Source organism: Crocodylus siamensis, chromosome 2 (assembly GCF_052110815.1).
Source record: "Crocodylus siamensis isolate JL-2025a chromosome 2, ASM5211081v1, whole genome shotgun sequence".
Classification (NCBI taxonomy): domain Eukaryota; kingdom Metazoa; phylum Chordata; order Crocodylia; family Crocodylidae; genus Crocodylus; species Crocodylus siamensis.
The window spans coordinates 38,572,719-38,716,897 of record NC_143396.1 but is presented as its reverse complement, the minus strand read 5'-3'; the positions used below and the strand labels follow the sequence as shown (position 1 = coordinate 38,716,897).

The 144,179-nt window shown below is 42.4% G+C and overlaps 2 protein-coding genes across 4 annotated transcripts in view; one reads left to right on the top strand and one right to left on the bottom strand.

Moving 5' to 3' along the window:
- The window catches only part of CCKAR (cholecystokinin A receptor), a 9,205-nt gene extending 6,360 nt beyond the window's left edge, over positions 1–2,845 (top strand). The window contains exons 4-5 of the mRNA XM_090034694.1: positions 697–824; positions 2,319–2,845. Coding sequence (XP_089890820.1) covers positions 697–824; positions 2,319–2,845 — 655 coding nt within the window. The remainder of the gene's footprint in view (positions 1–696; positions 825–2,318) is intronic.
- A 27,996-nt stretch (positions 2,846–30,841) lies between these two features.
- Positions 30,842–138,847, bottom strand: RBPJ (recombination signal binding protein for immunoglobulin kappa J region). 3 transcript variants are annotated; one of them, XM_090035723.1, is made up of 12 exons: positions 108,856–108,914; positions 107,928–108,018; positions 79,787–79,825; positions 74,995–75,090; positions 59,119–59,284; positions 58,347–58,521; positions 56,611–56,748; positions 56,329–56,441; positions 44,885–45,025; positions 37,834–37,989; positions 35,833–35,936; positions 30,842–35,644 (listed from the first exon to the last, which is right to left on the bottom strand). In XM_090035723.1, exons 2-12 carry the CDS (start codon positions 107,978–107,980, stop codon positions 35,329–35,331), a joined length of 1,497 nt encoding a protein of 498 aa, XP_089891849.1. In that variant the 5' UTR covers positions 107,981–108,018; positions 108,856–108,914; the 3' UTR covers positions 30,842–35,328. The 3 variants fall into 3 exon arrangements, with proteins under 3 accessions (XP_089891849.1, XP_089891850.1, XP_089891851.1); XM_090035724.1 differs by lacking the exons at positions 107,928–108,018; positions 108,856–108,914 and adding an exon at positions 138,544–138,847; XM_090035725.1 differs by lacking the exon at positions 107,928–108,018.
- Positions 138,848–144,179: the final 5,332 nt, after the last annotated feature.

Sequence of the window (144,179 nt, the reverse complement as noted above, 5' to 3'; positions counted from 1 at the left end):
AGGACCCTATGCTAATATAATAGAATCAAAGAAAATTAATGTCATACAGAACAACATTTTAATAATACATTAATTGATTACAATGTGTAATAAATAATTGAGTTTCCTTCAAAGTGGATTTCCCACTATGTGAATAGTTCAGTACCAAAACAAAACAAAAATCCAGCCTCAGTATGTACCATTTTTCCTTTAGAATGGGCATGAAGCTGGAGGTGAAAAAAATACCCATCTCATTGCCTTGCTCTGGGTGGCATGTTGTTCTGAGGATGGGCACTGTCCTACTTCAGGAACATAGGAATCACCAGTATCAGCATCTCACTTACGTACTAGTAGGTGGTTTAAGTTTCCATTTTCATAAAAAAAATACACCACAAAGCCATTAAACTACTTCTAATAGTCAAATATTGAACAGGCACAGACTGAAGCATCTTCTAATCCCTTAATTGTTGCCTGTTCCATCAGGGTAGAGATGCTCCGAGTTGGCAAAGCAGAGAAACCAGAACTGCTTTTGTTCTCACACTATTTCTTCTGTGGGGAAAAATGGGATTTTCCAGCCTCTAGCACTGCCAAAGCAGCCTACCGTGCATTTAACTAATGAGACATCCAAGTCATTAAACAGAACACAAAACGTGTAGCTGCTTTTCTGTGTTTTTGCTGATCCTCACTCTCAGAAGGACTCTTCTGTGGCTTCCACAGGTACACATTTCTGCTACTCATACTCTTTCTTATACCTGGGATTGTAATGATGATTGCATATGGCTTAATTTCCTTGGAACTATACAGAGGAATTAAATTTGATGTCAGCCAGCGCAAGTCTTCACGAGGTAACAGCACAAATGAATTATTTGTTTGTTTGTTTGTTTGTTTATCTATTTATTTTTAAATAACAGATGTTAAGATGTGAACAGTAGAGCCAAGCACACAATTTATTCCATAAACAGTCATTTCTGCTGGCATAATGTCCATGAACCGATTACAAAATTCATATTGGATGCATTCATTTATTAAAATTATTAACATTATCTGCAAAGAATTCAGCTGGGATATTAGATTTGTAATTCCACTGGGCTAATTACATAATGGAGTAGATAATGTGCCTGCTTGCACATTCAGTGAGTTTTGCACTAAGGCTTTGGACATACATTTCTTTGTAGTGCTACAAAAGACCATAATGCTACAAACATTAAATGCTATGGAGGTATGCACGTGGACCCAGACAGCTCCCTGGCTTCAGAGGTATACTCTCCAGCTGGGGGACAACAGAGGGCTGCTCCTTTGCCCCCCTTGACCCAACCACCCCTCCCAATCCCCCAACACCTGTCAGTAAGCTAGATCAAACAGTTTGCCTTCACCCACTCCGGGAGCAGCAGCCACCAGGAGCAGCAGCTGTCACAGACTGCTGCTCCCCACCCCTGGCACCCTAGTTTTAGGGAGCAGCAACAACCTCACTGCCACTGTAAGACAAACACAAAGCCAATGCTTTTGTGGCAGCAGGATCCCAGCATGGCTGTGACAGCTCATCACCATAGTTGGGCAATCTGTCAGGGAGCCAGGCACTCTCCTTCCCCCTTGGATATGGTGAGGGAGAGCAGAGGACTGTGGGACATTAGAGAAAGCATTCCTATAGCCATAGATGACCCATAGGAGTTGACAGTGTTGGGGCAAAACTCCATGCTACCCCAGTTGCTGCTGGGTGCTGGCTCCTGCCTTGCTGCCAGCACAGAAATTGCACCACCCCACTGCTGCTGGGCCCTGGCTTCGGCCAGGCTGAAGCTGCAGCCCCAAGCCCAGCCACCAGCACGGAAATCTGGAGAGGTATGTGCCTCCTGTGCCCAACCCCCCCACATTGTCTGTGCCAGTAGCAGAAGTTCCTTTGTCAAAGAAGAACATTTTTGTGGTGGAACCACCATTTTTGTGGCACTATAGATGGCTTGCACGTGTCGTGCTTTAAAAAGTGAGTTACTTGGCCATCTTACACGTGGCCAAGTAACATGACAGGAATTGTAACATTAACATATACATGTAATTCAAAAGTTACTTCTGGCAAAAGTTAACCACTCTCTCTCAATATTCTGTTTTCAACAGTACGTAGAGTTAAGGCCTCTGAACGTTTCTGGAAAGGGTCCCCAAATGGCCGTATAGCTGAGTGAATTACAATTTAATTTAGAACTGGAAGGCCTTTTTTCTTTTGCTTTTTTTACCACTAGCTGCTCAGCATCAATGCATGTCATTGCTCACTTCAGAATTTAGGCTGCATTCTTGGATTTATACTTTGCTGCTGTTCAGAAATGTTGTGTGACCTATTCATGTACATGCAGAAAGAAAAGCCAGCACTGGCAGTAACAAGTATGAAGATGGAGATGGGTGCTACGTTCAGAAGATGAAAAAGAAGAAAAAGATGTCACTGCAACAGCTCTCCAGCACCAGCAGCACCAAAGTAGACAGGGCAAGAAGCAACACTTCAACAGCCAATCTGATGGCTAAGAAGCTTGTCATCCGCATGCTGATGGTGATAGTGATGTTGTTTTTCCTTTGCTGGACTCCCATCTTCAGTGTAAATGCATGGCGTGCATTTGACACTGCTTCGGCAGACCAGCTTCTGTCAGGAGCTCCTATCTCCTTTATTCATTTGCTGTCCTACACTTCTGCCTGTGTGAACCCCATCATCTACTGCTTCATGAACAAGCGCTTCCGCATGGGTTTTCTAGCCACTTTCACCTGCTGTACTAAGCAAAAGCCCCCTGCAATAAGAGGAGAGATGGTTGATGAAGAAGAGGGGAAGACGACAGGAGCGTCTCTCTCCAGGTGTTCTTACACACACATGAATGCCTCTGCTCCCCCATGAGCTGCCACAGAAGGAGCTACATTTGGCCAAATTCAGTTACTTCTCTTCTCCTCTGGTCTTGGAAAGGTGATTAGAGTTTGACTCATAATGTGACCTAGTTCTGAAGATATCAAAACACCTCAGTTAAGCAATCAAAACTGATAGGAAAGGCAGTGGGAATGTGAGAAATGGATGCTGCTGCTTGTCTGGGCTTTTTTAGCATGTCTTTTAAAAGCAGACTGGAAATACTGGGCTAATATTTGCTCTGAAGTTTCCTATACAAATATACTGTAACCAAGAGGGTATCTTTGCATCATCAGTTTAGCTCACTCATTTAAATGGAAAATTGAATGTTCCAGATACCATTCAGAGTATTTCTTGAAATTTCCAAGATGCTAAAATCCTCCTTATTAATTGCATTATAAATTGGTATTTTTACATGCTACCATTAGATATCCATGTCATGAAATCAAAATCTGTATGTTATTCTGATAGCAGTTTTTCCTGTTATTTTTGCTGAGGTACACCTGTTTTTAAATTAATTGAACACCAAGGCAAAGATGGAAGCAATGGGAAAGGCTATATATCCAAAGCACCGCTTAAAACAAACTTTAAGTAGATGAATTTTATTTTTTAAAATTAACAGCTATGAATGTAAATGGAATATACTCTTCCTTCAAATAGAAACCTATGACAAATTTTAAAGTACATGTAATAGAATAGTTTTGCGTAACTGTGATTTGAACAGGAAATAAAAGGACGAAGGGTTGACTTTCAAAGTTGGCCACAGACGGTGACAAACTTACCTCTCTCCCTCTGTGTATGCATGGGCAAAGCCCAAAACTAGACTGTTTTGAATATAAAAGCATTATTACTAGCATACACACGTTAGTGCACAGAGGTATTTGCATATAGAAGTCTGCACACAGGCACCAAAGACTGGGATGGAGTCTTCTCAAAAAATAAGGACTGCCATAGTAAATGTATCTTGATTAAATAACAAATATAGAAGTGTATCCAAAAATCAGTTATGCTGTGGCAAAGCTTAGGCGTGAAAATAGTAGTAGTTAAATGGAGAAAAGTAGAAAGCAGCACATAAGCAAAGACTGGGCACAATGTAAGAAGTGTCTATGGTTTACTTGTAACCTATGAAATGAGTCTCTCTCCAGATATACCTATTTGTGTATAAATTCGGTATAGAGTAGAAAGTTATGAACTGTGTATTTCATCTGTTTTGTTATGTAACAAATTCAATCTTTTCTTATTCAGCATATGGGTGAGTATCAATGTTCAGACAATGCGCACAGTTCTCCAGAACTCGACAGTAGCAATTACGTAATTTACACTGAATTTTATCTTGTTTTGTAGAAGCTTCCTATTAAAGTCTTCTGTCTTCTAGTCTAGTCAGTACAATTTTTAAGAATGGTATGAGGTAGATATTAGACTTTGGAATTGAATGGAATATAGATGTGGATATTAAAAGAAAACGCTGTCAAGGTTTTTAATCTTAAAATCTGACTCACTACATACAGACTGATTTTTAAATTGAAAATACATTTTGGATTCCAAGTACCCAACTCAGCCCTGAGTTATATGTACCCTCAGTACTCACTTATGACTTAAGGCTGTTTTGCCCAAATAACTGAGCTGCACTTTTTTTAAAATCTAACTTGTCCACTGCCAGGAAATTTAAAAAACAATTACAACTGCATATGTGGGATCTATAAAAACCATGTTCTGCCTGCCACAATAATGAACTAGCATTATTCCTGGAGTGCTCACATTGATCTGACCCTTTGTCTTTACTCAGTCATAACTCCCATTGAATTAAATCCTGTAAGTTTTCCTTAATCAAGGATGCAGAAAAAGAAACTGCACCTGGTCTAGCATGTAGGACATGGCATACTTTTCTTCTGTACAGCAACTTGAAATTATTAAACAAAACCAGCAATGTTAATTTAAGCTTTACCTAGGACACTGGGATAAGAATAAATCTTCTTGACATGGAAAGGCACAACCAGTAGGGAAAATTTTAATAATTTTCAAGTGGAACTATATTTCAGACCCTCAGAGAAAAAAATAATCAGTTTCCTGTTAAAAACTAAACTAACTAAAAAAGCTTGACAGTCTTTTTACTATAATATAAACAGGAGTCTGTACTCTTCAAAAGGTCAGGTCTGTTATACTGTGTAGTAGTAGTATATAAATCGTTAGGGGAAAAAAAACTTTTAATGTAATAGTTGTGAATATTACTGACTGCATTAGTTTAGAAATGTGATGTACTCTGGAATTCTATATCAAATGTAAGAAAATATTCCTATTAGGTGTAGGCTTTCTAATGCAATCAGTATGTACATATCTGCATGCACACCATTCAGCTTTATCAGATGATTCAGCACAATGCCTAATTCATTAGCCCCAGGGCCTACATAGCGCTACGTACAAGTTACTTAAAATGACATCTCATTTTGATCATCGGTCCCCTGTGGCCTGGAGCATTGGAAGACTGAACATAAAACAAAGGGACCCTTTATTTTTTGTGATGGACAGTCAGTTGAAGGACAGGGGGGTCAGCACTGAGTGATATGAGAAGTGGGCAGATGGGAATAAAAGAATCAAGTTGAGCAGTGGGAGTGACAGGTGGGTAGCAATAAGGAATAAGAAACTAATAGAGAATGGAAATGAAAAACACAGATTTCCATCTCAGATGCTAGTTATGTACACAAATTTTTTATTTTAAAGCAGAACTTACCTTTTATGAAATGACAGTGCCACACTAACGTTAATTAATGTGCCTAAATCTGAAAATGGAAAACCTTGAAATCATGTGCAATACTTGCCATTATGTTAACCTGTTTTTTAATTTCCTAGTGGAAAAATTCAGAAGGTTTTCCCCATTATGGACATTTTTGGTGCACTCTGCTGTGATCCTTTGCACTCCAAAGGTGAAACAGACATGGCATAAGGCTAAAAGTTATCCATGGCAATGGAATTCTTCCCAAAGCCTTGCAGTCAGATGCTGTTATTGAATTCTGGTAATGGAAATGTCATTTGTCATAGAGTAAATAAGAACTGAATAAAACAACAATACAAAGGAACAAATTAATTCTTATTATTCTGACATCTTTATTGGGGGAGGGGGGACACCCTGAAATTCCATTACTACAATTAGTAGCAAGCACCCGTAGAAAAAAGCCTGCTCCAAATCCAGCAGAAAAACACTGCAAAATAGTGACATGTAACAAATCCAAATGTCAAGTTTAAATTTTTTTATTCCCTCCCTTTCCCGCTCTCTTTCTTCTCTTCCCCCTCCCATATTTATTTTGTTTATTCCCTGAACATTATGCCTCCCTCCTCTGTTCTGTTCATCCCTTTCATCTTACCCTCACCTGCAGATCCTCATTTTTCCTCTGGAGTCTAATTTTGCAATCTTCTAAATTTTGAGGGCTCCTTTTCCTTTTCCCCACTGTATCTTCTACCTCCCTTCTACTCATCAGTGTTCCTTTCTCTCTTTCCCTTCAAGGTTTTTCTTTCCAAAAGCCCTTTTCACCTGTCTTGATCTCCCTTCTGCTCCAATACAGTCCTGAACCACATTATCCTGAACTCTGTTATCCTTTCATAATCCCATCCACATATGCAATCTTCTTATAATTACCCCTGCAACAATTACTTATCATAATCATGCACAGATTAATTGAAACCTCATTTCTTTTATATTCAAATCCTACTGAATACATTTGTGTGCGCACATGAACCTCTACCAAATCCTATCACATACAAATCCTGTACAAAAATACAAACCCACACAAAATCCTCTCTTAATCCTGAAAACACACTTCCTGCTGCATTTGTAATTTGCAACCTAGATGGTTGTGATAGGCTTTATTTAAATTTTTCTTCTACAACATTTGTTGGAGCTTCCTGAAACCAAGAGCCAGGTGAAGATGGCCTCTAACTTGTGTGGGACAGGGGACTTCACAGCTAGAGGAAAAGGGATGCTCCTTAGGATGCTCTCATCTGGGCCATTTAATTACACTCAGTGATTTCTGCATCAGGGCTAATGCACATCTTTGGAAAGCCAGGTTTAAAAAAAATTACTGCATTCATTTGCTCAATAAATTGTTTCAATACTTAATTATCCTCACTTAAGAATTTGTGCATTTTTAGTTTGAATGTTCCAGACTTCAGTTTCTATTTGTTGGATTTTGTTCTGCTTTTATCTAGGTGTTTGTTTGGAGTCTTCTACTATCAAATATTTTCTCCTTAGCGAGTCTTACTGGATCATGTTTGATAATCCAAAAAAAACTAACGTCTTTAGGTTTCTCTGTCAGGTTTTTTTTCTAGACAACTAAACAATGTTGTAGTTTTCAAAACCCTATTCAAGTTTTATGGTCATTGTAAACGTGTAAATGCCAGATGGATCACCACATGGTGCGGCTCGGTGGTCTCAATTCACCAGGGGCAGGTGCCCCATCTGCAGTTGGCCTTATACAGCTACATTTTCAAAAGTGCTGAGAGGGAGCAGATTCACTGACCATTATTTGATTAAATATCTTTTTCCTTTAAGTTTAATCTTCCCCACCCAAAAAAAAGATGTACCAGAGTGTGCCACCTGCCCCATATTTTAGGAACATTTCCTCACAAGCTCAAAAAATAGTCCTTTTGATTTAATGCAACCTAAACCAAATTAGGTTTTCATAGATTTCATAGACATTAGGGCTGGAAGGGACCTCAGAAGATCATTGAGTTCTGCCCCCAGCCCGAAGGGGTCAGCTGGGGTCATAGGATCCCAGCAAGATAAGCATCCAATTTGTTCCTGAAGGTGTTCAATGTAGGTGCTTGAACCACCTCCGCTGGCAGACTGTTCCAGGCCTTGGGGGCTTGGACAGTAAAGAAATTCTTCCTTATGTCCAGCCTGAAACAGTCTTGTAGTAGTTTTTGACCGTTTGACCTCGTCATCCCTTGGGGCGCTCTGGTGAACAAACATTCCCCCAGGTACTGGTGGTCATCCCTGATAAACTTATAGGTGGCCATCAGATCACCCCTGAGCCTACGCTTTTCCAGGCTAAAGAGACCCATGGCTCTCAGCCTGTCATCGTAAGATCTGTTTTCCTGACCTCTGATCATGCGCGTGGCTCTCCTCTGGACTCTCTCAAGCTTCTCCACATCCTTTTTGAATTGTGGAGCCCAAAACTGGACGCAGTACTCCAGCTGCGGCCTCACCAAGGCCGAGTACAAGGGGAGAAGGATGTCCCGGTGTCACGCTGCTGTCCGATCGCAGCACAAGGGACTGGAACGGCGGGGTTAGAATGGTTGATTAGCTCTCTATGGGATGGTTAACGTGAGTCCAGCTCATGTCGCCTGAAAAGACTGGAGGTGAAGTGATAGTCATGGAGACGGAGAGTAGTTGAAGGTAGAGGTTTATTTACTCACAGTGAGCGTTGAGGAGAGAAACGAGATGCAGCAAAGTAGACTGCTAATCATATTGGGCTGGCAATGAAGTGACATTTGGGGTTGCTAATCGCAAACGGGAGGCGATCAGGCTAGCATCCCTTGTGATAATCGAAGTGGGTGATGAACGACCTCGCTTGGGTTCGGCTGTGTGCTCCCTTATATCACTCAGGTGACATGCTCAATGGTGAGCTGGCTGTTTTCACCTATCATCTCTCAGGGTTCTGTGTCCCGGCCTTATTTGGCGTTACAGACTAGCTGACCTCACCTATGTTGGTGATGCTCTGATAACGAAAGCAGTGGTATGGCAGCATTTGTTTTACCCTTTTGTGATGGTTGCGGGGAAGAAGGGCAGGGCTCACCATCTTGGTGCCTCGCGCATCAATGCCACCATTATGGTGTGTGTGTGACACCCGGGATTTGCTTGAGAAGCGTCTATGGATGCAAGCCAGCGTTTTGGTCACTTTACTAGCTGCAGCATCGCATTGCAGGCTCATGTTCATCTTGTGGTCAATGATGACCCCCAAGTCTCTTTCTTCTGTAGTGCTAGCCAGCGTAGCACTGCTAAGCCTATAAGGATGCTGCAGGTTTTTCCTCCCAAGGTGGAGAACCTTGCATTTTTCAGTATTAAACACCATCAGGTTCTCGTCTGCCCAGTTGCTGAGCCTGTCCAGGTCACCCTGGATTGCCTGCCTGTCTTCAGGTGTGGATGCATTGCCCCAAAGTTTGGCATCATCAGCAAACTTGTCCAGACTGCTTCTGACTCCAGTGTCCACATCATTAGTGAAGATGTTGAACAGTATGGGTCCAAGGACAGAGCCTTGGGGGACCCCACTGGTCACAGACCACCATGATGAGCGACTTCCATCAATTACCACCCTCTGGGTCTGACTACACACCAATTTCCAAGCCGGCAGATCATGGTGGACCCAAGGCCACAATTAGCCAGTTTTGCCAAGAGGTGATCATGGGATACCAGATCAAAGGCTTTTTTGAAGTCAAGATATATGACATCAATCTCTTCTCCCTTGTCCAGGTGATAGGTCACCTGGTTATGAAAGGAAATGAGATTGGTCAAGCAAGACCTACCCACAACAAACCCATGCTGGCTATCCCTCAGGATGTTGGCATTGTCCAGTCCATTAAGGATGGCCTCTCTAATAAACTTTTCTAAGACCTTCCCCAGGACAGAGGTCAGGCTGATGGGCCTGTAGCTTGCCAGATCCACTTTCCTCCCTTTCTTGAAGATCGGCACCATATTGGCCTTCTTCCAGTCTTCAGGCACTACACCAGAGCACCAGGAGTTCTCAAAGATCCATGCCAGGGGCTGGGCTATGACGCTCGCCAGCCCCTTGAGTACCCTGGGGTGTAGATTGTCAGGGCTGGCTGACTTGAAAGTACTCAGCCTCAAGGTGTTCCTTCACAAGGTCAGCATTAATGGAAGGCAAGGGATCTCCCTCACTCAGACCTCCCTGTCCTGTAGTGGGCATGGGCATTCCATGGGACTGATGAAAGACCAACACAAAGTACCTATTTAATAGGTTGGCTTTTTCCTGGGCATCAGTTACCCCATCTGGTTTAGCAGGCGTCCAATGTTGCTCTTGCCTTTCCTCTGACTCCCCACATACCTGAAAGAGGACTTTTTGTTGTCCTTGATGCTCAAAGCTAGTTGGAGTTCAGTTGCAGCCTTGGCTTTCCTGGTTTGCTCCCTGCAGGACTGGACCAGTGCAGAATATTCCTCCTTGGAGGAGAATCCCATCCTCCATGCTTTGTAGGCCTTTCTATTTAGCATCAGTAGGTCTGCTAGATCCCTCAAGAGCCAGGGGGGATGCTGTGCCCTCTTGGTGCCTTTCTTTCAAGATGGAATAGAATTAGCTTGTATGTTGAGGATCGCTGCCTTAAGGAGCAACCACTCTTCCTGAACTCCCCTCCCTCTGGGGTCATGGTCCCTTAGGGGCCTCACTGACAAGCCTCCTGAGCTTGTCAAAGTTAGTTTTCCTGAAGTCAAAGACTTCCATATTGCTGACTGACTTGCCAGCTTTATGGCAGATGATGAAGATGCTCAGCTCATGGTCGCTGTCACCCAGCTTCCCATCGATCACTAGATCACTGATAAGGTCATCCCCAGTAGCCAGTACCAGGTCGAGCAGCGCTTTACCTCTTGTTGACCCGTAGACGTCTCGAGTCAGGTAGAGAACATCCACGCACGATAGGAAGCGTTGCGATCGCTTGGATTTTGACCTAGTTCTGCAGCTATATGTTTGTGTTGCTCTTGAAGGCAAGATGAAGGTGGAGAAAGCTGAAGGTAAAAGACTGGACATAGCATTACAGGAACAAAAGCTTTGCAGAAAGCGCCATGAGTTACACTGATCCCCTGGACACAACAGAAGTTCACTGTTGGGTCCTGGAGGTTGGGGAATCCAGCTGCTGTTTAGATCCGCTGCAAACCTGCAGCTGAGGTCCCCTAGGAATGCCCTTCCCCTTGTCAGCCCTGGCACTGTTTTCAGAATGGAGAAGGCAAGGGAGCTTGTTCTGGAAGTTCTCCAATCAGCTCTGGGTAGATTGGAGCTCTCCCACCTTGGTAGGGGGGAGGGGGCAAGCTTCAATCCACCCACCCCACCTTCCAGTGCTGGCTGAAAAAACACTCAGACCTAACTCCCTCCTCTCCCTTTCCCTGCTCCCATTTTGGAAACAATGCTGGGGCTGGGAATCAGCACAGATACAGGTTACTAAAACCAATTCATTTTGGAGCACCTTCATCTGAACCCTCATGCAGTGAGGGTTCAGATTTTCATGGGATTAGGCCCTTTTAAAGTGCTCTGTAGCTGTGCACTTCTGTTTGGTCATGGCTTTAGAGAGCTTTTAGGAGCCAGATCAGGCAAAAATTGTTACTTCTGTCAGTGCTTCTTCTGACCATAGGCCTCCTCTTCACTTTCTTAAATGCAACAGCAAATTTGCTGAACAGATTCTATGTTGTCTGCTCACTGTGCATGGATCTTTCTTCAGCTCCACTTAATTCTTCATGTCAATGCATTTTTAAGCATGTTAGAACATCTCTTTGTAAATGTACCATAAATAGGATCCATCTCCAAAACAAGTTTGTCCTCTTCCAGCAAACCAGGTAACAATTTCAGGAAAAGAGTTTAGGGGAAATTTTCTTAAATAGTAAAGATGTTCCCTTGCCCAGCTAATGGCAAAGTATCCCTGCTAGGAGGCATTTATTTTGGTCTCGAGAGATCAATTATGGCACAAACCATTTCCTTCCGTTTCAACTCCTACTAATTTTGATCTAGTGAGATGTCAGCTGTCCCTTCAGTACTGAGAAACAGCAGCATAACATACTCATTATAGCCAGCAGGTAGTGAACATCAAGTGGGAATCATCTCCCGCTGGGTAAATACTAACCATTTAATTGATTTCTTGCCCTTTAGCAGTTATTGGAAACAAAAACAAACCCCAGAACAGAATAAAGTATTATTAGAGAAATGATTTAAAGCTGTGCAAAAGTTCCAGTGTAGTTCCTGCAAACCTAGTGGCTGCACCGATACTAAAATACAAATTTGTAATGGGAGTGGAATTTAAAATCATAGGAGAATACAAGGATTGCTCCTGCAACATGATTATTTTGCTTTTTCTAATACAACTACTATTACTACTAATAATAAACACCGAGGGCCTTATTGTGAGACTGTTTAACAATCATCAAGAGACCTAGTTATTGACAGGAAGTGGAAAATGCTGTGTACAGTGGACACTATCTATATGGGTAACTGAGGTAAGCAGAAGGCAATACCTAAAGTGGAATTTGGTCAGTATATTGGGCTTATTACATTTACTCTTACAGAGCAGCTCTTCAGTGACTCAAGTCCTTAGATCCTCACATTGTAATCAAGACTGAACCTTTAGCTGAGGGTTCCAGTAGCATTACTGTCCAAGAAAATTAACAGGACATTTTCAGCCAGGGCCCCCACTTTTCAAAACTTACTCTCCCCCTGAGGAACTTACCAAAGAACTTGCAGAAAATTAGTAATTTCAACAGCTTCTAGCTAATATTATATTGGGTGATCAGATCAGATTTGCTAGCATTTGAACCAAATAAATAACCCAAACTGCTTATATCACTTCTAGTTTCTGAAAGTCTCCCACCTAAGTACTAACCTAGTCCTACCCTGCTTATTTGGTGCAACAGTCAGCAATCTACATCGTGTGGGCCAGATCTGACCCCTGGCTCCAGGCCTTTCGCAGTGAGGGTCACCTTCTGCAGGTACTCTCTCCATGCCACCATAGGGACAAACATTAGCTACAGTCGCTATTCCCATACTGCCAAAGAAAGAAGCGTCAGCTACAGACTCCTTACCAATGCAGATAGGGAGACAAGCAGCAGTGCCTCAGTGGTCCTAGTACCTGCCCCCAACCCAAGGAGGGCAACAGCCAGAAAAGGCTGCCTCTCCCTGATTCAGTTAGATCAGATAAGACCACAGTACAAAGTTCCTTCCTGAATCTGTGCTGCCTCGTGCAGAAGGAACACATTTTATGTACAGATCAAGATGCAAGAGCTAGTAAAATTCATTAGAGTAGTAGCTACAGAGAAGAGTTTCAATCATGAGAAAAGCTTCCACAGTGAGCTTTTTTTTTTTTTTTGCTCAGAGAAAGTTCTGCCAATTTTGAAGTCATCATTTTATTGAGATGACAGATCTGAGATACAGGTTCCAAGGAACATCTCTCAGTGCCCTATGTTTATTAAACAGAAAACTCTGTTTAAATAGTGTCAAGCAGCTGAGGCAAACCACCACAACCCAGGGGAGAAATGTCAAACTTAGCTATCAATTGCCTGGTATTATTCAAGCATTATCTTTTTGTATTTATTTCCTTACTTCCTTAGGAAAAAAAGTAAGAACTCAGATGATTCAGAGAGGTGGGTGAGATGTGAGCTTTTGTAAGGTGATGCCATGCGTTTTACTGGCATCCAAATGTGTTTTGATTCCACTAATATAGAACTGTTTAGTTAGCACTGGCAGAGCTCTCACTGCTGTACAAAGAACCAAGACAAGAGAGACCTGGATTACATAAAGTACACTGGAAATCACCAAGAAAATATCAACACTGATATTTTTTCCTCTTCCTGAAATGGGAACAGCCAGGGGCTTATTGTATGTGAGGCTGGTGAAGGAGGGAGGGATATGAATGTAGAAAGGATGCGAATGAACCATAGTAGCTGGAAGGCAGATACACAAAAAGCAAATGGGAATGCAGTTATGTAGCAAGGTGAAGTTGTCAAGAGCCTTGAGAACAAACATGAGCAGTTGAAGTCCAGTATGATTGGCCAGAAAGAGAAAAAGGACAACAGGGCCTGATCTACAGACAGAGAAGATCCGTTTATCTGCTGTGTTTTGGACAGTCTGAGCAGAGTCCATATTGGTATCAAAAAGGCCAGAGAGGAAGGAGGTGGTGACTAGGGGGCAGACAATTAGCTATTATTTTGGATTCATAGCTCGGTCTGTCTCACTGCTATCTACCAATGCATTACTCAGTGCCCAACTTCTTACTGCTATGGGCTCATTTTAACCAGATGTCACCTCCCTGTTCACATGCTAGTGCTCACTCAAGTTTACTCCTTAGTAATTCCAAGTCAGAGAGTCCATCTGCCCAGAGACAAATCCCCATTACAGTAGCCTAAGTCCATACTTCTTTAAGAGCCTGCAACATAGTGGTTCCCCAGCTTAAGTTGGTTGGTGCTGTGGGAATCAGGATTGCTTTCTAATTCTAGCTTTGGGAGTAGAAGAGACTCTAATGGGAAGAACAACAGTTGCTGGAACTCAGAACTTCTGGGTTTTGTTCCTAATTCAGGAGGTGAGAGATGAGTGGTACATAGTGACTGGAGAAACTCTGGACCCAAATCAGAAAGCCACAATGCCAAAACACAGAGATGTTTTCTGAAACCCAAGCAGAGAACTAGCTAGAAAGTGCTACTGAGAATAACATTGCCAGGAAGTATTAAGTGCTACATCAGAGCTTTTGAAGAAGGGTTTCAGCAGATTATTCCCAGGTGATGCTATTTTGGCCAGAGCCTCCAACTGCCTGACTAGCATCCCCACCTCTTGCAGGAGTTCAAAATGGCAGCCAGGCCAGACATTACAATTCTTTGAATTTCCACATTTAAATCAGACAACCATTTTACTCCACCTACCACAAGCCCTGCAATTCTCCTCTTCCTTTGGGTCCATCACTGCCCCATCCTGTCCCAACCCAAGACAGTAAAGGTGTTAAGTATCAAAGTACCTTGCATTTCCAGTATGTTTATTACAACAGCAAACACAGAAAGAGAAAAAGCAATGGAAAAGTACTATGCCTCAGTTTGATAAGTGACCTGAGCTTTGAGGCATCTACATTTTAAGAGATAAATTATACTAAAGAAACATTTTAAAAAGACATAGAGGTTTTATCTGGTATTTAGCTTGGGCCGTTTCTGGTTCTCTCCAAGACATGAGGAAGGGCACTTTGTCTGCAAGCTTGTCTAACATCTCTCTTAACTCTACAGCTGATCCATATTGGATATTTGCAAAAAAACCCACAGAAGTGATCAATGTCATTCTTCTTCATCTGAATAACCGTGGCAATTGTTACTGTAATGCAGCCTTCAAAACAGTGTTATTGCCAAAATGTTTATGAAAGTCCATATCATATTGTTCAGCAGCATTTTCTCTATGCTGCCTGATAGTGCCTTGAAAAGGATGCTGTGAAGCCACAGAGGCATTATGGGATAACAGGGAAGGAATGGTAAGAGTTGGTCAGTTTAACTCCAAATTCCCAAATTCCATTACATTCCCATAGGCATCCACGGTGTGTCATACTAAAACTACTATAGTGCCTGCCGCCTCACTGTGAAGAATTGCACTGTGGGATATCTGCCTAGGATGCTGCATGACCATTTTGAAGTCATGCAGAACAGACAAGGATTTACAAGAAAAGTAGCTTAAGCCAGAATAAACAAAGCTGATGGATACTTGTTTGGCTACAAAAAAAGTGATATCAAATTTTTCTCAAGTGATTTACCAGTATCAGTATCTTTAATGGACAGAAGGGCACAGAGAGATGAAGCATCCAAGGCTCCCTAGCAGGTCAGTGACAGAGCCACTGTGACTTAGCAGGGTCCAGTACAATGGTATACTGAGTAGACCATAGTGCCCCCACACTAGTCACAGGGGCAAAACAAAGTTGGAAAGATATTACTTTGCACAGACAAAATTAGAGCTGCCCAGCCTGGAGTAGAGATGTGGGCAGCACATGAACATCCATGGGCCAACATTATTTTAAACTCTGATATACCTCTAGGGATTTAATTCTATCCACAGGTCTTAGAAGAGCTTCAGGAAAAGGGGTAATGCTAGTTACAACAACAGGATACGCTCAGTCCATGCTAGGAGGGCTTGCTAATAGAGCTGTACAGAAAGTACAGTGCAGACCAAGTCTGAGCTCTGCACCAAGTCATAAAACTTCTCCTATCACAGCCATGTTGCTCAGCCATGTGTCTCTACAGCTTCTCTCTTCCTGCAGAAAGTTCCTCAGCCTGACAAAGGGTTTTTAAACCTGAAAGCTTGCTAAAAAATTTTTTCCCAACTATTTAAGTTGGTCTAATAAAAGATATCAGATTCACCTGTCTGAAACTGCTGTGAGGCTTTTCAGCCTCTACAATGTGGTCTCTGAGTTCTGGTTGGGGAATTTTAGATTACACTGTTGCAACTTGGGTGGGTTTAAATCAGCCTGATGGACATCCTCAAGGCAACAGCACTGAACAGCAAAGCAGCTTCATCTCCATGTCTTGCACGGCTTTCTGTGCATTGGAAGGATAGGCTGAATTCCAGCCAGGGCTGTTAAACAGACTCTGAGGGGCAGAGGGCACTTACTTCATTGTATCCACCTTGAGGTTGATAAGAGCTCAGCTGAAATCCACACTGAAACCAGGCCCTTTGGATACTAAGGGTTTTAGTAAAATTGTGGCTTCTCCATTTTACAATGCTGCTATAACATAGGTGTTGTTGTTTCTATGCTTGTATCAACAGATACATTTTCTTAAAACTCTGTTTCTACACAAGCCATAGTGTATCAAATTCAGTTCTTTTGCAAAACTAAATCAAGAGGACCATGGCTTTAATATTATTTGCTTAAATGCAATTTTACAACTGACTTATTAGTTTGCCTGCACTTATTCTGAATTTATTTTTAATAGTTTTGCTTAATCTCCTACCATAGAAAATTAACAGAAAATAAAAAATGCCACAATTTATTTCCATCCACCTATTGGATCAAAGTAGCCATCTGTTTAACTTCAGTCCTTACTTGAGCCAAGAACTGCTCCTATTTGCTTATTTTGTCCTTGTCCTCTGTGGAGGGGCATATTTGTGTACAAGCTTTTTCAACACCTTTCAATGCCTGTGAGACACTCTCCACCTGTGTGATCTGTTATCTTAGATAACAGTTCAGCGGGCTTTTGAAAAAGGGTCAAGCTTGGAAGTGATACATTTTTCACCTGCTTACCTGAACATACCTGCTTTCTAATAAATAGCAGGAAATATTTCATATTAACAAAATAAATTTGAGGGGACTGCTGTCCATTTTCAGCAAGTTTCGTTAACTAAGGCCATGTATAAGTATTCATTTCTAGCACTGGAAATTTCTGAGAACTTCTAAGAAATTTCCACTACTAGAAATTATTCTGAGGGGAGAGCAGTACAGTACTGGTGTCCAGCCTGCAACTCATCCCCTCTCCCTTTCTCTTTGCACCCATGTGAGACTCCTCGCCTCCCATTCCCACAGGGAATGTTGTGGGGGTTGGGGGGGAAGTGTTGGGAAAAGACCCTATGCAGGGGATGTTGGGGGGACCCCCAATCTGGGGAGCAGGCAGGGGACTTTGCCCCTCTGCTGCAATTCCTACCAGCATGGGACTGGAATAGTGGGTCAATGCCCCGCACCCCCCACATCCCCAGACTAGCAACTGCTCAGTCAGGGGCACGGGAATTGTTGAGAGCATGCCCAATGCATGCTCCCAATGCTGTACTCCCCTCCCAGATCAGACTGCAGGGGAGCAGTCTTCATTACCATACCAACCTTCATTCTTGCAAGAAAGTTTGTCTCACCGGGTCGACACCTGGAAGATTTTTCCCCCAGAGGGAACATGTTTGTCCCAGGAGAAGTTGAATGAATACCGGTTCACTTGCAGTTTCTACCAGGAGAGCAGTGATTCTCCCAATAGAAACACAACACCTGTATGGGCTTAGGACAATTACCATTTCTCCATTTTCCTCTGCTTTCTTTGTCAGGCTAATTGAAATGCAATCTCTTTCTCTCACTGCCATTTCTAGATTTCTATTCCAAAGCAGGCTTGGCCTGCGTCTCTGAACTTTATTAACGTGAAACATTTTTTTCTAAAACATTTTTTTTCCCCAAAACAAAAACTTCTGGAGATCAGGTGCTTGTAACATGAACCTTCACCTCTTCAACTTCCCAGTGAAAATGGTTAGCAAATCTGCATCCATCCCTGTGAAAAGGCTCGATACCGTGTCAGACATAGAAAGGAAGGAACTATTTATGTCTCTCCACATTCAGATGCCTTCCTCAAATTCATTTGTCTGCAAGAAAGGTTAATAATGACATTTAATCAAGTGAAAAGATAAAACCCATCTCTGGCTTCCCTCTATATCTCACTTACAGGACCCAATCACAAAAACTCTTATGCACATGCTTAGTTTTAATTACACAAGTAGCACCGCTGAAACCAGTTTCCAAGAGAGGGAAATTCCATGTTGTAAACTCTCACAGTTTTAAAAGTCCCAGCCCAGCTCCTATTACATAAAAAGATCAGTTTTTATTTTGAAAAGTTGCTGTCCCTCATCATTTTAGAGAGAAGATTGAAAGATATGGCTTAAATGGAGGTATTTTTAAAATCTCAGGATATATTAGGAGGCCTAACTCCTGATTTTTGAACATTTGAGTTTGGTAATGTTATCAAAATTAGGCAGTGATTGTATTTTGTATCTCATATGGAACACAATACATTCTTGGCATGTAAATATGAGGTAGAATAAAATACAACCATGTTAGCTGGCACTGGCGCTCAAAGAATAGGCTCCAAGTTTCACAATTTGGAAAAAAACTGGAGACAAATAATTACCTACAATTTACCTGTCCCTACACATCACATGATCTAAGAGAGTGTTTTGTCCCACTAACATAGGCAGTATTAGCATTGAATTTTTAAGATAATTGATTCAGTCATTTTAACAATAGTTTTTGCTTTGAGATTTAAAAAGAGGAATTCAGATGAGGATTTGTATGTGCAAACTGACTGCAAGCATTTCTTTTGACATACCACTAAAAATTTAGAATCTAAGGACACCTTTATTGACCCATTTCTGATAACTGAGTTGAAAAGCATCAAAAGCCTTTTTTACTACACAAGACCAGTTATTATCTGTTTCCATTTCACAAACTATCCTGGTAAGACATTAAAGATAAAGCGGTCACTCTTGGCTGAAACCACTCTATGAACGGGGGAACAGAAAAGCACGTTCATTATGAACTTCATTATTTATGCAAATCATACTGTATAAACAACATGGCACTAAACAGTCTCCATTACCAATTTTTCTACACAAAAAGTTTTTTATTGAAGTGTAATCTAATGAACAGAACAGGTTTTATTCCCAATGAACTGAGAAACTATTCAAGAGAGGTTATGTGCCTTATGCCAGGGGTGTTCAATTCAGCCAGCCTCACAAGCCAGATAAGGGCCTGCAGGCTGGAACTGGCCACATGGGGAAGGGCCAGTCCTGTGGGACACCATGTACAGCACATACTCCTTGTACAACCCTCTTGTGCTGCAGGCAATGAGAGGGCTGGTCCTGGAGTTGTGAGCACTACCTGTGGCCCAGGTGACCAGCACAGGGTACATACTGTATGTGGCAATCTGGCAGACAGCTTTGCATACTGGCTCCAGCATGCATAGACAGCCTGATCCCAGCTGGCCCTGGAGACAGTGCATAGGGTTACTCCAGTGCAGACACCACATGTAGCCCATGCCCTGGACAAACAGTGCCTGCGATGCCAGACAGGCTCCCCGGCTGTATCAGTCCAAGCTGGATCACACAGCTCCACAGCCCAGATCTGGGCCATGGGCTGTTTGTTTGACATAATTATGTGTAATCAGAGATCAAGGCACCTTTCTTTGTCAGTGCTAGCAGTCCTCAGCCTTTGCTGCCTCCTGGACAACAATACAGTGCAAATAATTCACTGAAGACATCTTCAGACTTTATCTTTGTCAGCTTTAAAATAAATGTTTTCAGAGACTTCAAGCAACAGCAGAGAGTCTTGCAAGTTGTGTTGCCTGCAAGCTGCGGGTTGGGAACAACTAGTCTACCCGCAGTCCTCGCACAGTCCCAAAACTATGATATCATTGGAATGACAGAGACTTGGTGGGATAGCCCTTATGAGTGGAGCACTGTCATGGATGGGTATAAGCTGGTCAGGAAGGACAGGCGGTGGAGGAGAGGAAGAAGAGTTGCACTTTATGTAAAAGAGCTACATGATTCCTCAGAGCTTCAGCATGAAACTGGAGATAGGCCTGTTGAAAGTCTCTGGGTTAGGGTCAGAGGGGAGAACAACAAGGGTGATGTCATGGTGGCAGTCTGCACCAGACCAGAAGGATGAGATGGATGAGGCGTCTTCAAACAGCTAGAAGTTTTCTGCTTGCAGACCCTGATTCTCATGAGGGACTTCTATCATCCTGACATCAGCTGGGAGGGCAATACAGCAGTGCACAGGCAATCTAGGACATTTTGGGAGCATGTTGGGGACAACTTCTTGGTGCAAGTGTTGGAGAGGCCAACTAGGGGCCATGCTCTTCTTGACCTGCTGCTCACAAACAGGAAAGGATTGGTGGGGAATGTAGTAGCAAGTGGTAACTTTGGCAGGTCTGACCATGAGATGATTGAGTTCAGGATCCTGAGGAAAAGAAGGATGAAGAGCAGCAGAGTAAGGACCCTGGACTTCAGAAAATCAGACTCTGACTCATGTAGGCTAAGTACAGACAGTCAAAAGCCTGAGGGTGAATTGATTCGGTCTAGGCAGCTTCCTTTAAGCTGGGTAGGTTGAACCACTAACCAACTCAACTGACATTCAGTTTTCAACTTGGAAAGGCATGGGGAGGCCTGCACTGACCCAAGCTAGTAGGTGGGAGGTGCTAGAGCACACCTCCCAGCCTCCTGGCCATTGCCAGGCCAGCCAAGTGTCCCCAAACCCCTACTGTCCCCTCACAGGCGGTTAAGAAGCCCCCTGTCCACGTACAGACCTACCCTGGGGGAGCCTCCCCCCACCCAGGCAGCCCTGGGGAGCTGAGGGGAATTACCAGGTTCAGGGGTGACATGTAAGGAGTGTACAGGGGTGCATGCGCACTCCCTGACTGGCCACACTCGCCACTTAGGCAATGGGCAGGGGGGGAAGGCAGGAGCACCAGTGCCCCCCCCCCGCAATCGCTGGTCAGGGAGTGGAGCAGTGATCAGCCGCAGAGGCCATCCCCCGGTCGGTGGGATCAGCCACAGGAGGATTCCCATCAGTGAGACTAGCGCAGGGTGACTGGCTAAAGGAACCGGGCTTATTTAGCCTAGAGAAAAGAAGACAGAGGGCATTAGACTGCAGCTTCAACTACCTGAAGGGTGGGTCAAGAGGATGGAGCTAGACTGTTTTCAGTGGTGACAGATGCCAGAACCAGAAGCAGTGGTCTAAAGTTGCAGCAAGGGAAGTTTAGGTTAGATATTAAGACAAGCTCTCCCACAAGGAGGATAGTAAAGCACAGAAACTGGTTATTCACAGGTGTTGTTGAATCTCCATCCTTGGAGGTTTTTAAGATCTGGATAGACAAAGCCTTGGCTGGGATGATAGTAGTTGGGGATGGTCCTGCTTGGAGGACTTCCCAGGTTCCCTTTCAACCTTATTTTTCTATGAATCTGTACCCAGGTTTCACTGAAGGAATGCATTTCTTGTTCACAAAGGCCAGAATTTGTTGGTCTGTGCTATGTATGTCCCTCACATGCCCTTACTGCCTATATAACAAGGGTATACAATGAGAATCATTCAACCAATTTATCCAGTGTGATTCCTTCAACAATATAGAAATCCAGGTAATCAAATTCCAAAATAGCTGTTCGACAGATTTCAAGGAGAGGGACACCACTTAAAGAAGCCACAGATGCTGACTGGCCCTGGTGGAATATGCTCAAACTCGAGATGAAACAGGCAATAGACTTCCTGCATGGTTTAACAACAGAGTTTAGGAGACCCTCCAAAGCCAAAAGGCATTGTTAAAAAAAAAAAATGAAGGCATATTCCACTTAGGAAGGTCAAAGGTAAAATAAGGTGGGCTAAAAATAAAGTAAAGTAAAGTAAAAGTAAAGTAAAGTAGCAACTTGCAAAGCATGCTTAATAATAAACACTTTAACACCACAAACATCAGAAGAAAGAAGCCAACTAGACAACTGGTGGCACATTAGATGAGCAAGCGCAAAATGTGCACTTAGGGATGATAGGACCATAGCAGAGGAGCTAAATGAATCCTCGTTGGTCTTCACCCAGAGGACACCGAGGAGATTCTGATACTAGATCAATTCTTCCTAGCAGCTAGGTCCAAAGAGTTGGATCACACTAAAGTGATGATAGAAGAGATTTAGAATAAATCAATAAAATAAGCACTGGGACCAGATGGTGTTCATCCAAAAGTTCTGGAGGAACTTAAATGTGAAAACTGTAGAATTGCACTAGGGACTGGCAAATTAACAACAGACCTCCCATCTTCCAAAAGGGCTACAGAGGTGATCCTGAGAACTACAGACCAGTAAGTTTTCACTTACGTCCCTGGCAAGTTGGTAGGAGTATTTATAAAGAAGAAATCAGTCACATGGATAGATATGATACACCAGAGAAAAGCAAGCATGATTTTGCGACAGTAAATCCTGTCACAATCTCTGCTGGAGTTCTTTGATCATTTTAACAATCACGAGGACAAGGGGGATCCAGCTGACATAATACATTTGGATTTTCAAAAAAGCTTTTGATAACATCTCTCACCAAAGATTCTTAAACAATGAGTTTCCATGGGATTGGTGGGAAGATTCTTTTTTCATAGATCAAAAACTGACAAAAAGAAAGGAAACAAAGAGTGAGCTTATAGGGTTACTTTTCAGGATGGAGGAAGGTATATTGGGAGATCCTGCAGGGATCTGTGCTTGGTCTGTTTCTATTCGACTTTTTCATAAGTGACCTGGAAAAGGAAGTGCACAATGAAATCCAAGTTTGCAGATGAAGTTAAACTATTCTGGGTACTCAAATCCCAAGCTGATGGTGAGGAGCTACAGAAAGACCTACTGAAGCTGAGTAAATGGGCAAAAAAGGGCAGATGAACTTCAGTGTTGACAAGTAATGCACATGAAGAAAAATTACCCCAGCTGGTCTCTGAATAATATCCGATTGAGATATTATTACTCAGAAGAGAGACCTTGATGTTACCGTAGATAGTTCTCTAAAAATACCTGCTCAGTACATGACAATGACAAAAAAATCCAATAAAATGTTGGGCATCATTAAGAAGGGAATTGAAAACAAAATGGAAAACATCATCAAGCCACTCTAGAAATCCATATTGTGCCCGCATCTTGAATGCCGTCTGCCCCAGTATGGCAATGCTTCTGCTTCTTATGTTTATCTTATGCAACAAATCGGAAAAGTGACACAGGCCATATTCCATTTAGAAAACCTTTGAGATTAAATGACTTACTTTTTAGAACCAATGCAATAAACCACAAACAAACAAGGTGGGAAGGTAAAAGGATATGGCTTAAATAATGCCTAGAGTGAAAGCAGGGCTTCCTTATCAAAAGGGAGCTCCACCAAATATACAAGTCCTGTGCTCAAGCCCACTGTACTGTATCGATCACCACTTGAGTCATTTGATTTTTTTGCCCCATTCTACAATCTTAAGATTTTTTTTTTAAGGGCCTTCACACATCACTAAGCCCATTAAGGATTGTTTTCATGTTAGGAACCTAAACAAACTTTATTCATAAAAAAATAATTAATCACAAATAGAAAGGCAAATAGTGGCACAAAAGAAAATTTCCAAATGACTGATGATTTTTGGAGGTTTTTTTGGTGAAAATATGCCTAAGGATGAAAAATAAAAAAATATTTGCTTAAGAAATGCAGTTCTCAGACTTGGAACCAGATCCTACTCCACCAATTAGGTGTTTAAGAGGACTTAAAATGCCTAAGTGTGATCCTGTTCCTCCTTGCTCACATCCCTAAAAATCCATGGATACATCTACTGTTGTAACATACCATCATTTGACGCTACAGACTGACCCCCCACAAAACAAAACAAAACACACACAAGGAGGAATATCCACCTATCTGACTCATAGCTTGTAAGCTCAAACATGACTCTGACCCATCACATTATTGTTACAAATATAAGGTATCTACGTCAGCATGATCTATTTACCCAGGTTTCACTGAAGGAATGCATTTCTTGTTCACAAAGGCCAGAATTTGTTGGTCTGTGCTATGTATGTCCCTCACATGCCCTTACTGCCTATATAACAAGGGTATACAATGAGAATCATTCAACCAATTTATCCAGTGTGATTCCTTCAACAATATAGAAATCCAGGTAATCAAATTCCAAAATAGCTGTTCGACAGATTTCAAGGAGAGGGACACCACTTAAAGAAGCCACAGATGCTGACTGGCCCTGGTGGAATATGCTCAAACTCGAGATGAAACAGGCAATAGACTTCCTGCATGGTTTAACAACAGAGTTTAGGAGACCCTCCAAAGCCAAAAGGCATTGTTAAAAAAAAAAAATGAAGGCATATTCCACTTAGGAAGGTCAAAGGTAAAATAAGGTGGGCTAAAAATAAAGTAAAGTAAAGTAAAAGTAAAGTAAAGTAGCAACTTGCAAAGCATGCTTAATAATAAACACTTTAACACCACAAACATCAGAAGAAAGAAGCCAACTAGACAACTGGTGGCACATTAGATGAGCAAGCGCAAAATGTGCACTTAGGGATGATAGGACCATAGCAGAGGAGCTAAATGAATCCTCGTTGGTCTTCACCCAGAGGACACCGAGGAGATTCTGATACTAGATCAATTCTTCCTAGCAGCTAGGTCCAAAGAGTTGGATCACACTAAAGTGATGATAGAAGAGATTTAGAATAAATCAATAAAATAAGCACTGGGACCAGATGGTGTTCATCCAAAAGTTCTGGAGGAACTTAAATGTGAAAACTGTAGAATTGCACTAGGGACTGGCAAATTAACAACAGACCTCCCATCTTCCAAAAGGGCTACAGAGGTGATCCTGAGAACTACAGACCAGTAAGTTTTCACTTACGTCCCTGGCAAGTTGGTAGGAGTATTTATAAAGAAGAAATCAGTCACATGGATAGATATGATACACCAGAGAAAAGCAAGCATGATTTTGCGACAGTAAATCCTGTCACAATCTCTGCTGGAGTTCTTTGATCATTTTAACAATCACGAGGACAAGGGGGATCCAGCTGACATAATACATTTGGATTTTCAAAAAAGCTTTTGATAACATCTCTCACCAAAGATTCTTAAACAATGAGTTTCCATGGGATTGGTGGGAAGATTCTTTTTTCATAGATCAAAAACTGACAAAAAGAAAGGAAACAAAGAGTGAGCTTATAGGGTTACTTTTCAGGATGGAGGAAGGTATATTGGGAGATCCTGCAGGGATCTGTGCTTGGTCTGTTTCTATTCGACTTTTTCATAAGTGACCTGGAAAAGGAAGTGCACAATGAAATCCAAGTTTGCAGATGAAGTTAAACTATTCTGGGTACTCAAATCCCAAGCTGATGGTGAGGAGCTACAGAAAGACCTACTGAAGCTGAGTAAATGGGCAAAAAAGGGCAGATGAACTTCAGTGTTGACAAGTAATGCACATGAAGAAAAATTACCCCAGCTGGTCTCTGAATAATATCCGATTGAGATATTATTACTCAGAAGAGAGACCTTGATGTTACCGTAGATAGTTCTCTAAAAATACCTGCTCAGTACATGACAATGACAAAAAAATCCAATAAAATGTTGGGCATCATTAAGAAGGGAATTGAAAACAAAATGGAAAACATCATCAAGCCACTCTAGAAATCCATATTGTGCCCGCATCTTGAATGCCGTCTGCCCCAGTATGGCAATGCTTCTGCTTCTTATGTTTATCTTATGCAACAAATCGGAAAAGTGACACAGGCCATATTCCATTTAGAAAACCTTTGAGATTAAATGACTTACTTTTTAGAACCAATGCAATAAACCACAAACAAACAAGGTGGGAAGGTAAAAGGATATGGCTTAAATAATGCCTAGAGTGAAAGCAGGGCTTCCTTATCAAAAGGGAGCTCCACCAAATATACAAGTCCTGTGCTCAAGCCCACTGTACTGTATCGATCACCACTTGAGTCATTTGATTTTTTTGCCCCATTCTACAATCTTAAGATTTTTTTTTTAAGGGCCTTCACACATCACTAAGCCCATTAAGGATTGTTTTCATGTTAGGAACCTAAACAAACTTTATTCATAAAAAAATAATTAATCACAAATAGAAAGGCAAATAGTGGCACAAAAGAAAATTTCCAAATGACTGATGATTTTTGGAGGTTTTTTTGGTGAAAATATGCCTAAGGATGAAAAATAAAAAAATATTTGCTTAAGAAATGCAGTTCTCAGACTTGGAACCAGATCCTACTCCACCAATTAGGTGTTTAAGAGGACTTAAAATGCCTAAGTGTGATCCTGTTCCTCCTTGCTCACATCCCTAAAAATCCATGGATACATCTACTGTTGTAACATACCATCATTTGACGCTACAGACTGACCCCCCACAAAACAAAACAAAACACACACAAGGAGGAATATCCACCTATCTGACTCATAGCTTGTAAGCTCAAACATGACTCTGACCCATCACATTATTGTTACAAATATAAGGTATCTACGTCAGCATGATCTATTTACCAAGCAATTCAATTTATCAAGTTATATACTTTATTTACCAAACACCAAGACAATTTCAAGTTTAAGATAACCGCCAAATAATTAGATTCTATGTGGAAAAATCTATAAATATGTAAATTTCCCATGTATAAAATGTAGTTATTAAGGATTGTCTTAAATTCTCCCCCTGCACTGCTGCAGCAGGGAAGAGTGGCCGGAGTGGCAAGCAGCAGCGGAGGGCCACGCAGGCAGCAGGAGTCAAGCAGCCTGACCCACATTCCTCGACTCTGCCACCACCATCTCCGCTCCCCCACCCCCTGCTGCCTGTGCCCCCCAGGAAGTGCCTACACCTCCAAGCATCTGTCCCCCCATGACGTGCTTCTTGCAGTACTGTGCACAAGGGTGCCTGCCCCCTTCCATTTGGCCCCTTGCCAACCTGGGCCCGCCATGCAACAGTGGTTGTTGTGGTAGCAGCTGTGGCCCTGGGTCTGAGTCAGAAGCTGCTGCCACCACTGCTGTGTGGTCAGGTGAGAGCTGGAGTCAGCCCATGCTCTATGTCCTGGGCCACAACTGAGAGCAAGCAGCAGGAGTAAGGGGAGGGCAGCGGCTGTGGCTCTGACTCCAATCCCAAGCCTGGAGTAGGGGCTGGAGCCAGAACGAGAGCAAACATACCCGCTATTCCACCCGAGTCCTAATCAGTGCTGAATGGTATTGTGACTTCCCATATACTATGCACAGTGCTTTTATTAGTGCAAGCCTCCCCCGCCCCCTTTTTTTTGCAAAAGCATTATATTGCTAGCTGATGCTGTGTGATCCCCCATAATCCCACATTCTGTTAAACAGTGGTACTGCCAAGCAGGTTAGCCACCATTTTACATTTGTGCATTTATTTTCTTATTCCTATATGAAACCTTTTACATCCGTGTTGAATTTCAAGTTTTCTGTAGTACAGATTTTTCATTTATTAGGATTCCTTTGAATTTTAATCTTAATTCCCAAAGTGTTTTCAGTATTTCCCAATTCTTCTGAAAAACTAATCAGCAAACTTTATCCCAACATCCAAGTCAGTAATTAAAATGCAGATACTTACTGCCTCCCTGGGATGACCAGGTCTGCTTTGGTTTCAGGAGTCTGTTTGCTCTTCATGATCCGACTCAGGTTCTAGTGTGGGGCACAATTTCTCCTTGTCAGTTCAGGTTGGTCTGAAGATCCAGGGCCTCCATGATTCTTTCAGCTTTGTTAAGCACAAAGCTGAGTTCAATCATGGCCTTCCAGGAATAAATCTTATCTAGTTCCTCAGTCAGGACTGGTGGGCAGAGCACTGTCAGAGATCCTGTTTCTAGGTATTATTCCATTATTACCTAATTTGCATTCATTGCCTTTGGTGCAGCATCCATCAGTCTCCCAGAAGCAATCCCTCCTACCATTTGTCCAATTATATGCTCATACCAAAAAGTGGTTGTAATGACAAAAGCTGCGTTGTTTCCTTTTTCCAGATGGTAAGGAAATCTGTGCAACTCCATTCAATGCCAAGGCTTGGCTGGTATAACAGTATAACTCCACAAGGACATCATCACAAATGGGGACAATTCTTGCCTATGAACAGGGAGATGACTGAGTCAACATGACTTAAAGTGGGAGAAGACACACATAGGCCCTAACATGGTACAAGGGAGAGTAAGGCAGCAGTTGGACATCTGCTAAACTAGTAAGAAATAGAGGCATTTCCATAAAAACTTATTCCTTATTTACATAACCAGAAATCATTTAATCCATTTTGAAAAGGCCCATTAATTTGGAGTAAGAATTGCACGGTGTGAATGAATGTTTGAAGCCATTAAAGAAAATTAAAAATCCCTAAAACTACAACTAGCAATCTGCAAGAAGGAAGTTGGGAGACTGTAGAATTTGATGAGTAAACACCTAGTGATATAAAAATAGGAAAAGTTTAACAGAAGCAGAAGCCTAGTTCTCTGCATGAAATAAGCAGTGGCCTCACTGCATATCAGCTATTCATAAAACCAAAACATGGCCTGAAGAGGACCGAGAGGCCTAGTCCACCTAGACCAGATAACTGGAGAGTAACATATATTATACCTAAAAGGGCATTAGGTGTGGCTCAAGTCCACTCATGTACAAGGAAAGCTAGCTGAAATAAGACTATCAATGCCAAGTACATTTCATTCTGATAAAATCTACAAGTACTTTTGTAACAGAAAATAGGGGGGTTTTTTTGCCAATGAATTACATTTCTTCGAAGGCATTATTAATTGAAGGAGTTAATTACCTGATGCATTTTGTTTAGGTCTTAAAAGTCCTCCAAAAGGAACCTCACAAGAAGCAAGGGAAACGGGTCCTTTCTATTGGTCAGAATATTTTAAAGACAAAAAGCAGAGTGATATTCAATTAGGTAAAAAAAAGGTAACAGTTGGGATGTCACAAAGTCCCACGTTACCTATATATTTTTGATGATTTGTTGAGGCAGGTGAATATTTAGGTGGCAAAAAATTTGCAAATGGCACTTTACTAGACTCAAATTCCCCATTTGGTATACCTTTAGGCACAAAGGTATTTAAATCTTTCTTCAGATGATGCTATTGATGTAGACAGATGTTGTTGCAGTAAGAAAAGGAAATGATAAATTAGAATGCATTAGGAATAGAATGTAAAGTGAAAGAAAAAAGAAAATATTTTCATCACATAAGATAAGCCAATGGCTCTTATTCATTATATTATGTTTAGTACTGGTCATCACAGGTCCACGTAGTTAAACTAGGAGAGGTTTTGTGCAAATGACAAAAAAGATTAGGGACATTAAAAAACTCACAAGAGAAAATTTGGGGGACTGTCTTAGAGAGCCATCAAATAAAAGGGAACACAGTAACAGTATTTCAAAATGATAGCACAGGGAGTGAACACCAGGAACCTTTAGTCATCCACTCGTATCACCTGAGCAAGGAGATAGGACATCTGAAATGTTCAAATTCAAAACTGTTTGATACTTTTTCAGACAGCACAGAATTAACCTGTGAATCTTTTTAGCACAAGATTCAACTAGGCAAAGGCCTAATTGATATTAGGAGGAAACATTCTGAAATGTCAGATTCTCTTACAACTGCCTCTTCCCGTTTCTTGTACCCTCCTTGAAAATGCCCGGTACCAGCCATGCCAACAACAGGCAACTGGACTAGAAAGACCATTGGTCTGATCAGGTATTGGTGATCCCTTTTTCCTTGCATGGCATTGGATAATGTACTAACATTCAAGTTTAGCAATCCAGCCATTCTGCATCTAAGATTTTCCCATTTCTGCTGTTCCAAAAGGGCCACATAAATCAATGGTAGTGCAGCTCTGGAAACATCAAAGAGCCTTTAATGTGAGTCTACATTCACTTTACAACCCATTTTCTCTTCTAAAACAATGTAAAGGGCCTTAAAGAGCAGCGATTCCATATGCTGAACAGCAACTCCAGTAAACATCCCTAAGATACGGTATGTAAAAGAAGCTACTTGTCTTGCCAAATCTTAAGGCCACCTTTTCTTCTCATTTCCCTTCACTCCTGTGCTGCTCTAAAAACGTGATGAATCATTCACGTATCACTGCAGACAACTGTAAGATCAGAGAAAAACAGGCCTGGAAGGGACCTCAGGGGTCATCTAATCCAACTCCCTAATCAAGGCAGCATCAACTTGGTGTAGTCCATCTAATTTTAAGGCTCGTCTAACCTGTTAAAAAAGTTCCCAAAAATAGAGACTCGAGTTACCTGCTCCACAGTTCAACTAACCTCATCACATGAAAGTAGTTCCTAATATCCAATTTAAATTCCCCTTGTTGCAATTTAATTTCATGTTGTTATGAATCTTTCAAAAGCTGTTTCTAGAGATGGACTCAAACTCTACAAAGACCAGCCAAGAATTCAGTTTTCCTTTTGTCTCGTCTTGATCATGATGCACACACCTTGAACTTGCACTTTTACATGGATAACATCTATGTGTATGTATCTTGCACAGGTTGATAACTGCTTCCTTATAGTTAAAGCTATCTATTAATCTACTCTGGTTCAGACTTTATAAATCACTCTGCTCATCTGTTACTAGATTTGTTCCTATCCCTCTCATGATCTCTCTGCTCTCAGAGCGTCTTTTCTTTGCTGCTCCTACCATTCTTAGTATCTTCTACCACATCTAACCCCTGCATTTTTTAATGTAACATTAAAAAGAGTTGTTTAGCTTTACATACATAATGTAATTGGCTATTTGTGTTTGCAATCCAAACAGATTATTTCACTCAGTTGTTTCTGCAGACTTACCAGCATTCTGTCCAACACAAAAACAAGCTTCTTGTGATAATTTCATGGGAGAAAATTGAACCCAATTATTAACCAACTTTTGAAGAAAAAACAAACACACACTCAGCCAGACAGCACATAGGTAGTGAAGATGACAAACAAACTAGGTTAGCTAGTTGTAGCAGTAACTGTTAAATTTAAACAATTAAACACAGTTCATTTTTCCTTATTTAATAAATAATATCAAAAAAAGTGAACCGGTTCATTTTTTACATTGGGGGAAAAAAGAACAGTCTCTTGTCTAACTTCAGCAATTATACAAGCCATAGAGAAACAGATTTAGATTTTGAAACCAGGTGTTTGTGTGGACATTCCATATCCAGTTTAAGTGGAGTCCAGTGTGCAGGCCCTCATAACTACCGATGATTTTTCCACTCCTGGGCTTGAGTCTTCAGTTGATCTGGTTCCAAGATGACCTCTCACTGTTCATCTGCTAAAAATCTGATTTCTTGTATAACATTAAAAGTCAGCAAAAATATGGCAAACCAACAACAATTGTGATTAAAATCATATTACTATCTAATAGTATCATCATCATCATCATCATCATACAGATGTAAAAGTTTGTCACATGAATAGTAACATGACATTTTATCTTGACCGCAGCCTTATGTAAGAAATAGAAATCAAATATTATATGCACATACACAGAGAGTACACTTGACAAAACACCTTTACGTGGTTTACATTTTCACTTTTATTTATTCCTCAAAACTGACCATGTCGCAGGTTTTTCTTGATGAAATATGGAACCAAGCAATTTATTCTTCTACAAAATTATTGTAAAAACTTGCTCAATTTTCTACCTTATTGCTAGGAAAATTTACAGGTGCACAGTTTGTAAATTGTAACCCTTTTCGGACTGAATAGATACACGTGCCGCAAAGCTAAAGAAAAATGCACTTGCATCTGGACCAATGCAGTATTGAAAATAGTTAAACATTTACAAAGTTGGATTTGTTTTTTTGCAATTTTATGAAGGGAGAAAATATTCAGTCCTAAAAGGGTTAACCCTAATATATTATTGTTTCTAACAAAGCTGCCACTCAATCCCACAGTACAGTGCTTGAAAACAAAGTCAAAAGTCTGGCACAGGAAAGTATACACATTTGTTCAGTACTCATAAACACAGCTGCTTTTGAAAGAAAAAGTAAATAATATGGTTAATAATTGAAGAGCATTTTGTTTCAAAATGGACACCTCTATGGAGTTATTTGGTCTAAAGTGGGTAGCTCATTTGTTTCACTCTTGTTGGGTTTGTATAAGAAATTTTTTATGCTTGGGGTATTCATGGTTTCATTTACTTAGGTTCATGCCTTTTCAGGTAATCATTATAATCTCTTATGAGTCTGTGCAATGAAAACAGAAGTGAAATAAAGCATATTGTTAACAGAAACAGACAGCTGTAGGGGAGCAGTTAGATGTAAATAATTAGGAAAATGTCAGCAGCAGGAAATTCAATATAACACTAGTGTTGAATTCTGAAATAGTTCCAAATAAAGAAAGCATTGCTACAGATGAGAATTTAATTTGCTTTTCATCATATTAGTTGGAATTATTAAAAAAAACATTCTGGAGACAGACTCAAATTCTATGTATATTTTTAGAAATAAGAGAAGACAAGACTTAACAGCTAGATTTGAACAGTTGTACAGTTTTGTACTGAAAACGCCGATAAGTAGCTTAATTGAAAATTTTTAGCATCCTTGGGATATTGCTAAAATCATGAGAAAGGATCAATAACTCTGTGCCAATAAAAGTAACAATGCCACCCACAGGAAAGAGTTTAGGCAAGTAAGTTGCTTGAACTTAACATCAAACAACTTAACTATACGTGAACATCCTTCTTAACAATAGTACAAATCTGGAAGACAATTCCTGTATTACAGAGTATTTACTGGAACCAAAATAGCCACAAGTGAAGAAAAAAGCCAACAAAAAACAAGTTTCTAAAAAATGCATGTGATTAGATACTGCTGAAATGGAATTTAATGTCTTTTTTCATCCACTAGCTTGTAGTGTCTAGAATGGCAAAAGATAGGCAAAACACGTCAAGTTTGTAAGATTCTTTAGAAGTCCAGTAATATTGTATATACTCCACTGCGCAAACTTATTGCAAGGAAAGAAATTGAATATAAAAGTATTGCATTTACATGTAAAAAAACATTTTAAAATAAAGAATATAAAAGCAGATGTCTCTCAAGGTTCAAAAAGCTATTTAAAAATATTCCTTGCAGGTTAAAAGGCTTGTTATGGTTTTATTTGCTGTGTATGCAATGGTTTGTTCCTTAATATTATTGTAAATCCAATACTAATTACTTAAGTTAATCCTCAGAATAGGTGAAGAAAATTTGTGGCCCATAAGTTAAACAGTACTGTAAAATGCTTATACTTATAACAAAAATGTTGTGAAATGATTTCTGCCCCAACACAACTGAAAGAAAATTAAATATCACACAGACAGGTAAACAGGTTTGCAAGTAAATGCCAGTAAACAGTTTAAAACAGAGATAAGGCCACAATGGATTCTGCCCTTGGTCACTGAAAAGAGATGAGGCGAGGCAGTATTTGCTTGTTTTAAGAATCAGCATTTGTAACAGTGTCATAAGGGACAGATTACATAATATAAAATAGTGAACAGGAAGGCTGGTGGCAGAGTACAAGCACATATTAGGACAGTGGCACTGATTTAACAACTGACTGAACGTGTTTTACAAATGACTTCTTCCTTTAACCACACTGTCTTCAGTCTTCAAAGTCGCAAAAAAATAATAACGTTCAAAGGAACAGCTGAGGCAAACGAGTAAAACAGCATCAGAGAAGACAAATATGGTGCAAGAGAAGCAATGCTTTAAAATGGTGCTGGTGTTAACATTGGGTATTATAAAAGTAGTGAATAGAAACCTATGAATTTTGTCAAAAGAAAAGAAAACCTGGTAGGAAACCTCAGACTCATTTACATAGTAGTTGTAGCCCCTGTTTTATGGGATGGTACAGGCTGCACTCTTATAAAGCTCCCATTTTTTTGCTCTGTTCTTTAAGGAAAACGTTGCACTATCATTAGACCGTATCTCAGGCTTATGTCTTTATTTGGTGACTGCAACACCGCTGAGATGGATTTTCAAATATGTTCAAAGCAATCAGTTTTACACAGGGATAAAAATGGTAAGTCCAGAATAAAAGAAAAACCAACAAGTCAAAGTGCAACTGAGCATTGAATTTATGAAGGAGGGAAGATTTTAGCATTGTACTTGCTGTTGGCAGGGAAAGAGAAAACCCCACAGAAATACAGATGGGAGGAGTTGACATCTTTACAGTGCTTTTCTAATCTTCTAATTGCCTTTTTCTAATTAATAAATTTTACTTCTAGCTATTATGGTATGATCACTTCACGATGAAAGCATGTTCTCAGTACAAGGATTACGCTAATATCTGGCCTAATTCACCGAATAGTATTAAAGAACCCCGCCCCCCACCTTTTTTTCTTTTTTGCAATTCTGACTGTGCAAGGATGAAGGGCATTACCTACCAATCCCATTTGTAGCAAATACTTCTCATGATATTTAGATACATGCCAACAAGACAGAAGACAGGCTGCCAAATGAAGTAACTGGGAACATCCCACTTAGAAAATAAAACATTTAACTTACACTTAATACAACTTATGTACAAGATTAGAAAAAAACCTGAACAGATAGTGAAACACTTTCTGATGCTTTATGACTTTGAGGTGGGAAGGAGGAAGAACCCAGAAATAACCCTTCAAAACACCAATGTATGCTTATGACGCAAACAATCATCAATATGATTGTTTGAGATGCCACATTTTTTGAACTCATGTAATGTTAGAACCTCATGAATTATCACTATAAATACATATTTTTAAAAAAGGAAAACATAGAAATAACTATTAACAATGACTGAAAACAGAGCACTAAAGTTAACATACATTGCATGTATTGCAGGCAAGGCAGAGGCATTTTTTTTTAAAGCTTTTGCACAGACTTCATATAATCTTAAAAAAAAATATGCTGGCCTTTACAAGGTTCTACTTGCTGAAATAAAAACAATTTCAGTTCATAAAAAGTCACAAGACTTCAGTTTAAAAAAAGGAACAGTTCCAGCCACAGACCAAAAATATATATATTTTTTTAAACTGGAAGAGTATGGTAATTAGATTATACAAGCATGGTCAGGCTTGGAACCTGAATATACTTCAGAGCAAAAGCTCAGAGAAAAAAAATAGAAACTATTTGGTAACAAAAGTGTACTATATGTTGTGATACAAAAAAGGTATGGTGAAAATGTACCTTTTATACTAAAGCTTATACAAGTTCCTTGGTCCGTAAAAACTATGTTGTGTTCATGTTTTCTAGTTTGCTTAACTTGTATCCCAGCCACACTTCTATTTCTTGCCCATTAAAAAAACAGCTGAAAAATAGATTTTCAATAAAGTTCTTACATTTCAGATGTATTTTTTTTATTGTGGCTTCTTATTTTTTTAAGATGAGCACTTGCAGGTAACATAGTTCAAATAATATCTTAGAATGGAAAGGTGTTTTCCCATGAAACCACAAAAATTGTTCCATTTTCTTGCCTGTAGCACGTGAGAGTCAATTAAAGTCCAGACAAACAACAGTAGTTAAGAAACTACTGTTGCTGTAGATGATGTGACGTTGGTTGGATTTGTGCTGGCATTTGTGTAACTTCCCTCGCTGTTTGTATTTGTTTCACTGGAAGCCATGAGGCTTGAGTTGGCTCTGAGAATTGCTCCAGCAGCACTGCAATGTGGTCGTGGCCCTGGCTCTGGTGTATATGTAAAGGTAAGGCTGGTCGAGTAGATTATGCCATCGTTACGGACTAAAGTTACTGGAACTTGGACTGGCTGACGGACCCACCTCCAACCCTCTCGGAATGCAGAAATGTCTGGAACGACACACAGCATGCTCTCTGCACATCTGACAAAAGAAAGGACAGAAAGTTAAATGTCAAACAATCTATCACTAAAAGCCATGCAATACAGCAGGTAAGGAGATAATCAAGTTGAAAAATAAATAAATAAAATAAAAATGGAAGGAAGAGAGAGATATACACCCTTCAAACTTCAACACCCATTGCCATGAGGCAACAGAAAATAATACTGCACCTGTACATGGTTTCAGCCTCCACATCCCCAAACCACACACGTAAATTTGGAGTGAAATTCTGTCCTGTAAGTTCCAGCATTGCTACATCCCCACCACCATTCAACTGGAGAGATAAAACAAACAGACGTAACAAAATCAATTCCCTGTACAATAAGTACAAGTACCATGAACACTGCTCTTTTAGCAATTAGACAAAAAACACTAAAACATGACCAATTTAAAAAGCAATCATTTGAAAAGCAGCCCCAAAATTTGATATCCTGAAGTAATTGGTTACTCTTGATGGATGATCAATTATGTTTCAAAATATAAAAAGCTAACAGCAAAGCTTCTGGAAGTAAAGACCCTGTTCCCTCTTTACCAACTGACCATCCCTCAAAACACAAGTCCAAAGAACTTCAGGACTAGGGATTTCACCGCCTTTTGGGTAGCCAGTCTTCTGAGTGCTCTTTCAAACAGGGAACAAAGGATTTGGGTAATAAGGAAACATGCCGTTCATTTGTAACTGGTTTTTGTTATTGATAAGGGAGCCAAAATACATTTCTAAATAATAATAATAAAAAAGTTAAAGTCCTGGAGTATTTATCATAAGAGTATAATTTTAAGAAACCCAACCATCCTTAACAAACATACAAAGTAAACAAAAACAAAAAAACTTCGGGCTCCTGGCAGACATTCCATTTAAGATGTGATTAAGTACATCTTAGCAGTAACCCGGCCACATGTTCATGCAATTAAAGGTGCAATAAAACAAGGAACAGGCCACAAAGTTATTATATAAAATGTGTGATAATTTTGTGGCTGGTTCCCATTGTGCCTTAAATTGAACACGAGGCCAGGCATCAGCTGATCAAGGCTCTCTAGAGGCTGGGAGCCCTGATCAGCTGACTGCTGGTCCCAGTCTCAAGAATGCCCTGGAGCCTGTGAGCCCAATGTGCCCCTGAGGCTGGGAGCGCAGATCAGCTGACTTGCTTGCTAACTGCTGGTGCAGGCGAAGCCTGGGGTCACAATCACTGTCACAACTGAGTCCCGATACCTAATCCCCCAATCACACCTCCTGCTATGCATTTGTAGCATGGCAGAAGCCTCTATTGTTGGGATCCCACTGAGCCATTAAGTGAACATATGCCAGGGTCCTAAGTGTTCTTTCCATCAAGAATGTCTTCTGCTTTCCCATAGTAGAGATGAAAAACTAAAGCAAAAGCCTTATGGAAGCTAGAAAGCAGTGTATTTGCTTTATTTGGGGAACAGTTTCTTATGGATGCAGATTTTTTTTTGTGTAGGACTAGTTCTGCCTAAAAGGTTGAGAAAAGCTTAGATGAAAGATCTTTGTCCACTGGGTAGAAAAAAAGTCACCTCAACAAGATGTTTACTGTGCAGTTGACTTATCAGCTGCATGGTGAGCATCACGCATCTACACATGTGCCCCTATTAGGTTGGAGAAAACAAAATTTACTCTGCAGCAGCACACGTGCACACGCTGTCCTGGTGGGCTGGACCACAAGGGTGCTTCAGTACAGGGCTGCCTGCTGGCTAGCCCTGCACCGAAGCACCCTCATGCCCCAGCCAGCCCCTCTGTAGCGATTTGAGCCTGGAATAGCAGGCCTGGGTTCACAGGCTGACCCCCTGGTTCCCACGTCAGCCAGGGATGCTCCAACTCAGCTCAACGTTCTGCGGTCCCGGGCACACACGAAGACATGTGCCTGGAAGCAATAAGCTCTGAAGTTTATTCACACACATTAATATGCATGTGTAGATGTGCCCACTGAGAGAGTTAGAACTCTTTGCTTTTACTTCAGACTCAAGTTTTATCTCGATTTAAATTTGCTTCTCTTTGCCTCAATTCTCCTATCTATAAGACTTACCTACAATAACTCGTGAAAGTCCTATTAAGTTTAATTAATAGCTGAAGTTTTCAAAAATTCCCAGATGAGAAGTGTTATAAAGAGGTATAATATTTATTAAAAAGAAAACAAAAAAAAATTACATATTTGACTTACCTGAAGACTTTCTACAACAGGCACAGGTGTTACTGGAGCATGCACCGGTCCCATCCCCTCATAAAATGTATACTCTGCTTTGTCTGTACTAATGATTGTCCAAGAAGCTCCATCATTAATCATCTCTTTATTTGGTTCCTTTGGGCATGGAGTGGCCTTAGTAAGAAAGAGAAGTTTGGTCTGTATAACTGGTTCAGCATTCAAGTCAATGTTATAAAATGGTCATTTGTATTAGTATAAGCTAGTGGACAGTTGACAATGGCCATGCACAGATGGTCACATACTTCACTGTAATTTACATGTAAATTATGCTGAGGGTAAGGACACGTATACACTGAAAGCCATTTCCAATAGGGAAGGTTTCAAAAGGGTGGCAGCTGTTACATTCCAATTGTTATGAGTGGACATGTAGGGAAGGCTGCAAATGTAGTGAAATCACTCCAACTTTAACACAGATGTATCCAGGGCTAGTTAGAATGGTTTTGCAACATTTGCATTGTTTCCTCCTTGTCCACACACAACTGGAACATAATGGCTGCTTCCCTTTTGAAATGGCCCCAAATGTGTGTCTTCATATTCAGATATTATGAACTGACAGTTATATAGCTGTTCCAGGAGAATAGGTGCTACTACAGTACTTCATCACTAGGTGGCAGGAAGTAGGTATAGCCAGGTGGCTTTAAGAAAGCAGTTCCTTGAGGTAAAAGCACACAAAGCATAAACCAATATTATTAATTCTGCCAGTTTTACCCCTAATTCTTTCAGAGATAATATTTTACCAAACTGGCAGGGAAATTAATCTGGTATAAAGATCTGTGTCACCTGTCTTCTACTTTCTTTTCCAACACTAAACTAATGCTAATTACAGTAGCACAGATGTAATATTTCTCCACAGCCAGTGGCTGTCATTTAAAAATGATATCATGGTCTCCCCATAATAGAAGATAATGAAAACCCTTATACAATATGGAATGGATTGTAATATATTCCCTTGTGCTAAAACAGCCATGAGGAGCCCAACAATGTGTAAAATAAATAAAACAGGAAGCAAGAGAAATGATCATAACCAGAATATGCGCTCAAACCCAGATAAATATAAGAAGGTCTAGGAGTGTGCCAACCAACCAACCAACTCTTTTTTTAAAGGAGTAAACGGGAGTGGGAAAGGCAGGTGTGGGGAAAATACTGAACATTTCTATTGTGATATGGTCATGATACGTAAATGCTGGGAGGAGGAAAAAAAAAAATCACTGCGTCAGAAATAGTACTTGAAACAGTGCTAGAAAAAAGTCTGTCCACATACCAAAGTAGCTTTGTATTAATATTTTGTTAATGGGAAGCAGAGGCCTGCGTTGTACTGCACAGCTCAACTGTCAGACATCAAAATGTACGACAAAAAGGAAGAAACTATTTACTGGTTATTTTACTTTTCCTGGCCTCTCCAATTCCAGTAAAATGCCTGGCTTATATTTCTCCTCAACCAGCAGATGGGGATACAAAACTAAGACACTGTGTCATGTTTTCACCTATAAAAAGTCTAGCTCTCTCTCAGTATTCTACTGAACACTTGGTTTAGCAGTACTAAATAAAAAAATTAAACTGATGCTATTCAATACATTACAAACGGTTCTAGTAAATTAAGAATACCAATCTTATAGTAAAAGCAGACATTGTCCTTTGTTGCCTTTGTGCTGCCATAAAAAAAGTTACAGCAGCACAAAGGCCAAGCAAACAGATGCCCATGCCCCTTGTACCAAAAATTGCCCAAAATCTGTAGTTGTGACAAAGGTGGTAAGAATTTGTGCAGACATTTATTTGCTCCATGGTGCATGTGTGGGCAGCCCAGAGTTTTAAAAATATTCTGATGCTTCCTTCTTTTTCCTGTTCTCTATTGCATCAGTGAGGATTTGGATGCATGTAACCTTTAAAGCCTTGGTGCAGAATGAATATCTGCTTGAATTCTATTGCCCTAACCTAGGTTATAGCACCCTACCAATAGCCAGAAAACACAGCATCCCCTTCTGTAAGATTTTTGGAACAAATGCATTAATAAAGAGTTGATTTACTAGGTCAGATGAAAAACTGATGACGTCTTCAACCTGAAGTCAGTCAAACTCCTCAGCATGACATTAGCCAAGTGAAAAATCATACATAGCTGCTTGCTAGGAAGGCATGCAACTTCCTGAAACTCTACTTTTGTCTTATTATTCATAAGATGAGGCCCCATTATCTGCAGCACTATAGAACCACTTTTATTAGAAACAGAATTTGAAGCTAGAAGACTCAAAGTATTTCTCAATGCCATGAAAATTAGACACTATGAGAGCACCTGGGTCAAGTCAGCCAAGATCCAGGAGACTCACTATAATTTGCAGTTTATCTGCAGCCTCCAGAAATAAAGAAACATTGGTCCCAGACCGGTCCTTAAATTTTCCCCAGGCACTGAGATTTTGTGCTCAATCCTTGAACTGTCTGTCTGTTTAATATATTAAAACACTTTCTTGAGCAGAAGGAGATAATCTAGTTGAAACCTGGGTTTTTTTTGATAGTGGCTGAGGCTCATTTTATGTGGATGAAAGCTCTCAGTTACGTTGGATTTACTTCTGTTAGACTGAAATCCTGAAGCCCATCTGGGATTCTCTTGGTGCATCTCACTACTGTGAAGCAACTACCAACTGATAGTCTCCAACACCTTCTTGAAAAGAAACCTGACTTTGAGGGACTGAGCTGCTGGCCTTAACTTTAAAGAATCTCCTATCCTTGTCTGCCAACAATCTGTTTTACTGGTTGAACAGTTTATGCCATACCTAGATTCACAAATGAATAGGAAGCCCAGAAACAGGGGAGTGATCATTCAGATTTCTCACCTTTTCCTTTTGTATTCCTATTACCCTTTTGCATCCCCCTTGTCGAGGTCTGGGAGCTGTACATCTCATCTGGGAGCTCATCATGACAGGCCAAAGATCAAATATTTCTGGAGGCTCTCTTTTATTTATTTATCGTGAGGATCCTTGAGAGCTGCTGACCTGATGGTTTTCCATAGCCTTCTCCCCATTTAATTCCTGCTGCTCTAGCTATCTTAATTTTCCCACTGTCATCCTCCTCAGGTGGGGTCCTGTATGCTGATCAGTGATATATTGGTCTTAGCTGCACTGATGTCCTTCTGATAAAATTCAGTGGCAGGTGATCAGCAATTCCAGCTCTGTGACAGGAAGGTGGAAGGAGTAGCCTACTCCTTGATCTTGAACTCTAGGCAAGGGATATGCAGCCCTGGCACACACAGACATTTCCCCTGGCATGCCAGGAAGCATGCTGAGGGAAAAAATAAAAATTAAACATTTAAGTTGCTGCTCCAGGCTCTCCAGAGCAGCCACGGGTCTCAGCCACAGTGTGAAGAGAACACAGGCTGGGATACGGCCTGCGTTCCGCTGACCCCAGCCCCGCGTCCACGGCTAAGTTTGTGAAGCACTTAACACCACCACAGACATGGGAGCAGGGTCAAGAGAACAGAGAACTGCATCCCTGCCTGTGTATTCCTCACCCTGCCACTGGTGCCTGTCATGGTGCTGGCTGGGGGATGCTAGGGGGTGCAGGGAAGGAAAGCCAGTAGCAGCAGCAGCAGCGGTGGCCACCACCCCATGTATCCAAAGCCCATACTGCCCATGTGTGTGCCTGCATTGCTGGGGGGACGGTCAGTCACGCTCTGGCAGCCCATCCTCATCTTCCTCCTCTTTCCCTTTCTCTAGGGACCTATCAAATTCACAGTGGAAGTGGGCTGTGCAGCAGCACCTTTAATCTTGTAGGTAGGTTCACTTGCACCACCTCCCCCCACTGACTGGTGGAAGGGCTGCACTTCAAGCTTGCTCCTGATTGGCAGGGAGGAGAAAACTGCAGTTCTAAACTTGGCACCTTTTCTGTCTCCCTGCTGCTGACAGGCCAAGGCCCTCTGCTGACCAAAGGAGAGGCAAAAACAGTGTCATGTTTAAAACTGCGGTTTTCACTTCCCTGATAAATCAAGGACAAGATACAGGTCCTGTGGACTGTAAGCAGGGTGGGCTGGACTCAGAGGGGGGACCCAGGCACTGGATGAGGGGGAACTGGGAAGAGCAGGGGAGCCTGTGTGCAGGCAGGCAGGGGAGACCTGGAGCCTTCTGGGGGTGGAAGCCTGCACTTCATGGGCAAGTTGTGCTCCCTGGGAGTTGCAGGGCAGTGGGGGAGGGAGGGGAGGAATAAGGGATTGCTTCCCTTTCTGGAGCCCACTGGCCACACTAGCAATCCCTCCCCTCTGGCATCAACTCTGCTAGACTTCCATGCCAGAAGTGCTGGGGCAGCTGGCAGCCTGCCTGCTGGGAGATGCAGCATTGCAGCTTAGGTGCTTCAGGAGCAATGAGGCAGGCAGAGCCATGTGCATGCCAACTGCTGCTGCCCCTGCTCTCCCAGCCCCTTCCACCCTCTGACTTGCACTGTGCACCATAGAGCCCAGCTCCACAGCTTCCCCTGCCTCTGCACTGCCACGCTGGGGCTGCTTGCCAAACTAGGATGAAATCATGTAATAACCCTCTCCCGCCCCCCAGTAACTGCAGGTGTTTCTCTCATGAACCATCATCAGGGAAGCAAAAACCACAGTTTTAAACATGACACTGTTTTTGCCTCTCTGCTGGTCAGCAGCAAACAGTAGGGATGCCAAGACCCTTCAGACAACCAGCAATGGGAAGACAAAAAAGGTGCCAAGCTTAAAACTGCAATTTTTGCCTGCCTGCCCATCGGGAATGAGCCGCAAGCACAGCACCTCCACCAATCAGTGGCAGGGAGCACGCCGGGGAACCTGCAAAATTAAAAGGTGCTGCTGCACAGCCCACTTCCACTGTGAATCTGTTAAGTTCCTATATTTTTCTCTCTTTTCTTTTTTCTCTTCTTTCTTCTCTTTTTTCCTTCCTCTCTTTTCTCTCTTCTCATTTTTTCCTCGCCCTTGTCTTTTTTTCCTTTCTCCTCTTTCTCTCTCCTCCTCTCTTCCTTCCCCCCCCCGTCATCTCAACATGCTTAACAAAAAAGAAATACACAACAACAAAGGTAGTATACGAAATTTTATTCATTGTCACCAGGTTTAGAATGTTTAGAAAACCTGGTATTTACTGTAAGAAAAAGCAATGCTTATGTTTATTAACTATATTAATTAGCAGTGTAGCCTGCCATGTACTCCCAGCCCTGGTTTTGTTTCTCTGGTGTGCTGGCACTCCAGCACCTTACAATGTAGACATAGCAGTCTTTTCAGCACTCTGGTCAAAAACCTTACCTACCACTGCTCTAGAGTCTAGGAGGCTAAAAATTGTGGGCTACAGTTTCTCAGCTAAGCAGCATGGGGTCCAACCTGAAAGTGTAAGAAGGAATGGGTGAAAGTAAAGCTCGATTTCTTGTGATAGCTGCAGCCACTTCTTGTCACCTGTGAAGCAAGAGTGAAAATGGGCCCATATACACAAACACTGAGCTGAGTTTCATCACAGCAGGGTAGAACACGCAGCTGAGAGCCTTACTCCTCTCCCTGAGAAAAACTAAGGATTTTGATTTGACTGGGCTTACTGATTATTGCAGAAATAGCTCGAGAAGTTCCAAGAAGCATTTTCTGGAGGGCTAGTCTGTTGTGGATTAAGCGCCACAAAAATACCGTCTGCCTTTGCTACTGTGCTTTAAGGTGGGCTAATGCACCTTTATGTAGTTCCTCGTATTTGAGGTACTAAACTTAATGTGCAGTAGCAAAGGTACATTAATGAACATGTAGATGTACCCTGTTTGTCAGTTTTCCATCTGCTGTTAGAGCAGCCACATAAAACGCATCCCCCAGATGTTACATTCATCACATAATTAACATATTAGTCATGCAAAAATTGTAATATGCTACATGTTCAAGGAATTTGATAAAAATGGCTAACTAACCAATGATATTACCCATTTAATGTGAAACATCTTTGTGGCCAATTTGTATCATGCCTTTAATTTGAATACACTAGTTTAAAGTGTCCTCAAAGAGTGTGAGCTTGGGAGCCGCTCCATGGTGCTGGGTTGTCCCCAGGTGGGAAGCTCCACAGCAGAAATCGGTTCATTGGTGTCAGGCTGCACACAGGCTCCCCCTTATATTTCCTAGTGCCTAGGCAGCTTGGCAATAGGAAGCCAGGTCTCAGAACTGGGGGTCACTGGGTTCTAGCAAGTTTAGAAGGTATGTGGACCATCTATCATCAGGGACCAGCTCCCTAATACCATGCTGTACAAGTGCCCTTTAAACATCCTGAAGTGCAGGATCAGAGAGCATGTTCCCAATCCCAGGCTCCCCATGCACTAGCAAATGCACAATGGGATCTAGGATAGAATTCTTCAGATCCTATCCCACAACTAAATCAACGTTTGAAGGGGGCTCATAGTGCATAAATTGTGGAGGCTCCCTTAGAACTTCAGTGCCTGCTTTTCTTAGCTCCTGTTGCAACAGCCTGCTAAGAATTACACTTTTCATGTGCTGGAAAGAAGTATAACTGAAGACTATGAGATGGCTATACCATTTGTATGAGAAAGTCTGGCATCTCAAATGTCACCATGGTCTCTCTATTTGCTGGTTTGGAGGAACTATAACTTAACTATAACTTAAATGTATACAACAGGGGGTGGCAATGTTTTCCAGTGCTGGGCCACAATGACCCAGCTCAGGTCAAAGATGGACCAGCATTAAGGCCCAGCCACTGCTGCCACTGTTCCCTGCAGCCCAGCAGCAGAGCAACATGGGCCAAATGCCTGGCCATGGTGTAATGTGGGCAACGCCCCTGCTCCATGAGCTGCATCTGGCCCACAGGCTGTAGCTTGCCAGCTCTTAATATTTGCCAATATAGAAGACAGGTGAGAGAAAAGAAAGCATATAATTAATTTGGGCTAGGAAGACTGAAGCTTAATACTTAGCCTTTAAAAGCAAAAATACCAAAGACAATCCAGTGCTGTGGTCTCCAAATATTTTAGAAATATTGACTTGATTATGTTTATTTTTCAGTACAGTATGTTTAAACAAACTCACTTGAAACTGGATTATTCTCTCCTGGGAAAGGCACAAGTACATTCTCTCAGTATCTTTAAGGTAGAACGCACATTTATGGAGCTGTGATACTGGATCATCTGCATCCAATAACGCCGTCTGTTTATCCACTTTTCGAATGATCTATTGGTGAAAAAATGCACATACAAATACCCTTAACATCAATGCAATAAGTATTTTCTATGTCAGACAGAGTCCTATCTGAATATGTGCTGCATACATATGTGTTTCTCCATGCTTTGCTAGGAGAGAGGGGGGAAACTAGCAGCATTCCTTTTTGTTTGCATGGTAGGCCGAGTATTAACACACCATAAAAGGAAATGCCTCTAGGACTGAAAACATGTACAGCAAATTGTAGCAAAAAAAGCATCAGTCAATTTAAACCTTGAAAAATAGGAATTTAAAGGCAGTGACACTTTCTTAATTATAGTTTTGCAAAAGCAGCAACTATAATAGCAAATCTTTTGACAGGTACTTGTACAGTTATGTCTTAAACAATATTCATTTACAAGTACAAGAACGGATGGTTGTTTCCTCAATCTGAAAGTTCAACATAAAAAGGTAGTCTTCAATTTTAGAAAGACAGAGTAATTGATATTTAAAAATGATAACAGAAAAACAAAGTCCCCCCCCCCATAGACTGGAAATCTGAAGCTTGCAATTTTAAATCAAATTCTAGGAAAAAGGTTTAGTATTTTGCCTTCTGCAACACACTCAAAAGCAGCAGCTAGAGTACTTAAAGATTTCTAAGCTGTCAATCAGAAAGCTGTCCTCTAAAATTTCTTATAGTTATTAGCCACATAATTTTCCAAGCCCACACTTTCTTTCAGAATTTTTGTGCCAAAAATGTTTTTGTCCCAGAACTAATGTGCTGAATATGCTTCTGGTAACCAAGGGTAACAGGTGCACTTTGATTAATTTTAAATTGTATTTGTCTACTTTTATTTCAGATCTCTCAAACTTCAAATGATTGTATCTGATTCAGCTAGCATCCCAATAAAATGTAATTATTTTTAAGTTAAATTAACACAAAAACTGCTGAAGTGAGAGGAAATCTTCTCACTAACTTCCACACGTGCTGGATCAGACCTGTAGACAATGAGTAAGTTCGGATTTTTTTTTTTATATTGCTATAGTTCAACAAAGCAGGTTTAAGTATCATTTTATACTATGGGCAATGAAATAAAGAATGTTTTGCCCTCAACAAACTAACTCCATCTTTCCCATAGGTTTGGCCATAGGAAATATTCTTAGCCTAGTGGGTCTGGGAGATCTCCTGGATGACGAACTAAGGCTGCCTCCAAACATTATTTCTCTAGCGCTCCAAACTTTGTTGCACTACAGAAATAAAAGGCACTATGGGCATCCATACATTCAGAACCCCCCGGCGAACTCAAAGGCATGCTCTCCAACCAGGGGGCAATAGGAGGTTGCTCCATAGTTGCCGCCACTCCTAGTGGAGCCTATCACTGAGCTGGACAGGCTCATTGACCAGCTTGCACGCCTAGCTCCCAGGGTTTCAGGCTCCCCAAGAGCCCTTTAAAGGTCCCAATGCTCTAACGGGCTGTAAGCAGCCCCCTCACACTTACTGCCAGGTAACAAGGTTGACAGGGTTCCTTGTGAGCCTCCAGTGGCAGCAGAGGCAAATCAGGATCTGGGGTCCCTGCCTCCACCACCTACAGGAAGACACCAGTAAGGCAGTTTGTAGGAAGAAGCAGCAGGATTAGATAGGATGGAAACACACCAGCAGCCTCATAAGGAGCACTCTCAGTCTTTAAAGGACCCGTGTGCCTGTAAAAGCCCAGGATCCTGCATCGCTCCCAGTCAGGTCCTAGCAGCTTGGGAACCCTAGCTAGCTGCACCTGCTCCATGTGAGCCAGATCACTGGTCTGGCAGTCCTGACAGCTCACTCCTGGGTAGGCTGTCAGGGAGATAGCTGTTCTCCTCCTCTCTCCCCTTTGAAGCCTCTTGTGGATGCCCCGCCCCTCCCTATACTCCCCTTTCCTGGCCAGATGTTAAAATTCATCCCAGCATGACAGGTAAGTTGCTCTTTAAATATCAGGACATGTTTAAACAGCACCTTGTCATGGATCTGCCTTTTGAGGCAGGTTTGCCAGTTTTACCTCGGGACAAATTCTTTTATCATTTGGCTCGTTACCATTTGTTACAGGATAATCATATATTGTGCAAGAAGTTCCATGACAGGAGGATCTCTAAATTAATGTTTCAGAATTTTGTACTGTCAACACCTCAGCAGCCAAACCCCTTCCACAGCCTGCTAAGAATAAGTAAAGTCTATGGGAGACTTCATGACGGATAAGTGGATCATGATTGCACATGTATATGCTATAAAGCAGGGGCGAGCAATTATTTCAGGCAAAGGGCCACTTATCGAGTTTTGGCAAGCCATTGAGCACCACATGACAGGCACTCAAGGGCAGATAAATATTAATTTTCTTAATTTGGGGGGGCACGGGCTGGAGAGAATGGCTTGGTGGGCCGCACCTTGACCACAAGATGAACATGAGCCTGCAATGCAATGCTGCAGCTAGTAAAGTGACCAAAATGCTGGCTTGCATCTACAGATGCGCTCAAGCAAATCCCAGGATGTCCTTCTCCCCCTGTACTTGGTCTTGGTGAGGCCACAGCTGGAGTACTGCATTCAGTTTTGGGCTCCACAATTCAAAAAGGATGTGGAGAAGCTTGAGAGAGTCCAGAGAAGAGCCACACGCATGATCAGAGGTCAGGAAAACAGACCATACGATGACAGACTGAGAGCCATAGGGCTCTTTAGCCTGGAAAAGTGCAGGCTCAGGGGTGATCTGATGGCCATCTATAAATTTATCAGGGATGACCACCAGTATCTGGGGGAACGTTTGTTCACCAGAGCGCCCCAAGGGATGACGAGGTCGAACGGTCACAAACTACTGCAAGACCGTTTCAGGCTGGACATAAGGAAGAATTTCTTTACTGTTCAAGCCCCCGAGGTCTGGAACAGCCTGCCATTGGAGGTGGTTCAAGCATCTACGTTGAACACCTTCAAGAACAAATTGGATGCTTATCTTGCTGGGATCCTATGACCCCAGCTGACAATAAGAAGTCCTTCTTCAAATACATAGGGGGTAAAAAGAGGGTCCCGGGTAATGTGGGGCCCCTGCAGGACACGATGGGCAACTTAGTCATCACGCCAGATGACAAAGCTAACATATTTAATGATTTCTTTGCCTCTGTCTTCCTAAGTAGGGACCAGTTCAGCCACCTCCCTGCTGGGCCCCCCTCGGGCCCCAAGAGAGACACGCCTGGGCCAAGGGTTAGCGAGGAGTTAGTTAGGGTACTTCTGGAGAGGCTGGACGTGTTCAAGTCCGCTGGTCCGGACGATCTTCACCCTAGGGTTCTACAGGAACTGGCTGAGGTCATTGCGGGACCCCTGGCACGGCTCTATGAGCACTCGTGGTGCTCTGGCGAGGTGCCGGAGGACTGGAAGAGGGCCAATGTGGTCCCTATCTTCAAAAAGGGAAAAAAAGAGGACCCGGGAAATTACAGGCCAGTTAGTCTGACCTCAATCCCGGGTAAGCTCTTTGAAAAAATTATCCTGGCACACATCCAGGAGGGCCTTGCGGGGGAATGCATGCTCAGGGGCAACCAACATGGGTTTATCAGTGGCAGGTCTTGTCAGACCAACCTGGTGGCCTTTTACGATCAGGTCACCAAATCATTAGACGCAGGGGTTGCTGTGGATGTAGTCTTTTTGGACTTCCGGAAGGCTTTCGACACTGTCTCTCACCCTGTCCTCATCAAAAAGCTGGGAGACTGTGGTGTCGATGCCCACACGGTCAAATGGGTCTCCAACTGGTTGGAGGGCCGCACCCAGAGGGTGGTAGTGGATGGGTTCTTCTCGACCTGGAAGGATGTGGGCAGTGGGGTTCCGCAGGGCTCGGTCCTCGGGCCTGCACTGTTCAACATCTTCATCAGTGACTTGGATGAGGGGGTAGAAAGCACCCTGTTCAAGTTTGCTGATGACACTAAGATGTGGGTGCACTAGAAGGGTGCAATAGGCTACAAGCTGACCTTGACAGGTTGCAACGGTGGGCGGATGAGAATAGGATGGGGTTTAACACTGATAAGTGCAAGGTGTTGCACATGGGGAGGAAGAACCGGCACCACACTTACAGGTTGGGGAACTCCCCTCTTGCCAGCACGGAGACGGAAAAGGATCTTGGAGTCGTCATTGACTCCACGATGAACATGGGCCGGCAGTGTGGGGAGGCAGTCAAGAAGGCCAATCGTACCCTGTCATGCATCCACAGATGCATCTCGAGCAGGTCCAGGGAGGTGATCCTCCCCCTCTATGCGGCACTGGTCAGGCCGCAGCTGGAGTACTGCGTCCAGTTCTGGGCGCCACACTTCAAGAGGGACGTGGACAATATGGAAAGAGTTCAGAGGAGGGCCACTCGTATGATCAGAGGTCAGCAGGGCAAGCCTTATGAGGATAGGCTACGGGACCTGAACCTGTTTAGCCTCCACAAGAGAAGGTTAAGGGGGGACCTTGTGGCCTGCTACAAACTGGTCAGGGGGGATCAGCAGGTATTGGGGGAGTCCCTGTTCCCCCGTGCGCTGCCAGGAGTGACCAGGAATAACGGTCACAAACTGGCGGAGGGTAAGTTTAGATTAGATATTAGGAGGCGCTACTTCACAGTCAGGGTGGCTAGGGCCTGGAACCAGCTTCCAGGGGAAGTGGTGCAGGCTCCTAGCCTGGGGATTTTTAAAAGGAAGTTAGATGAGCACCTTGCCGGGGTCATCTGACCCCGGTGCTCTTTCCTGCTAAGGCAGGGGGTCGGACTAGATGATCTACCTAGGTCCCTTCCGACTCTAGCTACTATGAAACTATGAAACTATGAAACTTCCTGCCCTTTGGACTGGGGGGGGGGGGGGCTGGACTTGATCTTCCGAGGTCCCTTCTGGCCCTAATGTCTATGAAATCTATGAAAATCCAGCCCCTGGGCTGCATTTTGCCCACTCCTGCTATAAAATTTATACAGATTATACCGCTGTGTCTTATACTGTTCATTATATACAAAAGCAGGGGTGGCCAACTTTTAAGCAGCCAGGGGTTGCACACCACACAGGCCATACCAGTGTGAGCCCCATTCTCCCCCCTGGGCACATGCTGCATGAGCCCACTCACCCCTACTGCACCATGCCCAGGGATCCCCCCAGTATTATAGGCGGTGCCATGTTACACTGCCCTACTCCTGGGTCAGGGACAAGCAGCAGAGCTGGAAAAAGGAGGGGGCAGAGCTCCTAGCTGCTGCTGCAATTAGAGAAATAGAGGTGGGAAGGGCAGCTGGCTGGGAGCTACAAACTAAATCTTCATGGGCTGCCTGTGGCCCACAAGCTGTCAGTTGAACAGCTTTGTATTAATACAAGAAGTATGGGGAGTAAGTAGGAAGAATTGGAAGTCCTAGTATAACTGCATAAATGCAATATAGTAGCCAAACTCAGTAAATAGTTTGTATAATTATACTACTGTCAGGAAAGACAAGCAGGGTGAAAAAGGAGGTGGTGTTGCTCTTTCCATATGCAAGAGATATACACTTGTTCTGAGGCATGGTACAAAGAGGGAGGTAAGCACATTGAAGGTCTCTTGGTCAAAGTAAAAGTGGATAAGAATAAGGGTGATCTCATGGTGGGCATCTGCTGTAAACTACCACCTCAAGAGGAAGACGAGGCAGTTTTCAAACAGCTAACCAAAGTGTCAAAACTGCAGAACCTGGTGCTAATGGAGGACTTTAATTACCATGACAGCTTTTGGGAGGGTAACAGTAGTAGCCCAGGCAGTCTTTGGAATACGCTGGAGGTAACTTTTTGATACAGATGATGGAGAAGCTCGTCAAATGCTGCTCACAAATGGAGTAACTGGTTGATAATGTTGGGGTTAGAAAGCAACTTGGATGACAGGGACCACAAAGAACAGACTTCAAGATCCGGAGGTAAGGTAGTAAACAGACACTGCAATTCAGAAAAGCAGACTTAAATTTGAGAAACCAGTGGACATGATCCTATGGGAAGCAAGTCTGAAGGTAAAAAGTCCAAGCCAGTTGGATGTACCTTAAGAAGGCTATGCTGAGGGTCCAAAACTAGCCTATCCTGATGCAAATAAAGATGAATAAGTACAAACTAGCTAGGCTAAAGTGTCAATTTCAATGAGTTGAAACTCAAAAAAGACTCTTACAAAACGTGGAAGCTTGGCTAAGTTACTAAGAATGAGCATAAGAGAGATCACACAGGCATGCAGAGAGAATCAGGAAAGCCAAGGCACAAAAGTAAAAATCTACAAATACGCTAAAATTAAGGAAAAAGATCAAAGGAACTGTAGGTCCTGACAGAAGACAGTAGTCTCATAATGGATGATGTAAAGAAATATGATATACTCAATGCCTTCTTTTTACTTCAGTCTTCAGGAATAAGGTCAACTATCAGATGACAAGCACAGCAGGCAGCAAGAATGGGAAGGATACAATCAGCCTGTACTACGGAAAACACGTTAGAGATTACTTGAAGGAGGTGGATGTTTTCAAGTCAGCAAGGCTGAATGGGATGCAACATAGAGATAATTGTCCAGAGACAGTCTATTCTCTTTGAGAATTCATGGAGGTTGGGTGATGTCCTGGATGACTGGAAAAAGGCAAATGCACTGCATAGCTTAAAAAAAAGAAAAACAAAAAAAGGAAAGGTGGAAGGATCCAGGTCAGTCTGACTTCAGTACCTAGAAAGATTATGGAACATGTCAACAAGGGATCCTAATTGCCTAGAGCATAATTATCTAACTGGCAGTCTGTGGGCCATAATGTAACCCAAGAGTGGTTAAATCATGATGGTGGCAGTATTAACTCCTTCAACACCACCTTCTCACCACTGCTACTTAAACTGATGCATCAGGGCCACCAACAAGGGAGTTAACACTGGGGTGGGCAATTATTTGGGCCCACAGGCCACACAGTAGGTTCTTGAGAGCTGCTGCAGGCTGGTTAGCACCCCCCACTCAACAACCCACATGCCCTGGGGCTCCTCTCCACCACTGTCATCAGCACTCAGCAGCAGCTGAACACACAGCCCCAGCCCACCATGGACCAGCTCCAGACCAGCCAGGACCTGCACACACAGCCCTAACCCCGTGCCTGCTCTAGACCTACACACCCATGATTAGCAGCAGCCGCCAGGCAGAAGCTACTGCTGGGCATGGGGGAAAAACAGCCACTTTCTTCCTTACCATTGCCAGGCACTTCTTGCTGCAGCAGCCCAGAGCCCATTCCTGGGCTGCCTTGCAGCTCCTCTTCACTGCCAGGCACCCTGGAGGGGGTACTGGTAGTGGCGATGATGAAGAGCTGCAGGGTAGCCTGGGCATGGGATCCAGACAGCCGCAACAAGAAGGACCCAGCAACGATGATGGAGAGGTGGGCATTTTTGCTCTGCACCCAGCAACTTGTCTGACCACCAGTGCTGCTGCAGGTCTGAAGCAGGAGCAGGGTAGGCTGGGTTGAGGACTGTGTGCATGGGTGGCTGGTTCATTCTGGCTGGGCTAAGTCCAGAGTGTGTGCAGCATGGGCCAGGGATGGCTAGGGCTGCATGTGCAGATCCCCGCCAGTCTCCATGGGGCTGGGACCAGCGGTGACAGAAGCATGGAGCTGCTGCTACCACCACCTGGGTTCCTGAGAAATGGAGTGCAGCTGTGGAGCTGCCCAAGCCCTGCGGCACACCAAGGAGTGGTGGGATGCACCATGGGACAGATGGTGCTTGGGTCAGAAAGGACCTGCTGTGGGCAGGACAAGTCACTTTGTCGGCCGGATCCGGTCCGTGTGCCATATTTTGCCCACTCCCAAGTTTATACCATCACTATGATTTAACCACTTATGGTCTACCACTTCATTCTGGTTGGACACCTCTGACCTAGAGGATAACAAGCTAATCAGGAAGAGTCAAAATGAATTAATTAAGAGCAAACCATGTTTGATTTCCTTCTATGACAAAGTGACTGGCTCTTAGGATGGGAGGGTGAAGGTAGGAAGAGAGCAGTGGATACGACACACCTGGACTTTAGCAAGGCTTTTGACACTGCCTCTCATGACATTCCTGTGAGTAAGCTACGGAAATACAGCCCAGATGGAAGTATTGTAAGGTGAATATGTAACTGGTTGGATCATCATGATCAAAAGTGCAGAAATCAACAGTTCAATGTTTATTTGAAAGGAGGTATTGAGTGAGGCTTCAATCCTGAGTCTGGAATAGTTTAATATCTTTAATAATGATTTTGTGAATGAGTCCACTGTTAGGAAATACAAAGGACAGAATTAGAACTCAGAATGACTTTGATAAACTGGAAAAATGGTCTGAAATTAATCAAATGAAATTCAATAACAAACAAGGTCAAAGTCCTGTACCCAAGACTGAAGTATGGCCTGCAAAAATACACAGAGTGTAAAATGACTGGCTACACTACAGTACTGCAAAAAAAGGATTTAGGGCAGGGGTAGCCAGAGTTACTCACTCTGAGGGCCACATCTGATCCTCCACTGAAGTTCAAGAACCAGAGAAGCAGCAGGGGGGAACGCCGAGTCATGTGGAGGGGGGGTTGCTGAGCCCTGGGATAAGTGGTGAGGATACAGCCCCTGCTCTGGCAGCCTCGTGCCTGAGCTGGCAGTCCCAGGAGCAGTGGGAGGGGCTTCAAGAAGCAGGGCAAGAGCCACAAACACCATCCTGGCAACCTACAAGCAGCTTGCAAGCCATGGTTTGGCCACCACTGATTTAAGGGGTCATAGTGAATAAAAGCTAAATACAAGTCAGTGGTGTGCTCTTGCATAATAGGTTGTCTTAGCAAGATTGTCACCTGACCCTTGCTACTAGTCAAGAAAAGTGATTTTTTTCACTCTGTTATGAGCTACATACATCAGGGGTTTGGTGAACTGTTCACCACGGTGCCCTGGGGGAAAACTAGAAACAATGGGCTACAAATTCCTGGAATATAGTTTCAGGCTGAACATCAGAAAAAGACTTCCTCACAACTAGGGTGTCCAGACTATGGGACAAGCTCCCCCCCAGAGGTGGTGCAATCATCTACCCTAGGAGGTCTTCAACAGAAGACTGGATGGTCATCTGGGTGGGGTCACCTGACCCCAGATGTCTTTCCTGCTTATGCAAAGGGCTGGACCCGATGATCCTTCGGGGTTTCTTCCAGCCCTACAAGTCTATGATTCTAACTAGCAAGGCCTCACCTAGAATACTGTGTGTACTCTCAACAAGTTTGCAGATGACACCAATCTCGGGGGGAGTAGCAGATACTCTGGAGGGTAGGGCTAGAATTCAGAGGGACCGTGACAAATTAAAGGACTGGACCAAAAGAAATGTCATGAGGTTCAACAAGGACAAGTGCAAAGTCCTGTACTTAGGACAGAAGAATCCCATGTATCAGTACAGGCTGGGGGCTGACTGAATACATAGCAGCTGTGCAGAAAAGGATCTGGAGGTTACAGTGAACAGTAAGCTGTATTGTTCACTGTACGAGCAATACAAATACGAGCCAGCAGTGTGCCTTCATTATCGAGAAGACTAATGGCACACTGGGCTGCATTAGTAGGTGTGCTGCTAGCATGTCAAGAGAAGTGGTTATTCCCCTCTATTCAATACTGATGAGACCACATCTGGAGTACTATGTTCAGTTTTCCCCCCCACCACTACAGAAAGGATGTGGACAAATTGGAGACAGTCCAGCAGAGAGCAACAAAATGGGTAGGGGGCTGAGGCACATGACTTTTGAGGAAAGGCTGAGGTAACTGGGCTTATTTAGTTTGCAGAAGAGAAGACTTGAGTGGAGGATATGATAGCAGCCTTCAACTACCTGAAGCGGGGCTCAAAAGAGGATGGAGCTAGACTGTTCTCAGTGGTGGCAGATGATAGAACAAGCAGCAATGGTCTCAAGTTGCAGTAAGGGAAGTTTAGGTTAGATATTAGGATGAATTTTCTCATTAGGAAGGTAGTAAAACCTTTGAACAGGTTACCCAGAGAGGTTGTGGAATCTCCCTCCTTGGAGGTTTTTAAGACCCAGCTTGAAAAAGCCTTGGCTGGGATGATCTACTTAGGGATAATGCTCCTTTGAGCAAGGGGTTGGATTACATCTCCTGAGGTTTCTTCCAACCCTAATTTTCTATGATTCTAACTCAAGCTCTTCCAATTTCTAGTCTAGAGAGGAGAAAACAGAAGGGGTACTTGATAGCTGCCTTTATAACCACCCTTCAGGTATTTAAAGAGGATAGCAATTGATTACCCTGTGGGCAAAAGGGGCAAGACAAGGAACAATGGTCTTAAACTGCATCAAGGAAAATTTAAGTTTAATATTAGTCAGAACTTTGCAACTGTGAGGGTGGTTAAGCACTGGAACAAGCTACTACAGAATTCCCATTCTTGAAAGAGCATGTTAGAAAACATTTGGTATGGAAAGGTTTAGACAGGGATCCTCAAGCAAGGGATTGGACTAGGTTCTCTCATATGATTATGTCCCTTTTAGCACTATTTTTCTATGATGCTGTTATTCTGTTTCAGTGTACACAAAACATAAGTAATGGAAAAGTTTATAACTGACCACTAATAGCATGTCATTGAGACTGCCTAGTTGAGAGCATATAGAAAAATAAAATTAAAATCTGTAATTATTGTGTTAAAATGCATAAACCTAGACTTCTGTTTGGATGAACAAAACAAATAGCTTTTAGGTTCTAAAACCTTAAGTAACTGAAATTGGCAGTTTTTAGTAGAAATATATACTGTTATATGTTTAAGAAAATACAGGATCAGCAGTCCTCCAAAATCATTTTGCACAGTATAGTGATATTTTGCACATCTCTAATAGTTTACATAGTTAGAAAGCATACACAGTGTTCTTTAATCTGAAAAAAGAAAAACACTTAGGCTTAGTTTTAAACATGATTATAATTCTTCTGACTTCAATTACATAACTCTCCTGCTTAAAAGTTAATCATATGCTTAAGTGCAAATTAGATTTATTCTTTGGGGGAGTTCAAAGAGTCACTCATATTTTGACTGATTTTTTCCACAGTGCCCTTAAACTTAGTTTACATCTTACTCTTTACAGAATTCCACAGGAAACAGAAATAAAATGTAAATATAAAATAATATCTTACTAAAGACAAATACCATTTTTCAAGTACAGTAAAATGTAATATAAGACGACAAATACACAAGAATTATAAACAGTGAAAACAATTATTTGGCAGTTCTCGTAAAAAAATTCTGTACTAGTGAAATCTTGCATGTGTACTTTTTATGTAGTTTGAATCCATCTAAAACAACAGAAGCATCTCAAAACAACAATGAAATCACAATTTAACTACTGCATCAGAGAAATTCAACTGTACCAGTCTTGGGAGTGCCATGCCAGTAACTGAGCACACAAGTTTGACAGTCTGTCCATAATGAATGTAGCCATCACGCACCGTGAATTCTTCTCCCTCCGATTCATCATCATCCACTGCGTGAAGCAGACAAAGCATTTTAACTCCTTGATCATTTTATGGCAAGGACATAAAGTGTCACTATAAATACCAAATAACTAACACTGAATTTTTACTTTGAAAATGTTTAAAAGGGAATACAACATGAAGTTTGGATTAGATGTGCAGTGTTTTATTTTTACTTACAGAGATGAATGTAAAATGCTCCCCACTGTTGTGAACTGGCATGGAAATTACCTCCTTCTACGTGCAAGTATCGTGTGCTAACTGTTTGGGATCGAAGTCTATTAAATAGTGCCACTTTTGTCCCTGATGCAATACATACTGCAAGAAAAGAATACAGATTTATTTGATATTATAAATAGTTTAACATAATGAAATAAGAAGAAAATTAATATACTAGGTTTAGACTAACTCCCTCAATAATCTGTAATTAATTACTTTCTAAATTAAACCTTTATGATTCTCTGGAAAAATACTACAAACGACATAATGACTCATTTGCCATTTCTGTTTTCTAAAGATACTATAATTCTCAGTAGTTTGCTTGTGTGGGAAGGGAAAGACACACACACACACACGCACACAGTGCACCTCTCAGGTGAGTAATGAGTGACTGATGTGTTGAGAAATTATTAGGACAGCGGTTTCTTACTATTTTGTACTGCTTCACTGGGAATGATGGACACATCCCACCAGGCCCTACTACATCAGGATTTTACAGAGATCCTGCTCTCTCCTTTTCCTTCATGTCTCCTTTACAGTTAATTTTTCCTCTTGTCCTTCTTTTTCTGTGATTTCTTTCTGTCTTTTTCCTATTCTTTTTTGCTCCTCTGTATTTTTACACTTATCTCCTCCCATCCAGCTTTCCCTTCTCCCATTTCCCTTTTTAGTAGCTCAATTACTTTTCCCCATTCCCTATTCAGCAGAAGAGTAAATGATTTTGGGGCTAATTGATATGCAGAAGATAAAACAGTACCAAAGCTGAGGAGAGACATTTGGACTGGTAGATGGGACTGGAAGCTCCCTACTAATAAACTTTAGCACTAAAATTAGAAGGAGAGAGGAGTTGAGAAATATTCTGAAAGACATCTGCTATTTTAACCATCGAACCAGTAAGATGCTTGCAATATGGGTGGGAAATGAGTCCTCGGCTTTCCACACTAAGCCCCCTTTGTGAGCCTAACGCCCCAATACACTAACCTGTAAACTCCAAAAGGAGCACCTGGATTGAAAAAGATTAGATTATAATACTGGAATCTTGGCATTAAAAGGTTAATCCAATGGATCAAAAGTAAGATAGGGCACAACTCCAGCTGCATCAATAGTATAAAGGAAAAACTCAAAGGGAAAGTGAAAAGGAAACTTAAAAGTACTGAGTAAGTTAAATGACCTCAGGAGGGCCTAGATAAAAGAGATACATGAACAATTCATTCTGAACTCTAATTGAGAGTGAACATCTTGAAGGTAATCACACAAAATGCATTAAAAGAAGGTTGACATCAAATGTGAGCAAAGTTGAGAGGTTAATAGCAATATTTAGAAGCAGTACAGAGTTGGAGAGATTACCTATCAACATCTTAAAGCGCAGGAGAGCTTAAACTCCTTGCTGTGTCCGACAGCCTTACAACTTTGAAACAAGGATGTTCTGGACTATGTAGGTACTTATACACCTATAGTCTACTGAAGGAACTGAGCTTAAATTTTTAATGATAATCTTATTTAACTGATTTACAGCATAACCACATAACTTGAAGGGAAAATAATAAAATAGGGTATAAAGTTCTGAAATATACTGCAGTAAAATCGGGAAAATATAGAATAAATCATCTTACTTTGGATTGTAAGCCTCAAACAAAAAAGAAGTCACAGGGGGGTCAAGTGCACCAACTAAAGCAAAGGCCTGAAAACTAAATACTTACAGTCTGCATTTTTCAGTGACTGTTTCTTTTTAGAAGGTTTGGAGATGACTTTGATCCGTTTACTGAGGAACACACCGATGTCATCACTATTGCCATAGAACATTTTTACTGATAACATGAAGTGCTTTCTCTTGTCTGAGTCAGATATGTACAATGTTTTGGCTGTGCAATAGTTCTGCAGATGAGAACAGATCACTGTTTCTTTTTCAGATACGTTTAGAGTTCAAGATAACAAACTTATATGCAACTTAGAAGAAAAGAGACCATGGATGTAATGCATCCTTAAACAAAGTCACCTAAATATGGTTCTATAGCAATTCCCTAAGGAAGCAACATTACTATTTTCTGAAGCATAATGAGATGAATGTGGGAAAATTCTGCATTATTTTAATGAAAGGTATTTCTTAATTTACTGTTTACTCGTATTGCTCATTACCCAACTCCAAATGTTTAATTTATTACAGTTTTTAGGGGCCAGGGAAGAGACAACACACTGACTTGTTGGGAGGGTAACAGCACTACCCAGGATGCATTTCACATAACCAAATCTGAGCTGGAGGAGTGGACTGTTAACAACCAGGGATACTGAACAAGTCCGCAAGGACAATACAACAGTTACACTAAAGAGCTTTTCTAAGTACAGAGTAAGTTTTCTCCAAACAATTCTTGGTATTATACAAATGAACAGAAAACAGGCACAGTCTCAGGAAGCTATGATACTGGTTATAATGTCGCTAACATTAATTTAAAAAAGAAATTCTATTTATTCTACCTTTCCTTCCAAGTTTAGCTGCTGCATTTCTTGGTCACTGTTTCCTATTCCAATGAAAGCGCATGGTTGTGACTCTTGCTCAGAGCAACCATCCCGCTCCATTTGTTCTTTTTTTTTCTTCCATCCACTACCCATAAGATACACGCATGGAGGGGGGCAAAAGAACCTGAAAATGAACAGATTTATTACATTTATGGATGACATATGACTTGAACAACAAACTTTGCAAGTAAAATAGAAAACATGCTCCAGCACACATGAAGCCTTTCTAGTCAAATGCACATTTTATAGCTAGCAGTACAATGTGTATATAGATGTATAAATACACTTCTCATCTACCCAGAAGTATTTATTAATTTTTAAAATATAAGATTAAAAATGAGCATTTGATAAACAGTCAGAAAGAGAAGGCTGTGCATCTGAACAACAGTTTTCCATTTCAAATATAAGGGGGCTCAAATCTAGTGCAACACCATAGGGCAGAGGTCAGTAACCTACAGCCCACTACCTGGATCAAACCTACAGAGCCATTTGATCTGGCCTGCAGATATGGGGCTTTAGCACTTTCCCCTGAACTGTGGCAGGAAGAACCAGCAGCTGCTGGGTCTTGGCAACCCATGGAAATGGGTTTCTCCAGCCCACAGCCTGAAAATGTTGCTGACTGCTCCCATAGTGCCAATCAAAACTGTAGTACTGGAGAGACTCTCAGCTTTCTAAAACAGAACCGACAGATATCAGGCCTTAACATTATGTTACTTTACCTACGTGATTATTCAAATGTTATTTACATGAACATAAATAGGTATCTATAACACACTAACAAAGCATCAACTGTTTCACCTTAAGCAGGGAGGCAGATTCTTTTTTTTTTTTTTTTTTTACAAAGAATGTATTTGCACCTTCCTCCAAATTTACAACACCCACTTGGAAATAGATCTGTTTAATAAAAGAAAGTTAAATTTAAATGTGGCCCCTTTAAGAAATGTGTCTTATGTAGTCCTGCTTCTTTTTCTGTCTTCCTTGTAAACAGTCACAACAGCCCACTTCTCAGGCAAAGAAATATTATTCAATTTTGAAAAATTAATTTTAAAAGTATCACTACTTAAGTCAAAATGTCCTGTTTCTTCCTAGTGATCTTGCTTGAAAAGTACATATACACAATAGTTTTTCAAGAGCTTAAATTTTATTTACTTATTTTTATTATTTTAACCCTCCTCGTTGTGAAGAAAACCTGAAAAAATCTGAACTACTTGTTCCCATGTTTCCACTATTTGCCTTGTGCTCCCCTTCACACTAAACAAAGCTGTCTACTCCCACATCCATTGCATGAGGGCAGAAATGATGTTATGGTGTGTGCTCTGTAGTTTGCTGGTGTTGTGGTAGTGGTAAAGGGTGTGCCTGTGGGTGAAAGTCAAGGGTGGGTACTGTTAGGTGATTTAATTTTCATTTCCTTGTTTTTGTGGGTTTATAATCTCAAAGAAAAATTAAAAAAGAAGATAAAAATCACTAGTTGACCACAAAACTTGCATGTGAATAAACAAAAATTGGTTCATATATATTCATAGATCTTTCAAAATCTGTCACACACACATACCCCTCTCCTTCCCAAATATACATATAAAATATGAAAAATTGAATCTGTCTTTACACGGAAGGAAAACTGGTATTTCCAAATGTAAATAACTTTCAGTTTCTTTTGTGCACAAAAACTTGTCTTAATTCCTTTTGGTTTCAGTTCAGCCAGGAAGTCCAGAGAGACTATTTTCTTCAGTTGAACAAATTAATTCAATGCCATGTTGAAATGCCATGTGAGAGTTGGGAAAGCAAAAAAAATTATTTTCCTCTTTCAATTTGTGAATAAGAGTCACTGGGGGAGATTATAATTCTAAAAAAATCATCTTAAAAGAGTTCAGTTCTTGATCTGGTTAGGCACTTTTGAAAATGTAATAATGTTCACATGTACAACTTCAGATACCTCAACACATGTGAAAAATTTAGCCCAGGCTAACCAGAAATTTATCTTCAATTTACTGACAGCCATTCATGCTTTTGTTCAATTAATTGGTTTAATTTATTTTTCTTATGTAAGCAGCACTTATAAATTTAAAATTCTCTTTATACAAACTTTTAATTTAATTCCAAGTTTCAACCAAACATAAGCTGGACTCAATGCCAATAAATAATTATGATCTAATAAAATGAAGAATAATTTATCATTTTCTAACATAATAAAAATGTGAATGCCTGAATCTGAATAAATATATGTTAACATTTAAAACTGTTCAAAAAGATGTGCAAGGATATCATATCTCCTCAAACTGGCTAGGTAAAGTACCAAATTTAGTATAAACAATGTATCTGATTTCAAAATGAACATATTTTAATATGTATGCTAACCAATGAGAATTAGTTATTTTTCCTACAGAGAATTTCAATTGTGTGTGGCAAACAACATTAAGATACTTAAAACAGTTTCTTGTTGTTATACTAAATCACAGGGGAGAAAAAATGTTTAAAATATATATTTAAATACATCCACACTGCTTTCTGAAACACAGCACAACCTAATATGCACCAATAAAGCATAAATCACAACTGCAGACTTTCCAAAGCTACAACAGTTTTACAGATTATCCCTCTTTGGCTTGAAATTCAGTCACTTCCTGTGAAGTACCAGTATGAAGCAGCTCTCAGTAAAAGAGACTACCAGAACTTTTCAATTGAGGACACTGCTAATTACTTTCTGGAAATATCACTTTATAAATTAACTTAATAAACAGAAACTCTTATTGGATATGGGGTCTGTAGACAGACATCTGGCCCTAAAATTCCTTCCTGGCTCTAAATATAGCAGTCTAACTGACTGGAGAAACAAGATTCTTTAGCCAGGAACCTCTAGGTTTAAGTCCCAAAAGCAGCACTGGCACACCACATTCAAAATCCCTAGCCTTGGCTGCAGCCAACCCTAGGTGCAAAAAAAAAAACGCACAGGAAAATACATAAAGCCCTTGATATACATAGCAGCAAGGAGGTGAAAAAAATCCTTCCTATCCTCATATGGCAACTAACGAAGTCCAGATGCATGAAAAATACTGCAGAACACAGGCATTACTACTCAGATCATCCCTTAGCAAGCTTTTTGAACATATCCCTCCAGTGACTGAGAGACTGCGTAATGAAGTTGTGGACTATTCCACTGCCTCACTGTTCTAACCATGACCGAGTTTTTCCTGTTATCCAATCTAAAGTTACTTTGCTGCACCTTCAAGCCAATGGCCTGCCTCCTGCTCTCTGCAGGAAGAGAAAAAAGGCATTCTCCATTATCTTTATGGTAGCTCTTCACCATATTTGAAAACTGCTATCACATCCCCTCTTAAGTGCCTTTTCTGCAAGCTGAGCATGTCTATTTCTTTCAACCTCTTCTTGAACAACTTGCCTTCCAAGCCCTTTATTACTTTTGCTACCTGCCTCTGGACCCTCTCTAAATCTCCATGTACTTTTTAAAATGCGACGCCTAAAACTGGATGTAGTACTCTAACCAAGGGTGAGTAAAGAGGTACTGTCACCTAATGTTTCTTCTGTTCATACATCCCAAAAATCGCATTCACTTTTTGTGCCGCTACACACTGTAGACTTGTATTGAGCCTGTGACCCACCAAGACTTCCAAAATCTTCTCTAGTGCTGCCACACAGCTAGGTGTCACTCATCTTGTATCAGTCTTTTTGATTATTTTTCCTGAGGTGTAGTACCTTGTGTATGTTGGCAGTGAACTTCATCCTATTAGTTCCAGCCCAGGTTTCTAATCTGTCACGATCCTTCTGAATTGCACTCCATTGTGATAACAGTCTCTCTCAGTTTAGTATCGTCTGCAGACTTGCTCAAGGAGAACTCCATTCCAGCATCCAAATAATAAATATGTTGAACAACACTAAGCCCAAGACAGACCTGTCTCTACTACCCTTTGGAGACTCCACTCACAATCTCCTGCCATTCTGACATGCATCAATTTTTAATTTCTCTTTGCTTGGGGCTAGAGTCAGTTGCTTATCCACTTTATAATAGTTCTGTCCAGCCGACATTTATCTGAAGTGTTAGGAGAAGATCACATGGGACTCAGTTAAAAGCCTTCCTAACATCCAGATACATTATATCCACAACATTCCCTTCATCCACTCAAGCAGTTACTTTGTTGAAGGTCAAGTTCGTTTGGTACAATATGCTCTTAGTAAATTTATCCTGGCTGCTACCTCCTTCAAATGCTTGAAAATGAACTTCTTTATGATAAACTCAAGTAACTTTCCAGGTATCAACGTGAAACTAATTGCTCTATAGTTACCCTTTCCTCTTTTTTAAAGAGGGGCACAACATTGGCCCATTTTTAGCCCTCTGGTACCATGCATATCTCCCACAACTTCATAAATATTATTGCCAAGGGCTCCAAGATCTCTGCCAGTTCCTCAAGTACCCTGTGACAAAGTTCATCAGGCCCTGCTGACTTGAATTAATTCAGACCCATCAAAAGTTTGCTGACCATGTCCTATTATCTTATCCCTCAGCTTGTCCCCTTTGTTATGCAAATCAATCTTATTAGGTGTCTGGGTGCAGTTTAAGTTTTTTTTTGTGACGACTGAGGCAAAGTAGCTCTTGTGTGCCACAGCCTTCTTTGCATGTTCTGTTAACAGTCCATCCTGGCTGGCTGGTTAACAGCAGACCTACAGCTTCCTTTGTCTTTTCTGGCCAACATGCTTACAGAAACTTTTGCAATTGTCCTTAACTTTCCCTGGCAGGTGCAGCTCATTTTTCAACTTTGCCTTCCTGATTTTGTCCCTACACGTTCCTACTCTTTACTGGTAAGCTTCCTTGGTGACATGCCCATTTTTCCTGCATGCTTTCCTTTTGCATTTGAGGCATCCTAGAAGCTCCTGTTCAGCCACATGGTCTCTTTCCATTTTTCTTGTGCTTCCATCATGTCAGAACAGTTTCTTGTTGAGCTGCCAATACTGTGCCCTTTAGAAGTGCCCAGCTCTCCTGGGTACCTTTATCCTTCAGTCCGTCTTCCCGTGTCACCATGCCAATTATCTCTTTAAGTGGGATGAAATCTGCCTTGTTTAAATTTAGTACCTTAGTTCTGCTGACTTCATGTGTTTCCCGTCTCACGACCATAAATTCTATTGTGCCAGGATCACTTCCTCCCAAGTGTCCCATCACCTTCACATCCTTCACCAATTCTTTCCTATTGGTCAGCACAAGATCAAAGATAGATGATCCTCTAGTTCTATCATCAATCTTCTGGAACAGAAAACTGTTCACACAAGTTAGGAACTTGCCTAACACTATGGTTGGCTGTATTACTCCTTCAGCAGAGTCTGGAAGGCTCCCATCAGTACTCTCTCATAACTTTTTTTTAAACCTCCTTGAGAAGTGCCACATGCATGTCTTCTTGATTTAACAGACTATAAAATATATATATATTATACTGGTGTTCTCTTTCACCTTTTATCTTTACCCAAAAACATTCTGATCTGTTACCTTCTTCCTCCTGGGCCAGGGAACAATCGCATTTATTTTTGACACACCAGGAGACACCATCATGGTTTCTCCCAACCCTGTCCTTCTGAAACAGTGTAATCCTGTGTAGACACGCAGCCTTAAGAGCTGTCCTACCAGGCCTCTGTGATACCAATCAGATTATAGAACAGCCTGTGCCAGGCTCCTGCTGGCACCAGCGCTTTGATCCCAGCCAGCATGCACAGCTTGAGGTGGGGCTGTTCCAGGTAAGGCTGCAGCTGGGTGCTGCTCTGCTCACTCTACCTCTAGCGGGTGGCTTCTGCTTCTGATTTTGCCCCTCCAATGCTGTGCAGCACCACTCTGAGCAAGCAGCTTCAGCCAAGTGGCTCCTGCCCCAGCTCCCAGCCAGTGGAAGTTGCTTCTTCCAATGGAAGACAGCCAGCAGCTGGAACAAGAGCCCTGCATGCTGAGGCAGGAGCCACTTGCCTGTCACCCCCAGGAGCTGCCAATGGAGGCAAGGGAAGCAGAACAACACCTGGCTGCAGCCACACCAGGAACAACCCTGCTGGAAGCTGCTCCTGATCTTACCCTGCTGCACCACACTGCTCCTGCCCCAGGACACAGGGTTCCGTCTCCAGCTCCCGGCCTTCTCAGGTGTTGGAGCCCTATGCACTGGAGCAGGAGCTGCCCAGCTGAAGCTGCCTGCCTGTCTGTCCAACTGGAGTGGTGTGCAAGATCAGGAGGAGGAGCCACTGCTGGGAGGCAGAGAGAACAGAACAGCAGGAGCACAGCACTGACTGCCCCAGAGCAAGTGGGCAGGGTTTGGCCCTATGTGGAGCATCATGGGAGCAGTGCAAACTGCACCACCCAAGTGAGCTTTGCAGCACGCAACCCCACCTCCTCCTTTCCTTCTCCTCACCCAAAGCAGGCTCCTGGTACCTAGCATCCAGGCAGCCCCCATCACATGCACGTGCACACACCTGCCTCCCCATCCCCCAGAGCCATCATTGCTCTGTGACCCAGCCCTGTCATCCCAGCCTTGTCCACCCCTCCTGCTCCTGAATACTACTCCCCATCTGCCTGCAGTGCCATAGGGAGTTTTGGTGAGCTGTTGCAGCCAGGGGGTAGGGAGAAAATGCTGACCCAGCCTGTGACAGCTCATTAAAACTCCCCTACATGGCCTTCAGATCCAAATAACTGCCCACCCCTGATCTATAGGATCCCAAGACAAAAGGCTTTTTCCCCAGGAAAAATACAATGCCTCTTTACAGCCTAAAAGTAATAGCAATACTTTTTCATTTAGGTACATTATTAGAAAATATGTCTATGTGGCCCCCCTTACATGTTACAAGTATTGCACAATTAACTGTTTAAATGCACAATTATCTTAAGACCAGCTCCATGTGCAAAGTAGCCATCATTCCATAAAAGACTCCAACCACCTACAAAGTTAGACCTCAAAAATGTCTACTAACTTTAGAGCTGGTTCCTATTAAGCTTTAATTTCCATGCATAGCAGGGTCTCCCCTGTGGGTGGTAGTCCTGTCAGTTACAGGGGTACACCAATGCCCAGCCAGGGCTGGGAGTTCTGCAACTGAGGGGACTCTTAATCCCAGCAGCTGCTGACTCTGGGTCCTAGCATGACAGGGACCCAGCGTCTTGCAGCTGTGGATGCTGGGTCTCAGTTGTGCAAAACCCCCATGATGAGGGATCATGTGTGCCTGGTAAACATTATGAAACAGGGCCCCAAATAGTTCACCCAGAATCCCTCAGTTGCCCTGTACCTCATCTGCATATAAACTTTTGGAGCATGCCAGGACTGGTGATAAGAATACAGGTTCCAGTAATGAGAGGGGGTTTAATTAGCACAGGGATCCTTCGGGGTGGGGGGGGGAGGGGAGGATCTGGAGTATGTACACACACACACACACACACACACACACACACACACACACACACACACACACACACACAGACAGAGCAGTGCTGAGCTGTGGTAAACCATTATCCTTTGGCTTTGAATTAATATCCTTTGGCTTTGAATTAATATCCAAAAAAAATTTGTACTATACATAAGTAGGTACCAAAGTGCTGCTCAACTGTGTTTATAAAGTGCTGCTAAAACTTGCAACAGTTTCAAACAAAGGTAAAATGCATCAATTCTGGATGAACTAAATGTATGGTTACTATATGCAAATTGCTATAGTCATGTTTAATTTCAAGGTTATCCTTTTCAATTTTGCTCCTCACTTCTACATGCTCAGGGAGAGCAGGGTCTGACAGTAAGAAGGGAAAGGGGTATCAGGGGCAGTGGGAAGGGGACAAATTTAAAGCAAGGCTCCAATAATTAGATTCTATACCTGGAAAATTAAAACATTCATAATTTTTCCATATATAAAATCTAATTATTAAGGGTTATCTTATCATAAGGGTTATCTTCTATTTGGGTAAATACAGTATGTAATAAACCACCAGTAAAAAACACGCTAATCATGCCACTGAGACCATGTTTCTAAAATTCGAAAATCAGTGCAAAAAGAAAATAAAGAGAAGGACATACAAATTGCTAACAGTTGAACAACATCATATACTATTTTTCTCCCTTTGCTAGAGGTACATTTTGTCTCTTAACTTTTGTTATCTTGCCACTGTTTCCGCTTTCTTCAGTGGTGCAGAAAATTTCATTGGGATGACTATTTTAAATGTGTTTCTGACAGATAGTAGGGCTGGAGTGTTGTAGCTGTGATGATCCAAGCAACATATGAGGCCAAAAATATTTTTGCAATATTTTTTACTGGATCAACTATATAATTATCCAAGATGTTGGACAAGCTAAAGTGCACTTTATGCCCTTCTGATTAGTCACTACGTTACTCAATGTATCACCATGTCTAAAAGGTTGCTTGGAAGCCTCTACTACCTTGTTATCATTGGCTGAGCATCACTATTCTCTTCACAGGATAGAAATGGTCTCCACTTTTGGAAGAAATCTAAAACTCAGAGACATTCTGTTGGCCTCTGAATTCTCAAACCCAAAAGGCAGTCCTGGCCACATGTATGTACGTTTGCCTCAAAAAGTATTTATCATCTAATTACTAATATAAATAATTTTCAAAATAGGCAATTATTATGAGATATAGATTTTAAGCAAGATTTTAACATGTATGTATTTTATTAGAATAAGGAAGAAAGAAAGGGAACTATTTTTCTAGCGAAAGAATGCTAAAACTCTCATTTAAGATACTCAAGTTATAGTTCACCAGTTAGTAAAACGCTGAAATCCAGCTGTGTATGCCAATTATGTAACTGAAGAACTGTAAAACAAATATTACAGGTTGGTTTATCCCTCATGTACTTTGTTACATTTTCCTTGTAGGAAAAATAAAATGCAAAAGGCATTACCAAAATGATATATCCATACAACAATTTTCTTTCACGTCACTTTTTCCAGTCTCATTATAAGCTATGCTCTTTGACTGCTTAGGACACTAGATGGCGATAAAGGACCACCAGGAAACCTTTTATCTCCTTTAAAGAGATGCAGGGGGAAAATGGCTGAAACTTTTAAGCCTTTTTAGTTAGAATTTAGGAAAAGGTAATCAAGCAACTTTATTATTTATTATACTACAAAACCACATACTGATTCACAGCTTATTACATTTTAAGTTTATGTTTCAAACTACCAAGTCATAAAATAGAAACAGCTGAAATATTAGCAATGTTCCTTGAGTATTTCATCACCAGTCCAGACTTGGGTGTGAGCCTCTTACTCTGCCTCCAGTTGTAGACAAATAGAGTCTTCCGCAATTTTATTTTTAAACAACAATCCCATGATGTACAGAAGCAGATATCAGTTATATTGGCTAGCAGATGCATAGCAAAGTACACAAAGACATTGCTAATCCGGCCACTTCTCATACTATAAACAAAAGACGACTCTTGGCCTTGTTTAGTTTAAAATGACAGTCAAAAAACCCTCATTTTCCCCCAGAAATGGATTAGGACACATACATGTAAACCTATACATTCATGTCAGGATTGGTTTCTAGTAGATCTAAAGAGAAGACAGACACAAAAACCTAATTAACTATTTTTAAGTCTAAAAGAGTTTTTCAGTCTTATCAACTGGAAACTGAGTGGGACTAGCTCCTGTGGAACGTATTAAATTACTCTTTTTTCCACCTTCCATTTACAGGGTCTCCTTACTGCTCTTTCTTAATCACAAGGCTCTATGTTTCTGATGGAGTGGGAGGTAAAAATTCCCCAAAGATAAAATCTGAACAATAAACTAGAAGACGGTTGCGGAGGGAGGGAGTGAAGAAAGTATTGCTTCTGAACTATCTGACTCCCATCACAGACTTGACTGCAAGACGTAACGAGTAAAAAGCATGTAGGGATTTACTTGCCTACTGGATGGTTAGGATATTCCCTTGCCAGTGTAGCCTTTCATCTGTGCTGTAAAAGGACTGGCAGCTTATTTTTCAAGGAATGGAAAAATCTACCTCTAGCTTTCCCATCTAAGGAAGAAATGACACTACATGATCTACAGACCACAGATGAAGATCTGTCATGGATCAACTCTGTTATGTTCTCAGTGCATACCAGATGCATAGCACAATCAAGCATGTCTTCTGGACAAAAACCCACTTGCACACACCTGACAAGTTCTGTAGCACAAGATACACAATTTGGTACCTGCCTTCTTGCTGATGTAAAGCCCAACAGTCCCTGTCTGAATGACAACCAGGACACCAGGTTTCTGAAAGTATTCCATGCATTAAATAGCAATAATTTCCCAGTCTGTACCGCTGCTGTTCCTGCAGAGACTAAGGTCCTGGTATAAGGGGCACTTTCTGAATTTTCCTCTTGCTCGTATTGGATATCTCTCTAGTACATACAATTCACACAGTTGGAATCTGCAAGTCAAGCTCATAACTGAACTGGCATTCGACCAGAAAAGTCCAGGGTTGTGTGTCACTCCCACATGAAATGAACCTCCTTCTCCTGCTTGCTTCCACTGGGTCCACCATAATGGTGATGATAAAAGGTCTTGGGAATACTAATTCAGCTGACACCATAAAAACTGAGTATTCAGAGTTAGTCCAAGCTGTCAGTCACCTAGCTTGATGAACTCTCCCCCTTAGCTTGGTAGTATACGGTATCATGTTCTGCAGCAGAAAGAAAGTTGAGCTCTGCTTCACTGAGCTCTCATGTACTAAAAAGAACCACTAGGGAAAATATGGACTTGGGATAGTTTACTTTGAATCCTATTGACTCCATTGCTCATGACGACTTGATCCTTTGGCAACCTCCAGAGTGACATGCTTGACCAGCCATTCAAACCCATGTACTTCCAGATCCCAGCGTATAACACAACTGAGGCAAATCCGTTAGGGAAAACACAGTACTATCCAAACAGGCGACCAATGATGTGGGGGAGGGGCAGGGAAAGGAGGCAGGAACCAGTTTCAGCCAATACTATTAAATCCAAGTGCTCACCGCTTTTTTTTTTTTTTTTTTTTTTTTAAACTTGGACTTCAACTTCCAAGGATCTATCTTTAGAAGTCCTCTGCATCATCCCCTTGCTCATGTTACAGAAATATTCCCAAGTCATTCTGAGGAAGGCCTAAGAGTGATAAACCACCTGCTTTTCTCAATTATTAGGATATTTTCAGGGAAATATTTGTCCTTGCACTTGACGGTTGATTCAGAGACAGAAGGCAAGAGATAAGTTTGTCAATTACCCACTTTGTTCTGAACTTGAAATCACTGAGCAGCCTTTTTTCCTTTTCGGGAATTAAAGAAACTGACAACAACACTAACGAATACAATGCAACCAGAAAAAAAAAGAAAAAGGATTAGGTGTCTGAGTGCTACAAACAGGCATTGAAGCCACATGGCAAGCCTAGAACAAGGTGAAGAACTCAACTACAAAGCAATAATAGTTAATAGTTAATAACCTGGATCTGACCAGAGCGCAGGCACATGGTTAAGTATACTCAGTGAGACGACTAGAAAAGTCTAAAAAGCAGCTGGAAAGGTCCAGCTCTTACAAAATAAACTCCTTAATTAACAGATGCAAAAAAGGAATCGACTAGAACAGTCCGAAGATGCTGAACAAACTCAGGGAGAACAGAATGGAATCAGCCAGGAGGGTTGACCCTCAGTTCCTCTGGTGACCATCCTTAAGGACTTAAAAAGCTTCAAGAGATTGTGTGTGCTGCTACAAAGCAGGGATCCAGGCATGAAAATCCTGGTGCAGAACATTTAGAGAAATACAAGTCTCTAGAACAATACTAGTACAAGTCAGATTTAGAACCTTAAGTCTCCACAGAACCAAGACCACTCCATAACAAAATACAACATCCATGGCTAACAAGTGTTGTACCAATTTGTTCACCTACAAATTTCTTCTGACAGTTTTCAGTCAGGTCTGCTGTTCCAAAGACTGTTACTACTGGAGAAAGATGTACTCATTTCAAGAGCTGACAACCATTCTGTTACTATTACTACATTAGGATTTAAAGACCATAAAGTAGTATCAGGAATCCACCGTGCTATGTTTTGTATAGACAAACGACAAAGGAAGTCCCCATTTGCTTGGCAACATATCAGAAACAGTCTCTCCCTAGGATCCTTCAATAAAATAACAACAAAACAGTATTGTCCACCACGGTAATTACACTTTTTATTAAGCTTCATCGATATAACTTCAAAAAGTTATTACATTCAACGCATAACAAATTGCACTTAGAACATTAAAATGTGGGATGCAGACAGAGCAAACTAAAGCCAAAATTCTATTTCCTTCTGTGCACCTAAATACCAGTTTTTTAACTGTTCATTTTTGGTGTGTGTATAGACTGAGCATGTACAGAAGGCTACGCGGTTGGGCAGGTACACTGCTACACATGTGCAACCAATTTGCAACATTCAAGTGTGCGAGTCATAAAAAGGTAGAGGACCAGAAACCACTTATTAACATATTAGATGTCAGAGGAGAAGCACGCAGCTTCCCAAGCTTTAGCCCTAATAGCCAAGTAGCATAGGTACTTAGCCAAGAAGCAGAAGACCCAGATTCTAGGCCCTCCTCACTCAGAGGTTTTAAATTGCATTTCTCTGACTTCCCAGCACCGTGCTCTAACCACAAACATCACAAGTTAAGTAATATCTAGTCCCCTCTCCAGTACTCCTTTTGAAGTTCCCTCTGCAGCCAAGAGGGAGATATATGGGACCAGGAGAAAGAGAACAAGTTAGAGTTTGTGGGGCTCAATGAAACTGCTGCTGCCCTGGATAAGAGGGACTCCAGGTAAAGCATGAATGTCCCAATGGATAGAAACTTCCCCACTGCACTGATTTCTGAGATAGTGGCTCAAATTTCATAGGTGCAGGAGAAGGGGCTGGATAATACCTAACATGTGGTTAGGAAGTCAGAGAGACTCAAGTTCAAACCCCCGCTGGGTGAGGGAGGCCTGAAACCCAGGTTTCCCCCTTTCTTGGCAAGTACCCTAACCACTCAGCTATTAGGGCTAAAAATACTGGAGGTCCCCCCTTCTTCCCTAAGCACTTCCACACTTTTTCAGACTTATGTTCAAGTATATGCTTGCATAGCTGTATACATGCCCAAACAACATGTGGGCTACTACTGCACATATTCAAATTATGCAAATGTGCTTATACATAACAAAGCAGGAAAGCATAAAAAAATTAATCCTGGTACGAGGCCAGAAAATGGTCATCTAGGCATACTGTGGGAAACAGAATTCCACCCTAAATGTAAAGCTGGGAACAGTAACCAGGAATTCCTACAGCCTCTAGATTACACTGTTTTTACACTTGAAAACTATGAAGAGAATTATAATTTCTGGAAAAAAAAAAAATAGGTGCCCATTTCATACAGATACAAAAGGTTCTCTGTACAAAACTGGACATGTAAAGTGAGTCAAGTATTTCCTTGAGACACTTCTGTCCAACACAAAATAAAAGCCAAGGAGAACTTTCCATAAAACTTAAAGAGTATAACACATCTTTCACACACAAATAGCAAGTCTCTTCAGAAATGCAAGCAAAGTGGAGAAAATTAATGCCCAACCATAAGGTTGTTTTAAAACCTATACTAATTTTACCCAGCCCTTCAACATGAAAGGCAAAAGCTATGTGTCACTATGAGTAAAATAAAATAAACTCAAAATCAAGGATCTGACTTTACATGTGTATAACTTAGGGAAGAAATGATTCCAGAGATTTAATTACAATTGGAATTTCTGAGCATGCTGACTCTGGCAACGTGACCAAGAATGTGACAGCACTTGCAGGACTATCAGTTTGGGAGCCTAATGAAATAGTGTACTGTAATTTCTGAACAATAAGCACTAGTTTGAAAATCAGAAGAAAATCAGAATGCTTAAGTGTTAATCAAAGAGCAATTCTTGTAAATATTCCAATATTGCTCTCATATATAGAAAATGACATAACATCAGCTTGGAAGTTATAGTATATTCCCGTATGAAAATCATAATCACTGCCACACTCCTCTCTTTAAAACTTACGGTTTAATAAGAATTTTGTACTCATTTGAGTATGGACACTTGATTTCTATAGTAAAACTTAGAACTCCTTTTTGTCATGCGAAGACATAATTATTTATTGTTTATGCATTAACCAAAACCAACATCTGATTATTGTTCAGTTTGAGCCCATACCTGCAGTCATGGCACCACTGAACAACAATCCAAAATTCAGTGTGAAGGTTCAGTATTAATTTCCACTTAATAGTATTCCTCAGGAGACTTTTAAATGTTTACCAGCTCCACTGAGAATTATGCTGTACCAGTTTAGCTTCCACTTCCCATGGGATAGGAATGATCACACAAAAGTTACAACTCACACACAGAAGTCCTCACACCCTCTTAATATGGTAAAATATGTTTGTCTGTCATTATTCAAACTTGCTTTTAAATGAACAAAGGCCAAAAAGGTTGATGTTACCTATTTGAATTTGGTACCACTAAATCTCCAAGTTTTGCAGGCAATTTTCTCATGGACACCAATTTTCATCTTTTTTTTTTACCATGTATATGCTATGCTACATGGTATCATAAACCTCAGAAAATGGCAGCAAGCAAGATGATACAACAGGATGTGGACAAATGTGGGGAAAGATTAAGCATCAAAACAGAAGTAAATGCTGCTCAGGTGCTATTTTAAGGCTACCTTATATTGCTAACACATCTGAAAAACCTCATTAGGTCTAGTCCAGTATTTTTTAGCTCAACAGTTTAGCACTGGAAATGTTTGTCTGTATCTCAGTAAATATTTAATGTACTGTACTTTATGAGAATAAGTAGAATTCTAGGCGTGAGGGAGCTTCTGTTTTGAACTGCAAGTCAGGATTTAAATGCCTCAGCAGAACTGTTTGTAAAACCCTGCACATTTATTTTCATCAAGTGCATACATGAACAAGTCTAGGCTACTTTCGTACAGCTTCTTGCCTTAGAAACCTACCTAAAGCAAATGTAATTATCCGGAAATGCATTGCTTAGATACTGTGGGGAAGACTGCAGTATACACACCTACACTGACAAGATCAGACAGATAGCATCAGACTGTTTATACAGTGACCCAGCTTTAACAAGTCTGTTTTATCACAGTTTAATTTATGCATTAAAATGATGCACATCTTGAAATATCTTATTGCTATTACAGACTTCATTTATGAAACTATTCCCATTTAAGATGGCACTTAAATAAACACTTCAGTCTCCCCTTTCTGGGGTGGGGAACAAACATTTTTAATACGAAGAAACATTTTACGTAACATGAAGGAGAAACAAAAGCTAATTTCCATCATCTCTTCTTCCTCCAAACAAAAATAATTGATCTCCACAGATCCTACTACTATGGAAAAACACTTTAAAACAGAAATAGAGAATAAGTTTTCTTAAGCTTTTCTCTAGGTTTCATTTTACTTATACACTGTGACATTTATTTTCTCAAAAGATTTTCATTTCAGACTATATCTGATTAAATATTAGAAACTAATATCCTGCCTATCACATACAACTGAAACAGTAAATTCATTTGGAAGATGACGACAGAAGAAGCTAGGGTGGAACCAGGACAGAGTCTGAGACTACTGGCAGGAGTGTGCACACTGTCAAGCTGAAAGCAAAATTATTTGCAGCATTCATTATGCAAGTAACTGTCTTTGGCAATATACTTAATTTAGAGTCTATAAACATGTTTTCTCAGTTTGAATAAGAGGTTTTGAAGCAGTTGATAGGTACCACAATAGTTGATGACACACAAAAATGTGTCATCCCCCGCCATAGAGTGAACAGAAGATGAGGTAGAGGAGACCTCCTTACCTTTTTTCATTTCCATATGACTTCTGTGCAACTTTTGCATGGAGGATTAGTACTGTTTGATCACCCCTCTCCTTCAAATAGTTTCGCATAGCTTCCCTAAAAAGTAAAATGGAATTATGTTTTGAAAGGAGCGTTGTTTTATTTTTTAAATGGATATAATCATCTATGTAGAACTTTTAAGACAAATAATACAACTGAGGTTGGAAGGATGCAAAATAGATGACTATTCAACACACTCAAATAATATAAACAGGGTCTGAATTAAGTGTTTTAAAAGCAACTACTAGGCAAAAATAACTTTATTTAATTTGTACCCCATAATTACATATTATATTATAATAGATTAAGGCTATCTTGCTCTCTTCTCCAGCAGTTTTTTTGCTGCCTTCAACAAACCTGATGATTCTGCACAAGAACACTGGTGTTTGTTTCAACAATCAAATCAAACCAAGAAGGACACTGTGCTCTCACTGTTATAACAACAAATATTTTGCTACATGCATTGATCTGAAATGCACTTTAAACTAATATCCCTTCATTTTATCCAAGGTTTACAACTCCTAAAGCAAGGTGCTTACATGACATGCTGAGTCTGATTTCTTGTGCTTTTGTTAAGTATCCCATTGGTTTACTGGTATATATACCTTCAGACCCCAAAGAAAAAAACTAATTAAAAATGCTCACATATGTCTAAACTGATATTTGCTTACTCACCTACCAAGGAAAGCTTCCTAGTTCCCCACAGGGAGCCAGGCAAAATGAATGTTTAAGCTTTGTACTTACTATACACTGATATTCTAGCATTCATCTCTACAATACCAGGAAAACCATATGCAAATTGTCATTGGTCCAAAATATAGACAACCAACCCTGAAACAATTAGGTAGAGAATAATACATTACAGGGGTCACCTGCATGCGGTACCAGCTATGCTTTAAGTACCATAAACAATTCAAGGTTGTGGAACCATATTTATAAAGGTATTTTAGGTGCCCAATGATGTTGATACATGTCTAATGTGATTTACAGATTCACCTACGCAGATTAAATGTCCCAGTTGCACTGATGTCTATGAGATTTATGCGCCTAACTGCCTGAGTAGGTGCAGCTATAGATCTAAATAGGCACTTATCTGTATTCTCAGGTGCTTCTCGCCTCATCCCTATTTATTCAACTAGCTAGGCACAAAATGTTTCTTGTTGAATCTGAAAGTGACAAGAGTATATAGCAAAGGATATCTAAAAGGAGAAACCACAGAAATTCAAGCTAAATCCATAACATGGTCATTATAACTAAGTAACTATTTGATCTATGCTTTTCTCACAGGAAGCAGTATTTTTGCCTTAGCACCTCTTAACAGAAGGACTCCTAAAATAAAGGCAGCCTACAAAATACAATCTTGTTTAGTAGAGTCAACAGGACAGACACCATATTCTACCTGGGACAAACATACACCTTACATTCTTGTATTTGGCATATGGATACTGGTGATTGATGTACGTGATACATAAACGTAGGACAAGTTACAATTGTATGTTAGTTACCTGGTCTCCTTAAATTGGGCTAATAGCTGGTAACTTGGATACTATGCTGCATGGAAACAAAAAATCATCTCTCTGAAGTATATTTACCTGTGCTATATATAAGAATATTCAGATGCACATCCAGTATTTGTAACCACAAAACCTAATATTTTTTCAATAAGTTGTATTTATGAATTTCAATACTAACTTTTTAAAAAATTCATTTTACTCCATCAGAAACCTGTGTTCAAGCTCCAGACTGAATTATCTAATACCCCATTAACATCTGCAGTATTCATATTATGCACTTCTTGGACTCATTGCTATAAACAGAGCCTGGAATAGCTGTGTACTGTCAGTTCCAGTATTTGTTTAGCACTATTTCATAGGAAAAATTAATTCTGCCTTTCATCCTACTATGTCGCAACAGCAGAAAAAATAGTCTGGAGACTTAATCTCCCCAAAACGACAATACCCTCCTTTTATATCCATGTAGAAATAAACGTTTGACTACCACCAGGGCTTTCATAGAGCAACTTTCATCACTTGCTAACAAAGCATTTTACAAACAAGGTAAACATCATCCTACTAAATTTTCTGTATAACCGCAAAAAAGGAAAATAGTAGCAAAATCCAACAGAAGTTGAAGTTGCTGGGAGATATTTTTATTCCTCCAAAGGAACTTATGCAATGAAGGGGAAAAGAATGGTTTCAGCATTTCCTGAAGAACAAGCATCTTAAAAAAATAATTTTCTTGTCACGCTGGAAATTACGGGGATGTAAAAGGTGGTAATGGTTACGAAGGACATTTTTATATGGATTAGCATTTAGCTAACAGTTAATAGAGTCTATAGGTATGTTATTTGAAACTATTTATGCAGGTAATAATATTTATTACTTGCATACTCTATTATTTCTTCAGTTTAAGACTTCTAATATTCAAAGCAAACAGAAAGAAAAAGACCACAATTCTCCAGTTTCCAGCCTTCCTGTTGTCTTTAGAGATCAATCTCAGGGATATGGTCTATTAGATCTGAAACACCGTTTCCTACCCAATTCTAAGTCAGTGGTTCCCAACCTTTTTTATACTGCAGACTGGCATGGGAGTGGGACAGGACACACGGAGCTGGCTGCCTCTCCTGGGGCTGCCCTGCTTTAACACTAGACATGACTGCCAGCAGCAGAAGCCTTTCATCCAGGTGGACAGACGGGGGTCCAAGCAGGGGGGCTCATGCCACGACCTGGCAGTCAACCCTTCTGTTATAATATGTGGTCATAGTGTGGACACGGTTATGATCTGCTGCTCTGAAGGATATAGTTACCCAGTCCTAGTCAACATTCCCCAGAGAAAGACAACTGAAGAACTAAGTATTTAAAACCTGTGCATGAAATCTAGATTCATCACAGTTTATATACAGTACAATATGTTTATGCCCGAGACATCAGACAATACTACCAATAACTTCCAAGTAACCCGCAAGTGGCATTAACTTAAGTGGGCAAAATATGTCATGTTTTAGACTTCTTTTTGTTTTTACATTTCTGTAAATGTGTATTTATAATTATAAACCATGTGGGAAGATAAGCATTCACCAGATTCAGACACTTCTATGGCTTTAATCCTGGTTTGCATTACATACAAAGTTGCTGCGTAAATATGGAACAAGCTCAGTGTACATCTCTCCTGACATGGAAGAAAACGTGAAGATCTGCATCCTAGTTTTGTTTGAGGCATTCCAAACCTTCAGTCTAAAAGGAACAAAGCTAGAGTAACAGCGGGCAATGCTCCTAATATCCTATTGTTCACATATAACACAGTAAACAAAGTGAAGTTTTTCTACACATTAGCCCAGGAAGCCATCAACATAAAATAGTGAACATTTGTAAGTACAAATATATTGAAAATTGCCACAGAATAACTGTTTGCGATAACTTTACTGCAACAATTAGCAAATGGGAAGTGTTCAACTGCATCTACAGTGAGTTATAAAAGGCAGAGAATTTTAAATGTTTCCTTTCAGCTCCAGACTTGTTATAAAGACCTACTCCAGTCAAACCACTGTAAACAAATTCCTAGTTATTTAGGCTGGGGAGTTGGACAGCCAGACAAGATGCTAACCACGTCACTCTCTTGTTGACACTGATTACAGAAACTGGCATTAATTTAGCTAACCCCAGATCTTTAAACCTAACAACCACCTCTCTCAGACCTTGACAACAAAAATTCCAAGAGCAAGAATAATTCAGGTACAATGCTCCAGACAGAAGGCAGGGTAGATATGCACCTTATAGACTAAATCAGATACACCAACAACACAAATTTTGCATTCTAAAAACCATTTAACAACTATCTTCAGAATGAAAAAATATTTAGAATATTTTTAGTGTATTTTAGAATACACTAAGTTATAACTGTACAGTTAAATTCTAGGAGAGATCATTCCTTGACAGCATTATTGCTTGTGCTGCATATTTCCATGAAAAACACTCAAACACAGAATCTGAATTCTGTCAGTAGAAGAGCTTTGTCATTTGACATGCCACCATCGACCATATTTGGCAATGAAGAGAAGCTTGGAGTCATCTCTAGAGATTTTGACCTGGGCACATTTATACCTACTATGGGATCACTTAAATAATATGGAGTAGACGCAAGCTATGCAAGTTCTGCAAATATTTGATTTTCAGATTAAAAACAAAACAATAAGCATTTCAGTGTTCAGAGTTGTGTGGTTATACAAAAATTAAAATACTTTTAATCTGCTAATTTAAAAATATTAAACCAATATTTATAACAGTCATATAACAGTTTTCAAATATCTGAAGGATGGTTATAAAGAGACCAGAGATTGACTAATCTGTGGGCACAGAGGACAGGACAAGGAGCATAAGTCTTAAATTGCACCAAGGTATATTTACATTGGATATTAGAATCAACTTTCTCATGACGAGGGGGGTTGAGCACTGGAACAACCTGAGAAGTTGTGAAGTCTCCGTCATTGAAATTTAAGAGGTGCTTAAGCCAAACACTTGGCTGGAATGGTTTAGACAAAGATGGTTCAGTCTTGAGCAGGGGACTGGACTAGATAACCGCCTTCCACCCTATTTTTAGTTGTTCTATGATAATATCTTAAAGCATTTGCTGATTCTGATTCTTCAGAAATGAAAACTGGCAAAATACAATCTCTTAGTTCAATCTGAAGTACTGTTTGTTTGTTTGTTTGAGATAAAAAAAAAAAAAGTAGAGAGATAAGCTCTTCAATGCTTACCTGGTGAGGCGTTTAGGTTGTGGTCGCTCACCAAATTTCCTGCAAAAAACAAGAAGGTGGTAATTTAAAATAAACTATTCACCAATTGAATTTTACAGTGAAATGCCACTACATTTTTAATATTTCAAGGCAAACATTCATGCAATTAGATACTGCTCTAAATTCATTTTTAAGAACACAAAAAGGGCCACCCTGGGTCAGACCAATGGTTCATCTAGTCCAGTAGCCAGACGAAGGAGATGTTGGCTGGAGGGAACCCAGATGACTACATGATTGTTCTCCTTTCCCTTGTCCATGCAAGTCTAAGTGGAGTTTCAATGGGTGGTGCTCACTGGCAACTTAAACACATTCAAGGGGCAGTGGGCACCAGCTGGAGTTCTCTGCTCAGTGGCCTTCCTTAGCTCTCTAGTTATTAACCTGTAACATGCACTCCTACTTTTTCATATTTTGTCCCACACACTCCATTATTATACATTTAGTGACCCCCTTCTGGCCACTAAGGGGAGTTTGTAGTTCCCTCTAGGTGAGCCTAGGCCTACAGTCATCATACAGCAAATAGGCTTATCTGACATGAACAAGTAACAGATGCTTTAGAACAGGGGTTTTCAACCTTTCTGCATCAATGTATCCCTGGCAGCCAGATGGGGGGGTCAGAGGTGTATAGCACGTGGTTGGCGGCAGCAGCCACCATATACGATCTTCCCCTGCCCCCCACATCTGTCTGGGCGAGCAGTACCTGTGCAGCAGTGCATGATGGTGTGTGGCAGCACTCTGTTTCTGCCCACCGGCACATACCCCCTAGGGCCTTCTCAAGTACCCCTAGTTGACAACCCGTGCTTTAGAGCAGAAGTGGCTAACCCACAGAACATGTGCCTGAAGAGGCATAGGGAGATGCTGTGTAAGCTCCAGGCACTCAGTAAAGAGGTGCCAGAATGGAAGCAGGGGCTTGAGCCTTTAGGTACATGGAGCAGGAACCTGCTGCAAGAAGAGTCATCAAGTATCACCCTAAGAACCAATTTAAGCCTTCCCTTGCTCTGCAGTGCTCCCAAATTCAGGGCTTTGGATGCTCGCTCAATATTAAACTGCAGCCGTTCCGGGCCCAGGGAAGGATTAGCCAAGCTCTTCGCCATGACACCTCTTTCATAGCAGCATCTTGCCCCTGCTCCTCTCCTCATGGCTTGAGGTTCAAGCCCCACTTCCCTCCATTCTGGTGCCCAAGTGTACAACTCTAAGATGTACATTTCTAATCAGAATCTGAGTGGTACTTGGGGAAAGAATAGGGGCTTAAACTTGTAACACACACCTGTCAAAAAGGCTGGCTACTGCTGCTTTAGAGAGAGAGAGAGAGAGTATATGAATGGGGCATGCCTAGAGTGATCCATCCCATGTCATACCCTCCTGGAAATTAATCAGTTTAGGGACATTAGAGGATACCTCCCTGGATTGTTTTATTTAGGAGTTGCCAGTTGACCCATCCTCTGTGAATTTCTCTATAGTCTCGTTTTTACCATGGTTATACCATCTGCCTGCATAACCTTTGGTGGCAATAAGTTCCTTAAGTTAACTAAGGGCTGAGTAAAAAAAAATAGCACTTCCTCTGTTTGTTTTAAACCTGCTTCCTGATTGTTTCCAGGGGCAACCTTAATTCTCATATTCTGGGACTTGGTTCCCTATTCACTTTATCCATGCTCTTCACTGTTTTACAGACCTCTATCGCATCCTCGCTCAGCCTTCTCCCTTCCAAACTGAAGAGTCTGTCTTTCTAATCTATTCTGATATGGCAGCTGCTCCAGACCCCTGTTCATCTTTACTGCCCTTCTCTGTACCTTATGCAACTCTACCACATCGTTTTCAAGATATTGAGATGGAGACCAGTACTGCATGCAGTATTTAAGATGTGGGCACAACATGTCATTTCTCAGACCCTTTTTCTTGAAAAGAAAACTAAGTATCATAAACACACAAAATAGCAAGAGACTCTTTTTATGACCAATTGGAAGCACCAAGAATGAATGCCCACTATTAAATGAAAAACTTTATTAGTAATATTCCTTCTCTGATCTGAGTTGGCAAGTCCAACGCATAAGGAATACTCACCATCAGCACCATTTTTCTCAGAAATCCAACCCCCACACCCTACACACATGACTTCCTACATTTGGAGTGACAAAATCTGCTACACATGCTGACCAAGAAAACTAAGAAAATGAAATGACGCTCAAGTAATGTGCAGGTAGAGAAACTGTGATCCAAAAATATATGTCATTATATAGTACATTAATGCAAACGTACTGATTAATTGCTTTTGGACAGCTTTATCTCCTCTAGTCCTTCAACACTATATGACCGCAAATGTTTTGGCTAGATCTTCCTATGAATGCTTGAGTATGAAAGAAATATGTACATGTATATAACTGTCAGGTAGAAAATCCTATAAAAGAAAAGCAAGATACTGCTCCCATACTCTGACAACACATACGTGCTCCTATGTTCAACCTGTTGGAGCTAAAATGAAGACAATCAAGAAACATGGTAACTAACATCTACCAGGGTTGTCTCAACACTTTTCTACCTAAAAATAAATGAAAGAAAAAGTAAAATCGACAAATGCATATGTTACCATTATAAATAAACCTACTTAAGACTATCAGCATTTCAGTGCTATATAATGAAAATTAGCTACATCTTTCCCTTCATGTTTCTGAATAATGAACATTTGTTAATTCCCTTGTGCAAAGTAAGAATGACAGGTTAAAATGATTGTATGGTTAATGAATACCCTTTAGTTTTGTATCAGTAATTTCATAAATAAGATAAAAAGTAAAAATATTTAGCTAATGGAATATCATTTAATTATCACTGAAGAATACAAACAGGAACTAAGGGAAACACCCAAACAAAACTGCAGGAGATATACAGCAGCTTTAAATTTAAGACAAAACAACCTACATATTAAGCCAGCTCAACCACACATGTAATTTGTTCTTTAGTGTTTTGGGAGGGTGGTTTTTGTTTAAATGAGCAAAGTTTGTTTTTGTTTTTATAGGAAAGGCTGAGGATGATGCGTTTTGCATTTAGCTCTGAACAGGTGCTAACCATGCATACAAAAAAACTGAGTCTCTAAGTTGTTCAAGTTTGGACACTAAAACTAAGTGCCAAGAACACTAGTAATTGTTTTTAAATAGTTACCTACAACTAAAGAATTATCTGAAAAAATGACTAATTTTTTATATTTACTCTTTCCTTCCTTTTATTTCCTCTGAGCTTGAACAATGGAAGCAAATTGTTCAGTATCATTTATTTTTTACTATGTTTTTAGTTTATTTTATTCTTGATGCACTAGTGCAACGCTGATCTGTTTGACCCTTGACTTTGAAAATGTTTCCATTTGAACATATTTTTATTAGCCTTACAATAAATTTTATAACAACTTTTTATAACCATTGCTGAATTTAAGGCCAATTTTTACATCCCATTTAAGCATTTTTCCTTTTAATCTGATCTTTACAAACATATATTACACAGCATTAACATCTGTTTAGTCATTGTTTTCTTTTGGAGACAGGATAAAAGTCCTATTTGGGAGAGGAAACAGCTTGAAAAAAAAGAATTCATCCTTACCCCAGGACCACAGTCCTCTGCACAAAGAGCAAAAGACTCTGCAGGACAGTGGTATAATTAAAGCAGGGAGGCAGGAGGGGTACAAAAATGGCAGCTCTGACAGGTGTGCAAATCACAGTTGTGATCAGGACAACAACCATAAGCTGCCACTGCCTCTATGTTGCTATACTGCTGCCACAGAATCATTAACAACACATTTGATGCAAAAGCACATTCTCTCATGTAGTGTTGCTAGTATAATTCAGTTCACTAAGATGACCTAACTATGGCCGAATAGTGGGGGAGAAGGGGGGGGGGGCACGGCAGAATGATTTAGCTCCCTCTATATTCTGAACAGAGGAGCCATTAAACTATCATATTTATGTGTACTATACTAGCACTTACAGGCCCAAATCAAAATCAGTATCCTACTGCACCGGAAGCTAACTAGGAAGCTACCATGAAGGAAGAGTTCTTACATCAAACAAATTCCAAGGCTTTGTCTATATACACTTTTCTGAGATAAAACTGTATATAATTTGTGGGGACTCTGGGGTTCCTACACAAGTGTAAAAACACAGTTTAAACTGCAAATGGCCAGGTGTGCAAGCCATTCTTAAATGTTCTGAACCTCCTGAACAGTTTCAGAAGTACAGCTGGATAATCTGGTATTATTTTGAACTAGTTCTCTGCGAACCAGTTCACTATTATAGGCAGATACAGTACCGAGTTTTTTCGAGACTCGCATCTGGTAGGTCTGTCAGGCATCCCACACTACACTGCTCCCTCAAGCCTCCCTCCCACAACAACACAGTAACTGGCTCCTCTGGTATGCAGCCAGAACTCTGCTGCTCCAACTCCTGTTGCCTGCACTTGACCACAATGTCCATGGCTAGGGCCTCTGGAGGTAGCCCTCAGTTGTTTTAAAAGAGCTGATCAATTTTTTTTTTCTGTTGCTGGTAAACTGAACAGGCTTACTTGTAGGTGGGATATGACCACAGGGGCTGTAGACACATAGCTTAGACCCCTCCTTGTGTGCACCTGCAGGCTGACCAAGGACTCCACTGCCACCAATGGAAAAAAACTGACTAGGTCTTAAAAAAGCAGAAGACAGCTGCTCCTGAACCCCCAGCCACATGTAAGTGGGAGCCCAGGCAACCATCCACTCACCACCTGATCACTCCTCAACATACACCCCCAATCCTAAGCCTGGGACTTGCAGAACCGCAGTCAACTGCCACCAATGGAAGGAAACTGACTAGTTTTGAAAGTGGCAGAGAACTGCTCCTTGAACCCCTAAGGCCCAAACACAAAGCAGCAGGGGTCCAGGCAGCTCCCCTCCCCCATTGCCTGGCCATGCTTCCAACCCCAAATCAGTCTGGGATGCATCAAACTATGGTCAATTTCCAAGAACTAAAGTAAACTAATGAGTGGCTTGGAAAAATGCTCTTTAAAAGTTGCAAAAGTTTTGGCAGCTCCAGATCATCAAGCTCCCCGAGAACAGAGAAGCCCTATCTATATACATACCTAACCAATCCCCCTGCGGGTAGAACTACACAGATTTCAGCAAAGTGCAGGAAAATGTCTTTATTGAAGTCAAAGTTAGTGAGAAGGGGGAGCGGAAAGTTGCAACTGATCTGGGTATTCGCTATCACCCCTGGTTATTTATGCAAAGGCACTGCATACAAGGTGACCATTCTATTTTGAACTCTTAGCACTGTGTGCAGACAACTGAGTAAGGACAAATGTGAACCAGTTTCCAGTCAGTGATGTTCTCAAAATGGTACAACTGCTGTCTTTCTGCACCCACACACTGCAGTTTTAAAAAGCTGTATACAGACATCTGCACTTAAGTTAGCTGCATTGATTTCACTAAGTTATTTTAAACCAGGGGTGTCAAACTCATCCCAGACCCTGGACTGGATCCAGACCACAGGGGCTCCTTCTGGGCTAGACTCATGGGACCAACAGAAACTGCAGCAGGTATGGTGGCAGCAGGGAACTTTAGGGACAGCAAAAGAGGCCTGGAGGCAGCAGCAGTAGTAGAGCAAACAAAGACTATGCCTGTGCAGCCCTCACCCACTCCTTGCTGCCAACAACTATGTCCATCAGGATCCAGGGACCCACAATTCTTCAGCCTGCCATGTTTTACTAGCCTGGTTTCTTATCTAAACTAGTGGCAGTTTGACACCTCTGTTTTGGACCTATCTGAACATATACAAGAAACTCGTTTGTGCAAACGAACTCCACTGAATAGTCTAACTAGACTAAGAATTAGTGTCCATTCTACAAAATGGAAATTGGAGCACAGGAAAATTGATGTTTTACCTGCACAGCATCCTCCCAACATAACAAGACCACACTTCTTCTGTCTGCCATTTGAAGTACAAGTCTTAGACTTTATTTTAAAGAATATGTGATCCTATATTGTTTATAGGCATAAGAATCTTTATTTATCTGAACATATAAAACCTGATTCAGGAGCAACAAAACAACTTACCAACTCCAAGAGCTCTTTATCTAACGTTAACCATAAATCCCTTTTTGGTTATAAAAACTACAATTTATTCTGTAAACCCATGTTATGACTTTATTAAATGGAAAGGTGGCTTTTCTATAACCATGTGGTCTCAATTCCATTAAGCAAGAGGGTCATAAGCAGATGACCGCAGCTGTATCAGGGCACTTTTCAAAGAGAGCAGTGGATGATAACCTTAGTGTCCCAGCCAGCATTCCTTTTCTCACTACAAAGTTTATAAAGTCCAAGGCTGTATATGTACAAGCCAACATTGTGTTTTGGTTACACAGAACTGTAGTATTTAATTCAGTATTTTTAACATGCTTTGGGAAAACAATTTGATTGGATTCTGTCTGTATCTAACTGGTTACAGAGATAGTTTCTCTTCTATTGGCAGACAAGGTTATTTGGGTGAATCTGATATCTTTTATTAGACCAACTTCAACAGTTGGAAAAAAATATTAGGCAAGCTTTCGGGTTTAAAAACCCTTTGTTTCTGCAGAAACTTCCTCAACCTGACAAAGGGTTTTTAAACCCAAAAGTTTGCTTAAATTTTTTTTCCAACTATTGAAGTTGATCTAATAAAAGATATCAGATTCACCCAAAGAACCTTGTCTGCCTATGTCCTTAGACCAACAGAGCTACAATCTACAGCCCTTTCTCTTCTATATATATTAGTTTTAAATAATGGTACTTAACAGCATAGAAGGACCCACGTGCTCAGCAGCACAGCAAAGGCAAACTTACTCTACAGTTGCACCTCAGGAAACTCAATGGTGTTGCAATCAACCAGCTGTTGGAAAGGACTTAAGAAATCTGGGTAAAACTCCCTTTCTGGATCCCAAGCTGCTGACACAGCCTTTAAGAGGGAGGACAGCTCTATGCCCTTGCCACTCTGATAAGGAATATGTCATGAAGCTGATGTTGTGTGGTGCATCATAAGCCTGACTATCCCCACACGCTTTGCGTGCAGGACAGGTCAGAGCCTGACCAGTGGACATGGTCCATTTGCTCAGCACATGCACACACCTGCCCTTCAGGCTATAAGCCTATCCCAGGGAAACCTTGATGACTCAAGACAACCCTCTTACCAAGTATTTCTGTAACCTAACACACTCTCTTTGTAGTGAAAGCACACACCAAAAGAGGCTATAGCCACATCTGGTTGCAGTTTAAGCAAACTGTTTGGTGCAAAATAGTCTAACTGCAGGAAAACAGCATATTTATGGCTGAAAAATGGAATTCAACAACAGTTTGGCAAAATTCCAAATCTAACTGAGGGTAGGATGGAGTACACAGCCACCTGTTAAGAGCAAATACCTTATTTTCTTTGCACAAAGCATGCCCCTGTATATAGTTTGTTGCTGCTGGGTGGGCTGAAGCTCAAACACTGCTGATGTTCAAACTACAAATGCAGTGGGAATGCAGAAGCTGAAGTACAAATCATTAGAAGTTAATCCATTCATTTTGCAAATCTTATAAAACTCAGCGGTATCAAAGATATGGCCCATGGGGCCAGCAATGATATATGCTGTATGCCACATGCAGGGGCAGTTTTTGAAGTTCACTAAATACAGCCTTGTAACAGGAAACCAAAGGCTCCTGTAACTAGATAGGGGAAGAGAAGAAACTAACATAGTGACAGAGGTAAGCAGACCTCAGGAAAGAGGCAATCTGCACATCGATGAGGAAGAGAAATAACAGAGACATGCTGGCAGGCATGAGCCAGGGGCTTCAGGCAGTCAAGCCATGCTGCAGTCAGTAAGCAGGACAGGCTGCACATTAGGACTAAATACACACAGCTGTGCAGGAGCTACAAAGACACCCAGTTAGAAGGGGACCAATCCAAGGCACTTACAAACCCTGCAGTTTGAGCAAGACAAGAGAGACCAATCCAGCACTCCAGAGGGAGCAGAGCTCCCTGGAGGGGAAGAGCTGCCAGAGACCCTGACTAGCATGGAGCACCTAGAAACAGAGAGGTGAGAGCTCAGCAAGATGACTGACCAAGTGTTATTTTATCCCAAGAAAGGGAAGAAAGACCTTTTGTTGTAAGCAGATGTTTGCCCTTTTTGTTCTAGTTTAGACTAGTGGACCAGGTGTGGCTAGAAGGGATAGCAAGAAGGCTATGGGGTGCCCATGGGGCATATGGATATTTTGAGTCTTGTCATGGGCGCAAGACACAGGCAGGCAGGAACCAAGAGGGTCAAAGCCTGAGTAGCAAAGGTGAGAGGTGGCCTGAGGCCATGAAGGCTAGAACAAAAGCCTGAGAAGAGCAAAACAGAGCTAGCACTCAAGTGCTGAGATCCTGCACAGGCTGAAGGGGGACCCAGATAAAGAAAGGGGGCCTGTAACAGGGGGGCCTTCTCGGGGCCAATCTCCACATGGCCTGCCCACTTGTTTCTGGGCTAACAGCCCACTTTCTCACCTGCCATGCCTTGATCTTAATTAATTGATTAATTAGATGGTTAAGCAGGAGGCTGGCCATTTTCTGCCCCGATGCTAGGGGGCGCTATATGCAGCTCCATTCCTCCCCTACACTGTACCCAAGCCTCACAGATGATAGCATAAGCACCAGTTCCACATGGTGGGCCCCAGAATCCTACTGTAGGACCCACCTGGGCTCCTCCCTTCAGGCAGCCTCTGCCGCCTTCATACCGGGCCACATATCTCCTTGCCACTGGTTCCCCTCTGGGTGTGGTCCCCTCACTGGGACCTTTGGCTCCTCTAGACCTGGCCCACCCCCAGGCCAGTCAGGACCCTAGGCCCCCGGCTCTTGGGCGTCCCTCTCGATGGGCCCCCTAGCCCTTCTGACCCTCCTGGTCCTGGCCCCTGCATAGGCCAGTCAGGGGAAACTCGGACAGGCCTCAATGTATGACCCGTACTCTTTTCCCAGGGTCCCCCTCTCTGGGTCCTCCTTTATGGACGTAGGGAGCTGGGGTACCTCACACCATGACTGGTACCTCAGGGTCTCACAGGGGACTCTCACTCCCCCCGCGGCACCAGGTTGTGATGCTACTACGGATGTTATTTTTGACCCACACTCTGCCTCCCCACAGTGAAGGACTCACTGGGGTCAGGACTCAGCTCTCTCACTCTCTGGCTGAGCCCCCCATTCTTCCCCCAGTGGGTTCTACCTCACACTGCTCCCTCACACTGGGGCTTATTCTTGCTGCCCCCTCACACCGGGTCTTGGGTGTTACATTTGACCCGCACTCAGCCTCCCCACAGTGAAGAACTTAACGGGGTCAGGACTCAGCCCTCTTGCTCTCTGGCTGAGCCCCCGTTCTTCCCCCACTGGGCTGCACATCTGAGACCCTCACACTGGGGCTTCTTATTGTTGCCCCCTCAGTTCTCACCATGGCCCCCTCACACTGTGGCTTCACATCGCAGCCCCCAGATCTCTGCCTCCTACTCACTGGGGCTCCTCTTCACTGCCCCCTCTACTCATGGTCTCAGGGCTTCCCTCCTCTGGTAGATTCAGGTGGCCTCAGGCCCACCTGGCCTCCAACTCTCCCTCTAGAGGTCTCAAACCCTCGCAGGGTTCAGGCAGCCTTGGCCGTACCTGGCCCTGGTTCACTACTCTCCTCTTCAGGGCTTGCACCCCACAACTACCTCCAATGGAATGCAACCCACCTGAAGGCGAGGGCTAGGGGTTAAGGCGCCCCAACCCGCCTTTCACCAGGGTGGTAACTGACTTGGCATTTCCTGGGGGCTCCTGTGCCACTGGGAGCCCCACTAGGCCACCCACTCCCAGCAGGGTGTAGTTTTATGTTGTACCCAGGACCAGGAGCCTCCTTACCATCCCCTACACCTCCTCCCTTACCTCCGGATGAAACTCAGCAGCCCTCTGGCCAGGCTGTTGTTGTTGCCCGGCCTCCAGCAGCCAAACTGCCTTGTTTATATAGGCACCCCTGAACCTAAAATGGCTGCCCTCATTAGGCACCTGGCGGCTGCCAGCTCCAGGGCCTTAAAGTGGCAGGCACACAGACTGCCCTGCCACAGGGCCAAAGCTGGGAAGGCTGAAGCTAGAACAAGGGACTGGGGGCCTGAATAGGCCAAGTACTGCACTCAGGGCAAGCTGCCCTGATGAAGTGTTAACTAGTATCATTTGTGAGGCAGAGGTATAGCTGTAAGGGCAGAAGGATGCCATGAATCTGGCCCTCAAGACCAGCAGGACCTGAGGGCAAAACAAGAGACAGACAAGACAGAGAGAACATGCCCCAAGGATGGACCTGCCCCACAGGGCTGATGGAGATGTCCATCAGCCCCGAGGACAGCCTCACCTCATTACTTTTCTTTAACATCAAGGCTTAGCAGGAAAGTGACCAGGTTGAGACCTCAGGAGATTTGAATAGGGGCTGGACTGGACAGAGGTGGCCACTAGGGAGAACCATGGGAACCCTTAGGCACCATATTGTCACGGGCCCTAACACCACTCATCTAGCCTGCAGACCAGTCCCAGTCCATTCAGCTGGTCCACATCAGTCCAATGAGCTCAATACCCCCAATTTAGCTATACATGTGGTTAAAACACTCTATGTACCTGAGTGGTGTGTTGCAGAATGGTGGCTCTAACCTGAGCAAGAGAAGACAATGAGTATGTCTATAATGCAGTGACTATAGCTTATGCAGCCATACACGAGCTACCTTTAAACTAGCTATCTGAGATGCCATTAATAGTGTAGCCTTAGCTGCATGCAACTCAGTGGAGGCTGCAAAATCCACTCAAGAAGAGAAAATGCTCCAGCGGTCAGACCAGACTGACTGCCGTGCTATTCCAGATATGGTGCTAGCAGCACCTGAGTATTTATCTTAAAGAGCTAGCTCTTGCATGTCTACCCTATCTGCAGCGACTGCAAGGCAAAACCTTCCATACTACTAATGTAAACAGTGGCCACCTCTAACAATAGCTGCAGTCTTACTGTTCTCAGTTGAGGTACACTAACAGGACTATAAATAACTCAAGTCAATACTCACAGCTTGTTTTCACTGCAAAAATTAGAATCAAGAGACACTTAAGATGAAAAAGTCCCATTACGGTATCCAGTGCAAATCTGTAATTTAAATACTGCTTGTATACCATGGCAAGGTGAACTCGAGGTGAACTTACACTACGCAAGCAAGCCATTCTTTCTGTGGCACTTTTACAATGGATTAGAAATGCTGCCATGACTTCAAATCATTTCTAAACCTCAACTTATTATCATATTTAATATGATAGAAGAATTAATGCAGTATCCCTTTTATTAAGTTAAACCTTGTTTCCTCTGACCACAATATTACAATTTTCCAAAGATATTTATTTGTATTGATAATGCAGAAGCATGTTGCATAAAATGACAGGAAGAAAATATAATTTCCCCAGTGCCTGGTATTGTAGATTGATATTTAATTACTAAATCTGGTTGCCAAATAGATAATAAAATAAAGTCTACACTTCTCAGTTACTATATCAATTAATCTAGAAGTCCAGGAAGACAACTCTTTATCAGTTTGCATTTGAATCATAGTTACTACTATTATTTATTGTTTGTATTGCCCTAGACCTAGGAGCCCCAGTCATGAATTAGGACTATTGTGATAGGTACCTCACAAACAGAAGACAAAAAAATCTGATCCCTACCACAAAGAGCTCATGGTGTATTCAATAAAACAAAAGAGACTGATAGAGAGGAAGAAGTATATAGGGAAACATTAAGAGTGCTATCCTAAATGGTAGAGATTTGAAAAAGAACATTGGTGTAGCTTTGCAAATATTTATGCAAAAACCCCTGCTAACAAGACGACCTATATAAAAGAAAACATGCAGGCACTCATCTGATAACTTAATCAGATGGAGGTTTGCATCACTGAAAGACTGGAGTCCACTGGAAATTTTTTCTTTGCAACACTGAGAAAGAAACAAGGTTTTCTTTCTTTCTTTTTTTTTTTTTTTTTACATAAAACCCTGAGCTCTGGAGCAAAATTCTGTTGCAACAGATGGACTGACAAGGGAATTCTATCACTGCAAAAAATCATGCAGCTCACGAACCCCTTTAAGTCGTATTTTGTAGGGTATTGTTCAATTTCATTGTCAACACCACAGTAGAGCTTGCACCACTTTCCCCAAGGGAAACTACCCAACTTTGAGTTAGGAACCTACTCTTGACAGTTAAGTTAAACTCCTCCCCACCCTCAAGTTCTCTTTTCCCAGAACTCTGATTAATTCTTTTTCTTTGTATTTGCACCTTGCAATTATTTATAATTGCACTATCCCTTTAATTGCCTCACTAAATGGGTTAAAAGGAAGGAGGAAAATTGCATACAAATCTATCCTTTAAACCATTTAACCCAGCCTACCACATTTCTAAAAATCCTCCAGTTTACATGCATCGTTTTAGTACTGTGCAATTCAAGACTGAACTCCATTACAAGCCTTAAAATCAAACAAAGATAATTAATTTCACCTTCCTGGCCCAAAATGCTTCTAACAATATCCAGCTCAAAACTGTAAGTTCTTGTATTTTACTATCACACTGCACTGCAAACTTGAATCCAAGGACTGGTCTACATTGCAAAAGCCTTGCTGACATATACAAAGCTTATACTGGCAAGCAGAGTTCCTCCACTGGCATAGTTAAAACACTTGCCATAAGCCAACCTGGCAAAAGGCTTTTTTGCCAATATAAATTGCATCTAAATGTGGTATTTTTGTCAGCATAGTATAGTTATGTCAGCAAACCTTTAGCAGAGATCTGCCCATATCTACCCCTGATATCTTCAGTAGGTCTCTCAACATTAAGTTATAGAAGTCTTCTTAATGAAAACATCTGCTTCAGATTATTTCCCTCAGATATAGTAGGATGTATTTTTTCACATTATTACAGATATAGTAGGAAGCATTCTTTCACATTAAACCTCATTTAATGCCTATATTTCTAATCTTTCTAGATCTCATTGTGTGACATTTCCAACCTAACTAGTGCTACTGTCTGTCTTGTAAATTTAATTGGCCATACTCCTAACACGCTCTATTCTGTACCATTACAACAAATAAGAACAGACATCCACTCCAGCAATTCAAATACTTTCTTTCTTTCTCATTTATCATTCCCACTTGGTTTAAAATATTTAAGTTAGTTTCCAATATCTTCTCTAATATTCCTAAGTCAATGTGAAATTTTTTTTAAAGCAAGGTTTCCTGAGTTAATCAAATGGCTGTTCAGGAACTTTCTTTTTTTTTGTTCCGTTACGTCTGGCACATAGCAGAATGCCATCCTGATCCATGCCACTACAGCAATGCAAAAAATACTACATTAAAAAAAATCCACACGTCTCCATGTTTTCTTTAAAACTGGAGAACCACCACATTTCTGGATATACTTCCAATTCAACAGATACATTATACTATAGAATCAGCTTTTTTTTCCTATTGCCTCCAGTCTCTGGGGTCTATAGGACCTCCCCTTTGCCTGTCACTGCCAGTATCTTTAGAAAAATGAATTCCCATGCACTTCCTGAATTGCTGAGATGATGCCCACTCACACAGTCAACACTTCTGACATATTGACAAAGTCCATCAATCACTTTCCATTTTTTTATTTCTATACACAATATATCTATCAGCTACATTTGATCAGCCCATCAAATTTAAGTTACGACTGAGCAAATGAACAACTACACCAAGATATGGTTAAGCTAGACAACACATTAATTATTTCTGCTAAAAATCTAATCTGTAGTTTTAAAAAAAACCCAAAATAACAACAACAAAAGGACAGGCCTTTATATAATGGATATTTGGATCTCCAGAAAATATGGGAGCTGGAAACCAGTAGCAATACCTACACTGTAAACTAGGAGACAGCATGAGATGCTTCTAATCAGAAAAAAAAAAAAAAGCTTACTTATGATTTAGACAGTGGAGAATTTTTGTCAGACACATCCACACAAGACTCAACAGTTTCCATCTTCACTATAAGCAAAGCTGGTAGCACAACTTATTAAGTAAGGGTACAACACAATACCAGCACCACAGTGAGTTGGCCACATGGTGATCTTCATACAATTCCACATGAGTGGAAAAAAGCATGTTCAGGAGCCATAACTACACCATCAGGACTTACTCCTGCAAGGGATGAAAGATGGACTGGAGTCACATACTTGAAGTCACACTGAGCATTGGCAAGCTGGGGCTACAAGGCAAGGTGATTCCCCTGTGCCCCTGTCTGGGTTTGAGGGGACAGTTGGGTCCCATCCCCCCCACCCCTCAAAATATCCTGATATTGTTGAAGTGACTTTACATCAGAAATGTAACGTTCCCCACTAACAAAGGCTCTCTCTTGTAACACTTGTAAGTGGCTCTAAATAGTATTTGACTGGTACAACCCTTACTGAAATCATCTGCTATGATCTATTATATGACCATTTTTAATTGCCAAATTATGTATTGGAGCAATTTATTTCTATACAACATAGAAATACCTGCAGTTTTAAAGAAGTTTTTTTGGAAAATTTCAGACAAAATTATTTTGGTAAGTCCAAGGCTAGAAAATCATATACTTTTGTGCACTTTGAATTCCACAGATCCTTTCTTTAAACAGCTTGTGTACCCTCTGAATTACAGGGAAAAGTTTAAATTCATCAAAGGCAATCATTTTGTCAGAAACATATCTTTTATCAGCGAGGCACTGCAAGGTGGACTGGATCAGGTTTTGTGATGATGGGTGTCAGAGGAGGACAGAATCTGCAGCTTGGATTTAGAGCATTGCTAATGCATAGTGTGCCCTATCTGTGGGCAGGACTGTCACTCACACATTGGACTGAGCAGCCAAAGAACTCACTGGCATATATACACCATGCTCTGCAAAGAGTGATAGTGCCAACTGATTTATCTTTTGTCATCTTTGAGCAAGCTCTGCACATACTCAGTTTAGACTTATATTTTAGCAGTTAAATCTTCCAAAGATCTCACATTCATAGGTATGTTCCAGGAAGAGTCTAAGCCAGTGTTTCCCAACCACTGTGCCGCCGCACAACAGTATGCCAACAGAAATTAACAGGCATGCCACAGAATTTTGCCATGGCAATGAGCTACAGTAGGTATGAGGATAGGGACTGCCTTAACAGGTGTGCAGCAGAAAATTGTTATTTCTGAGCCTTGGGCTGGAAAAGGTCAGGAAACACTAGTCTAAGCAAGACTTTAGCTACAGCTGCAGCACTGGGGTAGAACCAGATCTGACAGCAGACAGCTGTATCTCCTAAGCCAGGGATAGGCAAATCTATAGCACACATGGCACAGTCAGCCTCTCTGTGGGTGGCATGGGGCAGATCAGGAATAAGCAGGCAGCACGGTGACAGATAGGGCAAGGAAGAGAAAGCAACACAGCAGATCAGGCATGGAGCCCACAGCAGGGAGCAGTAGCAGATCTGGCAGGGGAAGGGGATTGCACTGGCACTCAGGGAGGGTATGAGGCTTAAGGTGTGCCATGCCTGCCCAAAAGGTTGGCCCACACCATCTTATGCTACGAATGACCCCTCTGTTGACCTCAGACAACATGCCGCAAAGCAGGTGCAGAACTCAAAAGGTGAGGCATTGAGAACCAGATGTGCGGTACAAAAAGACAGACCAGGCCCTAGAGCAGTGGTTCTCAAAATTTTTAGATGCAAAGTATCCCTCTATAAGTTTAGTAGCACCCCATTTTAAAACATGAATTTCTTTACTACAATACATAAAGGTAACAAGCACATATAAGCACGCCTTGCCCTTGAGTACTGCAAGTACAGCAGGCATTTCCTTTACCTGACCGACACAGAGACTCATAGATCTGATCTTAGGGATCCCACAGGATGCTCAAGAAATGGGGAGATGGTACTGTTGAGCTGGAAGCACCTTTGGCACAGAGAAGGCAGACAGACCTGGAGAGCAAAGAAATGGAAGCTGTGCCGCAGCCTCAGTCTCAACCAAAGCCTGCTGTTCTGGGAGGAGCTGAAGGAGTCCTCTCTGCACAAATCAATGGACAAAGGAGACCTGGGGGCACCCTCTCTAAATCAGCACCAGGGGCTTGTGCCCTCCTAGCCCACTCTAGCTATATCACTGGGACCACTGGTTAGGCTGAGCTACAGCATGGAACCCCTGCCTACAGCAGCCACTTCTTGGTCCAACCCTGCAGAACATCTCCTGGAAACAGAGATATCTGAGATAATTCCATCTGGCAGCAGCAGTAGTGCAACACCCTTTAAAGGGTCTTGTAGCATCCTGGTTGAGAACCTCTGCCTTAGAGTGAGGCAAATGAGACTGCAACTGTGATGGCAAGACAACTAGGACTGAAAACTAGGAAGGACAGAAGGAAGGAAACAACAGAAAGAAAAAGAAATAAATCCAAAAAGAAGCCAGCAGAGAATGAAGTGGGACTTGCTGGGCAAAGAGACTGTGACAAGGAGAATAGGGAAGCAGTACACTGGAAATGGATGAGGAACCCAGAGAAGGAATTAGGCCACTAGTGGGAATGAGTGGGGAAAGCAACTGGCAATGGGATAACAAGTCTGAATAGAGACTGGAAAGAGGAACCAAGTGTGCAGAAAAGACATAACTGAGAAGTGGATAAGTTGAAGATGGAAAGCAGAAAAGCCTGATCTGGGAAAACCACTAGTAAAAGTTTCTCATCTGTGTCTAATGCTGTTGACAGAAAGGATAACAACTAGTACATTTGATCCCACTACCCTAGTAGCAGAGTGGATTGATCCAAAAGTTCCAGTCATGCAGATGTGTTTGGCTGTGAATATTATAATGCCACATGAGATGGCTTATGTTTCTACTGTCCTTTTGAAATCCAAGAAAAAAATCACATAAACCCAACTTTGTAAAAACAACCATGAGGCTTCAAAGTAAACCCTCCCCTTCTCAGTTGCCTGTCCACCTTTTCCCACCTCCTCCTTCTAAACTCATAGGTATTAAAATATACTATTTTTCCACAGGATCACACCTCACTGGGTCTACAGGACAGATGGAGTCTGGGGGATGAATCAGGACTGAACAATGAAGACAACAAATGTTTACAGGACCACTGCTTCATGAGTTTCAGAGTGGAAAGACTGCAGTAAATAAGGCAGGGAATAAAGGGGTCAGTCTCACAATTAAGGTAGTTGACTACTGTCATGAAGCACTGTACTGTATTCCTGCCTCTGCCATGGACTTCCATGTGATGTCACCCAAACCAAATATTCTACAGGTGTTTACTACTTATTTGTTATGCATTCTGCATGCCTGACAGGATCTGATCTGTACAAGCACTAAGTCTTCTCTGTGCTTCATTTCCCAATTTGTTAAATGGGACTATTACCTACTAATTTCACAAGTGCTGCTGATGAGCACCACAGAAAAGCCATGGAAGAAATCTTTTTTTTAAACTTTTGAATTCTGTGATGCACTAAAACAGAAAAAAACCCATAGACCACCTATTCAGTGAAGTAAATATTATACACTGAATAAGGCAGAGGACCTATAAAGATGAGTGTGCAATCCTGCAATAACAATGTTATCATGTATATATACAAAAAGAAGTCTTACTAAGATTATACAGGTAATCTGGACCCTGACATTTCCCAATTTATCTTAGGTTGCCTGTACATGAGCTGGGAAGCTGTTTCAACAGGCTGTAAGTACAGTGAATCGGAGCAGACTCGATTAATCAAGTCAGCTGGAGTGTGGTAATTATGCACTCCAGCTAACCTCCGCTTCTCATGCATCAGTGTCCCCATGCTTCAAAATGATGGTGGGGGTGGCTTTAACTAAAGCTCATTTGACAAGCTTTAGATAAAGTGTTTCTGCTACCATTTTGAAGCATGGGGATACCAATACACAAGATGCCCCGGGAGCTTTTATTATTAAAGTGCCCCTCCACCTCCGGAGCACATATAAAGACGCTCTCATTTTATAATCTTTATTTTTCATATAAAATGTGTGCATATGTGCTCAATAGGTATTTCTGCACCACAACTCACTTACAGTTTCTATAAAGATCCCCATCACGTGAAGTTCACACCAAGCATTTTGCACTAGAACTAAATTTCAGGCACAAGCAAAAAGTGCTGTTGACAACCTAATTAAATCAATGGGAAGTGCATTTCCCTGTGCTGTAAAAGGCACTGAATAATACTGAGTAGTGAGAGGTATTACTAAATCTGCAGATAATACTAAACATCTACAAGCATTTTGGAGGGCAAGATTAGAGTTCAAGTTAATTTTGATACACTGGACAAATGTTATTTAATAAACAGGATGCAGCTCAATAAAGAGAAAGGTGAAGTACTACACATAGGTATGAATAACCAAAAAGGGAGAACTACTGATTTTGCAGAAAAAGATCTTGGAGTTGCAATGACTCAAACTGAACATAAGTCAACAATGCCCCAGTTAAAGGAACTGAGGGGCAAGGAACAAGAAAGCAAACACCATACAAAGACACATGCAAGAAGTAATTTTTCCATAACTTAACACTGTGTCCAATTTCAGGCACCCCATTTTAAAACAGGTATGAACCACTGGAGAGGATCCCAGAGTGCAACAAAAATGGTAAGAGGAAGGTGGGAATTGAAGCCACCACCCTGCCATCCAGCCCATGAGACCAAATAAATCAGACAGCCCTAGGCTAGACATGCATATGCCAGTGATAGCTCAGCTCTAGTGAAGGCAGAAAAGCATATTAGATCAGTGGGTCTCAATCTTTTTGAGGTACCCCTCAAAAAAATACCAGCTCTTTATTTTCACTCATTTTTGACTACAGAAAAAATAAGAAAGTAATTCTTCTGTTGCAAAGAATTCAGAAAGACCACAGAAGGTCAAAACATTTTTAACACCACAGATTCCTATTTGAAATCTCTGGGTTTATCTTGAGAATCATTTGATAACAGTGCTAAAGTTGTGTGGCACTGCACCTTTTAAAGGATCTTAATGCACACCAGGATGTGCATTAAGTCACATGGGTGGCAAACTGGCTCCAGGGGCATACCCAGAGGGTGGTGGTGGATGGGTCGATGTCGACCTGGGAGGGTGTGGGCAGCGGAGTCCCCAAGGGCTCAGTCGTAGGACCGGTGCTGTTTAACATCTTCATTAGTGACCTGGATGAGGGTGTGGAGAGCACCCTGTTCAAGTTCGCTGATGACACCAAGCTGTGGGGTAAAGTGAATACACCGGCAGGCAGGGACCACATCCAGGCAGACCTGGATAGGTTGGAGAAGTGGGCGGATCTGAACAGGATGCGGTTCAACAAGGACAAGTGCAGGGTGCTGCACCTGGGGAGAGGGAACCAGCATTATGATTATAGGTTAGGGGCTGACCCTCTCGGCAGCACAGAGGCAGAGAGGGATCTTGGAGTCAGGATTGACTCCAGGATGAATATGAGTTGCCAATGTGATGAAGCAATAGGCAGAGCCAACCGCACGCACCCTGTCATGCATCAACAGGGGCATCACTAACAGGTCCAGAGAAGTCTTGCTCTCCCTCTATGCGGTGCTGGTCAGGCCGCAGCTGGAGTACTGTGTCCAGTTCTGGGCGCCGCACTTCAAGAGGGACATGGAGAACCTGGAGAGGGTCCAGAGAAGGGCTATTTGTATGGTTGGGGGCCTCCGTGGCCAGCCCTATGAGGAGAGGCTGAGGGACCTGAATCTCTTCAGTCTCTGCAAGAGGAGAGTGAGGGGGGATCTTGTGGCTGCCTACAACTTCATTGGGGCCACCAGCAGGGCCTCGGGGAAAGTCTGTTCACCAGGGTCCCCCTTGGAGTCACCAGGAACAATGGCCACAAGCTGAGGGAGGATAGGTTTAGGTTAGATATTAGGAAGAATATTGGGGTTTAACACTGATAAGTGCAAGGTGTTGCACATGGGGAGGAAGAACCGGCACCACACTTACAGGTTGGGGAACTCCCCTCTTGCCAGCACGGAGACGGAAAAGGATCTTGGAGTCGTCATTGACTCCACGATGAACATGGGCCAGCAGTGTGGGGAGGCAGTCAAGAAGGCCAACCGTACCCTGTCATGCATCCACAGATGCATCTCGAGCAGGTCCAGGGAGGTGATCCTCCCCCTCTATGCGGCACTGGTCAGGCCGCAGCTGGAGTACTGCGTCCAGTTCTGGGCGCCACACTTCAAGAGGGACGTGGACAATATGGAAAGAGTTCAGAGGAGGGCCACTCGTATGATCAGGGGTCAGCAGGGCAGGCCTTATGAGGAGAGGCTACGGGACCTGAACCTGTTTAGCCTCCACAAGAGAAGGTTAAGGGGGGACCTTGTGGCCTGCTACAAACTGGTCAGGGGGGATCAGCAGGTATTGGGGGAGTCCCTGTTCCCCCGTGCGCTGCCAGGAGTGACCAGGAATAACGGTCACAAACTGGCGGAGGGTAAGTTTAGATTAGATATTAGGAGGCGCTACTTCACAGTCAGGGCGGCTAGGGCCTGGAACCAGCTTCCAGGGGAAGTGGTGCAGGCTCCTAGCCTGGGGATTTTTAAAAGGAAGTTAGATGAGCACCTTGCCGGGGTCATCTGACCCCGGTGCTCTTTCCTGCTAAGGCAGGGGGTCGGACTAGATGATCTACCTAGGTCCCTTCCGACTCTAGCTACTATGAAACTATGAAGAACTACTTCACTGTACGGGTGGCCAGAGCCTGGAATAGTCTTCCCAGAGAGGTGGTGCTCTCACCTTCCCTGGAAATCTTCAAGAGGAGACTGAACAGGCACCTGGCTGGGGTCTCATGACCCCTCCCACCCCCAGTGCTCCTTCCTGCCCATGGCAGAGGGTCAGACTAGATGATCTGTCTAGGTCCCTTCCGACTCACTGATTCTATGATGCTGCAACACCATAGTTGAGAATCATTACGCTAGATGAGTGATTTTCAACCTGTGGTCCTCAGACCCCTGGGAGTCTACAAACTATGTCTAAAGAGTCCACAAAAGATAACCATGATCTATCAAAAGTATGTGATTACCCACCCTTATAACTCAAAGTGGTCTGTACCACCATTCAGAATTTTTTTAGGGGTCCATGAACAAAAACAAGTTAAAAACCACCACATTAGATGACTCTCAAGGCCCTTCACAATTCTTTTTTCTAACATATCTACATTTTAGTAGTAAAACATATTCAAAAATAAAAGTTGGTTTGAACTGGCCTTGCATAAGTGAAAAAATGTTCATGATACAGAATATTTCAGAGGATTCAAGTATCTTTACATAAGCCAGAAGAGAAACCCCCCTATGTGTGGACACCCAACCCAGCCATCCTGGCTACACACCCCATCATACACACATCCCCCAACACCCTCCTACACACCCCAGACACACACACACACGCACCTGCCCCACATCCCACCCCCATCATACCCACACAAACACCCAACACCCTCCCACATACCCCACCATACCCCCACACACAAACACCCACACCCCACACACAGATGCCTCATACCCCCCACCCGTACCCACAAACACACCCCACACCCCAACCACATACCCCACCATACCCACACAATGCCCCCCATACTCTCCTACATGCATCCCACATAAATGCCACCTATACCCCCCTGCTCTCCACCCCCATATAATAAACACAAGTAAGACTTCATTTTGAGTTATTATGCAATTGCCTCTATATGCACTATACCAGGATAGGCAAAATATGGCTGGTGGGCTGCATCTGGCCCACCAAGCAGTTTCATGCAGCCCGCCGTGCCCACCAACAAATTGTGCCCTGTCCAGCCCTTCCGCCCGTAAAGGTGGGAGTGAGGCACCCACATGTACACACAGCCCCAGACATACCCTGTTGTGCCTCACTCCCACCCTCAAGGGCGAAAGGGAGCAGCCCAACCAGCTTGCAGCTCCCGGAAGGGGCTGCTGCAGCCCCCGGGGACCTGCTCTGCTTCCCCAGTCTCCTGCTGGGTCCCGGCAGCAGGTAGGGAAGCAGCAGGGGCAGAGCTGCAGCTGTGGGGGGAAGCGCAGAGCGTGGGCCCAGGGCTGGCAGCAGCGCAGAGCTTGGCTGGGCAGTGTGCAGCTGACGGTGAGTGGAGGGTATGTGGGGATCCCCTCTGCACACTCCCCCCATGGTGTATAACCCTGGCAAGTGGTGGCAGTAGTAGCAGCAGGCAGGGTGCTTAGGGCACAGGTGCCTGGCAGAGCATAGCTCTGGCCAGTGCTGCACATCACAGCAAGGGCTGCATCTTTTACTGGGCCATCTCTATATCCCTGGCACTCCCTGCCACTCAGGAGCAGCCCCTGCACTCACCAGGCATGGGAGAGAAGCCCCGCACACTGGAGCGGAGTGCCTTCCCCACCCCACATGGGAAGGCGCCAAGGTCTTCTCTCCCATGTTGCACAGCCCTAGGGGGGAGGGGGGAGCAGACAGTTCCAGTGCCTGGGGCTTCTCTCCCATGCCCAGTGAGTGCAGGGGCTGTGCCTGAGTGGTAGGGAGTGCTGCCCCTCACTGCGATGTACAGTGTGGGCCGGAGCTGTGCCCCAACTGCTGCTGCTGACCCATTGCAGGGGCGGGGGGAGAGTGTGGGGGTCCCACACCCCCCACAAATGCCACACAGCCACACGCTGCCCCCAACATGCCCTAAGGCCCCTTGCACACACAGCCACACCCTCATATCCTCCCTCACACACATCCCCACCCCTCCACAATATACAAAACTAAGAACTTATTTTTGAGTTATTATCCACACTGCCCAGTTGCATTCCTGTAAATCAGTTATCGGATCAGTATTGGCTGATACTGTTAGTTAATAATTGGCTATTGGTATTGGCCAAGGAAATCTATATTGGTGCACCCCTAGTGGACACAAGGCTGGTCCACAGACTGGATCAGGCTGACGGACCCCACCTCCCCTTCCTTTTTTCCTTCTCCAGCATACCTGATCTGACTGCTGCTCCAACAGTCTGGGATCCACACTGCATGAGGTACAGGTCCCAGAGTGGTTGGAATAACTGGTGCAATAGAGCCAGCAGCAGCTGCACTGTACATGGTGGCCACCCTGAGCCACTTGGCACCTGCCCTGGGACACATGCCACACAGAATGCCCAACTCCAGCCAGCCTGGGATGCACACTGTACATGGCTGCACGTGTGCAGGCACAGAACCCAGACAGGCTTGAGTGGGCACCCCATGTGACATACTTCCAAAGCAGCTGAGACAGGCACCACATGTAAAGGCAGGGCTGCCTCCTCCCCTGTCTCTAAGTGCCTCAGCACAGGGGCTCTGCAGAGGGGAGCAGTTGGCTGGGACGCCGGGTACCTCAGCATGGCAACTCTGCAGTACGCAGAGACAGGGGAACAGGCAGTCCTGGGCTGTCTGCTCCTGTCTCCTGATGCCGCTCCCCCTGTGCACCAGCCAGCACATGAAGCACCAGGACATGAATAGCACATGAAGCACCAGTTAATTTTGTAAAACAATATATATATGTAGCTTTATCCTGACTGAAGAGCAACTAGAGGAAAGCTTCTATTTCATAAAAAGAACAAGCATCAGCCTGTGTTTGTATGTTTTATCATTCTCCCACAACTTGTAAATGACAGATGATCTTTTAGACTGCTAGACTTTTGGGCACACAGTAGGTTTTCCAGTATGTTTGTCCAGCAGCTAACGTAATGATGCCATAATCAAGATGGGTCTACGGAAATAAAAACTATATTATATGCTGCTGTGTTGTCAGTCTTCTTGTCTATCGATAACCCTTGATACTACATTTTCATGCTTACATTAATAGTATGTTCTTTACAAGAAGAATTTTATAAATGATGCTTAACACATTGCTGCTGCAATATATAAAAGTGAAATATTTACAGTTCTCCAAAACAGTTCCCCAAAACATATTTAAGAAACTTTTATGGAGGAGATGAACATGAAATTTCAATAGTTAACTGGAATACAACTTGAACAAAAACTGAATTCTGCTTTAATCAGATAGGATGATTTCTTCTCTTTTGTATATTATTACTTTTCTTTCTTTTCCTCACTCACAAGCAAGCTGTGTCTACTAAGCAGTGAGTAGAGCGTCTTTCAAATGATAATATTTTTTATTAAAAAAGCAGGATGACAAATAGCAGACTAGGGCATGAAAGATATTTGGATGTTAATAAAAAAACAGAGTTCTAGGAAATCTCATCCTGTAGATCTGTATGGTACACCATCTTATGGAATGAAAATTGTCTAAGAAAGAAAAGAATAATCTGGAATGGGACAGGAATTTTTGGCTCCTCAAATATTAAATTTAAGCTCTGGAAATAAACCATCCATTAAACAAGATAATACTGAGTTGAGAACTGAAATATACTCATGAGGCTAAAAAAAAATAGCATCTTACAAAGAAGTAACATCTAGGCAAAATTTTTATAAGCATTCTAAACTGCCTCAATAAATTTCAACACATAACAGGAAACCAAATACTAATTTTGATATCAAGCTTACCAAAACTTTAAATCTAGCCGTTTCTCTTTTTTTTTTAGCAGATGAAAATCTGAATCTTCCTCTTTTATTTCTGCAAACCCTACACATAGCTAACAGTCTGCTAACTGAGGTAAGGTGTATCATTTTTAATGCACAACTTTAAGGTGTGAAAGACATGGCTAGAAACGTTCTGAATTTGTCAAAGTCAACATATGACAATAACTTTGTCAAAAATCTTCCTCATTTTCCTTCTATTATACTTCAGTGTTAGAATGTCAATTATGGGGTAAGATTTTAAGTTCTTTGGGTCCACAGATACACTAACTCTGTATTTGCAGATTTTTATATTCAGACAGATGCATCACATAAGCGACGAAGTACCATGGTGACAGGAATGAAAAAACAGTCTTAGGCTGTGTACAGGTGTTCAGTTTCTACAGGGAGAATCACTGTTCTCCCACCATTGAAAGTTATTCAGTGCAGATATTCAAGTTTATTCTCCTGGAGCAAAAATGGCCATTCCAGGAAAAAATGCCTGGCAAACAAGTAGAAATCACTCCCAGGAGAATTTCTCCCTGGAGACTGAACATCTTCAAACTTTTCCCCAGCAGCAGCAAAATGGAGAAAGGCCCCCATATCTTCCAGAGACCAGGGTCAACCAGGAGGGGAAAGGAGGAACACCCACCAGCTGTTCTCCCCCCGTTTCTCACATCAGTTACCAGCGTGAGAAGACAGGGCCTTTGCCCTGCTCCTCCTCCTGCTTGGCTTGCAGGTATTGGGAGCCAAGTTCAGGGAGCAGTGTTGTCCTCTGTCTGCTTCACCTAGTCCTCCCCAGTCCCTCTCAAGTCAGCTGGAAGAGGAAGGGAAGCCAGATTGCCTCCCCAAGCCTTGTTCCCAGTCTATCTCATGGGTAGCAAGACAAAGCCCTCTCCTGCTCCTCACAGTTGGGAGGATTTTTCCCCCTGCTCTGTCTACTCAGCTCCTGGACACCAAGTGGAGGAATAACATTGCAAGCTCCCTGCCTGCTTCTTCCAGAGACACCAGGGTGAGAAGTGGGCAGAGGGCTTTGCCCCACTGCTCCAGTCCCCTAAGAATGGGAAGACTGGAGCAGCCCAAGCTTTCCCCAGACTAGGATCACCTGATCTGAGGGAGATGAAAGTAGCAGTGGAGAAGGAGCAGTTGCAGAATGACTAGGTATATCATTTCTAGCAGTGGAAATTTTCCACTGCCTGAAATGAGCATTTGTACATGGCCTAAATTTTTCTATGCTGTTCACCTAATTCAATCATCAAGTATATTTTTTCCTGTACCTATACGGCCAGGACAACCTAAGTAGCCATTAACATTGGTGAAATTACTTTCAGCATATTACCAAAGCAAAAGTAGTCCTCCCATGCAGTGATATGCTAATAAACAAAAGCAAAACAACCCCCCTAGAAGATTACCTTATCCATTTATACAAAGCAATTTTTCCATTCATTGGATCTATATTCACAAATGTTTTTTGCAGATACTAGAGCCAGCAGGGACCATTAGACTCATCTCAGTTTACCTTTTATCTAATAGAAACCACAGAATTTCACCCAGTAACTTTTAGAAAACGCATGTTTAACATTAGTCATTGAGTCATATAGTTACTATTTGCTTGTTGTCATGGATGGAGTGCGAGATTTAAGAGGCAATCTTTACAAGTTTTTAACATGCCAATTTCCCTTATTTTTCAAAATGGAGTGGAAGGGGTTCATGTTAAGCATTGACAAGAGGGTCTTATACAATTCCCAGTGAAATAGAGCATTTTCAGTTATATCGATGACAGCTGAAACAGTTGTCAAGAACTGTTAAATAGCATGTATAGGAAGTTGGGACCCTGATTTTAAAATAGGAATTGAACAGGTGGCATTATATGTTTTCCCAAAGCTAAAGTCTGCAACTTATAGAAGCCAAACTATAGGTTTAAAAAAAATAAAACAACTAAAGAAGTTTTTAAAAATTACAGATCATTTTTTTTTTCAAATTGCTGCAGAAATTAAGGGATCTAAAGAAGTCTAAAAAAACCCACCCTAATTAATAGATTCTATACTTAAATCAAAACATGCAGATTTTTTATTGAAATATAAAAATCGTTTACATCTCAGTCTTCAAAATTTGAATGAGGCATTGAATGAACAAATAGTTCAAATAACTTAACCATCAATGAAACGTTCAATCATCTAAAAATTCATTAGAATTTTCTAAAAGCTTGGGTGAGGGGGAAATCCTCAACAAGATAAATCTTAGTAGCATTATGTTTTAGAGTAGCCTCCAGTTTTTACAAAGTGACAGATTACACAATTCAATGCATCTTCTCCAATTCCTGAGATTCTATAAATTAGGCATCCAAAAGTTTTCAGTACCAACCACCCCCCTTAACTTTTATTGATAATCAGAATTTTTGAGGCTTTGGCCTTTGATGCCACTGCAGCCTTACTTAACAAAGGCTTTGAAAATTTCTAACTTCATGCCCTGAGAGACTCCCTAAAGAAAGCAGCAGGAGTCCCAAATTAATTCCTCCTCTTGCTTACATCCTAAATGTTTTAAATGTCTTCTCTGTTACTTCTTCACACTTAAACATGGTCATGCAAGTGGCTTTTATGTCATTTCCTCAAAAAAAATATTGCTATTACAGCTGCTCGGTTTTACTTAAGATGTGGAACTACTGAAAGTGATGAGGATTCAATACTGCACCATAGTTACAAAAGATGCAACCAGTGCTGTCTGTTTAAAAAAATGTTAGTAGATACCATGTAACAAAAATAAACAAAGGAAAAACACAAAACAAAAAAATCCATCACCTGGTAATGCTGCCAGCCTGCACAGCCACTGAGCATCTAAAAGGCACTCTCTTCTCAGTATTGCAAATCTAAGGCAACAAAACTGTTCTTTGGAAAACAATGAGTTCTGTCCATCCACCACAGGTTTTGCAAGAACAACCTTCAGGGCATGTGCCTGTCAGTCAGCACAACCAGTAGCTCACCAAGTCACTATCAGGCATACATGGCTAATGAAATCATTACAGACTACCATCCCACTACTCACATTTGTTTGAATGCTAGTAGTGCTTAGAGAGCTCAATTGGGATCAAGGCCGCATTATGCTGGAGGCCACATAAGCATATGTAGAAGCAGTCTCTGTCCTCAAGAGCTCAACCTCCAATTAGGCAAGACAGACAAAAAACAAATACATAATACAGAGGCAGAATGTTGTTGGTAAACCTCAGTCCTTCGTAGAAGGGGCCTGTCTTCCCCACCCATGCACAGTGAACAGCTGCCTCCACAACCCTCTTCTACCACTGCCCAGGTATGTCTTGTCCAACTTATAAAAATCAGAGGCAAGAACTAAAAGGCTCCCAATGCATCTAAAAACCAATATAATGCTGCACACAGCAAACCACAGCTGGCCACTCCTACCCCCAGTACAATACTCCTTTGGTTGCTCTTCCCCGAGGTGCTGGAGGAAGCAGATGGCCTATTGCCCCTATGGTTTCAGAAGCTGAGAGGTGACAGAACAAAACAGCTTTTATTCAGAGAGAACATTTCTTCGTTGCCCTTCAAAAAAAAATTCTTAAAACCTACCTGCTCCAGAACAGATTCCACTGACCATGCACCATCACATCTTTATATTGCATGATCCTGAACTGCTCCAGTCTACTTCAGAAAGCAAGTCCTTCAGAAAGGGGAACATGTTACTTGTTTGGAACAAGCCTCCACTGTACAGCACTATATACACATTTGGCATTTTACCAGCTCTATTACTGACAAATACAATACAAAAGCTCTGTTTCACTTAGTCACTCCCTCTTGCTGGTAGTCACTGGTTCAATTAGAAACTCCCTCTCCCTTTTCTGACCCCCTTTCATCCTCCCACATTTCTTACATTATTGTCCTCCTCTTTTTCCAAATCCTATAGAAAGGAAACAGCAGCAGATACAACTGGATTTGAAGGCAGCATCTCTGTTCAGATTAAAAGTTAACTGATTTATTCAAAGAGCTTGCAGGAGTAAACAAGCTCACCTGTGTGTAAAACAGCAGTTTTGATTATGGAAAAAAAGCCTCATCGCTTCTCAGCCTTTTGGCTAAGATCAAGTGTAAAATAATATCTTCAAATCACTATCTACTCTCAAAGAAACAAAAATGTACAACCCAATCTGAAATGGATAACATTTTAAGGCATTTAAAACCCCTGAAATTGTGCCACGCACAAAAATAATCAATCCAGAAAGCAAGTCAGTATTGATACAGATTTTCTACAGGATTACTGTGTCAGACCATAAAAATGAAGATACTCTTCATGCAGTCAACTTTCACTGTAGTTATCCTATGTGCAAGATGGCACTGTCAAAGATTTTAAAACAGAAAAACCAGTATCACATAGTTATAAGAGGAGTGATTTTTATAGAACCCTTTAAGATGATATGCTACTGCTTTTTGAATCAATATCTAATAAATATACATAAGGTTGGCTCAAATCTGCAGGGCAAACCGCAGATTTTCAGACACTTACCTCATCAACTGAAACAGATATCAGCTTGAAAAATCAGCATGCCAACAGAATCTCAGTCCCTAAAACACAATATAATTTGGCTCAGCTATTGTGATTGCATTGGGAATGTGCAATGTAAGGCTCTAGTCAGAAATATCTTTATCCACCAAAAGAGGAAGAAACAACAGTTGGCAAGCAGTAAAAATCATATAAATTGCTGACAAAATTAGCCAGTTAAACGATCAGTAAACTTTTAATGTTTGGTTATAATCCAAACACAACTCTAAAATATCATAGAGAACCATATTTCTGGCTTGAAGTAACTGTCTAGTTATTTAATTTACAAGAATAGAATTTTTTCTAACTGCTATACCAGCAAAACTTTAATCTGGGATCTTGAAGCCAAGCTCCATTCTCTCACTTGTGCATCACCATCAGTAAATACATTCTGCAATTGAATTATTATTTCTCAGAAAATAATCCTACTCACTTTCCCACAGCTATATTTACCCTGTAATGCAAATCAGAGTAAAAATGTATTTTCAATGGATCAAAGTATAACCACCAAAGAGGAGCAGATACCCTTAATTAAGATGGGGATATTTTTAAAGCAACTTTGAATAATTACAGTTAGTTTCAGACAAAAGCAGAAAAATGTAAACTCTATGAAGTGGTAATTTATTTTAAATAAGCTGTTCTGCTTTTATTGTTGTTGTTGTTGCTGCTTCTGTGGCTCAGTGCTTTAGAACCCAAAAACTGAGAGAAATTAGAAATGAAACAGAACTGTTTGACTAATTAGGCCATTTTCCTGCCAATGTGAGATTGTCCTCTATAATGCACTGCCTACAATTCTGTTCTGAGGCCCAAACTTCTACCACGTTTAAAGAACAGTGATTCTGGTCCTTAAAAGCACCTTCTAGCTCTGAAGTGGAAGGAAAAAAACCCTAAATTTGCATCACATGGAAGCTGTCTCACATGAATCACAAAATCCTGAAGCATAACGGATCTTTTTTGAATTGCCAGCATTCCATGCAATGTCAAAACTGCATACTATAACAGAAATTGTGAATGAGTCAGCAGGGAAGTGGTAAAGGGACCAAAGTGAACTTGCAAGGGTGCCTCTACAAAGAAGGAATGTTCTAAAGAGACCAACAAAAAATGTCTTGCATTCAAAGCTTGTCTAACTTTATCCCAACTACATAATTGGCATAATAAAAGCTATCACCCTAAGAAATCTTTGCTTTTCGCTTAAAAGACCAGCTAACTTCATTTACCCAAATGGTTAATAAACAGAAAAATAGAAATATATATTTTTCTTAGAACTTCTGCAATGTTTAAAGACCCTTCCAAGGCTCTGAAATGCTGAGAAAGTTGTAGCCACTGTTCAACTTCCAAGGCATGGTAATCGTTCTGTGCTCTTTCCCCCCACCAACAGTTGCACAGCAGGAAATTTCATTACCACCTTTACACTCAGCCTCTAGCTAGCATAAAAGTAAAGTTCTTGCTATAATTTCAAATTAAGGAGAGAGAAAAATCTTGTACCAGTTCAAAAGAGAAGGACATGTGAAGGATATAAAAAACAAATATAAATAAAAATAAAAAACAGCTCAGCTACAGAAGAAGACTGTAGGCATGAGAGAGTTTCCTAATGATTTTTTGTCACTACAGTTCTGTAGCATGAAAAGCTGAGACCATTCTATAAAATTTAGGATTTTATTGTACTTTTAATAAACTATTAAAGATTAAGGAAGAAAGTGAATCTTGAATTTTGAGGGAAACTTCTAGTAGTAATTTCCTGAGCATTATTAAAATCTGTGCTATTAGAAATGAAGAGTATTTTAGCTGTAACAGTATTTATTCTAACGTTATAGCGATTTGCTTGGCTATGCATTGCTTTGCTGATTTCCTACCAGATGGAGATATGTGTTTGAGGGATGGGAATTACAGAGTGCAAACCTGTATAGCAGCAAAATATGCTAACATTTATTGTGATATTTACCCATACATGTATATAGTGTAATAACATTAGTCTTTAATGATACTTCAGTCCTAAATTATAAGCTTTTTCCATCTGCAGGTGTACTGAAATAGCAGAGCAGTAAAAAAAAGTTCAAAATATGAAAGATTATTCTTTTAAAAGTACGGAGATGTAGTCTGCCAAGGATGAGCTCAAGAGAAGTAAACACATCCCAAGTACAATAATAACAAAAAAAAAAGAATATGCAAAAATGACTACAGAAATAATCAGTACGTTTTGCAGTGATGAAGCCTTAAATTCCATATATAATAGGGTAAAATCAGGATAAAACTGGAAAACACAATTCTATTTTGTACAATACCTATGAAAGTCTAGAATCTGAAAATTAAGACTTTTTCAGCAGTCTGCCTTGCAAATACAACCTAAACTTCGAAAGACAATCTGTTCTTTCTGATATCTTGATTATATAGAATGCAGTGTTTGCAGCTGGTATTTATTTTGCAGCTGTGCTAGTTAAGACTAAAAACAAAATCCAGATTATTTTATATTTCTGCAGTGATGAAAAATAAAGTTCTTCTGCCACTTAGATAAGAGGGTAACTCTGAATACATAAACAGAAGATGTGTCAAATATAAATAGGCAATTTTACTTTTACTTTCCTCATTATGACCATTAATTGAAAGGACAACTAGACCTCCAAGTGGAAAAAATAAAACGCTGTCATGCTGATCTATGTAAAACTCTTAAAAATACAGAACTAGTTACCAAACGGAAAAGATAGGAGGCAGTTAGTAATTCTGTTTTTCTCCAATCCAAACCATTATATCTAAAATAGCTTTTAAAATATGTGGGAAGCAAGGGGTTTTTTTTTTAGTGCTCTCTATTGGACCAACTGCATAGTTGGAAGAGATGTTAGGCAAGGCTACAGGCACAAAGTGACCTTCCTTGGGTCTTTGTGCCTGAAAGCTTGTTTAACATCTCTCCTAACTATACAGATAGCCTAATAAAAGATATTACCAAATAACTCCTTGTTTTGCACTTATTTCCTGGACCATCACAGCTACAACACTCCAACCACACTTTAAAAAAAATGAACTGCTGTACAGGCAAATATAAATTCTGAAAGTTTCCATGAAAAGCCATGAAACTGTATTGGAGAATATTTAGTCAGTTTTAGAATGTATTTATGTAACTTTTACAACCTTCCTACCTTATTATGTGTGCATGTTAGTGCAGAAGGGAGTGGTGGTCGTGGTGGAGAAACAGAATAAAAAAAACATTTCCCATGAGAAAAAAAGTATTGCCACCTTTGAGAGCTAAGCCAGTAGATTTTTGTGAACCAAAGTATTACATTAGAGTAAATGAGGGCTCGAAAGCAAAATGAAAGAAGAACAGAAAAGACCATAATGAGTTCAGACTGCACAGATGTGCTGGGGCAGACTGGAGCAATTTAGGATTGCCTTTGTAATTTCTCTGTCCCTATAAATCATAGAATCACAGAAGTAGGGTTGGAAGGGACCTTACAGATCTTCAAGTCCGACCCCCTGCCAGGGCGGAAGGAAAAAAAACTGGGCTCAAATGATCCCAGCTAGGTAGGCATCAAGCCTCCTCTTAAAGACCCCCGGTTGGTTCCAGATCTTAGCCGCCCTAACTGGGAAGTAGTTCTTATAGATGTCTAATCTAAACCTACTCTCCAACAACTTGTGGCTGTTATTCCTTGTTATGCCAGGGGGTGCTAGGGGAAACAAGGTCTCTCCCAAACCCTTCTGGTCCCCCCTAGTGAGTTTACAGACTGTCACCACATCCCCCCTCAGCCTTCTCTTGTGAAGGCTGAACAGGTTCAGGTCCTGCAGTCTCTCATTGTAGGGTCTGCCCTGTGGTCCCCGGATCATTCGGGTGGCCCTCCTCTGGACCCTCCCAATGTTGTCCACATCCCTCCTGAAGTGGGGCGCACAGTACTGGACATAGTACTCCAGCTGTGGCCTGACCAGTGCCACATAGAGGGGGAGGATCACCTCCTTGGCCCTGCTAGAGATGCACCTGTGGATGCACGACAAGGTCCAGTTAGCCCTGCCAACCGTGACCTCACATTGTTGGACCATGTTCATCTTGGAGTCAATAATGACTCCAAGATCCCTTTCTGCCTCCGTGCTCTCAAGAAGGGCATTTCCCATCTTATAACTCTGCTGCTGGCTACTACTGCCCAAGTGCAGCACCCTGCACTTGTCAGTGTTTATGTGCATCCTGTTTTTGCTAGCCCACCCCTGTAACCTATCCAAGTCTTGCTGCAGTCTTTCCCTCCCTACTAGTGTGCTCAAATTTTGGTATCATCAGCAAATTTAAACAGGGTTCTTTTCACCCCATCGTCCAAATCACTGATAAAGAGATTGAACAGCGTGGGCCCAAGGACTGAGCCCTGGGGGACTGCTGCCCACTTCTCCCCAGGTTGAATATGACCCAACCACCAATCTTGTTAAGGAGAAGAAACAGGTGAAGTGTATTCATTTTAGAACTGGCCATATTAGGTAGATATCATCAATGATGAAAGAAAATCACAGTGTTTAATATTAATTCACTTTTTATCAGCTTGGGAGTTAGAGAGGGAGGAAGTGTTTCTTCTTTTGCAACACCAACTAGATATATCATTAGCACAGTTAGTTTTATGACTCTTTTCTTGCATTCCTTTCTCCCTCTTCCTTCCTTATTTACGAGCTCCTCCCCATTTCTGGTTAGGATCTGAATTACCATAAAAACCAATTACATACTCCTCTGTTTCCAAATGAATCATTCTACACCTGGAAAACAACAGCTCCCAATGCTGACAACTCTCTGCACCTGCTGAGGAACAATTCAATTATCAGGTGCGCTTACAGGTATACACAGCACCCACTGCCTTTGATAAATACGCAGGTTAATAATCTACAGCCCTCCTGGATGCTACTTCATGATGCTTCTATTAGGTCATGTACTCTGTACATCATTACTTATGCTTCTGACACCTCTCAGTTCTTCACTCTCTTATATACGTAGCTCTGTTGCAAAAGAAAAGTTTGTTTCTCAAATAGGGCTCTGAAGCCAACAGTATAGGAGAAAAGGGTAATTTTCTTTGGATTAGGACTTTTCAACAATCCAGTAAGACTCACCTTATTTTGTATTTGAGAATCTCTTTTCTTTTACGGCACACAGTAATAGGTGTATGCTCCTTGCATTACTTTATCCTCCCTCTTTGAGGGCATCATATGATACATTCTTCCCATCAGCCAAGGAACAGATGCAGTGTTCTCTACAATTCATTAAAGCCACTCCTTCCAAAAGGAGGGAAAAGACTGATATAGTGATAGAAGATGTATAAGCAGGGCTGTCCCCAGGAGCGTGAATCAGGGCAACCGCCCCAAGCCCCATGCTCTGGGGGGTTCTGTGGAGCCACTGCTGATTGCTTCAAGTTCAGCCGCTCGCTACCCTCCCCCACCCACCCTACCGATGGCTGCAACAGCTTCTTCAGGTCCAGACTGGATGGGATCCGAGTGGGGGCAGGGCCCCACGTGGCTGATTTGCCCCGGCCTCGTACCCTGCTCGGGTCAGCTTTGTGTATAGGACTGTTCACTACTGTCATCAATACAGAGGAGTTAAGAGGAAGATAAAAATCTCTAAGATATTTATATCTATTCATTATTGGAAGTATGTGCTAACTTTCATAAAAGGATTCTTCTCTCCACTCAATGAAAAGTGAGGAAGAGACTGTAAATTCACACGCTCCATCAGTCTGTTTTGTGGTTCTTTAAATAAGCCACAAGCCCAAATTATGGGACTCCCTAGATTTCAAGGTAGCATTTTGGCATCATCCAGGAATTTTGTGGATGCCAAAAGGTTAACCAGCTGCAGCAGTCAAACAGGCAATAATTAAACATATGCATTATGAATTAACGTGACTATCAAAGCTTCATAGTACACATATGCAAAGACAAGCAGGGAAAAAAAACCTAAGAAAGTAAAAAGGGTCATTTACAACAGTGAAATATTCTCTCTGGCATGGGTACACCAATGGTTCCCAACTTTTTTTTATACTATAGACCAGCAAACTCACCAGAAGAATTTTGGTGGACCAGGTATAGAAACAATCTAATTTACATATTTAAATATTTACACATTTAAATATGTAACATTTGTAAATATTTAAAATTTGTACCCGGTTATGGGGTGGGGCAGCTGCGGGCACCAGGGGACCCTGCAGGGGAGAGGGCTGCACAGGCGGTGTCCTGGGGGACCCAGCTGGGGCTGCCCAAGAAGGAGTTCCTTTGCCTTCCCTAGAAGCAAGCAGCAGAGCTGTGTCCCCACCTGCTGCCCCACCCGCATTCCCCCTGCTGCAGGGCTGGGGGTCCTGCCTGGCCCAGTGTGGGCCTGGTACCTGCACAGGCAGCACCTCACCAGGCATGGCCATGGCAGTGGGAGCGGAATGGGGCACATGGAACCAGTCACCTTCCTTTCGGGGGCTCCCCCGCCACCCAGCTTTAACCCTGCACATCACTGCTAGTGGTGGAAGCCACTACCCTGGGCAGAAAGGCAGGGGTCCGAGTGGGGGGCATGTGCTATGACCCAGCAGCCAACCCTTTATGGCCCAGTACCAGGCCGCAACTCGGTGGTTGGGAACCTCTGTTATACAATACAAAAACCTTCCTATTATAGCTGTACTAGCAAGTCAACTAGTGGATATACACTTTATACCAGCAAAAGGATCTTTCAGACTTCCAATACCAATACATCAGCAAAACCTTACAGCATAGCTTTTAGGTTTTCGAAAGTCACAATTTTATAAAAATACATTAAGAAATTTAATATAACTAAGGTTTTAGATTGTTCTGTTAAACTGATTTCCAGACAAAGGTAATTGCTTTCTACTAATTGTATTTCCTCAGACACTGCTTCACAACAAGTCTGCCCTCTACAGGAAAAAGGGATTAAACACACATTATCTTTATGTTTTCTGCTTCTGCAAAATATATCTTCTAAGAGCAAAGACATTTTTAACTTAAAAACAGAAACGAGGTATTTCTTTCAGCAACAATTTCTAGAGACTTTGAATACTGAACTGTACAGTTAACACAAACCACCTGGGACAATGCAAACTCTATAATCTCCAGCACAGCTATCAAACTGGAAGCTCATGGGCCACATGCAGCTGCAGAGGGGTTTACCTGTGATCATCAGGTTCTCGGTCCAGGCACCACTCCCCGCATTGCTGTCTGGCTGCTCCCATAAAGGGAATCTCCAGGTTCCCCTTCCCCCCTCCAACTTCTACAGACTGCCCGTGCCCTTGGAGCAGGGGCAACTCATGAGGTGGAGGGAACTGTGGACCTAGGGTTTTGGTGGGGGCCAAGATATGTAGACACGAGTGTGGTGCTGTAAGTGTTTCCTCCTGTACAATGGAGAGGAGCCCATGCAGCATGGCCACACAACATAGTAAACGGCCCACACAGGGAAGGCCTTAGAGTGGGGCATGGCAGGGGAAGCCCCACATGGCATAACAGGGAGGCCCAGGCAACCTGACATGTGGCCCAGCATGTGTACTGCTTGTGCAGCAAGTGGCTGGGGAGGCTGTGGTCCCTAGCCACTCACGAAGTGGACATCCATGCTCTACAGAATAAAGTTTCGCTAGCATTTAGGTGCTTCTGGTACCTATTATAGTTACTTCAGCTAATGATCTATGAATCAGAGTCAGAAATTCATGAAATATATTTTAATCCATATCAGAGTATTTCTGGAATGTCAGATAAGTCATGATTGAACAAAACGAACATGTCAGACAAGCTTCAGCCTGTTTTATACTCTTTTGTAGTATAACACTTCCATGTGTGTACGAGAAACTATTTAATCTCAACAGAAGGAAATAAAAGAAGGGACCATAAAGGAATACACATAACAGTATCCTGGATCTATATCTTGTTTTGTTTTACTAACATTTTTTTTCCTCCTAGGGCTGCCACACATGTGCTCAGAGCCTGCTCCAATGCACTGGAAATCCAGCAGTGCATTAGAGCAGACTCGGGGGGGGCGGGGAGGGATCTTTTCTTGTAAAAATGAATGAAGCTTCAAAAGTAGTTTGTGCAACAGTACATATTTTTACAATGAAATTTTCAAACAATGCAATTATAAAAGCATATTTTTCAACACAAAAATGTGTCATACTTGCACAAGTATGCTATTTTTCACAGTTGTCCAATTAAAACGCTCTATATAGGCAAGTTACGTTTAAAATATTCTTCTGAAATCATACTAAGATATACTGCATGTGAAAAAGCAAACTTGAAAGTAAAAATTGTTTTGATGAAAATTTTACCTGACCGGATACATCAGAGTTCCCTTTGAAATAATTACAAAAATCAGTGTTTAAAATGAAACACAGAGCTTAACTATACTGCTTACGCTTTAACACAGGGGCAGGCAATTATTATTTTGGGCAAAGGGCTGCTTACTGAGTTTTGGCAAGCCATCAAGGGCCACATGACAGGCAGCCCAGGGTAGATAAATATTAATTTTCTAAATTTGTTAGGGGCCCCGCGGGCCACATCTGGCCCCTGGGCCGCGTTTTGCCCGCCCCTGCTTTAAGTGATCATGATTCAGTGATATTACTACACAATATTTTCATAATAATGACTGCTACCACAAATATAGCAAGCTAAGAGTACAGAAACAACTCTGCAAGTAGACAAACTGCTAAGCTCTATATCCAACCTCTTTTCAAAATGTTGTCTCAGCTTCTTAAGACAGTTTAAAGTCAAAAATTATCAGAACTGTTTTGAAATGCCAAAGAACTAAGTAAAATAAAGCAGACATTTTAGTACCTGGCCACCTCCATGCCAATTAGACCACAGTTTGTCAGTATCATCAAACCACCTGGAGATTACTGAACAAAGTGTAAAAGGATTTTCTGGTACACAGTTAATACACAAACTCCTTACAAAAGGGTTCTAGGATGCTGCTTCCTACTTCTTCATAGGCAGACAGACAATACTAACAACATTTTATAAGGGGTGCAACGACAGAGAATTTCTGGACTGATGACGAGGGCTGATTTTTAACGACTCATATTGGCCAATACCAATCGGATTCCGATATGCAGCTGGGCAGCATGAAGAGCTGTGTCCAGCTAGTAAATATGGGGTGGGGAAGGGAAGGGAAAGGGCATTGCAGATCAAGGCCCTCCGCAGTGAAGGAGGGAGTGGGGCTGGGACAGGCAATGCACAGCTGGGCCAGAGCATAGGACAGAGCCGTGAGTGGCTCATCAAGAGGTGCAGGGGGGCAGCTCCCACCGATACACTCACCCCAAGATGGCATGTGCCCTTAGTTATGCACGTGGGGTGAGAGTGGGTTGCCACAGTGGGCTGGGGCCTGGGAGGTGCCAGGCTCTTCCTGGTGTGTGTGTGTGGGGGGGGGGAGGGAGAGGGGATGCCAGGGCTGAACTTGGGGTGGGTGATGACACCACTGGGAGGGAGGCTGCAGCCATCCCCAAATTAGCCATAGCACCCCCCAACTTCCCCCTCCCAGCATGGCCACCATCCACCCCAAGTTCAGCCCCAGCCCACAGCAGCATCCCACCCTTCCCCCACACACAAATCTGAGGACACACGCCCCCCACGAGCTCCCAGGGTGCATGCAGCAGCAGGAGCTGCTCCCCTCCCTGCACCCCCGGATGAGCCGCTTGCAGCTCCAGCCGCTCTGCCCCGGCTGTGCAGCACCTGCCCCATCCCAGTCCCACTCCTTCCCCCACCACAGGGGCCTCGATCTGCCCTCTCCACCATGCCCCTTCCTTGACAACAGACTTACCAGCCAGACCTGCCTGCTCTTCACGCTGCTGGGTTGCACTCCTGGCTGCCTGCATGCTGCACTGTGGCTGTGCACATACATGGGGCATTTAATCAGCCATACCAGCCAAAAAAACCCCAGATTGCCGATACAGTCAATTTTCCTTACAATCCCTGCTTTACCTGTGGAAGGGCTATGTTGTGTCAGGGTTAAGGATAGTTTTATGTAGAGTTATATCGTGGCTGTATGGGATGGTTTGGAATCGGATGATCCTGTCTCAGGCAAGGGGCTGACTAGATTGCTGTTTCTCAACCAGTGGGACACATCCCACTGGTGAAACACAATGGTTGCGTAGGTGGGACTTCAACCCATTGCCCGATTGAAAAAAACCAGTTGTTTGCACTTCAAGTAGATGAATCAACGGGTACTTCGAACAGCTTAATTTTGTGGGGTTTTGTTTTTATCATGGTGGGACCAGGGTGTTTTGACAAAATGGTTGGTGGGACAAAGTGCAAAAGGTTGAGAACTGCTGGACTAGATGACCTCTGGAAGTCCCTTTCAGGTCTATATTTCTATGACTGTCTCTCTCCAAGAAATACCATCAATAAAACCCCCAGTTCATTGACAATGCTAATGACCTCTGTCCTGCAATGCTGTATGCCCATTTACCAGATGTCATTAACACTGGATGGAAAATAGAAGTTTTAGCAAAGATGCCTCTCTTGCCAAGGAAGACGGACATAACAACAACCACCTAATCAATCTCAGGAGATTATACATATTTGGACTAAGAGTCACGATGAAAGAAACAATTTAAAAAGTCAAATGGGCTTGTTTATTATCTAAATAAAGTGGTCAGACTCCTTTAATGAAAGATAGAAAAGTAGCTCAATATGACACTGAGTGTTCATCTTTAATTTGTCAATTTATCATGATACCATGTGTAGCTTTCCATTATGTTGAGGATTCGCTGCTCACCCAAGCCAAACAGTTCACTTTCTTGACCAATTCTAGGATGACCACAGGATTTTACAGAATTCAAACTATGTTGTGGCATTATACCCAAAATTACACACAAATCTAAAGGCCCTGCTGGCTGTAAATGATTTTTCAGAAACTACAGAAAATATATAGCATGAATAGCAGTGATATCTTAGATTGAAAATCTCTTGAGATGAAGGCTGGTTCATGTAATGTATGCCAGTCCAAAGAAAGCCTAACAAAAAAGTAGGACAATTTAAAGATATGCAGCCCAAAAAATATTAAATTGTATGATTTCCTTTCATCTTTCCCTAGTGGTTCACAGGTTGCAAGGATAAAAATCAATATCTGACTGGAAGAATACAGTGCATGTATTCTTCAGAGAAAGAGCTGTGAGACTGTTTCTATGATTGTGGGAGGAGGAAGTGAACAGTAGAGGCCAGGTTTGAAAGCCTGAGGTACTTTTCACTTCTGTTTTGTACTTTTCTGTGCAAGTGTGCGTATACACGCATGTATAAGGAAATTCCCCTATGGGGGAGAGAAACCAACTTCCCTAAGGCAAGCATGCAAACAAGTATTTAACCACAGAGGAGTAAAAGAACGCACCCCCCCCCCCCCAAAAAAAAACCCAAACAAAACATATCTTCAAGGCTTCCAAACCTTAATGTAAGATTGACTGGCCTTCTGGCAAGGACACTGCAACAGAATAGTATTCTGTAGTAAGTGATGAAGTACTTCTATTAATTGCATCCTGTAACCAAAAATGAAACTTCACTCACAGTGACTTGACTTTACAAAACAAAGTAAAAGTAAGAGCAGAAAAGGCATATTGTATACTACTGTGAACAACTACAATTCAATTTTCAGTGTAACAGAGTGACATGGTCCTTTAATTCCAGAGCCACCTCAAATGGTTCCAAGTCTCATCTCTCACAGAAGAGATCTTTCAAAGAGAACCACTAGCTGGGAAGTGAAGCTTGCTGGGAAAGGAAATGAGGATAAGAGCTACTTTCTTCTCCATTATAATACATCAGAAAAGAGGTTCTTCCTGAAGAAGGGACATAAGAGTGGCAGGAAGATGAAAGGTCTAGTTAGAAAGCCAAGGGGGCAGGTAGACAAACCAAAGAACACAAGCAAGGAGAGAATTGTGTGGACTCATTTACTAGCTTTTGGGAAAGACGGGTTGGTGACAAAGGGTTTTAAGATACCCGAGCAAGGATGATGTTTGGCTACTTTTGCCAAATCTCAAGATGGATTACAGTGTAAAGAAAGCGGCTATGAGCACACAGAACAAAGAATTTGGGATGTGACCTACGTGCCATATTCCTTTTTATGAGCCCACAGTCTGAGATTACAAGAGAAGATTTGAAGAAGATCACTTTTGTTAAGGGAGGGAAGAAAGTTCAAGTCCAGAGACAGAAGACAAAAAAATGCTTGAGGGAACTACTGTTTGGTTTCACTTTTCACTGAATCTTTCAACTTCTGTTAAATTGTTTATCCCAGAAAGGGAATTTCCTTAATTTAGTTAAAGGACTCCATTAACTGCCTAACAAACGCCACATGCGTTAGGGCCACACCACCAGATTCTTGCCAACTTGATTCCTTAATAATATAAAGAGCTAACTACATGCATCCAATTCAATAGTTTTATAAACAATGAACCTCCATCAACATGGGGACAAAGAAGAGCAGTCAAGTCCTGTCTTGCACCAGTGAGGAGATGCTAAGAAGACATTACACAATTAAGTTAATTTGGTTTTATATCTCCAATTTATGCAGAGATCCTGGTTTTCTTGGTTTAAAAAGGCAAATTTTCTGATTAAACCCCCCAAAATAGGTATGTGTTTATACATACACACACACACAATATGTTTTTTTATTTGTATATATTAGTGGCTTTTCATTTTTAACTGCAGAAAAACAGATTTGGAGGGTTTTAATCAGAGAATTTGCCATTTGCCGATGCCCCTCACTCCCTACCCACAGCCTGCTCAGCCTCCACATGTGAGGAAAGGAATGGGTATGTGGGGAAGGTGTGGGGGTGCACATGCCCCCTAAGATCTCTGTACCCACAGCTGGCTGCAGGGCTGCAGCCGAGCCACACCAGCTCCAGGCAGGCACTGCCTCCACAGCTCAGCCGGCAGGACCCAGCGCTGCAGGGAACTCTGCACCACCATGGTAAGTCATGGATGCGGCAACAGTGGCAACATGGAATTGTGTCCCCTTTTGCTGCTGGATGGGCAGGGGGTGCCTCACCTCAAAAGCAATGACTGCAAAGGCAGCTCCTGCCTGGAGCTGGTCCAGCCTGGCTGCAGTCCCATGCCCCAGTGTGGGCACAGAAAAGTCAGGGGACATGAGCCCCTGCCCCACCCCCATGTGCCCTCCCACCTTAGCGAGGCCTTTGCCCCTCCCCACATAGACACTTACCTGGAGGGAGCTGCAGAAGCTGCTCTCTGCTGCATCCTGGCAAACCCCTGCCTGACAGCCCTCCTCCCGCTCCCTGCACCCCAAGCAGCCCCTTGGAGGCTGGAACTTGGCCAGCCTGCAAAGGGAAACCTGAGGTTTCCTGTGTTTTTCTCCTTTAAAAGGGAAAATCCTTGATTTTCTCCTTTAAAAGAGGAAGTCCATGTTTTTTTCTGTTAAAGGAGAAAATTTGCTTTCTTCTGCAGCAAATGGAAAACCCAGATCCCTGATCATTAGAAATTAGGCCTGTGCAAAGTTGCTAGTATTCACTTTGGATTCAGATTCGGTCAATTTGGAGGACAGTGATTTGAGTCTGTGATTCCTATCACTGTCCTGAATCAATTTGTCCAAAGCTGATTCGGCGATTCAGCTGCCGCCCAATTGGCAAAATCTCCGCATCAAACAGGCCCCATCCCCTGCCCACCCTCCTAGCTCTGTCAATGGCTGTCCTGCTTGGCCCCAGTGTCCGGGCTCTAAAAAAAAGCCCCACATTCACTGGCTTTGCAGCTGGTGCACCTGGAACTTTAAAAAAAATAAAGAGCTGGGACCCTGGGGCCCAGCCTGTCCAGGCAGGGCAGCCATTGACAGGGCTGGTAGAGTGGGCAGGGGATAGGAGCTCGTGGCAGAGGTCCCACAAACTGCAGAGCAGTGGGGGGAAGCAGAGATTACCCCCCACGCCTGGCAGCAGCCAGTGAACACAGGGATTTTTTTTGTTTTTGTTTAAAGTGCCAGGATGCTGGGACCAGGTGGGGCAGCCATTGATAGGGCTGGGAGAGCCAGCAAGGGTCGGGGGCGGGGGGGGAGGGTACTCAGGGAGGCTGGGGGAGCAGGCAGAAATTGGGGCCTGGCAGGGTTCCCCCCATGGTGCCCTCTCCTCACCAGCACAGAGTCCGGGTCCAGCTCCCTGCGACAGCAAGCTGGGGGACTCCCCAAATCTCCAAATCTCTCCGAATCTTTTCTGAATTGATTTAGAGAGCTTCAAAATGATTCAGATATTTTTACTGGTCTCCCGATTCTTTTCAGATTCACAGATTCAGCTGCTGAATTGGGCCAAATCTCTCCTCTGAATCAAATCAGCACCCTAAGCTTCGCACAGCCCTATTAGAAATCCATTAGTATAGAATGAATCAAGGCCTAATTGTGCTAGGTACTGTGAAGATGTAATAAAAAAAGATCCTTCACTGCCCCAGAGAGTTCACAGTTTAAGGCAAGAGACAGCAGGTAGATGTAAACAGGAGCAGCACAGGAAAATAATGATCAACATTATAAGCAGTAGCCAATGTGTCAGCCACCTAGTTCCTGTCAAGCTTTTTGTACACATCATAGCAGAGAAAAATTTTGAGTAGGAATATGCAACAGGGCATGTGACGGCCTTGCAGATACTTACTGGAAGCAATATGAGAGAAGGTGCAGAGTTAATTTCTTTCTGGAGAATTTAAATGGGCTTTAAAGCCTGATATTACTGGCAGCGCAGTGTCAGATGTCAGAGTAAAGCCTTGACAGCATATCAGAGACAACAGGTAAAGCAGAAATAAGTCAGAAAGGGATTTGAAAGCAAAGATAAGTAGTTTACCAATGTAAGGACATGGAAAAATAAAGAGGTGGTAATCGTAATAATCCAGAAAAATATTTTTATAGCACCATTTTGAATGAACAGAAGTAGGGGAAATGAAATGTACTGGCAGAGGTAAGAGATAATACAGGTTTGGACTAGATTTTAACCGTGTGGATTAGAAGGAGAGACTAGATGCTCATGTGAGTTATGCAAGAAAGAATCAACCACCTGGATGAAACACCCTGTAGAAAGCCACAATTACAAACCTGGTTGATAAGAATGGAAGCTGTATCAATAAAGAAGAGCTGGGAGGGACTTAAGTGTTTGGGCTTTCTGTTTCAGGTGGGAGGGCAGAGATGAATGCAACACTGTAGATTTCAAGAACACTGTTTTAGTCATGCTGATATTTAGCCAACAACTGAACATATGAGAGATGACAAAAAAAAAAGAGAGAGACAGAACAAGGAAGTAGATCCAAGATAAAAAAAGATAGCTGAAATTGTATTTGCAAATAAAGCGGCCCAGGAACATAATGACAACAACTGCAAAAAGGAGAAAGCCCAATGGTACCCACATAGAAAGACTGAGGAAGTCAAGATTCTCCAAATGAGATACTCAAGGAAAAATCATGGATCAGAGGACCCAAGGGAAAGTAGGGGAGAAGATTTCAAGAAAACACTGTGATACAAGATCAAGGAGGATGAGGATGTAAAATAAGGGTTCCAAGCTTTGGATAAGAGGCTGCTCAGGACTCTCTCAGCCATGTCAGCGGAGTATAGCAAAAGGAAGCAGGACTTCAGAGTCTCTACATTGGAATTAGAAGGCAAAACTTTCAGACAATGATGACAACTGGTCCATTCAATGAAGTCAGAAATAAAGGGGAGAAAGCAGTAGTTGACAAGGCAAGTGAGAGCACAAGGATTATTTTTAATCTTGAAAAGATCCGAGCAAGCAGGCACTGTGAGAGGAAAAACCTAAAGAGAAATGTTAATGAGAAAAATAAGGGAGAAGAGCGTGAGCATGAGAAAAGGAACTGCAAAGAAATTTGGTAAAACTTGAAATAATAAAATTCAGTGTTGAAAAACTGTACAGGCTTGAGACACGGGAGACTTTTTCCTAATGAATGTAGCAGCCTTTCACTTTTAAGTATATCAGTTTTATAATTCAGTAACATTAACTAACACTTTCTAGAAAATTTACACTTTAATTTTATGAAAGTTCTTAATTGTTATAACTGAAAAGATAGACTTTTAAATCTGAACTGAAATAGTCACCTCCCTGAACCTGCAGACCAACTACTGCAGTTCTGAATGCTATTGCTCCCAAGTGCCAAGCAGCAATATTTATACAACTTATTTTCACACTAAACAAGAAGTCATTCAGTTTCTCAATTATTATTCAAAATTCAGGCCCTAATTTAAGGGAGAAATTTAGCAGACCTTCTTGTTATCATCTTGGAGAGAGACTTTCTGAATTGGGCCCCAGTGAGTAGTACCATAACACATCCTTTGAGGTAAATTCCATTCTGCTGCTTGGAAAGGTACAGAGAAACACTGGACCTCTTCACAGGGAGCACACCTGCCTCACCCCTCAAAAAACCAGAGGGTGAAGATAAGCAAAAATATATCCTCCTCTTCCAGTAGGAAGATCACCATTCAGAACAAAAATACCACTCTCAACAACTAAAAAGGCAAAATATAAGAGACTTATTAAACAAGCCTAAAGACAGCACAGTAAATGTGACTCAGCAGTAAGCCTACAATAAAGGTTTTACTGTATGGGACTACACAAATATGAAAATCTTTAATATTTTTATACTATGATAAAATGTTATGCTGCTTTAAAGTTTCCAATTCTTTAAGAATCTTATAGATAGGGTTAGAAACTACGTGAAATCTAGATAGGGTTAGAAACTACGTGAAATCTAGAAAAGTCATTCCCCATTTTTACATAATCCATTACAGTAACCAATTCTCCAGACGACATTGCATCCCACGGGAAAATGCAGGCAGGCAATGTGGTAGACAGCACCCACCATAGTTAAGTCTATGGCAAGAGGGGGGGCAGGGCAGGGCAGGGTGAAAGGGGGACATGACACTTGACATGTCACCTATGGTACCGTCTATGCCCACACACACGCAGGGCTGGGGCGTGGGGGCAGCAGGGCTGGGGAGGATGAGGGGGCTGTGGCTTAGGGGTGAAGAGCAATGGTAGGGGCAGAAGCAGAACACTGGAATATCAGGGCTACTTGGTGCCATAAAGTAGTGAGGGGGGACAGCCGCAGCTGGACCCCGTGTCCTTGTGACCGAAGGGGACGGGGGAACTCTGATTTTCCATGACAGAAAAACCAAAATCAAATGCCAAAATATGTATGTATTTAGAACAGTGGTGGGCAAAATACAGCCCACCCGGCCATTCTACCCAGCCCATGGGGCCGCTAAAACATTTAGAAAATTAGTATTAATCTGCCCTGGGCTACCTGTTATGCAGCCCTCAATGGCTTGCTGAGACTCAGTAAGTGGCCCTCTGCCCAAAATAATTGCCTGCCCCTGATTTAGAATTTATTTTATTATAATGACTGAAGTACTGGTAGGCTTCCAAACTCTTTTAAAATTGTAAGTATATCAGTAAAACACTGTGTTCAACTGATACCTATACCTACACACATATGCACACCAGTAGGGTTTTCATTTTAAATTATGGAAAAATACAATTGGGGGGGGGGGTTAATAGGAGAATTTCAGATTTTTTATCAGAGATTTTTACAAACAAGGAAAATCAGGATCCCTGGTCATAAGCTATGTGTTTTCACTAACAAATCAACCAAGAGTTAAAATTGGCATTAATATCAAACCCTGGAAAGTGCTTTGAGATGTGCATGAAAAAGATACTAAAAACTAAACATTATTGGGATTCACTATTACAAGCTAAACACAGAGTACCTGTCTTAAATTTGTCTCAGGTTTATTTTGTATTAGGAAGATAACAAATAATTTTATCATTGCTATATTTAGAAAAACTTCTCTACTGCTGCACGGGCTAGAAACATGTTTTTCCTTAAAAGAAAGGCTTAAATTCTGCTACCCAACTCTTCAACTACAGAACCATGGAAAACATGTAGCCTTAAATATATCTTTAACTAGTCAACATTATAAAAATGTAAAACAAGTCAGGGCTGTAAATATCTCTTTTGAAGTCCATAAAGCACTTCTAGGGCATGTCCACGTGAGTGTGAATGTGCATTATGTGGTACTGAACTACACACCACACAGAGGTGTTTCCCATGCTGCTACTCTGTAGCACCCGGGGGGGGGGCAGCGCGGAGTTGACCCTGGGAGATCCTGAGGTCAAAAAATCCCACACCAAAAAAAGCATGCAGTGCATGTGGCAGCAGCACACACCACCCAAAACCAGAGCCTGGCCAGTCAGAGTCACACTACAGCTGCAGGCCAGGCTTTCTGCTGCAGAAGCATTGCAGCTTCGGCTCTGGGAGGCCCCCAGGACTCCAGGTAAGGCTGCTGGGGCCAGCACAGTTGCTGGCCCCAGCCTTCCATACCCCACCTGGGGTAACCTGCTGCACGCCCAAGCAGGTGTAGTACAGGTATTCCCTGGGGACAAGCAGCAGCAGTACAAGGTGTGCCCCTGCTATTTGACCCCAGAGAAACACACGTTCCTGCTCGTCTGGACACACCCCTAGTTTGTATAGTTAGGATTATATAGGAGGTGTGACAAAACATCATTTAGACTTTTAAGATGGGAAAGATGCGTCTAAAAATGTATATGTTTGACAGAAATATACTCCTTTAAAAGAATTTAATTTTCAAGAGGTATGTTAACCAGAGGAACAATGAAATTACAGAAGATGAGCAAAGAAATAAATAGATGGCTCTTATACCTTAATCCTGGAGTTTTCAACGTTTTTTAAGAAGTGTACTCCTTCTGAAGGCAGCAGCCAGACACGTAGCAGGGAGGCTTCCACACAGCAGCAACAGCCCCCTCATGTGAGCTCCCCACCATGTCTGGCCGGCTAGGTGGCGCCTGTGCTGCCTGCAGAGAGCCACAGGCCTCATGCCCCCCACCCCCAGTCTTGGCCCTGGATGGCGCTGCTTCATCCCCACCTGCCCACATGTACCCCCAGTTGACATCCCTTGCCTTTAGCATTCACAGGAACTAGGCTGGAAAGTACTTTTAATTGATTTTACACACAGGAAGCTATAGACCCAATCAGTTATTTTGGTTAACTACCCCACTAATTTCCTGTATGTCCTGTTATAAGATTCAAGTTAGGCTTTAAAAGCCGAGTTGTGATTGGGAAAGATATTTTTAGTGCATATCTAAAAAAATATCATATACAAGACTGCCAGTTCACTTCTACCAACCATGGTATGTCAAGGAAAAAAAGTCCAGGATGCACAAAGTTTAGGTATCGTCAAAAGAAATTACGAACATCATGGAGTTCAGAACTGAGCTGGCAACAAGATATTTCTTTACAGAAAGAAGTAGTATTGGCAAATCACCATTGGAAGACAGTACAACAGATTAATATTTTTCAACTCATTAAGCTCTACTTATTTGCCAGAAGGCTTAGTAATAGAAAAAAGAATCAGCTTCTCAATATAATAGCTTTGTTTTATTTTTATTCCTCCAGCTTGTACGACAATTCTGTTGAATGCAGTAACTTTTGGCTGCAAGAGACCAGTATTACATAAAAGAAAAAGCGAATAATGTATGCAGATTAAACTCCAGAGAGGAATGGAAATGGACACCGTTTTTGTACCACACCAGCACACTTCTTATGCTCATAAATTTTGTTCCTAAGGACTGCCATAAAAGCAGTAACATCCTTTTTACTAACACTGTCTAATGAAAGCTATTAAACCAGATTATACATTCATCCCTTGCAGTTTTCCACAAACATGTTCCACTTTTTTATTCATCATAAAAGCAAAAGGCCAAGTATTTTGATGCCTTCTGTTTCTAAAAACTTCTAGAAGGTGAAATAACACACTGGACCAACTTATCCATAACAGCACAACTAGGAAGGCATATTAACCAGCAGAAAGAATGCAGTCAAAAGTGTCTGGAGACTTAAACCCATCTTTGCATGTAATTTTGGCAAGTCACAACTCTTCTGTGCCGCGGTTTTCCTATGTGTAAAATATGAAGTGAATTGATACTTATGGCTGAAAAAAAAAAAAAATCACTGAATAAGTTAAGTATAATTTGTTCTCTTATGCTAGACTTTAGAACAACAATGTCCAACAATGACAAAAAAAATTAAAGTTGACTTGAAAATATTCATGTAATTCTGCAATCTCCAATTTAGTCCTCCACAGATGACAAAATTGATATACTTTCTAACTATCTTTGGGTAGAAGCAGTGGGGCACCAGAAGGAAACAGAGAAGTACACTCAGTTTCACATACTGTTCTAATTAGCTAGACATAGTCAGTCTTATGCAGTGTCCCAATCCAACCTTAACAGCTGTCTATGAAATTGATTTCATCAAGTTCCAGTATGATGCTGAAGCTCTTGCAGTCTGCCAAAGTGCTGCACACCAGAAAAATACAGGTACAGCACAGGTGGAACTTTAATGTAAAAAAGGGAGACCAAAACTTTCAGAATAACCATGTAACAGAATGACACAAACAAAGACATGGTAATGAACAGGGATCTGGCTTTTCTCGTCTTAAGGAGAAAAACATGGTTTTTCCCTTTGGAGGATGGCAGAGGGCTGGAGGCAGTGGGAGGAGGGCAGTCAGTAGGAGGCACCATATGCATATGCAGATGTACACACCAACATGGCTGCCAGGCAGCCTGGAAAGCAGCTCTCACAGGTAAGTCGGGGGGAGGGGGGGAAATGGGGCCCCCATAGTGAAGGAGGGAGGGAGGGAGTTGAGCAGCGCTAGGGCTGCTGCCCAGCCCAGGTGGTAAGTGGGGTTTGAGGCCCAAGGCTGGAAGGTGCAGCTGCAGGGCCTGAGCGGGGAGTGGGACAGGGCTGCAGGCAGCTCATCTGGGGGGCAGTGAATGGGGCTTGCTCCCTGCCACCACACACACTCCTAAGTGGGACATGTGTCCCCTAAATTTATATGTAGCCCAGGTGCGGGCTACCTGCTGCGGGCTGAGGCTCCCTGCCCTGCTGCCCCAACCCTGGGGCCCAGCCAGCAGGACCTGTCACAGCAAGGCAAAACGGGGTGGGAAAGCTTGATGCCGCCCATGCTGTCATGGCGAGTCACCCCCTGCCCACCCAACAGCAGTGGGGGTGGCAGCACAGAAAGCACAGGTTCGCAGCAGTGGTGCCTGACCCCGCTCTGCCCTGCTGTACTAGGTCTTGCTCGCCAACCTGCAGAGGCCCTGGCAGGTGGGCAGCAGGCCAGGGAACCCCAAACCCACAGCCCATACCCACCCTGTGCACAAATCTGGGAGGTACATGCCCCCTATGGCTCCCTGGTAGTGCATGCAGTGGCAGGGAGCTGCCCCCAGCTCCCAGCCCACACCTGCCCCCACCAAGTCTCCGCTCCAGCCATGCCACCTGTGGGTAAGGGGGAGCCAGGCTCTGTGCTCTGCTCCCCAGCAGCCGCCGCCTCCCCCCATAGGCAGCAGCCAGGGCTCAGGTGCTGCTACGGGCAGTGCGACTGTAGACCTGGCTCCTCTCTGGCAGGGCTGGGGGGGCTGTGGGTGGGGACTAAGGGGCAATGACATATCAGGGGTGCTCAATGCCACAAAGCTGGGGGGGGAGGGCAGAAATGGAACATGTCACTCAGCCACAGCTACACCCGCACCCTGGTGAGCAAAGGTCCTGCGTCCTAATTTTCCATGATAAAAAACCCAAAAAGAAACACCAAAATGTATAGGTATTTAGAATTTATTTTATTATAGTGATCGAGGCACTGGACTTCCAAACTGCTTTAAAATGTAAAGTATATCAATAAGACATTATGCTCAACTGATACCTATGTATATAGCGGCATTTCATTTTAAATCATAGAAAAACACAGATTTGGGGGGTTTAAAACAGAGAATCTGATTTTTATCAGAAAATTTAAACGGAGAAAACCAGGATCCCTGGCAGGAAAACTAAAAATGAACTCCACTTGAGGATGTGGATTATAAATGGATGTGTTTGATGACTAATTAACAACTGTAATAATTGGACAAGCAATGAAGACACTCTGATGTAGGACATGTTGTGCACATGACCCTCAGGTACACATACTTATGAATCTGTCCTCCCCCAAAACTATACATGAAATAACTGAAGTTCATGAAATAACTGAGTCTTAATCTCCAGCTGTGCATTTAAAAAACAACTGCTTGCCATCTTAGTTTGTCCTTAACTAGGCTTACTTATATTTGCTCAACTCTTGGTGCTACCTAAACATCTTAACTCTAATAACTATTAGATCACCAGCAACAAGGTTTCTAAGCTGGTTTTGTTCAAACCAGTACACTGAATACCAAAAGCTATAATAATTCAAAGTGCATATTTTATGACCAAAAAATGTGTTCGCTGAATTTTAGAAGTACAGATATTATTTCAAATATATAATCACATCTCTAATCAAAGACAAAAGAGAAGAGGGTTCTTCCTTCTCCTATATAAAAGGACGCAAGGAACACTGGGCAGCTAATTACGTTTAGTTACTAGAAACATGCTTGCATGTCTTTGTGGAGAAAAGACATGTTTATTTAGTTTTAACTGTGTAATACTGAAGGGCACTGTTGTTTAAGTTAACAAGAAAGAGCATTAACAGCTAGTCTAAACTACAAAGATATTAAAGAATCAGTTAGCAAGCAGGTTGCTAGAGCCACAGTTTCAATATAGACCAGGATGAATTATTTCTAGGCTCAGGTCAATTCATTATGTTCTAATGACAACATGATTCTGAATATAGTATGTCCTGATGCTACCAGCCAAAGTAATTTTCAATATAGCATCACCTAATTTTGCTTTCACAGTGAAGTTTTCTTATAAAAAAGTGCTACAACGAAGCATGCCTTTACAGTATATAAAACAGAACACAGCTTCATCAAGACTGACAATTACTAGCAATTATTTCTATAAAAAGAAACACGCTAAAGCCTGGCTATAGTCAGAAGTATGTGCACAAAAAAAAAAGCTTCCTTGATCAATAGACTTGTCACCCTGTAGGCATTCAAATTTTTTGCTGCTTAGTTAAAGTATTAGAGTGTGAAAAGGACTTTTTTTGGCTCTGTCACATTACTAACTAATTTTTAATTGCAGACTCTATTATTCACTTTTTTTGTAGAATGCAGTCGTGTTAAAGTTGTATACTACACTCTGCATCTGAAAGACAAGAAATTCCATGAAGTAATAACTGAGAATAAACAACCAGAAAGGCATATTTTATTCGGGACAAGGAAATTTATTTTAGAATATGTTACTAACTGTCCCACAAAAAAGTAAATATTCCTGCATGAAACAACAAACTGCTTAAGTAATTCTCAAAACATCTCCAATACAAATTCATATTTAAGGTTTCACATTTACTGTTTCAAGATTCAGCTGAATATAAATTATATTGAGGCTCTTGCAGGGAATTAGTCATTTCTTCCTCAAATAAATATATCAGCTATTGGATAGAAGCTGTCTTGTTTCTTGCCTACTAGGGTCTAGACCAGGGGTGGCCAACCTTCAGCACATGTGCCACAAGTGGCAAGGGCAGACTGGGTATATGGCAGGCAGCAGATAAGGGAAGGGGCAGGCAGCACAAATGTAGGTAAGCCAAGGAGCAGAAAGCAGAGCAGGGGAAGGGGAATGGGCAAGGGAAGGGGATCAGAGTAACCCCGCAAGAGGGTGCATGACAGTATGCGGCATGCCTACCAAAAAAGATTAGCCCATGAATGCTCATCTTGAGGAACAGTGCTCAACCTTTTTGCCCCACAGGCATGACAGGACCTGGCCCAACCACCCAGAGGAAGCTGGGAGGGTAGCCCAGCCCTGATCCAGCTGCAAGAAGGGGAAAGGCCCTAATGTGCCCCCCCACCACCCAGGGCTTGGGAATTTGGCAATGCAGGAGGGGTGGCAGTGTTAATTGTCACTGATTCCCCACACCCTACCACTAAAATGTTTTGACCTGTGGGAAGCCCTTGAGACTGGATAAAATGATTCCACTGGCTGGGGGCTGAGTACCCCAGTCTAAACAGATATCCCATTCCTCTGCAACATTTGATACATTGCTTATTGCAATTATGCTTCAGAATCATTACTCATTTTGATGTCTATTTGGAAAACTTATAATGAATTTCTTATTACTGTATTGTGCTGTTAAATTAGACTTCTATTAAAAATAAGCACACAAACTCATGTCAAACTTTGATGACAGACTGAGTATTCACCCTGATGCTGAGGCTGGTGACACTTGCTTTTTGCTCCTGACTTAACAGAGAAAAAACATAAGTGCCAGCTATATTTAAGTTTAAAATATTACAACTGTTTCACATTATTTAAAAAAAAATTAATTTCACTACCTGAAAATCTCCACTTACAGGTTCTAGTATATCTAGTATATACCAAGTACTTACCATTAATTCCAAAGGATTTAAGTTAAAGAGTACCCTAATACGGCAAGGGGTCCTACAAACTTAATATAATGCTGGTCTCAAAATGAATTGGGGTTTTACACCTAGTGAAGTAAATTCATAAACTCTATGATACCTAAGAATGGTGTAACAATTGGACAGACCACATTATTTATGTTTATATTAAGCACACTTTAGAATATCTAGATCAGGGGTGGGCAAAATATGGCCCACAAGGCCATTCCATCCAGCCCATAGGGTCCCTAAAAAATTTAGAAAATTAATATTCACTTGCCTTTGGTTCCTGTCAAAAATGCCTGTGCCTGCTCCAGACAGCCCTGCATGGGCTGCAAGTGGCTGCAGCAGGGAGTGCCGGCCATGGAGCAGGTGAGCGGCTGCTTTTCCCCCCACCGCTTTTCCCCGGGCTCCTTCCTGGTGCAGAGGAAAGCAGCCCCTCACCTGCCCTGTGGCTGGCACCATGTGCTGCAGCTGCTCACAGCCTTTATGGGGCTGTCCAAAGCAGGCACAGGCAGCCCCAGGTGGGCTGCGAGCAGCTGCAGTGTGAGGTGCCAAGCACGGGGAAGGCATGGGGAAGCTTTCCTCCCCACCCCTACCCCTCACGCTCAACACTACCTTGTAACCCGGCCCCACTGCGAGCCTGGGTCCCGCGCCAGCTCCGGTCTTGCCTGTTGGAGCTGTGCATCGCAACAGCAGCTGCGGCCTCCACCCCTGCTTGCCGCACTGGGCAGTGTTTGCTGCAGGGCTGGGGGGCACTGGGTGTGAGTGGACGTGGGAGCCAGCAGGAACACAGCAGGGTAGCAGGAGCATGGGGTCCCAGCCAGCAGGGGCTCTATGGAGCCGGGACATCTCCCCCCTTTCCCTACTGATACAGCCCAGCCCGGCTCCACAGACCCCTGCATGTGCTGGCCCTGGGACATTGGTCCCAAAATAGTGACCAGGGGGCAGGCAAGGCGTGAGGCTATCCATGCAGCCCTGAACAGCCTGCCAAAACTGGGCAAGCGGCCCTCCGCCTGAAATAACTGCCCACCCCTACTCTAACAGCTTATGGCCACTACCCCTTGTCCTACCCTGGGATGCCGTAGCAAAAAGTGTTTCCTCCCAGCTCCCAATATTCACCCCTTACATACTTGTATAGATGGCCACCAAGTCCCCCTTCAGTTTTCTCTTCCCCAGGCTGAACAGTCTCAGATCCCTTAGTCTTTCCTCATAAGATTTGTCCTCCAGGGCCTTAATCATTCTTGTGGCCCTTCTCTGGACCCTTTCAAGTTTTTCCATGTCTTTTCTGAAGTGTGATACCCAAAAGTGAACAAATAGGCATTTGTCCAGTTAAGAATAAACTGGGTTCTAATGTAATAGAACCTCATTAATTCTTAATAAGTATTAAACACATTATTTTTGCAAATTACCAAGGAAATAGGGAAAATACTTTTTTTCTTTTGTTCATAAATAAAGTGATTCGTAATGGACTATAGCAGGGCTCCCCAACGGATGGCCTGTGTGCCATGAGGCCCACAAGGGGTTCCGATGCAACCTGAGGGCTCCCTCCTGACCACCATTTCTTCTGCTGCCATGGCAGCCAGGGGCTCTGGGTTCCCCCCGTGTCTTCCAGCTTCTGCTTCCTGCTGCTCTCCAGGGGGCAGGAAGGTCCCATGGGAAAAGTGGGGTCTGTGTTGCCCATGTTCTGTTCCTGTCTGTGAACGTGGCCTAGGAGCAGGGCCAGGTTTCACATTTTACTGAATTCTTCATAGTATCATGAATTAAACAGAAATAAGATATATGTTTCAGTCACTTTACTCCTGTTCCACAGTCTAACACAGAAGACTGGATTAGGCTAATCAATGAGCACCAAATAGATAAACACAAAGATCTTAATTTTCATACAATAGTTCCCAATAAAAACATGAAAATACACATACTTAGAAGCATGTCTGAAGATTTTTAAAGATTCCTTGAAGTTTAGAGAGCTTCAAAAAGGTTTCCCGACTGCCAAGCTTAAGACATTATCAGACAACTTACTAACACAGTGGTTCTCAAACCTTCTGAACTCAAGGCAACCCTCACTAGACTTGAGGCACCCCTGAATAACTTTTGTGAATTGAGTGGCAACCAACTTCAGAAACATCTATCTTTCTATCCATCTATCTATCCACCCACCCACCCACCCATGAGATTACTTACTTGGGGAGAGGCCGGGGGTAGGGGGGACACACACCTTGAGCTTTTACTTATCTGCTTAGGTCTTCACACCCCATGGCAGCCAAAGGATCTCACATTACCCTCATTAAGAATCACCATGCTAATGACTTGGAAGTTAAAGCATTTGGCTCATTTGTCTGTGAGTTTATAAAAACTCATTATGTGCGCATGTACAGTAAAATTCATAGTTATACTATTACCCAAGTAGCAATAACCATGATGTTTTGCTAAAACTTGGCTTTTGTATGCATCACACAGCTAGGCTCTCTTGCATCACAATTATTCCAAAATCCTTTACACTGGTCTTGACAAATGCAAGCCTGCCCTGCACATATCTATTCTGAAAGCTGAAGCAAAAGTAATTTTCCTGTGCTACTACTTTGACCCTATGTCCTATTTGTATCATGTACCAACTACCTTCCTTATTTCTACTGCATCACAAACACTGGGCATTTTGAGGCCCTTCACAATCTATCTTCACCTTACTATCCCTCATTCATTATTAAAACACAGAACCTCACCTCCAGTCAGCTGATGATACCACCAGTCTTCTTTACTCACTTGTACAAAGGCACCTTTTTAAAATTTTAACTTCTCCCATGCTGCCACCAACAGCTACACACAAAATTTACAAACCTGATCATACTCCCCCAAAACCTCCTTTTCCATTAATGTCTATAAGCAACAGGCTGCCTATCATTCAGTTCAATGCTGTCTCACCAGCTCCCCATATCCTGCCCCCCCCCCATATAACTGCATTAATTTTTGTTTTCTTGTCATATATTTAGACAACATGCTCTTTGGGGCAAGGACCTTCATATTGTTCTGAGTACAATGGAGGCCTGATACATAAGGTGATTTAAGGGTTCATAACTTCATAGTTGTTAGGGGCTTGGAAGGAACCTTATAGATCATTGGGTCCAGCCCCCCTGCACATGGGCAGGAAAGACTGCTGGGATCATACATATCACATCTAAATCTCTCACAGGCATTATATAAAAACTGTATACCTATACATTTTTCAACACAGGTAAGCCTATGCTAGAAGAATATTCCATCAGAAAACTGGGTGAAGGTCACAGTGCCAGAAATACAACTTCTATAGTGAGGTATTACTGTTACTAGTCCTTTCAGATTACTAGAACAAGACAATAGGTTTATCAGGCTTATGTACTGCAATTTAGTTTTAACTAGTTTTCATGAAACGATACTATTCCAACATTCACCTCCCAGCAATTACAAAGCATCACTTATACGCTTCATCTAGAAATTTCATGCTTGCTAGAAAGTGCATGCAAGCAACAAAAACAGCGTGCAACCCTTGGTTACTACATTAACAGATTTATTTTTAATTCCAAACTGTTTTCTACCCTGTTCTCTAAGATCTTGAGTGAAAATTAACTACACTAGAATGAAGAGAGGTTTTACTACTGTGAAAAATGCCAGTTACTAAAAGAAAACAGGGTATCACATTGCTAATCCAAAACCTGAATACACTAAAAACATATTAAAAAACCCCAAAATCCACTGAATAAAAAAGCCACATCTACTAATACATTTTAACACATCTTTTCAAGGTTTTCTGTTTTAGATGATTACCCAATTCAAGATCTGAGGTTAGAATTATGACTCCTCCCTCTCTTTTTACAGGAGTTAACCAATTTGAAAATGCTAAACAATAGTTGTATTGTTAGAACTGAAATACAAAGGAACTTCCACCCTTACATTAAAATGCAACATATTGTGTATTCCTTTGTTGTTAGTGTGTTTTTCATTCATAAATTCATTAATTAGTCAAAAATTAAAATGCATCTCCCAGAAAAAACAGATGGGATGTCACAGAAAACATTTCTGTGTCAATCAGTAAAAAACGAATAAAACTCAAGCAGAGGCAATTAAGTGACCAGAAACTGGAATAAAATGAACATGCAAGCCACATATAAGGCAAACTTTTAGAAACACCATTATGTCTTACTCCCCCAACTCTAGAACTTTAAATAATGCATTCCACAAATTGCAACACACAAGATTTGCTGTTTTAAAGAAGGTTTAAGCAGCCAAAATAAGCAACAGCAGCAAGTGCCTCTTGAACTGGAAGAAAATCAGGCTAGAGTTTAACGCTTGCTTTTGACAACCAAGAAACAAGAAACTAACAAGTGCTAAGGCCAAAACAAAACAGGAAAAATACTATAATGCCACCTTTTCCATAAGAACAAAAGCAACCACCACCAACTCCACCCCACCCCCAAATAGGCTTGGCTCTGTGCTGTAACCATAGAGTCAAGCCTAGAGACTATGTAATCCCATGGGGAAAAAGTCACAGATGCAACCTGAAGGCAGGATATTTAGCCCAACATGCAAAAAACAAACATCCCTCCACCCACAACACCACCACCACACCTAGAATTATTTTCACCCACCAGGATTTTGTTTCAATCAAGCAGGTGGGGAGGAGGCAAGGCCTACTGCTGCCCTAGCAGCCCCAACTCCCTAGGGACCAGGCAACGGAGGGGGGGGGGAAGCTACCCAGCAAAGCCCGAGATTAGGAAGGAGGTGCCCGCACTCGGCAGTAACACATCAGGTGACCCTGGCCCGCAGGGGGAAGCTGGAAGGACACCGTCGGGGAAGGCCGAGGGAGACTGCGTGGGCGGGAGTTGGAGCCCCGCCGTGACAGCAGCCACAGCCGGGCCCCGGGGGTGCAGGCAGCGGGGAAAGAGGAACATCTCGCTCCTCGCGCGAGGGGGCAGCACCCTCCCTGCCGAGCCCCGCGCCGCTCGCGTAGCCACGCTGCGGTGCGTGGGGAACTCAACTTCTCCCGGGTCATCGCTCAGGAGCCTTTGGTGGGGGCTCTGCCGGCAGCCAACGAGAAGCGCCCTCAGGGAGCCAGGCGCTGTACCGGCACGGAGCTACCCCGGCAGCACTGAGCGGGCGCAGGCCGACCGCTCCCCGGCGGGCGGGCGCGGCCTGGGGCAGGGGGCGCCTTGGCCGGGGCGTCCGCCCAGGGGCTTCCCGGCCCCCGGGGCCGCGGCTTGGGGCCTCCCGCCGAGGAAGCGGCCGAAGGGTCCCAGCCGCCCGGGCGGGGCGGGGCGGGGCGGGGGGCGAGGGCGGGACGGGCGGCGGAGCCCCGGCGGGGGCCGCAGGCGGCGCGGTGCGGCGAAGCCTCCACACTTACCCTGTCACAACAGGCGCCATCTTCCACAAACTCTCGCCAAAACTCCTAGTCTCGCGAGAGCGCGGCGGCCCGGCCGGAGAGCGCGCGTGCGTGGGCCCATAAAGCGCACACGCGGAGCGCGCGCTACCCCCCCGTGCGCCGGGCTCTCCAGTCCGTCAGACACAACAGCGGCAGGCGTGGGAACCTGCGCGAGTCTCGCGAGAACGCCGGCGCCGGAGAGAAGAGGGGATTGTGCGTCTCGCGAGAGGAGAGCGAGGGGAATTCCCTGTCGGCTGTGGAGTCTCAGCTCGGAAACTTCCTGCGCCTCGGGAGCGGAACAAACCATCCCGAGCTAGGGGGTCTGCGCAGAGCGCGGGGGGCGCGTCCATTCGCTGGGGGGACGCGCCTCTCGGAGCACACAGTGGGTGGGGGCGGGCCGTTGTTTCCTGTGGTGGGCGTGTGGGGCCGGCTCTGACCCCACGCAGCACCCGCCAAGCCTGGGGCAGGCAGTGCAGAGGGCGAGGGCACCCACTAGGGAGAGCCCAGGTGCCAGCACCCGCAGGCCAAGGGTTTGCCATCGAATGGTTGGCGGCTGCCACGGGCACGTGGCCCCCAGGTCCGAGATGAGCCGGTTTCCGGATGTGACCGCGGGGAAAAGAGGGATAGGTGGGAAATGAGGCCGTGGTAAAAGGGAAGGCTGCTGGGCTAAAAAAAAAGCAAACCCAAGAAGTGATTTTAAAATAAAACTGGTCTTAGGACAGCCTCTGTGAAGGCCTCGTATGGCTCCTGCACCTTCCTGTATTCAGCATGATGCAAAAACATACCATTCAAGCTGGTTTTTTTGCAATGGAGTTTTAAAGTCCATTGAGCCACTGAGCGAGGATGAACTCACATGCAAAGCCCCCAGTTTTCAAGCAAAGTGCAAAAGCAGCTTTAGGCATCTGGGCCCTCTGTTGTAGGTGAAGAAAGAAGAACCCTCTTCCATTTGTTCAGTTCCATTCTTAGTTGAGAAACACTTCAGCTCACAGTTAAAAAGGGGCTTTTCTTTTTCCGATCTATCAGTCAATACGTGGGAAACACAAGAGGTTGAAATGTATTTCCAAGATCTTGATGCACGTGTCAATCCAAAATAATTCTGTTCACTAGCTAAATAGAATGCTTAGTTTGTTTCATAAGTCAACTTAAAATTTAGTTAAAAATGTATGGACTCGATGAGGGGGCTGGACTCGATTACCTTCCGAGGTCCCTTCCAGCCCTAATATCTGAACCTATGAAGCTTTTTTCTTCTGTGTCTGTCACACTTCAGGTGTATTTATTTAACCAATAAAAACAGTTATAAAATGCTATTCCTCTGCATTTCATTCCAAATTCCATCCAGATTGCCAGTTGTAAATATTTAGATTTTAAAAGACCTCCACCCTTCATTGTTTCCTAACATAAAGTAATAGACCAAATTAATATGAATAGCTACTAAACTATATAATTGTTTATATGTAAAGATAATGGATCCTTTCAGTTAGCAAAAATACAGACATAATTTAGTGTAAAAGCTATATCAGGACAAAAATCAGCAAGAATTAGCCTTTCCTTAGGAAATTAAGGAGTGCAAATGCAAAGAGGACTGAAATTATCATGTCTGTTGATTCAAATCATGATAAAAACCATGATTTGAAACAATCCATCCTGTTACAACTGCTTTTCAACCAAATCTGTTACCTATGATCTATAGATGTGTTTGAAGCTGCAGGCTCTGCTAAGGATATTAGAGCTTAGTGCAGGGGCGGGCAATTATATCAACTGGAGGGCCACTTAATGAGTTTTGGTGAACTGTTGAGGGCCGCACACACAAAATCTTGTAGAAGGTATCATTTTAACAAATTGCAGATAAAAAAAAATCATGAAGTAAAAATCAAACATTACTATAACATATTTTAATTTTATTTAAAAAAAACCCCCACAATTTTTGTCCTGACTTGGTTTTTTTGAGTAGTGTAATAGAGGTGATTGCATAACAGCTCAAAATAAAGTCTTACTCTAGTATATTGTGGGGGGAGGGAGGAGGTGTGAATGGAAGGTGTGGGGTGGGCATATTGTAGGGGAGAGGGGTGGCTGCCTGAGTGCTAGATTCCAGGTGCCGGCCTGAGAAAGGAGAGATGGGACAGGGGAGCATGAAGCAAAGCTTTCCCAGACGGTATGGCCTGCAGCTGCCCCCACAACACCGCATAGGTCTGAGCCCCTGCCTGCTCCCACCCAGGGCAGCCCACACCTGCTAACCGCGGCCCAGGTACCAGCCAGCATGCACAGCTTGCTGGTGAGTGGTGTTCAGCTACCCCCGCGCCTCCGGTAGCTGTTCCTCTTCCTGCTCATGTAGCGCCACTCTGGGCAGGAGGGAAACTGCAACTAGGTGGCTCAAGTTCCTCCCAGATGTCTTCCACCCACTCAGCTGCCTGTAGGTGGCTGCTCATCATGCAGGTAGGCAGGCAGAGTGGGTAGAAGGCAGCCTGGAGCCAGAGGTAGGGCAGGAGCTGTCTGACCTGGAGCAGCACACCAGGGGCAGGAAGAGGAGAAGCCACTGGAGCTGGCGGCAGTCAAACACCACCTGCCAGAAAGCTGCATGTTCTGGCCAGGCCCGGCGAGAATAGGTGGGAGTCCAGTGCTGGCTGTTCCTGGCAGGGCTCAACCCCATGTGGAGTATTGTGGAAGTAGCCACAGGCTGGATCTAATCTGTGGGCACCCGCCGTGGGCCATACTTTGCCAACTCTGGCTTACTGTGTCACATGCATCCCACATTCAAGATTTTGAAGATATTTGGGGGGTTTTGATGTACATAGAAATCAGTGTCTTTGACCTAGAACATTTTCTCAAATTGTGGACTTAATGAGATGGGGTGTTCAAAAGTCATTGTGTAACAAGATAGATAAATCCCAACAAGTTGAACATAAGACCTTGCTTCACTCAATAAAGTGATCTTAAGAGTTAACTTTTTGGACAATCTGGAAAGATCAGAGGTTGGATGAGAATGCATGAGAAGAGGTATCAGTATCCAAAATCTTAAAATATTCGGATATAGACTATCATTTTGACATTAAGAGAAAGAGACACAACTTTCCTTTGTGGTTCAGAACAGGTATTTTAGACCTGTAAAGGTCATTTGCATAACAAAATACAAAGCTGACCTTTCAAGTTCAAGGCAGTTGTCTATTAGATACCTATGTTCAAAAAAACTAAGATTACAGTGCTTAAAGCTCAGTAGTAGCTGCCATTTAGCTTGTCTTCTTCGTCAATCTAGGTTCAAACTCAAATCTAACTTTAATGAAAATAATCCCAATTTGTCAGGAGGAGATTATTTAGAGTTACTTAGTTCTTACTAAATCTACTGGCTCTCATACTTATAAAAGATTGAATTTTCCATCATGTCCATGACTCAGTTTTTGCTCTGTTTTTATACTTACTCTCCACTGCTAATGCTAACTTAATGCAAGGAATAAAATCTTGCCAGACAAACTGTAGTGAACTCATGCTTTGGAACTACAGCAAACAACTCAGTTATAATTCAGGAGACTCTTTTCCTATCATGAGTTCCCCCTCTTCATTAATCATAAAAGGATTTTGATTGGTTCCTTTACTGGCACACTCTTCATCTGAAACACAGGGTATACTGCAGATCCTCTATATTGTTTGTGAAACAGCAACACACAATCCTTTTGAAAAATTTCTTCTTGAAAACATCTTTTTTCCCCCTCCAAATTGAAGAATGATCTCATCTCATGCTAGTTCCGTCCCATTAAGAATGGTTTCTGGATTCTTGCCATCAACTGTCTCTAGATGGTCATTTTATGGGGCCCCTCTTTTGTGTGTTTTAAATTAAACTGGAAAATCTAAAAATATAGTGCACAATAATATTTAGTGTCTAGACTTCTTTTAATATTTTACAAATAAGATATTTTGATTAATAAAAAAATTAATTGGATCTCAGAGAAGGCACTTTGTTTTCAATAATTAATAAACAGCACAGTAGTTCAAGAATATGCAACAGTGTTTTCTATCACTGATTCAGGTGTACTTAACAAAAAGACACTACTGAAGCATTTTTTTAATCATAAACCTCATGTAGTAGTACAAAAGGTCAGTCATACCAAAGGTCAGGCTCTTGATCTAAGTCAGAAATACTGTCAAAATCAGAGTTGTTGGTCTTAAATTGGTACTTTCTAGGGGAAGAATTATGGCAAAAGCTCAGACAATTTTTTGTAATTATCACTGTTTATATGTATGACTTCTTTTGCTAAAGGGCCCAACCTCAAAAAAGCACAACATATTCGCTTTTTATTGACTGAACTTCAGCACCTCCTTGGATTGAGGTCTAAATTCTGATCGCTGGTAGTGGACAATGAGTAATGACCAATTTTAAATACAAGCATCAGACATATTATATGGATATACAAATTATATGGATTTATTTGTTACGTAAGTCAGTGTTTTCAACCTCCTGTGCCAAGTGACTTAAGGCCCATTACAGCCACTGCTGTAACAATGGAAAAGTTCTAAATCTAGCCTACATTTTTAAATCTGTCTAGTGATATTGGGGATTTTTAAAGGGAACTGATTTCTAAAAAATCTTACCTTTATAGACGTCTCCAGTTAGAAATAAATAGAAAAGGTAGTTACTTGCAACAATGGAACACTAAATAAACTTCAATACATTTAATCTAGTTTGCCCACCCTTTTTGGGGCTAAGTACAAATAGTCAAAACGCCCAAGGCTGAATTGATTTAGTCTTTGCAAGTTAGTGCAAGCTGCAAAGATTGAACCAATAAGTAAATGAACATTCACTTTTGATTCAGAAAATGCAGCCACATGCCTGCAGTGGCTCAACCCAGAAGCTGGGGAATGCTACAGCACAGTTCTCTGGTACATAGCCTGCATGGGCTGTGTGTTTCCTTCCTTTTCCTGCTGCCCCTGGGCGGTGGCAGTGAGCCAGCCCTCACTGCTTCAGATAGGGAGCAGAGGGGCGGGCCAGCCCTGATCTCTGGAGCAGACAGCACCGCCTAGCCCAGGGCTGCAAGATGCTGGGGGATTCTGATTTAACTTGAACCAGGAAGGGGTATGGAGCAGAAGTTTCATAAACCAGTCACAGAGCACTTAGGTGCCCTGCTCCTTTAAAGAGTGGAAACTGCTAGGGAAAGAGCCCTAGCAGCAAGTGGGGAGCCCCAGCTGCTGGTTACCAGGGCAACCAGAGTGAGCGAGTGGCCCATACCTCCCAGCAGTTAGCTGACCAGAAGGGGCAGGGCCTGGCTCACATACAAACCCCAGGGCTGAGACCAGGAGTGTAGTTCCCTGCTAGCAGCCAAGGGGGAAGGAGCTTTCCCATAGGAACCAAAGGGGAGAGGCCTGACTGCAGATACAGCCTCTGATACTGGTGAGGGACAGAGTATCCCTGGTGTGGCTTGAATGATGTTATAGCCAGGCAGCTTGAATTTAAGTTATAGCCCAGGGGATTGTGTTTTGTTTGTTCTTTAAGACCAGTGGTTTGGGTGAGAGAATTTGGGGAAGGAGGAGGCCTCATAGGGGACCCACGGCAGTGTGGGGACCCTGGCACCAGAGAAGGCACAACACTTTGCAGTGCCAGTGAAGCGCAGTGTGAGACAGGGCTGCAGAGA

Bases quoted from the DNA above. Each gene is read 5' to 3' on its own strand.
- RBPJ (XM_090035723.1), bottom strand. From the start codon at position 107,980: ATGCAATATAAAGATGTGATGGTGCATGGTCAGTGGAATCTGTTCTGG. The intron at 59,285-74,994 runs GTAAGGAGGTCT...GTTCATTTTCAG, and splicing joins TCATATGGAAATGAAAAAAG to GTTCTTTTGCCCCCCTCCAT. The intron at 45,026-56,328 runs GTACAGTTGAAT...TTTCACCAATAG, and splicing joins GCATGGCACTCCCAAGACTG to ATCATTCGAAAAGTGGATAA.